Raw genomic sequence first — 141,996 nt, 5'->3', positions numbered from 1 at the left:
TACCAGAAGAAATAAAAATGATAATGTTTGTATGATTAAATTGTTTTCACAGAGGACTGGACACTCATTCTAAATAAATGGATCTAATAATGCTAATGTTCATCATGATTTAGCAAATTTCTGATTTTTGCAGAAGTGAAACCCTTTTATTTGAAACAAATATAACATAAATACTTGATAAATTTTCTGGTAAATATATTTTAATGGAATTTTTTTGACTGAGGAGACATTTGAAAGTTACTTGAATAAGTTCCAATGAATAAATACATGGACAGAATTTTAATCTCTGGAATTTGTGAGATGGGATTTTTATGAATCTTTGACAAATTTGTCCTAGGCTTAAGACTTTTCCTAAGTATTTGTGTGTATGTTGCTTCATGTGAAAGAATCTTTTTAGATTTGAAATTAATAAAATGGGTTTTTCAATCAACTCTGAGTGAAGATAGAAAAACTTATGTGTTATAGCTTTTTAAGAATTTGTCTAGCAGATTTTCCATTTTTTACTAGAAAATCCCCCACAAAAAGGAAAAGAAAAATCTGTCTATACTGTCTATTGAACATAAGGATGCAAAAAAGATAAATTTAGACACAGTCATTGACAAATTTGCAGAAGTTAAGGCTCAAAAATAATAATTGTAATATTAATTACCATGACGGAACAAAATGAGTATAAGGTTTTTTCCTTTTTTCAAAAAAACACATTAATGTAATTAAAATTATTCATTAACTACTCTTTTCCTTTTTGTATTATAATATTCATTTATATTGGCATTTATTTATTTATTTATTTAGACAAAAGTTCTTACTCTCTGCTTTTTAATTTCTGGGACTTACTATTACTATTATTATTATTTTTTTGAGATGGAGTTTCGCTCTTGTCGCCCAGGCTGGAGTGCAATGGCACAATCTCGGCTCACTGCAGCCTCTGCCTCCAGGGTTCAAGCGATTCTCCTGCCTCTGCCTCCCGAGTAGCTGGGATTATAGGCACCCGCCACGACACCCAGCTAATTTTTGTATTTTTAGTAGAGACAGGGTTTCACCATGTTGGCCAGGTTGGTCTTGAATCCCTGACCTCAGGTGATCCACCCGCCTTGGCCTCCCAAAGTGCTGGGATTACAGGTATGACCACCACACCCAGCCTATTATTATTATTGTTATTATTCATTTTATTTCATGATTTTACTGGAAATGATTTTGTCATATGAAAAAGAGGGACAGTAAAAAAGTTATCCATTCCAGGTGGCAAATAAGCTAGGTACTCACTTGGGTAAAAGGGAATGAAGAAATTCCTACACTTATGTATGTATTCACTCATTCAAGAAGTATTTACTAAGCAAGTGTAATTCACCAGGAAATATTCCAGGTGCTGGGGATACAGGAAATCCTATCCTGTCCCTCTTTTTCATATGACAAAATCATTTCCAGTAAAATCATGAAATAAAATGAATAATAATAATAGGCTGGGCGTGGTGGCTCATACCTGTAATCCCAGGTGTTTACATTCTAGTGATTCACTCAGGAATCCTGTATGGAGCTTTCCCATTCCATACAAGTGCAGTGGTGTGTTGGAGCTGGCTTGCATTGGCTTATGAGAGTCAGGTGTGTGCATCTCTTTCCAACCCCCTATTCAGTGATGTTACGCTAGTAACTTCGAATTGGCCATGGTGGGAATATTTACACCACGGAAATAGGCAAAAGCTATAAATCAGGGCTTTTGTTTTAGAGTCAGTTGCTAAATATTTACCAGCCTATCACTACAAGTCACCCAGTCAGAGAGTTCTTCCCTGATTAATCAATTTATAGAAGCCTGCCCCAGTTATTCTGTCACATGCCTCTGTGTTATTTGCTTTATAGCATTTATTACTACTGGAAATGCCCTTGTTCCATTGATTTATTCCACTGGTATTTACTGAGTGCCTATTATATGCCAGGAACTGTTAAAGTACTTGAGATCTAACAAAACAGAGACCTCTACCCTTGTGGGGCTTACATTCTAGCAGGGGCAGATGGATGTTTTTTAAAAATGAGCACAATAAGTAAATTATTCAGGGTGTTAGAAGGTGATAAGTCCTGTGAGGAGTGGAGAAAAAGTAGAGGAGGGGCAAGAGGGATCTGAGTTAGGGACATGAGTGATGATTCGAAACAGAGAAGTCAGGGTGGGTCTTATTGAGAAGGTTATATGGAAATGCAGACCAGAACGAGGTAAGGGAATTATCTGTACAAACAATATTCCAGACAGAGGGAAAAGTCAGTGCCAAGAGCCCACACTGTTCTGGCCTAGCAAGTTCAAGGAACAACAAGGCCAAAGTGGCTGAAGTAGAGTGAGCTGAGGCAAGTGGCTGGAGAGATGAGGTCAGATCATGTGAGGCTTTGTAGGTGATTAAAAGACCAATGTGTTTGGACGGTATCTGGGCTCTCTATCCCTTTAGGCTGGTCCGAATTAACTCTATTTAATTTCTGTAGTTTAACATTCAATCGTTATATCTGGCATTTTATTCTTCTTTCAGAAGTATCTTGCATGTTCATGGACATTTACTCTTTCATATGAACTTTAGGATCTATAATCCAGTTACAACAAAAAATCCTGCTGAGTTTGTATTGGAATGAATTTAATTTGTAGGTTTATTTTGGGAGAGAGGTGATACCTTTATAATAGCAAGTATTCCCATCAATATCGCTCCATTTATTCCTTTATTTATATTCTTTATATATATACACACATATATATATATATATTTTTTTTTTTTTTTGAGACGGAGTCTCGCTCTGTCGCCCAGGCTAGAGTGCAGTGGCCAGATCTCAGCTCACTGTAAGCTCCGCCTCCCAGGTTTACGCCATTCTCCTGCCTCAGCCTCCCAAGTAGCTGGGACTACAGGCGCCCGCCACCTCGCCTGGCTAGTTTTTTGTACTTTTTAGTAGAGACGGAGTTTCACCGTGTTAGCCAGGATGGTCTCGATCTCCTGACCTCGTGATCCGCCCATCTCGGCCTCCCAAAGTGCTGGGATTACAGGCTTGAGCCACTGCGCCCGGCCTCTTTTTATATATTTAAAAACATTTTGTATTGTCCTCTATGAAGATCAAGTACATCCTTTGTGAGATATATTCCTGGATGCCTTAGAGTTGTTATCAACCCTGGGAAAGGTATCTTTTATGCCTAATACTCTCTTATTAGTTTAAATAGTTTTTCTCTATGTTCTCTTGGATTTTCTCATTGACGGTAATATCACCTGCAAATACAGATAGTGTTCTCTTTTTCTATGCTAACACGTCTTATTTATTTATCTTATTACACTGGCTAAGAGCTCCAGCATAATAGTGAATAGTAGTGCTGATAGCAATCTTGTTCCTGACTTAATGGAAATGCTTCCAAACTTTCAAGCATAAAGTTTATGTTTGGGGGTAGATACGCTTTAACAGGTTGAAAAAATTCCCTTCTATTCCTAATTTGTTAAGGGTTTTTTTTTTTTGTAAATTATGAATCCACATTTAGTTATGTTGAATGATTTTTTTTGCATTTTTGAGAGGATTGTATGATTTTTTTCTTATCAGTTAATTGGCAAATCACAGGGAAAGATTTCCTAATGTTAAATTATGCTTCTGTGAGTAAAGGGAAAATTAATATCAAGCTGGGGCTGATGCAAGCCTGCCTGACACTGACCTTGGTCTTCCACAATACTGTTTCCTTGGAAACTGCAGAGTTAACATAAACAGGCGATGTTGCGTATGCTGACTACACAATTGTGTGGAACTGCGCATGGGTCTGGAGGCATTGTCAGTGAGCGTACAGTTGCTTATGCAACTGGGAACGGTAGGAAATATTGGTGGGAAATAGAGGCTTCAGGTTATTTATTTATTTATTTATTTATTTAAAGAGACAGGGCCTTGCCTGAGACCCAGGCTGGTCTCAGACTAGGCACAAGAGATCCTCCTGCCTCAGCCTCCCAAAGTGCTGGGATTACAGGTGTAAGCCACTGCGTGTGGCTAAGGCTTTAGGTTCTATGAGTCAAAGTGATCGCTGCACACCTTGGCTCACCCATGGCAGCTGTAAGTGCCCTGTGGATGAATGACAACGGGACATGTGTACTTGGGTAGCTGCTGGGCCACCTGGTGAGATGAAGATGCAGCATCTGCCATATCTTCTGCCTTGTATTCTAGGTTACAATTTATTTCTGTCTCATGAGTCTTGTTGTCAACTTGAACCTATAATCACAGCTGTAGCCTGCACCTTCTTTCAGAGATTATATTTAGCATAATTATGGGGCAGTATTTTAATTTTACCTCTAGGGGGCAGTCGTGGATCATAAATTGGTATGCTGTTTAAAAAACCATCTAGAATAAATTAAACTGAGTGCCCTTTTAGGTTATTTACTTTTTTTTTTTTCCATTTTACAGATGAAGGAACTGAGCCTTAGAAAATCTAAATAATTTGCTTAGTTCACATAACTTGTAAATAGCAAAAAGCAGATCTGGGATTTTTTTTTTTCAGATGAAAAATGATACTTTGTTATAACTTTTAAAATTGCAGAACGTCAGGCTGAATATCATTAGACACGTACACAAAACCACTCATCTCTAAAGTCATATTCTACACCCTCTCGAAATTTGGCCAATGAATTATGCCTCAGGGAATTTTCCAGTTCAACCCCATATACCAACATGGAATAAATGGAAACACTGGCCCTTTGGTTTTGCCCACAGTTCCAAAGCGATATTACGGTGGAATATCTGCTGCAGGAGGTCATTCTTGCTGCTATGGGTGTGAGTAAAATGTCCATCTGTAGGCCTCTGGTCCTGCAGGCTTTGTTCTCTTTCTCCTTGTATTGTCTCCTTCTGCAGGAGTTGCCTTACATACTGCAGTCAAAAGACATCTTCTGCTCAGAATCACAACAGATAGTGGGTGGTTCAAGTGACAAGTAATGTTATATAGTAAGTTACTGAATCTACAATGAGAAATTGAACTCTGGGGCTACAACTCAAATATGATTTCAAAGTAAAGAAAATAATTTCTTGGCTGGCTAGTGAAACGCTTATTTCCTTCTAAAATCATAATTGCAATATGGACTTCTGCTTCATGCTGCATCCCAAGGCACAAATCACGTAACCTACATCTCCCAAATGATCAATGGAGCACTCCATCCTATTTTACCCTCAATGCTAGGAAATTACTCTAGAGCCCAGAAGTTGTTGCATAGGTGACTTGGGTTACTTGGTGCTCAGGCAACAACCGCCACAGGCCCCACCTTGATGAACATCATCAATTTCTTTAAATATGATGATACTAAGATGGAGGAGGCCCCTGCTCAGAGGAAGCAAGGACGTAAAAGCTGGGACAGATTGCGCTGAGGGTCGCTACACTAACAGACCCAGATGACATGATGGAACGTGAATACTGAAGCCAACAATCTTCTGAAAATCTCTTTTTCAAAACCCATACGTCCTTTTTTCTAATCAGGAAATCAGGGACAGGGAAACATTAGCATAATTATCCACCAACATGTTCTTCTTAACAAAAGTGAAGATTATTTTAAGAATATGAAAAGTGTTTCAAGACATCTGTTTTCAGGGATAGACCACAGCAACAGAAGTACTTTTCAGAGTTGGTTCATTTTATTTTATTTTATTTTATTTTTTATTATTATACTTTGAGTTCTAGGGTACATGTGCATAATGTGCAGGTTTGTTACATATGTATACTTGTGCCATGTTGGTGTGCTGCAGCCATCAACTCATCAGCACCCATCAACTCGTCATTTACGTCAGGTATAACTCCCAATGCAATCCCTCCCCCCTCCCCCCTCCCCATGATAGACCCCGGTGTGTGATGTTCCCCTTCCCGAGTCCAAGTGATCTCATTGTTCAGTTCCCACCTATGAGTGAAAACATGCGGTGTTTGGTTTTCTGTTCTTGTGATATTTTGCTAAGAATGATGGTTTCCAGCTGCATCCATGTCCCTACAAAGGACGCAAACTCATCCTTTTTTATGGCTGCATAGTATTCCATGGTGTATATGTGCCACATTTTCTTAATCCAGTCTGTCACTGATGGACATTTGGGTTGATTCCAAGTCTTTGCTATTGTGAATAGTGCCGCAATAAACATACGTGTGCATGTGTCTTTATAGCAGCATGATTTATAATCCTTTGGGTATATACCCAGTAATGGGATGGCTGGGTCATATGGTACATCTAGTTCTAGATCCTTGAGGAATCGCCATACTGTTTTCCATAATGGTGGTTCATTTTAAAGTCAATCTCAAGAACAAGGGCAGCCAGCTTTCACAAGGTACCAAGACACGCTCTGGCAAAAACATTTCCGCTTTAAGTTGTATGCTGTCAAGTTCAACTATTTTATACATAGCTGATCCTTTTCTATCAGTAAAAAAGGCACAATTTTTTTAAAACTCCAAAATCTCCAAAATCAATAATTTCTGGGTAGGATGAAGGTAGAATTTTGGTTGTATTTCACACTTCAGAACACAGATGAAACCAAAAGATCTGCAATTGTCTCTACATTCACATCTTTCAAAGGTCCTGTTCTCCTTTAACATGGATTCATCTGAATCATTGCCATCCTGATTTAAAGACATATTTTCAACTTTCATTAGTGGCAAATAGCTCCTAAGTTCAACCATTTCCCTCTTCTTCATTTCTTCTTTTACTCTCCTTTTCATTTCCTGAATTTGGGCTTTTTTTCTCACTCCTCTCTTCACGATCTCTGCATTCTTTCTCTGCTTCTAGGTCTGGGAACCACTCCACTTTGGTCTTTCCTAATTGGTTCAGGATCTCATTTACTTTCTTCTCTCCTATCACAATTTTTACATCCTTCTGCCTGTGAAAACCTATCTGCCCCACATCCATGTCAGCTATTTTCTTCAGGTTAGACCGTGGCGTATATACCACATTAATGTGGTTCATCTTGCAGCCTTGAATGCTACTGGCCTCCACAAGGTGGGCACTTCCTTTGAAATGTCTTCAATATTATCTCCCAGATATCTTCAGGCCAGCCATGCTTGATCAGATCTTCATTTTCATATTTATCCTTTTCTATGTAAATAGCGTAGGGAAATGAATTAACGCTGCTGCTGGTGAAGTAGAACACCATGTTCTCGGTGGTGATGTGGTGACTCCACCACCCAGCAGCAGCGCTCAATTCACCCAGATCTGGGATTTTAACCTACATCTACTTGCCACTAAAGTACATACCTTTTTTTTTTTTTTTTTGAGACGGAGTCTTGCTCTGTCGCCCAGGCTGGGGTGCAGTGGCTGGATCTCAGCTCACTGCAAGCTCCGCCTCCCGGGTTTACGCCATTCTCCTGCCTCAGCCTCCCGAGTAGCTGGGACTACAGGCGCCCGCCACCTCGCCCGGCTAGTTTTTTGTATTTTTTAGTAGAGACGGAGTTTCACCGTGTTAGCCGGGATGGTCTCGATCTCCTGACCTCATGATCCGCCCGTCTCGGCCTCCCAAAGTGCTGGGATTACAGGCTTGAGCCACCGCACCCGGCCAGTACATGCTCTTAATACACACAGAGGAACACCTCCCTTTTCTCTTCTTCCCTCCTTTCCCCTCTCAATCTCTTTTTCCCCTTGAAGCAGTCCAGCAAAGTGGTTAAATGCACTAATTCTGAAGTCAACCTGCTTGACTAGGAAGGATTGGCCCATATGGGTACCTAAAGGTTAGAATGGCAGCAAGAAATTGACTCACATGAAAAATAAATTACCTACCACACCTGCCAAAGTCTGGCTCTATGACTTACCAGCTGTGTGACCATGGGAAGGTTACTTAATTCCTCTGTGACACAGGTCCACCTGTCAAAGTGAGATGATAAAGGAAATTCTTGCTAAGCCTTGAGCATGTGTAGATGAACTTACACCCTGCTTGGCTCTGAGCCTGGATGAGTAATAAAATGCAAAAATCAATCAGTTAGGGTCCCAGAAGAAGGAAGCAAAGCAAATGCTTCTGGGAAAATTGATCAGAATCAGAAAAAAACCCATAACAAACAAACAAAGAAAAACAAACCCCTAACCTGATGAGGAACATTTTGTGTTTGTGATTTGTGCTTCAACTGTTCACTTGGATTCAACTTCGTGGATTTACTGGGTCCATAAAGTTTCCAAAAAGCACAAATGGAACTGGGGCTCAGTTCCATTACAGCCAAACAATCCCGAGAGGACAAGCTAAAGACTTTTTTAAACCATTGAAACCAATCACCTCTCCTTATGAAACTGTGTGACTTTTGCCCTTGTAAGCCCACCCTTGTCTTTGGACTGGGTGTCAGTCTTCATGAGACCTGCTCTTCCTTGTATATTACTCACCTAAGAGTAAACCTTTAATGCTTATATGAAAGAGTAGTCAACATCACTGATCATCAGAAAAATGCAAATCAAAACTACAATGAGACATCCTCTCTCTCCAGTTAATTAAAATGGCTTTTATCCAAAAGTCAGGCAATAACGAATGCTGGTGAGGATGTGCAGAAATGGGGAACCCTCCTACACTGTTGGTGGGAATGTAAATTAGCACAACCACTATGGAGAACAGTTTGGAGGTTCCTCAAAAATCTAAATAGAGCTACCACATGACCCAGCAATCCCACTGATGGGAATATACCCAAAAGAAAGGAAATCAGTATTTCAAAGAGGTATCTGCACTCCCATGTTTATTGTAGCACTATTCATAATAGCCAAGATTTGGAAACAACTTCTGTGTCCATCAACAGACAAATGGATAAAAAAAATATAGAACATATACACAATTGAGTACTATTTAGCCATAAAAAAGAATGAGATTCTGTCATTTACAACAACACGGATGGAACTGGAGGTTATTATGTTAGTGACAGAAGCCAGGCACAGAAAGACAGACTTCACATGTTCTCACTCATTTGTGGGAACTAAAATTAAAACAATCGAACTCATGGTGATAGAGAGTAGAAGGATGATTAGCAGAGGCTGCAAAAGGTAGTGGAGAGGGTGGGGAGAGGAAATGGGGAAGCTTCTTGGGTACAAAAGTAGTTAGAAAGAATGAATAAGATCTAGTATTTGATAGCACAACAGGGGGACTATAGTCAATAATACTTTAATTGTACATTTAAAAATAACTAAAAGAGTATAATTAGGCTGGGTGCAGTGGCTCACGCCTGTAATCCCAGCACTTTGGGAGGCCAAGGCGGGTGGATCACCTGAGGTCAGGAGTTCGAGACCAGCCTAGCCAACATGGTGAAACCCCGTCTCTACTAAAAATACAAAAAAAATTATCCAGGCATGGTGGCACGTGCCTGTAGTGCCAGCTACTCAGGAGGCTGAGGTAGGAGAATAGCTTGAACCTGGGAGGCAGAGGTTGCAGTGAGCCTAGAACACGCCATTGCACTCCAGCCTGGGTGACAAGAGTGAAACTCCATCTCAAAAAAGAAAAAAAAAAAAAAGTATAACTGGATTGTTTGTAACACAAATGATAAATGCTTGACCCCATTTACCATGATCTAATTATTACACATTACACGCCTGTATCAAAATATCTCATGTATCCCATAAATATATACATCTACTATGTACCCACAAAAATATAAAATAAAATAAAATACTGTCAAAAAAGGGAAACTCTCAATGCTTTAGCTAATTGTCCTGAGTTATTCTTTAACATTTGATCTGAAGACCCAGTGCTGCATGGCCTAACTTTGCATTGGATCAGGCTTCCTCTGCTTTACCTAGCAGTACATTCAGTTTAATACTCACTACATATCAGTATTTATTTTGTCTTTTATTAGGGAAAATAGTTCCTATCTCATAAGATTGCTTCAATGATGAAATGAGATGACACATGTAGAACAAAGCCTGAGATGGCAAGAACTCACTAAATGTTACTATCATTAATTCAACAAACATCGTTTATAGCATCTATTATATCAGACACAATTCTCCATCCAAAGGATACTAAGGTGTTTGTATCAGGAAGGGTCTAATCAGAAGACAGAAACCACAGCAGTTATTTGAGCAGAGAAAATTTAATATAAAGAATCGTTGTCAGCCTGGTGCAGTGGCTCACGCCTGTAATCCCAGCACTTTGGTAGGCCAAGGCAGGCGGATCACAAGGTCAGGAGTTCAGGACCAGCCTGGCCAATATGGTGAAATCCTGTCTCTACTAAAAAATACAAAAATTAGCCAGGCGTGGTGGCGCACACCTGCAATCCCAGCTACTCAGGAGGTTGAGGCAGGAGAACTGCTTGAACCCAGGAGGCGGGGGTTGCAGTGAGCCGAGATCACATCACTGTACTCCAGCCTGGGCTACAGAGCGAGACCCGTCTCAAAACAAAGAAACAAACAAACAAGCTTAGCCGAGGCCCTGCAGAGCTGCACCTCAGATCTCTGAGCAAGAGGTGCCAGTCAGCTGTTGCTGGAGTTTCTGAATGAAGCACATTAAGGCTGCTCTGCAAATGTTGGGAAAATTGCAAACTGGATTCAACAACCTCCACAGGAAGGAACTGCAGCTGATGCAAGGCAAGAGAGCCCCAAAGTGGAGCTTAGCCCGGGAGAGTTCTTGGCTTTGCCCAGGAAAGAATTCAAGGGTAAGCCAGAGGTAGAAGAAAACAGCTTTACTGAGGAAGCATTGTTATGGCTCTAGTGGTGTTACAATGTTACAATTCTGTGACCGCTCCTGAGCAACGTTACCCTGGAGGTGGAGAGTAGCAGCTCAGCGCAGTTTTGCAGTCATATTTATACCCACTTTTAACTGCATGCAGATCAAGGGGCAGTTTGCACAGAAATTTCTAGGGAAGGCATAGTAATTTTGGGTCACTGGGTCATTGCCATGGAAAGAGGTAGTAACTCCTTGGCGTTGCCATGACAATGATAAATTGACATGGTACATGGTGGGCCTATTTGATTGGAAATTGGCTTCCACCCCTACCCTGTTTTAGCTAGTCCTCAATCTGGTCCAGTGTCTGAGCCCCACCTCTGGAGTTGAGTCCTGCCTCCTACCTCACTGTGGCCCAGGTGAGGAAGTGTTGCTAGGTGATGCTCACAAGTTCAGGAAGACCAAAGAAAGAAACCAGTTCCTTCCTCCTTCAGCCTTGCAGTCTCCCTCTTGTACCACTCATCAACAGAGCCTAATAGAAAGCCTGCTTTTGGCAGTGCAGAAATACAGTTTGCAGAGTCCCTGCCCCCGCAACATGGTGCAGAGTATAGAAGGATGGGTTGAAGCAATAGACAAAAGCTTAATATCCACCACAGTCCATTGGTTCAGCTATTCAAGATGCATGTGCATATATTTTTACATCTTTCTCCATATATGTCAACTTTTCAAGGCAATAAAAACAACTACCTTTCTGCCTAACAAGATACAACTACCTTTCATATAAACAAATTCTCTCCCCAAAAATGAAGAGATGCAAAGTTGCAATAATCACTGTATCCATTTTTGGGAGACATTCATATCATCCACTTCTAAGACATGTTAATTACTTCTCAAATTTAGTCATAGTCCCAACTGAATATTCAGTTGAGCTTGTCATTTCTTTCTATAAGCACTCTAGCACATTCAAAAGAATCTATCCCACATCCCAAATAGTTCTTGCAGTCATCATCACCGCCATAATGACCGAGTGAAACAGCCACCTTGTTCCCCAAGGCACTTGTAATAGGCACTTCATCACAATCAACCACAGGCAATTATGTGATTAATCATAATGTCACTGTATGCCATGGATTGCTAGCATGCCATTTTCCATTGCCAGTGGAGCTCCGTGCTGAGTTCAAGCCCAAGAACACATTAAAGTAATATCACGGCAGGGTGCCGTGGCTCATGCCTGTAATCCCAGCACCTTGGGAGGCTGAGGTGGGAGGATCACCTGAGGTCAGGAGTTCGAGACCAGCCTGGCCAACATGGAGAACCCCCTCTCTACCTTAGCCAGGCGTGGTGGTGGCACATGCCTGTAATCCCAGCTGCTCGGGAGGCTGAGGCAGGAGAATCGCTTGAACCCGGGAGGTGGAGGTTGCAGTGAGCTGAGATCACACCATTGCACGCCAGCCTGGACAACAGAGCAAGACTCCATCTGAAAAAAAAAAAAAGCATATCACCACCCCCCATGCAAAACACACACACACACACACACACACACACACACACACACACACACACATATTTTTGAGGAATTATTTCTTAGGACCACTCCTGAGACCAATTTCTCAAGCAGCTATGGTCCAATGAGGAGACAGAATACCACCAGTAATGGGAACAAAGAGAATTGAATATAAATAATTGCTAACTAGATATAAAGTTGTGAATGAAGTCACTAAAAGAGAAAAAAAGAAAAAAGAAAACCACCGAGTTTGAGACCAGCCTGCACAACATAGTGAGACCCTGTCTCTACAAACAAACAAATAAAGAAAAAAATGTGGTGGTGCATGCCTGTAGTCCCAGCTACTCAGGGTGCTGTGGCACGAAGATTGCTTGACCCAGGAAATTGAGGCTGCATTGAGCTGTTTTCATGCCACTGCACTCCAGCCTTGTCAACAAAGCAAGGCCTTGTCTCTCAAATAACAACAACACACCAACATATTATAGAGGAGTAACTACCACTCCTAAGACTGAGGGAACTGGGAGAAGAGGTCTGAATTATGAAAATTTGTAAGTTTAGAAGAAGGGGACTCCAGAGCTGAAACTCATCTCTGAGGATGGGTGACTGCTGCTTGGATGATGCTGGTGCCTTTGAACCTGGAAGAGGGTTCCATGGGGCTGAGAGCCAGGCCTCTTGGGGACAGGGCACTGTCTGGCTGGTGCTGGTGTGTCTGAGAAGACCACATTGGGGCTCACTCTGCAAGTGGTGGGAAATTGCAGAGTCAATTCTGGAGAGAACTGCAGAGCAACCGGTCTCAGCTGCTGCTTCAGGAAGGCGCTGCTGCTACCAGGGAGTAGAATAGAAGCTTTGCTGGAGTGATGCTCGCTGAAAATGCAGGCCATCAGACAGCCCACAGGAAATTCACAGGGAACCAAAAGACGAAATGAGTTTCTTCTTCCATCCCCATCATTGCATGCGCTCTCTCCTTGTGTATTAATCATGTCTTTTTATTTCCTTTTATTCTATGTTTTGACAACTTGGGGCCTTACTGACCCTTCAGGGACTCTCTCTCCCTCCCTAGCTAATTCCTAAAGATAGTAAACAACTTCCCCTAGAGCATGCCTTTCTTATGCAAAGTAACCCATCCAGAGCCCATAAACACAACCATCTACTCTAACCAGGCCTCTCCTAAGTTGAGGTCACTATCCGCCTGCCCTAATGATCCCAGGTCCCGGTACCAGACACCTAAGGACAGCTCCTTAGGAGCCTGTTGAAATTATTCGAACAAGCCAATTCTAGGCCTACTTACCCTACCTCGGCCATTCTTTCCAATGAAAATCACAATAAAAACTCTTGCCTACATTTTCCCCTTGTTCCTTCTGCCTCCTGACCGATCCCGGGGTTTCTCTGTGCCCCTACCCCGACATCCATGGTGTCCCATGTCTCCCATTTCTAGGGAACTGTGAGTAAACCTCTTCATTCATGACATTCCCTTCCAAGTGTGCTTCTCTTACAATATCTGATTAAAACAAACGCAAATCTGGGTTCCATTAAAACACCCTGGAGCATCCCCTATTGACAAAGCCCAACAGCCAGCAAAGCAGAAATGTGGTTTTCAGAGTCCCAGCCCAGCTTCACAAAGCAGGTCATAGAAAGGAGGGTTTGGAGCAGAGAGATGACAGCTTAATCACCAGTGCAGTGTGCAAGTTAGATAAGGTCCTGACTGTTAAATGGGTTATAGTCCAGGGCAAAAGTGTTCATGACTAGAACATACCAGAGTAGAAACCTGTACCTTTGAGGCATGACTCAACTGAGACACCACACAAAGACGCCCAGCAGAGGAGGACTGGGAGTGCTGGGGCTAGAGGAGAGCTTGCCATGTAAAAGGGGTCTATCAGAAGCGACTGCACTAAGGCAATATCCAGCAAATTCCAAAGGAGGAGAGGGACAAGCTACGCAGATATCTGGGAATCACTCTCTGAGACAGGACCACGCCTGCCTTCAAGGAATGGCAAAGGGGCCATGTGATGTTAATTTTATGTTAATTTGGTCAGGCTGTGGTGCCCAGTTGTTTGGACAAACAACAGTCTAGCAGTCTAGCTGTCTAGCTGTTGCTATGAAGGTAATTATTTGCATGTGATCAACTTTTTTTTTTTTTTTTTTTTTTAAGAGAAGGTCTTGCTCTGTTGCCCAGGCTGGAGTGCAGTGGCACAAACATGACTCACTGTAACCTCAAAGTCTGGGGCTCAAGTGATCCTCCCATCTTGAGCTGGGATTACAGGTGTGAGCTGCTGCGTCTGGCCTGTCATCAGCATTTAAACTCGTAAACTTTTAGTAAAGCAGACTCCCCTCTATAAAATGGTTGGGCCAATCAGTTGAACTTGGGGCCTTACCCTGCACGAACTATCTCTCCCTTGCTAACTAATTCCTAGAGATCGCAAACAGCATCCTAGAGCACACCTTTCTTATGCAAAGTAACCCATTCAAAACCCATAACCACAATCATCTACTCAATTGGTCTCTCCCTAGCTGAGGTCAGGTCACTAACCACCTGCCCTAATCACCCCAGGGTACCAGGCACTTAAGGACAGCTCCACTGGAGCCTGTTTAAATTATTTGAACTAGCCAATTAAAAATAAATACTGAGTGGCCGGGAGCAGTGGCTCATGCCTGTAATCCCAGCACTTTGGGAGGCTGAGGCAGGTGGATAGCTTGAGCTCAGGACTTCGAGACCAGCCTGGGCTACGTGAGGAAACCCCGACTCTACTAAAATTACAAAAATTAGCCAGGCGTGGTGGCTCATGCCTGTAGTCCCAGCTACTGGAGAGGCTGAGGTGAGAGGATTGCTTGAACACAGGAGGTCGAGGCTGCAGTGAGCTGTGATGACACTACTGCACTCCAGCCTGGGTGGTAGACTGAGACCCTTTCTCAAAAATAAAATAAAGACTAAGGTATGCCGAGGAAGAAGGATTGCTGTCTCCAGACTGCAACATCGAAATTCTGCTTGAGTTTCCAGGCTTCCCACTCAAGAACGCAGCATCAACTGTTCCTGAATTTCCAGGCTGCCAACTTACCCTATGGATTTCAGACTTGCCTGTCCCCACATCGCACAAGCCAATTCCTTAAAATAAATCTCTTGGCCGGGTGTGGTGGCTCACGCCTGTAACCCCAGCACTTTGAGAGGCCAAGGCAGGTAGATCACCAGGTCAGGAGTTCAGGACCAGCCTGGCCAATATGGTGAAACCCTGCCTACTAAAAAATACAAAAATTAGCCGGGTGTGGTGGCACGCACCTGTAATCCCAGCTACTCGGGAGGTTGAGGCAGGAGAATATCTTGAACACAGGCGGCGGAGGTTGCAGTGAGCCAAGATGGCACCACTGCACTCCAGCCTGGGCTACAGAGCAAGACTCCATCTCAAAAATAAATAAATATAATAAAAATAAAATAAATAAAACAAATATCTCTCTCTCTTTAATGCATCCCATTGGTTCTGTTTCTCAAGAGTGCTCTAATACAGGCCAGGGTCACAGAAGGGAGGGAAGGATGGGGCGAGGATGATGAAATGGGGCCAGAGGTGAGGTGGGGTGGGGAGCCAGTGGTGGGCCTGGAGCCACTGGGAGGTTTAATTGACTCATAGCGCCACAGGGCTGGGGAAGCCTCAGGAAACTTACAATCATGGTGGAAGAGGAAGCAAACACATCCTTCTTCACATGGAGGCAGCAAGGAGAAGTACAGAGCGAGGTGGCCCCTTATAAAACTATCAGATCTCGTGAGACTCACTCACTATCACAAGAACAGCATGGAGGTAACCGCCCCCATGATTCAATTACCTCCCATTGGGTCCCTCCCACGGCACATCGAGGCTATGGAAACTACAGTTCAAGACAAGATTTGAGTGGGGACACAGCCAAACCATATCACACATTTTAGGTAATAGGAGTTACAGGGCCAACCCCTGCTATAGTGACTATAAAAATGGCTTAGGTAACAGTTGTCATGGTGAGAATCACCATGGATGTTTCCCGCTCCAGATCACACACAGGGTGAAAATCTCTGGTCATGTGTAACTTCAGTAAATAGCCAGGTAATGTTGACTGCCCTGATAAATGGTTATTAGAGTAATCAACATTAGCTGCTATAACAAACAACTCCAAAAATGGCTTAACTTCATAGAAAGTTGTTTCTCATTCATGTCACAACCTGAGGCAGGTTGGTGAGGGTTTTAGTCTACACAGTCATTCAGAGACCCAGACTTCTTCCACCTTAGGATTTTGCCTTCCTATCTATTGTTGAAGTCCTCTCCACTCAGCTGATAAATGGAGGGGAGAAAGCCTCATGCATGGGAGGCTTGTATGAGCCAGGCCTGGAAGAGACACACATCACTTTCATTGATATTCCATTGGCCAGAACTCAGTTACATTCCATACCTCGACAGCACCAGCTGAGGTCCCCACCAACGGCCAGTGTCAAATACCTAATGATGTGTGTGACAATGTCCCCAGATGATTTTAGCCCTCAGCTGTCAAATTTTCCCAGCTGAGGCCCTGGGCATTGGGGATGGAAGATAATCCACCTATGTCCTAAACAAATCCCCACAATTGTATAAGGACTAATCTCTACAATAAATTCCCTTTTCTGTGTTTCTGCTTGTCTGATTTAATCCTGACTGATACAAATCATGAGCTTTAACAGAACGTAATTGCCATTCTGTATGGTTTAAGTGACACACAAGTTGAGTAACTTTCAACTCTTAATCACATTTGGGCGCCTTTTCATCCCACATTTACTTCACTAGCACTTAGCATCTACTCATAATTTTTGTTGAAATAATAAATCTGTTTTCCTTCTAGAAAGACAAGTTATTTGGTTTGTTTTGAATGAATTATCTATAGCATCAAAGTCATTTCCAGGCTGTTGTGACTTTTACATAGTATTGATTTTCCTTATTAATATATTCTTAGAAATTTGCCCCCCAGATTCAGATTTTTATTTATTTATTTATTTATTTATTTATTTATTTATTTATTTATTGGTAGAGATAGGGCCTCATTCTCTTACCCAGGCTGGAATGCAGTGGTGCAATCATAGCTCACTGAAGCTTTGACCTCCTGGACTCAAGCAATCCTCCTGTCTCAGCCTTCTGAGTAGCTATGACCACAGGTGCGCGCCACTGTGCTCGGAGAATTTTTCTACTTTTCTTTGTAGAGACGGCGGTCTCCCTATGTTGCCCAGGCTGGTCTCAAATGTTCTGGCCTCAAGGGATCCTCCTGAAGTTCTGTGATGACAGGGGTGAACTACTATGCCCAGCCAAAATGTTTTTATTTACGATATTTAAAAGAAACACTTACCTGAACACCGTTGTCTCTTCATCCTGGGTGTTCTTTTTACAATTTTCCTGTAAGTTCTGGATCTTTTAAGGAAACAAAACCCCGCACACTTACTATAAGTATTATTTGGAACAAAAGTAATAGCGGTTTTTGCCATTAAAGGTAAAGGCTATTACTTTTGCACCAACTTAATATAATGCACCAACAATAAAACCAAAGTCAAGGCTAAGTTATTTAGAAGCACTAATAAGTGAGCAATTTGAGGATAAAGATAAACTGATGATTTCTCTAAAGCACAGAGTGCCCCATAAAGAATGAGCAATATAGCGTGTGCTGTTTGCCGTGACGTGGGCGAAGTGGCAGATAGTGCAGCTAATGTTTCTGAGAAGTTGCTATTTTAGGAGGCCCATTTATCAATGTTCATGAATGTGTCCTAATGAGTTTATATTATAACTTAGATTTATAAATAATTAACTTTGCTATTTATTGCAGTCACTATTTACCATTTGCCAACTAGCATGTTACTATTAATATTTTATCAACTGTCCCAATCTGCACCGTGCATACCTATTTAGCAACCCTGTTTAGCACAATGCCTGTCCCTGTGGGCAGCAGAGCGCAGGCAGAATTGGATTATTTAGTTAGAGGTCTCTTCCCACCTACAAATTCTCCTTTCAGAATACGAATTATAAAAGTATTTTGTTTGTTCTTTTTAAACAGGAAAAACATTTCCATTACACAGTCAAACCCCGCGTCCTCATCCTTTCCATGTTTATTTTATGCTGGGGGCCTTTTATTTCCCATCCAATGCTCCTCACACCACATCCCACAGGTATCACCCAACCTCATTAACTACCTTGTTTTGGCTTCTCCTTTAGCCTCCATTTTCCCTGAAACTAAATCACAGGGAAAGCAAAACTCCACACACTTACTCTAAGTATTACAATGTACCAACAATAAAACCAACTAGTATGTTACTATTTCAATATTAAATACAAAAACACAATCAACAAAAAATACAATCACAGGTATCACAAGGTGTTGGTTGGTTGGTTGTTTGGTAGAGATAGGGTCTTGCACTGTCACCCAGGCTGGAGTGCAGTGGCACAATCATAGCTCACTGTGGGCTCAAACTGCTGGGCTCAAGCGATTGTCTCGCCTCAGCCTCCCAAGTAGCTAGGACTAATGCCTAGTCACAAGGTGAGTGTATGCCCAGCTAATCTTTGTATTTTTTTTGCAGAGACAAGTCTCTACAAAATTGAGCACCCCAAGGCATGGCCAAAATAATTTGGGTGAGGAACATTGTCAAAGAGAAATCACTATCAGCCTACCATGGCTCTATGAAGCTCTCAACAATCCTCTTCTGGGGAAGTTCTGTCTTTCTATTTGCATCTAGATCATACAAAAATGATTTCAACTCATTTAGAAATAGATTTTTAAAACAAAGAAAGAAAAAATAAAGTTGGGTACCTACCTCACAACATATTTCAAAATAAATTCTAGATCGATCAAAGATCTTCATATACAAAATAGGCCAGGTATGGTGGCTCACACCTGTAATCCCACCACTTTAGGAGGCCGAGCTGGGCGGATCACCTGAGGTCAGGAGTTCGAGACCAGCCTGGCCAACATGGTGAAACCCCATCTCTACTAAAAATACAAAAATTAGCCAGGCATGGTAGCATGCAGCTGTAATCCCAGCTACTCAGGAGGCTGAGGCACGAGAATTGCTTGAACCCGGGAGGCAGAGGTTGCAGTGAGCTGAGATCACCCCACTACACTCCATCCTGGGTGACAGAGTGAGACTCTGAAAAAAAGAAGGAAGGAAGAAGGAAGGAAGGAAGGAAGGAAGGGAGGGAGGGAGGGAGGGAGGGAGGGAGGGAAGGGGAAGAAACTGACTATACGAAATAAAATTCTAAGAAAGAAAGAAAGAAACAAAGAGAGAGAAAGAGAGATCTGAATATACAAAATAAAATTCTAAAAATACCAGAAGAAAATGTAAACATGGATGATAGATGTAAAATGAGAAGTCTCTGTATACTAAAAAAAAAAAAAAAACCTAAACAAAGCTAAAAAGCACAAACTGAGAAAATATGATAGGCAAAAAATGATCTATAACATATAGAGATATACTAATTAATACGAAAAAGATAGCCCAGTTGAAAACAGGCCCAAGGGTATACAAGGGCCAGTCACAAATAAATAAGAGAGGTCAAAAATCAAATGAAAAGATATTCAACCGCAGTAATTATCGGGGGATATAAGTTAAATCAAAACAAGATATAATTTTATCAAATTGGCAAACTTTAAAAATAGATGGTACCCAATTTGAGCCAAGGTGTGGGAAATAACCAATTTCATATTCTGTAGTGGGCGTGTTTGCTGATAGCAATATTAGGAACCAACCCTACAGAAGAGATTCAGTATATGTGCTTGTTCACTAAAGCAAAGTTTCTGACAGTGAGAAATGAAAGACAATTATAAATATCCATTAATAGGGGAATGATAAAATGAATCAGGAGCAAGCCTGGGGGATGTATGTGTGTTTGCAAGGGAAATAAATGGTCTGGAAAGAAGGAAAGGAAAGACTCCAAACTTAACTAGAGATGCCCTTGAGGAAGGCAGCAGGATTGCGTAGAGTGGGAAGTGAGGACTTTTACTTTTTATTCTATATTCTCTTTTATTGTTTAAATTTACTACAGTGAACATGCATTTTGTAACTAGAAAAGAGGAAAAAGAAAAAGTGAAATTAAAATTTAAAATCTTATCAAAATTTAAATGTGAAAGCATTAGTCAAATTAAAAATATGAAACCGTAGCAAAGCTGTCATAAGACAAGCACTCTCTGACACTACATCTTTTCTGGAGAGCAATCTGATAGGATGGCTTATGTCAATAACCTTAAAGATGTTCCTAATACCTGGTAATATGAGTTAGCTTTGGGGAGAAGAAATGGTGGCTGGAGGACTTACTGGGAGGGGAAGTGGGGCAACGGACAGAAACCTCACTATGTACCCTTTTGTACCTTTTGAATTTCATACCATGAGAACATACTTCATGTTAAAACACTTGATGAAAAATTTATAAACAGTTCCTATCCCCCAATCCAGCAGTTTCTCCTTCTACAATTTATCCTAGGAGTAAATCATAAATCTGAGCTAAGGCTTATCCACGAGGATATTCTCCATGCCATAATTTATAATAGTTGAGAACTGTTAACAATTCAAAATCCAACATGAGCAGATTGATTAAATAAACTGTGATGCATATATGAAGTGGAAAACATAGTCATTACGATAATTTTTTAAGAAAAAAATTGTAATTGTTTTAGAAAGATGGCCAAAAATAAATTGAGAGGAACAAATTGAAAATTATGTGTGTGTGTGTATGTGTGTGTGTGTGTGTGTGTGTGTATATATATATACATATATATATATATATTTAGATAGGCCAGCAGAAGGAGAGATGAATACCTAGATACATAATCTGAAAGGATCCACACCACAAAGTTAACAGCATTTTGTGTCTTAGTAGTCGTGTTGTTAATGTTATTAATATTAGACAAAAACTGAGAAATTGCCCTCATAAGGCAATGTCTGTCAGACGGAAGATTTTAAAAAGTAATACAACTGAACTTAGTGAGAAATGAAAAATTAAAAGTTAAGAAGACTCTCAGGACAAAATGAGTAAAGTAAAAGCTCTAAGATCATTAAACTCAGAGTTTTTCTTTAAGTGGCAAAAATATTCAAGAAGAAACATAATAAATAAACTAGCACAACCAAGAGTTAAATATTCAAAAGACAGAAAATAAAAGTGGATAATTCTAAAGAAAAGCAATTTGAATGATAAAGTTACCAAACTAATATAAAAACTCAAGTATTTTAAAGATAAAATATTAAACATAGGCCGGGCATAGTGGCTCATGCCTGTAATCCCAACACTTTGGGAGGCTGAGGCAGCCCTTGAGGTCAGGAGTTTGAGACCAGCCTGGACAACATGGTGAAACCTCGTCCCTACTAAAATAGAAAAATTAGCTGGGCATGGTGGTGTGCGCCTGCAATCCCAGCTACTCAGGAGGCTGAGGCAGGAGAACTGCTTGAACCCAGGAGACGGAGGTTGAAGTGAGCCAAGGTCACGCCACTGCACTCCAGTCTGGGCAACAAAGCGAGACTGTGTCTTAAAATAAAATAAAATAAACATAAACATAAATCTCCAACATGATTCTAAAGAGGAGAAATCTCTATAGAAAACCATTCAAGGAACTTAATGAGCAAGAAAGGTATCACAGGTGCGACTGGGAATACAAAAAAAATTCCCTAACTCCAGGGGCCCAGTGCAAAATAAAAATGTGGGGGCCCTGGTTAAAGAATTACTAAGAATTTCAAAATGCCACCAGTGGAGCATTAAATCAAGTGGGGCCCTGTGTGGCTGCATAGGTTGCATGCACGTGAAGGGATCTGTCCGGGGATCTTTCCGGGCTAGAACAACTGTGGAAGTGTGGAAACCAGGAAAGCTCAGCTCTGGTTGGATGGGAAGGAAAGGGGCCAAGATCTGAAATGCTAGCCCCACCTGGCTGCCCCTGCTGACCAGTTTTCCGTCTTGAAAACGTGCACATGTCCTAACGGCAGTTGGACAGGCCTGATGATGGTAAGTGTGGCAGCTAACATTTACTGAATGTTAGTATGCCAGATATGAACTGCTTTGCATGGATAATGCTTTAAAATCATTACAATAACCCTATCCTTAAAAAAATCCTCAAATCCTACAATAACCCTCATAGCCATATAAAGAAAATACTATAATTGAACTAGTTTTAAAGATGAAATAGAAGCTCAAAGAGATTAAGCGACCTGCCCGAAGTCACATGGCTGGTGAGTATGGAGCCTGCTCTCTGTGCATGCTGCGTCCATGATCTTAACTGCTATTCTGATCTCCCAGGTCCACAACACATCAACCCCTACTGTACTCATGGCCTTGAGCACCCAAAAGTTCAGGTAAAAAGACTGAATTCCCTGGTTGGGTATAATCTCTTAATGTCCTCTTGGCTTCTAACACATGCACCTAAGGATCCCTGTCTGGCCCCCAGCATCTGCAAGTCAATCAGGCCATCACTGGGTTCCAGTAGCAAATTGGGCATCTCCGGAGATCACAAATGCTGAGATGTGGACGCCCTCACTAGGATGCATCACATTCTCAGCCATGACCTGGCCCTACTCCCACCATCTGGTCATCAGGAATGGATTCCAGTTTCTGGGCTATCCCCATGTTCTGGTCTCTAGAACTTTTCATCCTCAGGAGTACCACAGACTCTCCCAGGAAGATACCCAGCTATCCTCCCTATCTAGCTTCAGAACTGCAAATCTCAGGGTACTGGAAAGAGTCCCCCCATGGTCTGAAGCATGTCTATATGCTCTCCTGGGGCTCTATCTCTGGCCCTTTTGTTCTGTGCTTTGTGAAATGAGAATAATAACAGCAAAAATATATAACAGTGTGTGTGCCAGACAATGTTCCTAGCACTTAAGAGGATACATTATCACATTTAATCTTCACAACGATCTCGTAAGGGAAGTTCTAGCCTTAACCCAGTTTTCGAAGTGAGCAAACTTAGAGGGAGGAGTGACTTGCCCAAAGTCACAGTGTGAGTGAAGTGGGTGATGCAGCTGTGATACGATTAAAGTCCCCGACTTTCCATCTCACTATCTCCTTGTGTGCCCTCCCCGCTCTTGCTGGATAAAATATCACAAGGAAGAGCCTTCTCCTCACTGCCTGGCTCCCTCACCCACCTTCCCTTCAAAGGCCTCTAGGGCCACTCAAAGGCCCCTTCAAAGTGAGCCCACAGTCCCCTCTGCTGGCAGCTGCCTCTCACCACACCTCCTATCTCTGACCTAGCATGGCCTTTATTAGTTGAGAGGTGTTTGGCTGGGAGCCATAGAAACTAGCTCGGGCTAACTTAAGGGAAAAAATGGTGAGAGGTTGGAGAAGGAGAGCTGGCATGACATGTTAGAAGGTTCATGGGGGTATCTCAGGGGCTCCCAGAGAGGGTTGAACGGCCAAGAAATTGTCACAGAATGACAGGCCTAGAGCATCCCACAACAAGAGATCACAGAGCTTTCTTCCTAGAACACTGCCCAGAGCACGTGATTCCACTGTGATGATAATGAGATTTCTTTGCTTCTCCATTCAAAATTCCACACTCCCAGGAGACAACATCTGATTGGCCCAGCTTGAGCCAGGCGTTTTCGGCAAGTACAGACCGAGGCTGCAGGTGTGTGTGTGTGGGTGTGGGTGTGTGGGTGTGTGTGTGCGTAGGTGGCCAAAGAATGGGGCAAGCACTGATCTGAGTGGCCGAGCATCCCAGGGCCAGGATGAAGGAGGGGGTTCTGTGCCAGGGACTGGCGATGGCAGACAGCAGGAGGTCAGTAAGGAAGTCAGCACCTGGATCAAAAGTGCCGATTCTTGGCCGGGCGTGGTGGCTCACGCCTGTAATCCCAGCATTTTGGGAGGCCGAGGCGGATCACGAGGTCGGGAGATCCAGACCATTCTGGCTAACACGGTGAAACCTCGTCTCTACTAAACAAAATTAAAAAAAAAATAAATAAATAAATAAAAAAAACTTTTGCCGGGCGTGGTGGCGGGCACCTGTAGTCCCAGCTACTCGGGAGGCTGAGGCAGGAGAATGGCGTGAACCCGGGAGGTGGAGCTTGCAGTAAGCGGAGATCGCGCCACTGCACTTCAGCCTGGGGGACAGAACGAGACTCCGTCTCAAAAAAAAAAAAAAAAGAAAGAGTGCCTATTCTTGTCGCTCTCCCACCCCTCCCCACTGTTAGTCCAAACCGCACCATTTTGCAAGCCCCCCCACCCGGCCATTTCGCAGACGTTGGTCGAAGTGAAACATTCCATGGGGTAGGGGCTATGAGAAACAGCCTGCCTCTTATCATATTCTGCTGGAAGAAAGTGCAAGGAACACCACATTCCGCCAGAACAAGAGCCAAAACCGCCTCAGCGTGGGAACACGTAATCAACATCTTCCCGGGCAGCAAGTCATACTGTCCAGACCCCTCCCGCCCATGCTTATAATTACCCCAGCCTGTAAGCAGCGGTGGGCTCTGGCATTAAGCCGATCCCCGACCGCCACAGGTTTTTGCAATATACCCGTGTTGCTGTAAAGCCGCCCTCTCTATGTGTGTGTTTTTCTTTAACCCTCGCCTTCCCTTTAAAAAACCTAACACTCACCCTAATCCAGAGCCCACAATTTCAATCACTTTTAGTTTACTGAAATTCCTCCAAATTAGTAAAATTTCAATTTCACCTTTGACCAAAAGCTCCCTCCCAGCCCCTATTCCACCAAGGGCAGACAACGCTCTGGTGGCTATGGGCAGGGAGGGAGCCTTTCCACACCTACGCCCTTCCTTGTGATTGCTTTGGGTTTTAGGAGGAGGAAGAAAGGAAGAAAAGGATTTGTCATGTGACTGCCCATGGTGAGCTGGGGCAGGTCATTTTCTGTGGGCCATAATGTCTATTCCCCTGCGTGAATAACCACACATCAGCTGCTTTCATACCCAAGAGCAGGGGTGATGTTTTTAAATACTTAATAGCCAGAATGGCACAGGCACCAACCCAGGAGAACAGTCACCTGCCAATCCCTGAGCAGGGTCCTGAAAGCTCCCTGCTGTGCCAGGTCAGAGGTAGGGGACAGCAGGGACTCCATTAGGTATTTCAAAAGTCCTGGGTGCTCTAGGGGTGGGGGCAGAGTGGCTGGGGTGGCAGGAGGCACTTGGGGAAGTGGCTATTTGCAAGCTGTTATGGAAATGTTTCAATATTTTAACAATTGGTATGGCGGTTGAATTTTAGCCTTGCCGTCACCAATCCAATTCACTGTCTATACACTCAGGAGCTGGCAGTGAGGTTTCTATAGGCCCTGCTGGTGAGATACTCAGTCCTAAGCCATTCTTTTAGGTATCGATGGTCCCTTGAAACATAACTACATTTTTCTGTAGATCTCTAGCGGGCAGTATGCCATGTTCCTCTGCAGGAGTTGTAATAAACATTCAGCTCCCAATTTCGTCTGGCCTCTTCACCTCCAGTTTCAGGGTCTATAGCTGTGCTGTCCAATCTAATAACCACAACCTACACGGATTATTTAAATTAAAATTAATTTAAAAATTAAACCTAGGCTGGACACTGTGGCTCACACCTGTAATCCCAGCACTTTGGGAGGCCGAGATGGGCAGATCATGAGGTCAGGAGATCAAGACCATCCTGACTAACATGGTAAAACCCTGTCTCTACTGAAATACAAAAAATTTAGCCAGGCATGGTGGCACACACCTGTAGTCCCAGCTACTCGGGAGGTTGAGGCAGGGGAATTGCTTGAACCCAGGAAGTGGAGGTTGCAGTAGCCGAGATTGTGCCACTGCACTCCAGCCTGGGCGACACTGCACTCCAACCTGGGTGTCTCAAAATAAAATAAAATAAACTTAGTTTCTCATTTGCATTAGTTACATTTCAAATGCTCGATAGCCCCATGTGACTAGTAACTACCATACTGGATAGGTTGGGTACCGAATACTTCCATCATTGCAAAAAATTCCACCGGTCAGCACCGGGTTATAGGATCTACCTTCCATAACTCTCAGGAACTGACCACTTAAGGGCACAGTCCTTACCCTCTCCAACTGGCATTGCCACCACATCTTCTCTCCTCAATGCTCTTCCCACCCCATCCCACTCTTGCCATTGCAGTACGGAGGCAGACTGATGCATCATATGGGTCAGCTGAGATACAACCTGGAAAAAAAGAGACTTCCCTTCCTGATAATACTCCAAAACTTCATGAGCTAATTCTTAGGAGTCCTCCTCCCAGAGATTTGGGGAAGGGAACTATTTGAATACACCCACAAGAAATGAGAGGAGACTACAGTCTGTCTCCCTTTACAATCATTATACCCCTGTCTCAGCCCTCTATAGAAATCTAGGGGTGGTGTAGAGAGATTGTTGGGCTGGTTCTGAAGTTGGGCATCTCTCCACAAACACTGCAAGAAGGTGACTGAAACTACAGTCTTCAGCAATCTGAATTTACAGTACCAGTCACTTGTCTGTTTGCTCTCAATGCCATTCTCATCCTATTATGCTTCCCTCTGTATAGCAAGGGGCTAGAAGCCTGCAAACTACATTTCTCAGATTCTTTATCAACTGACTTCCCATTAGGTTCTGCCAGTAAGTGACTCTTATGGGAGTTTGGAAAGAAGAAGGAAGAAGCCTGTTCTTCTTTCTCCAACAGTGGAAGGAGCAGCAGCAAAAACAATGGGGTGGAGGCAGACTTCTAGCCCTCTTCCAGTGGCAGTGGTGGCAGGCACCCCAGCTGCCTTGGCAGCATGGATCTTATGACCCCTAGCTCTGACAATTACAGACACAGCATCAGGTGACTTCAGACTTCAGCACTGCAGCATCAGTGAGAGTGTGAGCTCCTGGCTTCCTGCAGGGCAGTAGTAGTGTTGGTTCTAGTGGTGGTGGCAGTGGGTACTCCAATGGAGTTAGCAGCAGTGCAATAAACACAGGCTCCAGAGAGCATCACTTTCCCTTTTGTCCCTCCTGCAATTAGAAATCTAGGCAACCTCACTATCTGCATTTTGCTCCTCCAGCCCTTGTAACACTTTTAGTGGCTTCCTGCAACTAGAAATCTCTGGGCAACCATGCCATCTGCATTTTGCTCCTCCAGCCCTTCTAACACTTTTGTATCGAATCTCTTATTTTAAATTCCCTCTTCAATCTAACAGAATAGTTTTTGTTTTCCCTGGAATGTAAGAAGTGACGTGTGCCACTTCTAGAGCAAAGCCTTCAGAAGCAGATGTGCCTCCTCCCCTCTCTCTCTTTCCCTTTTCACTGATTGGAGGCCCTAAGGGATGGTAGCATCACAAGGTAGAAGGAGCCTAGGTCCCCCAAATCGCCACAAAGAAGAGAACCCATCAACCTGACACTGACCCCAGACTGTATATTAAAAAAAAAAAAAATTCTATCACATTTGAGTCATTGTATGTTTGGATCTATTTGTTACAACAGCTTAGTCTTTGTCCCAACTAATATAGCACAGTAACAACCATGATTTATATGTTCATCTGTGTATCATTCTTACTCGTGCCATGGAACTCCGCTAAGCACTTTATCCTCATGAGTCCTCACACAACAAGTAGTTCCCATTATTATTCCCCTTTGCAGACTAGGTAACTGAAATGCAGACAGAACTTGTCCAAGATCTGTCTGACTTGAAAGCCTATGCACTTGGAGATATATATATATATAGTTTTCTGCTTGCTGCCTCTCTCTACCCTAATCTACCCTGCTCTGTGCCCCAGAGGCCTGCATATGAACTGCACTACTACACTAAATAGGCTTCTTTGCCCTCTGCCTTCCTGTTGGTTTTGGCCAATGGGAGACATAGTATGAGAACAGCACAAAGGAATTGAAGGAGGTCAAGGTATTTTTTCCATCCACCCTCAATCTCTGTATAGCAGGCCATGTGTTGGCAACGGCTGAGTTACTTTACCAAAGGCCACGGCTCTCACTAAAAAGCTATCTCCTATAATAACAGCTCTGCCCTCTCCCATTGCCCATTAAGGCTTGGGGGTGGTACTGGATCTCCACTGTTGCTAGCTTCATGGTGCTTGGCAAGACCTCACTGATTTCTCTCAACCATACTGTACCATACTTATGTAAATAGTTCCCTCATTGACCTATCTTTAATTATCCCTTTGAGTGCCACTTGTTTGATAGTACAGCTTGTATGTGTTCTTATAAACTCTAGGCACCTCTATTGTTTTTCTTCACCAAGCATCCATTCACCCCTTTCTTGGAAGGAACACCTTCCTTCCCTAGTGTGGTTGTAGGGGCATACGCTTTGGGAGGACTTGACTTGACTTTCCAGTTCTGGGTGTAGGAAAATGACTTAGGCCTGACCAATCTGAGTACTGCATATCCCTGTCTTCAGCGATTGACCCTGAAATTAGCATGGACTCCAAATCAGGCCAGTGAGAACCAGCCCAGGACTTTGGCTGCAGGGGGGAAAGAGAAGCTCTCTTCTTTTCTGTAGGACTCCAACCTGAGAGTATGTTGGCCTGGAGATGCCCGCAGATATCTTGTCTTTATGTGGATCTCGAGAATTAAGCCAACACTCAAGAGAGCAGAGCTGAGCCCTGGAAAGAGGTCAGATATTAATTATGTTGTTTAGGCCCTAGAATCCAGCCGGCTTTAAAGTCCAATCTATTTCTGGCTTTTTGAGACCGGTCTCGCTTGTTGCCCAGGCTGAGTGCAGAGGTCGGATCTCAGCTCACTGCAGCCCGGCCCCGAGTTTACTTCATTCTTCCTGCCTCAGCCTCCCCGAGTTGGGACTACAAGCGCCACCACCGCCTGGCTAGATTTTTTGTATTTTTTTTTTGTAGAGACGGGTTTCACCGTGTTAGCTACAGGATGGTCTCTGACCTCCTGACCTTGTGGGGATCCGCCTGCCTCGCCTCCCAAAGTTGGATTACAGGCTTGAGCCACCGCGCCCGGCCCCTTTTTTTTTCTTTACTTAAGCCATTACATTCTCTTTTTGCCTAACCTATCATAGGGTGGATTTTCTGTACCTTGCAACAAGTCATAACTGACAAAGAAATATATCAAATTAATGTGTGTTCCTTGCAATCAAACATAAATCACCTCTAGATAATCTAAGTTTAAAACATAAATCTGGGGAAGAGATGTGGGATGGCTTACTGACTCGAAGGAAAAGCAGAAAAAGCAGATCTTGGAAAGGAAATGTAGCAGAGTTGCCCCTGGGGATTCAGATAGCATGAATGAATAGACAGGGTCATCAGGGCACTGCTCTGGAATAAAGCAGTGCTAACCATCTATATCCTTGAGTCACTTTACTCAAGATTCAGATTTGCTTGGGAGGAAGGGAGAGAGAGAGAGAGAGAGAGAGAGAAAGCAAGACACCTGGGCTGATAGTTTCCACCACAACTGTACATAATAGGGCACTATTACTGTACACTGTAATTCCTCAAAGTAAAATCTGTGCTAAGTACTTTGCATATATTAACTCATTTAAATCCTCAGAGTAGCCCTATAAAATAAATACTATTTTTGTTTGTTTGTTTTTGAGATGGAGTCTCACTCTGTCACGCAGTCTGGAGTGCAGTGGTGCCATCTCAGCTCACTGCAACCTCCGGCTCCCAGGTTCAAGTGGGTTCTCCTGCCTCAGCTTCCCAAGTAGCTGGGATTACAGGTGTGCACCACCAGGCCCTGCTAATTTATTTGTTATTTTTGTTTGTTTGTTTGTTTTTTTGAGATGAAGTCTGACTAAAGTTTTTGTATTTTTAGTAGAGACAGGGTTTCACCATACTGGCCAGGCTGGTCTTGAACTCCTGACTTCAAGTGATCCTCCCGCCTTGGCCTCCCAAAGTGCTAGTATTACAGGTGCGAGCCACTGCTCCCGGCCTGGTATGTTTTTAGTAGAGACAGGGTTTCACCATGTTGGCCAGGCTGATCTCAAACTCCTGACCTCAGGTGATCCACCTGCCTTGGCTTCCCAAAGTGCTGGGATTACAGGTGTGAACCACCGCTCCTGGCCAATACTATTGTTATTATCCCTATTTTACAGATAAAGAGACAGACACACAGAGAGGTAATGCAATGTGCCTGCAGTCACACAGCTAGTAAGTGACAACTGTGGGATGCAAACCCAGGCACCTGGCTGTAAGTCTGTGCACTTAACCCATTATACATATGGCTTCTCCAATAGAAGAAGAGGGAACAGATTCAGGACAGGCAAAACCACAAGGTCCCCTGGAGTTATCATGCAAGGAGTTATAGGGAACTTCCACTCTTTGTGTAGTTGTCGTCTTCTTTCTTCTTTCTTCCTTCTTCTTTTCTTTCTCTTTTCTTCTTCTTTTCCTTCTCCTTCTCCTTCCAGATAATAGAGAGATTTCTTATTTTGGAAATTAAAAAAAAAATTCCTGCTTAGCCAATAGCGTAAAAGGAAGGAACCCAACTCTGGTGATCTCACTCTCTCCCAGCCACAAAGAAGACAGTGAACTATCTAAGACCTAGGGGAATTCCAGCTGTCATGAAGCTGCACTAGCCAAGGCAGAGAAAACCCAGGGAATCACTAAGGCACTATCCATCATAAAGGCACTGTTCAGGACCAAGGAGGAGAGGAATGCTAGCACTTAAATGAAACAAATTGAAGTGGCCACTGTCTGCAGACCTCTGTCCTCACCCAAACCCTGCTGGGCTCACTTCCCTCTGTGCCCCTTTGTGGGGCCTCCTGCACAGCCACCCTGTCCTTCGGTGCAGCTTGATCTTGCCTCCTCATTCTGCAGAGCCTGCTCCTTCACCAATGTGGAACAGGTGTTTGCCAAGACTCCAAGCCTGAGAACAGTAAGGCCATGACAAAGCCCCCAAACTTAAACCACATTCTTCTGGCTCATAATAGTGGAAATCCCAACTCAATTCTGGATGCTACCACTTCTCAGGAACACAAGTCAGCCAGTGGTTAGGAGTGTGGGCTCTGAAGTCAGACCCAGGTTGGAATCCTAGCTCTTTGACTAATGAGCTGTGTTACAATGGACAAGTTGTCTAACCTTTCTGAGGCTCCATCCTCTGCCATGAAATAAAGTAATGAAACAAGGGCTGAAATTCAGTCCCTACGCACTGGTACAGCTAAACTGGTTGTTAAAACATTAAAGTACTTCCAAATTGATAGGTAAACAGCCATAGCCTTTGACTCCTCGCTATGCTCGCTTCTCCCTGCCTGCCTTACTGATCCAATAACCTAAGTGTTAGCTCTTGGCAGAACAGAGAGCTACTAAGACCTTGATCTAGCACTAAGGCCAGTATCCGTTCTGATTGATAATGCTCATGCCTGAATGGAGTGTTAGATATTTTTAATATCATCCCTGGAAGTGGTCATCTTCTGGATTAAGCAAGATGATGCAGATAAAGGACTTGGCAGAGAGTCTGGTACACAGTGAAGCAACTCAATGTCAGCTGTTATTGCTTTAAACATCAAACTGAAGGGGACAGAGGCAGAGTCCAATATCAGGGCTTCAAAGTTGAGTATGATGAACAGGTGAAGCTGGGTTATGACTGGCAGTTTCAGGAACAGTCACATGGTCTCAGGATGATTCATGGGTGAGGCAGCGTGGGTAGTCATGCCTGGTGGATAGGATGGCCAGGAGAAACCATACTCTGGCCCCCTCGCAGTTCAGAAGAGCTGCTCTTTTCTTTTCTTTTCCTTTCCTTTCCTTTTCTTTTTTCTTTTTCTTTTTTTTTTTTTTTTTTTTTTTTTTTTTTTTTTTTTTTTGATGTATCACTCTGTCACCCAGGCTGGAATGCAGTGGTGTGATCTCAGCTCACCGCAACCTCTGCTTCCTGGGTTCAAGCGATTCTCCCACCTCAGCCTCCTGAGTAGCTGGGATTACAGGCATGGGCCATGATACCCAACTAATTCTTTTTGTATTTTTAGTGGAGGCAGGGTTTTGCCATGTTGGCCAGGCTGGTCTTGAACTCCTGACCTCAAGTGATCCACCCGCCTCATCCTCCCAAAGTGCTGGGATTACAGGCTTGAGCCACCACGCCCAGCCCAGGAGGCCTTCTTGTTTTCACTACTTCCAGTTTACTGTACTGCTGGGATCCCACGTCTTGTTCACCTGAGACAGAGGGGTTGCTCCCAGGAGGCTGGATTTTGCCTTTGTAATACCTTGGGGAATCAGAAACAAATATTCCAATCTAAGCTCCTTACCCTTAAGGACTTGAAGGACCATAAGGAGAGGCAGTATTGTGTACTGATTAGGAGTGTGGGCTCTGAGGCTAGACTGCTGGGGTTCAAATCCCAGCGCTGGAGCTCTCTTTACTAGCAATGTGAACTTGGGTCAGTCACTTAACTGCTCTGTGCCTCGATTTCCTCATGTGTTAAGTGGGAGTAATAACAGAGCCTGCCTCACAGAGCTCTTATGGGGAATAAATTGGGTAATACATATAATATGCTAGAACAGCACCTGGCACAAAGTAAGCTCTCAATACACATTAGCTATTGTTAAAGGGCTCAGGACTCTTAAGTGGAGCAGTCAGATTCATGTCCACATACTTCTGTCCAAGGGACAGTCTTTCTTCACCCCCTAGTTGAAAATTTCCCCCTGCTCCTGTGGACCTCCTGTGCCAGCTCCCACATTTCACAAACTGGGAGGCCCAGAATGAGAAGGGTTTTGCCCATGGTCATAAATGGAATCATCGGCAAAAATGAGACTCAATGTTAGCAGTGTGAACTTGGGTCAGTCAGTGTTAGGGTTTCAGATACCACTTCTAGTAAACCGTGCTGCCTCTCCCCACTTCTTCACACCTTGGATTATGGTTAACTGTGAGCAAGGGGGTTCTTGCTCATCTCTGGGTCCCCAAGACCCAGAGCTGAGAAGGTATCAGAGAATTGAAAGATTTAGAACTTCAAACACCTGTCTTTCAGAAGTCACCAACCCATAGTGCCAAGGATGCCCCTCCTCCTTCAGCTGCAGGTTCTTTGGAGCCCTCAGCCCCCTGCTAAGGCCTCAGAGAGAAGGCATAGCCCGCAGCCGCGAGAATGGTAGAGCAAAACCATTTTAAGGGGCAACGAGACAGTTCCTAAAGAAAAGGGACGTCCACGGGTTCCTCCCCCAGCGAGCCTGGCCCAGGCGTTTCTGGGACCAGCTCCAGAAGCCTCGCCCCCGCTCGCGGCAGGTCTGACCCCATCCCCCATCGTCCCGCCCCGCCCACCTCTACCTTCGCCGCGCGGACAGAAGCCCCGCCTCTCACCGCTGCTCTTCAGCGTCCGCGCTCCCATTAGGCCAATCCCCAGCCGCCTGCCCCGACTTTTGACAGATCCTTATAAGTCCCTTCCCCGCACGTGGTCCAGCCCGGGGATATCTGCTCCCCTTTTGCCCCCAGTTTGGCTTAAAAGGGTTCCTTCCAACCGCCTTGTGTCAGGAGCTCTCAGACGCCAGTGCAGCCCAGGCGGCCGGGCCGGGCTTTGGGGAGACCCCCGAGTGCGGGGAGGAGGTGTTGCCGGGGCCCTGAAAGCTTCCAGACCCGCTCAGTGTAAACCGCCTCGGGTTTGTGTCAACATCCGAGGCCGGAGACTGGCGGCGGCTGGGGACCGGCTCTGTCTATGGGACGGGAAGACGGGAGGGTGGGGAATGGAGGATCCATGGGTAGGCATAGGGGTCCTTCTGGGGGAGAACGCGAGAGGCCTCTTTGGGGTCCGTGAGAAAGGAGGAGGGCCCGTCTGGGGAGGGACCGGAATGAAGGGCTGGAGGGGTGGCTGGAGGGAACCCACGACTAGCGCGGGGCTAGGTAGAGTCTGGGGACTTCGCCACCCATACCGAGCTCTTCCCGCGCAGCACCCTCTTCTCTGCCCCACGGCGTGAAGGGAGTGGGTGCGTGGGGAGGGGGGACACAGTGGCGTGGACTGCTGACCACCCGCCTCCTCCCTCTCCCACCCAGCTCCTCCGCAGCTCCTCATTGCCCCCCTCCAATTTCAGCTGGGATATGGAGGGGGGGGTCTCATCTTGTGATTCATCCCCTCTTCCGCCCCCACCCATGCTGGGGCCCAGGAAAGGAAGCTTAGAGATTCGGCTGTGGTTCTCCCGTTTCCATAGCAACGGTGAGGTTGTTTTTGAGAATCCACTTCCATCGTCGACCCTTTTCACCCCAGACCTGTAAGCCGGGGGCTGAGCCTCAGGACAGGTGGTGCAGATGGGGGTGCAGCCCTCCCGCTTCCCGGCGACTCCGGAAAGGTCAGCGCGGGCAGGCGGGGCGCGCTCCTGCGGCCGGGCCTCGCTGGCCACCCGGTCCCCACCTGAAACCCCGCCTGCCACTCCGCTCCAGAGGAGCCAATAGCCGTGCAACCTGCCCGGGATGGGGCGGGGCTTATGCAAAACGTGTCGCCTTCGGGAGGCACATAGTGATACAAGATCTGGGAGGCGGCTCCGGCGCGGACCTCGGAGAGCACAGCTGTCGGCCCGGGAGCCAGTCTCGGTCCCCGCGGCCCGCCGAGGCTCGGAGCCATCCAGCGACCCGGCGAGCGGCCTCAGGTAATGCGAGTGGGACCGGATCCTCAAGGCAACAACCCCACCCGGCGGAGGCCCTGGCCCCCTCCCCCTCCACTCTCCCTTCCCATCCTCATGTCCTGCCCTGATTCAACTCCCCGACCTGTGGTTCCGCCTTAGGCGGCAGCAACTGAAGAACCCACCCCTGGGCAGGAGACCGCCCACCTCAGTCCAGGCCCATGGGTGCAGAGGAGGAGGCAGAGCTGCCTCCTTATCCCCAGCTCAGGTGAGAACAACCATTGCTCTGGCCCCCAACATACACGCGTGCACACACACACGCACACAGATGCACACACATACATCTGGGGGTGTGGTGGCGCTGGTGCTAGCTCCAGGCGCTGGTCACCCTCCCTTCTGTTTGGATATGGGTTGTCTGTCCAGCCCCATGGCAAACTCCCACCTCCACAGATAGCCCCTAGCCACTTTTCATCAGGGAGCCCCTGCCCCCAAAGACAGCCTCCCCCTCCACAGAGCACTGCCTTCTCCTTGTCTCCAGACACTGTCCCCACTTACCACCCCTCAAGCTGACAGAGACCACAGCATACCTGAGGGAGGGACAATGCTCCTTCCCCAGTTTTTCTCCTCACAGACAGTCTCGACAGCCTTCCTCAGTGGCCCCCAGTGCAAGGCAGAGGCCCCATATTTGGCAACTCTCATGCTGGTGGGAGGATGAACCAAGGACACCACGCCCAGCAGACCACCCATGCCCTGTCAGTCCAGTTGCTGCCAAGGCCCCAACCTCCATACCTCCTCCCTCCCCGCTCACAGCCAGGCACCAAGTCCTCTCATTCTGCCTGTCAAATATCTCTCTAATTTGTATGACTATTTGCTCCCTCTCTCCATCTTCCTGCTGCTCCGTGGGGACCCTGCCAAAGTGCCATGTGGGCTGTGTTGCTCCTGGCCCTAAAGTGGACTGTACCTGGAGGGCAGATGAGCTGGGTTCAAATCTTGCACAGCCAAAGTTTGACTTTGGCCAAGTCACTTCCCTCTCTGATCCTTCATGAAAATGGGGAGGGGTATAAGAGAGAGGGTAGACTGGGTGAGATGAACTTGAACAGCCTTCTGGTACTAAGACACCCTGGTTCTATGGCTGATTATGGAAAAACAGAACCCTGAACCAAGAGGACATTAAAGAGAGGAGGCCTGAGGGGGGCGGGGTTGGTTTAGAACTCACTGAAGGCACATTCTTTCTTACCTAAGCCTAGGTACAGGCTACCTCCTCCTACACACTCTCTAGGCCCCTTCTATTAGGAGTCCCTCCTAGACCACTAGCCCATCCTGACATGGACAGCTCCAAATTGAAGGTGACCATCAGGGCTTACTCTTTGTTTGTCATCCCCTGCCTCTCATTAAGAAGGAGAGGGAAAAGACCTGGTTGCTGCTGCTATTGCTGCTGCTTGGGGAAGAGCAAAGGGAGGAGAGGAAAGAGAAAATCTCCTGACCAGGGAGCTACTGTCACTATGGCAACCGCCTCAGCACCGGCTCCTCTGAAGCTGGGTGAGGGTGTGGGATTATTGCTTCCTTCAGTCCCTCCCATTCAAAGCCTCAGCCACCTCTCCATTCAAGCCCCACAGCCCTTAGCCCTCTTGAAGAACCCTCTGGGCATGCTGGGGCAGTGGTTTTGTGTATGGGGCAGTCTCAGCTCCTTCACAGCTGGAGGATAGCCCTCAAGAGGTAAGCAGAGGAGCCTGCCCAGGTTCAGCAGGGCCACAGCTCCAGCAGAGCATTGTCCCCAGCTGGGTTCTGGCCTTCACTTTGCTGCTGATGGGCTATAGTTAACCTTGGGTGAACCCTTCCTTTCCCTAGGTCTGGGTTCCATTGTCTCTGAAGTGGGTGTGAGAGCAGAAGAACGCAGATAAACAAAACAGCCTGACATAGATCCAGGGAGGAAGAAGGGGGTTCTGCTCCTCTTATGTAATCCACCAAGAGACATTCATTGAACATCACTGTGTCCTAGGCATTGCCACTATGTCTCCGCAGGGCAGTTCTGTGTAGGCACAGAAGGCAGGGTGGGAACCAGGGTAGGGGAGCTATAAGAGAGAAAACCCCCTGCTCTTATGGGTCCCAGACCCAGTGAGGACTAAGCAGTCACTGAGAGAAGTGAGTGCATAGGGAAAAGCACTTTTATTTCCCCCATGGGAAAAATAAACTTTTCTCACCCTTCAACCTGCTCAAAAGTGGACTGGGGCATATTGGAGGGGATCAACTCCTTGCCATTGAGCAAAAAGGTCTGGAGAGTTTTTTTTCTGACTCAGACAGGGGTTTAATGCAAAGACCTGTCTCAAGTCAGACTGCATCCTGGGATTCTACAGGACCAGGTGAGGGTCAGAGAGCTCTGAAGTCTACATGCTTGTGGGGGACTGACTCATGCCCAAAGTGCTCAGCCCAGGCTGCTGACTCTCCACTGTCCAGACTGGAAAAGGCTGATCATAAGGAAGCAGGCTTCAACCAGGCCCTGAAGACTGATTATAGCCCAGGAGAGAAGAAAGGATATTAGGGGAGAGGAAAATAGCTTAGCAAAGAGGTGAGGCGTGTCTGGCTGTGAGAAGGCTGGCTTGAGAGGAGTATTTGGTGGTGAGGTAAGCAATGAGAGCTGAGGCTAGATAGGTGGGCACTTTGAGACCAGATTCTAGAGGATTCTGGAGTTTCAGGGGACCCATGGGCATGGCTACTTCTAGCCCATATTGTACCTTTTGGGGGGAAAAAGCCATTCCCTCCTAACAGAGGAATCAAAAGAAAGGCACTTCCTGCCAGGCAGGGAAGCCCCATGGGCAAGAGCATAGTTTGACTTCAGCCCCTCGGCTGTGTCACTGGCTATGGACATAATGAAGGTACCAAGAGCATTTCAAAATAAGAGACAACAGGACTTGATGGCAAGTTAGACCTAAGGCAAAGGGAAGAGAAAAAATGAAGGTAGCTAAGATTGTGTTCCCCATACCCCAGGGATGAGGGAGAGAAGGAAGGGGCAACAGAGACAGTCTGACCATCTCTGGTTGGGAGCGAGTCTGGCTGTAGACTTGCTGGCTCAGAGGTGCTGGTGGGCACCCCTAGGGGTGACTATCTCCTGGGTATCAGAGATTGTGGCCCCAGATATTTCCACTGGGGCCAAAAGGGAGATCAGAGCTCTGATTTTCCCAGAGGGCAGATGTGGGTGGAAAAGGTCTGTGCTGAACAAGAATAGCCATGATTTGGAGATGGTGGCCTAGGCAAGTGGCACGGATTCAGCCTGAGTGCTCATCTGGGCCCTCCCACTGACCTGCTATGTAACCCTGAGCCAGTCTTCTCCTCTCTCTCAATTTCTATTTTCACTGAAATAAGGGGATGGTCTTAAAGGGCACTGCCAATTTTGACCTTCTTTTCTTAATTTCGTATTTATTTATTTATTTATTTATTTATTTTTTGAGACAGGGTCTTGCTGTGTTGCCCAGGTTGGAGTGCAGTGACTTGATCACAGCTCACTGCAGCCTCAACCTCCTGGGCTCAAGTGATCTTCCCATCTCAGCCTCTGAGCAGCTGGGACTACAGGCACATGCCACCGTGTCTGGTTAATTTTTAAATTTTATGTAGAAACGGGGTTTCATTATCTTGCCCAGGCTCAGCTTTGACCTTCTGATGATCTAGAGGGAATGAGAAGAAATAAAAGAGGAGGCATAGTCTGGGTCTGAGACCCAATAAGAACAGGGAACAGGGAGGACCCCAGGAGACAGAGAATTGTGGAGAAGGCAGCACAGAGCAGGGAGGAGAAAAGGGGTATAAGGTGAGAGCCACACAGACACTGTGACACACACAGAGAGACGTGTGCACTCTGACAGATTTGCAGCCTCAGACATTGACATGCTCCCACACACAGACCCAGCCCCTCATGCAGACTCTCAAGCACATCCTACAGAAGACAGAGGGAGAGGCTTTGCCTCCCCCCATCAGACACCTCTGCCTCTGGCTTCTCCAGCTTCCTTGACTATACCTTGAGCCTTCAGAGTCCTTTGGATTTGGGAGAGGGATGGGGCCTGCTTTCTTTTGCACATGGGTGTTCCAGAGGCATCCTTGCCTCTGGCCTCAGTGTAGCCATTTTCCGCACAGCCTCAGGTTCCTGAAGATGGCATGCTCCCCCTCCCTGGCTTTTCCTGAGGGCATACAATTCCTCATCCTGTGGGAGTGGGGAAGGATGTTGCTACCTGCACTGCTCCTTGGTCTTCCTTAGGGCCCAGTGGAGGAATCTGAGGCCCAGAGATGATCTGTAACTAGCCTGAGGTCAGCCCAGCAAAGGGGAGTGGGAAGGAATGGACCAACCTCAGATTTGCTGTTTAGTGTTTTCCCAGCAGTAATAATTAGAAGCCCACTGGCAGACATCAGGCTATGGGAGTGGAATTTTCATAAGTATCTTCTCTCAGCCCAAGGGCTTCCTCTTCCAGAGTATCTTGAGGACAGGCTACCCTGGGGTGGAAGCCTGACCCTCTTCCAAAGAGACTCTAGGCAGGTCAGAGGCACCTCCCAAGCCACGTCCTGGAAAACCCAAACTCTGCAAGGGCATTCCTCCCAGGGAGGTCAGACAGGAGGGTCCACTCTGCCTTCAAGGTCTGGCCATGCTTCCTGAGAAGACCCGTACCTCTTCAAACACTTCCCCTGATACAGCCCACATATGGGCTCACATTCCCACTGGGAAATAACTCTTGATCCTTCCCAAACCTGCTTCCCAGCAACAACACTTCTATCCACTGAGCCTCAAATCTGAGCCTCTGCCTCAACTCCTCTGTTCCTCTTACTCCCGCATCCAATCAATTGTAAAGTCCTGCCAGTGCCCTTCTTAATGTCTCAGCCCATCCATGTCTCTCCACGACCCTTACTCTGGCAGCATTGTCTCTCACCTGAACTGTGTAGCAGGCCCCTCCCTGCTCTACCTACCTGCCCCCACCAAAGGTCATCTTGCATGCTGTGGCCAAAGGAAAATTCTTTTTTTTTTTTTTTCTTTTTTGAGACAGGGCCTTTCTTTATCGCCCAGGCTGTAGTACAGTGGTGCCATCTCAGCTCACTGCAACCCCTGCCTCCCAGGCTCAAGTGATCCTCCCACCTTAGCCTCCCAAGTAGCTGGGACTATAAGGCATGCACCACCACACTCAGCAAATTTTTTTCTTTTTTTTTAGACAGAGTCTCGCTCTGTCACCCAGGCTGGAGTGCAGTGGTGCGATCTCGGCTCATGGCAAGCTCCGCCTCCGGGGTTCACGCCATTCTCCTGCCTCAGCCTCCCGAGTAGCTGGGACTACAGGTGCCGGCCACCAAGCCTGGCTAATGTTTTGTATTTTTAGTAAAGACAGGGTTTCACTGTGTTAGCCAGGATGGAGTTGATCTCCTGACCTCGTGATCTGCCTGCCTCGACTTCCCAAAGTGCTGGGATTACAGGCATGAGCCACCGCGCCTGGCCAAATTTTTAAATTTTTTGTGGAGACTAGGTCTCACTGTATTGCCTAGGCTGGTCTCAAACTCCTGGCCTCAAGCTGTCCTCTCATCTCAGCCTCCCAAAGTACTGGGATTACAGGCATGAAATACGGTGCCCGGCCTGGAAAAATTCTAAAACATATACTTTTTTTTGGGTCCCCAGTGACTCCTTCAAGACTGGGCATATCATAAGCATTCTGTAAATATTGTGGAATGAATGCAATCTTCCCAGTCCTTGCTTTAAAAAATTCCAGGAGCGTCTGTTCCCTCCAAATTTCTTGGCATGGGTTGGAGGTCCTTTGTAACCAACCATCTGCCTCTTTGACCCAGTTACAAGTTATTGAAGGTTGGCTCATGTCTGCTTCATCTCCATCACTGGCACAGGGCTTAGCACACAGTCAGTCTCAACAAATGCTCAGGGAATGAATGGATTAATGAGAAGCCAAATGTCAGTAGAGGATTTCTACTTGTACAGAGAAAAGAGGGAGAGAAGCTCCCTACTGGGGTGGCCCAAGAAAGTCTTGAGGTAGAAATTGGGAGACAGTGCCAGGGGGACACACAAGGAACCTGCCTCAGGTCCCTTCTCAGGACAGAAGCCTGCCAAGGAGGGTGGGGGCTGACTGCAGAAAGCCCAAAATGGCAAGGAGAGGAGTCAAGGCCTTAGTCTGTGGGCATGGGAGCCATGGAAGGTGTGAGCTGGAGGGGAGAGGATGAAGACTGTGGAGTGCTGCACGGTCAGTGAGAAGGAGAACTGAGACCTGGAAGGCGGGAGACCGGGGGGACCAAGAGAGGAAACCTGCCTGAATGCAGGTGTTGTGAGGGGAGAGAAGGCCCAATTATGGGGGAGTGTCACGAGGGGAAGGAACCTGCAGCCCCACCCTGTGTGTGGCAGGGGAGGGGGCAGCTGTGGCTGAGGCAGGGCCTTGCCCTGGACCCAGTCGGAGGAAGACCTCTGTCCCGCAGTCCCCGCCATGGGGAAGACCAACAGCAAGCTGGCCCCCGAGGTGCTGGAGGACCTGGTTCAGAACACTGAGTTCAGCGAGCAGGAGCTGAAGCAGTGGTACAAGGGCTTTCTGAAGGACTGCCCCAGCGGCATCCTCAACCTGGAGGAGTTCCAGCAGCTCTACATCAAGGTGGGCGGCCGGCACCTGGGGTGGCGGGAACCAGGTACCCGGGGTGGGAGAGGCAGGGCACCCCGGGGTGAGCGCAGGCGAGGCACCCGGGGTGGGAGGAGGCGAGGCAACCAGGGTGGGAGGGGAGACGAGGCACCTGGGGTGCGGGGGAGGTGAGGCACCCGGGGTGGGAGGAGGCGAGGCACCCGGGGTGCAGGGGAGGTTCCCTGGGGTGGCGGCGGGCTGGGCGGAGCTTTTGCTGCGCCCTAACCCGCCGCACTCCCCTCAGTTCTTCCCCTATGGCGACGCCTCCAAGTTCGCGCAGCACGCTTTCCGCACCTTCGACAAGAACGGCGACGGCACCATCGACTTCCGGGAGTTCATCTGCGCCCTGTCGGTCACCTCCCGCGGCAGCTTCGAGCAGAAGCTCAACTGGGCCTTTGAGATGTACGACCTGGACGGCGACGGGCGCATCACGCGCCTGGAGATGCTGGAGATCATCGAGGTGCGGGGCCGCGTGGGCGCTGCTATCCCCGAGGCCAGCGCTTCGCCGCCCCCGCCCCTGCCTCCGCGCTGCTGTCGGTCCTCGGGGCTTTCCCGATGCTTCCAAGCCTGCGATCCCGCCTCCTACCACCCCGCGGCGGACCACAGGCCCGGGCTAAATGCTTTACCCGACACTGGACGGGGGGTGGTGGTTACTGTCCCAAACCCCATTTGGCAGAGGAGGAAACGGTCGCGGGTGGCGGTTCCTGAAACCAACCCAGTTGAGTCTGACCTCATAGCAGATGTTTTTAACTCATTCTGTCAACAGGCAGGGATTGAGGGCCTGCCAGTTCCTGCTTTCATGTCTAGTAAGAAATTTTTTAAAAAATAAATGAAGGAAGACATGCGGGGTCAGGCCTTAGATGCTATGAGGAAGATACATTAAGCAAAGTGCGGGGAGACAGCGTGATGGAGAAGTGACTTTATAAAAGGTGGAAAGTTAGCAGCAGCCTGAACGGGTTGAGGCCGTTACTGCTAGATGCCTGGGGGAGAGCGTTCCATGCTGAAGGGCAATTAAGGCAGGTCGGCCTTTCTGTGCAGCGTTCAAGGAGGGGCCAGGAGGCCCGGTGGTGGGAGAGCCAGGAGAGGGAGAGAGTGACAGGAAGGTGGTCATACGGGGAGCCAGGAGCCCCATCAGTCAGGTCTCCTAGTTAGGAAACTTCCATGAAGTTGGGTTTCTGGCATGTTTCATCTACATAAATATTATTTAGTCTAAATAAAAAATGAGTTGGGGGCTGGGTGCGGTGGCTCACTCCTGTAATCCTAGCACTTTGGGAGGCTGAGGCCGGTGGATTACCTGAGGTCATGAGTTTGAGACCAACCTGGTCAACGTGGTGAAACTCCATCTGTACTAAAAATACAAAAATTAGCTGGACGTGTTGGTGCGCTCCTGTAATCCCAGCTACTCGGGAGGCTGAGGCAGGAGAATTGCTTGAACCCGGGAGGCAGAGGTTGTGGTGAACCGAGATCATGCCATTGCACTCCAGCCTGGGCAACAAGATCGAAACTCTGTCAAAAAAAAAAAAAAAAAAAAAAAAAAAGGAAAAAGAAAAGAAAAGAAAAAAGAGTTGCTCATTAAATATCCAAATCCAGTCTTAATGACCACATATACCTTCCAGTATCCTCACCACCCCCCAGTGTTCTCCTTGCCAGATCCCTTTCCTTCACCCCCTGCTTCTCAGGGCCCCTTGTAGGTGTTTGCACCTCCCCCCTTCTCAGGGCCCCTTGTGGGTGTTCACACCTCCCTCCTCCTTCCCTCACCAGGCGATCTACAAGATGGTGGGCACCGTGATCATGATGCGCATGAACCAGGACGGGCTCACGCCCCAGCAGCGTGTGGACAAGATCTTCAAGAAGATGGACCAGGATAAGGACGACCAGATTACACTGGAGGAGTTCAAGGAGGCAGCCAAGAGTGACCCATCCATTGTGTTGCTGCTGCAGTGTGACATGCAGAAGTAGAGGCTGGTGAGGGGCAGGGTCCCTGGCCAGAAGGAGCATGGCCACCTCCCAACCTGATGACCTTTCTGGCTGGCATCCCAGGAGGAGGGACACTCCAGCCCTCCTCTCTGGCCCACCCAGTCCTCTGCCCAAGCCCCTCCTCCCCTCCATCAAGATCCCTGAGGGACCACCTTACCCTGCAAAAGAGACAGGTCCTCCGGTATCCTGTCTTCTAGCCCCACCTCACACTTGGCACAGAACCAGCGTCCATTGGGCATAGGGGAGTTGGCTTTTGCCCCAGGAGTTGAGGTTAAGGAGTTGGGGGCTTGGGGTTCTGGTTCGAAATTCTCTTGATCCTGGGATTATGCTTTATAGAATGTGGTCCCACAGGCCTGTCACAGGGCCAAATTGGGTCTGTCCACTCCTGAGGCTCCAGATCCCATAAAGGTGGTCTCTTCCCCATTCCTTCTACTCTACCTGGCCCTTCCAGCCCCAGCCTTTGGAGCGTCCATTCAGTCCTTTCTTCAGCTAGTGATTATTGAGCACCTGTTCGGTGCTAAGGATATGGTCGTTTACAAGACACATCTTGTGCCCTCTGGAAGCTCATAGGGTTGTGAGGCAAACTTCCAGCTGTCAGGGTCTCAGCTGAGCAGAGGGTGCTGGAAAGCTGGTTAGTCTGGGAGGAGCTATTTCATCTTCCAGCTCAGCTCCACACAAAGCTGCAGAAGGACGAAATGAAAAGCATTTGGAAGTTGAGGAGCCACGTGAGTGAAAGTTTTAAGAAAAATGAAATTTATGTAATACTTATTTTTTTAGTACCCTTTAAAGGAGCTACAGTCATTTTATTATTTCAGGAGGTTAAAATATACTCTATATTACTTGGTTTCTTATAAAATGATTAAATGAATAGAGAACATATTAATTTTTAAGGGGAAAAAAAACTGAGAAAAAAGGGAGAAAAGACCATGAAATTTACCAGATAACACTTTTTCAGACTAAGTCCTGAGCTGCCACGCTCAGCAGTTTTTGCTGCTTCAGCTCTTCCTTTTTATTACCTTTTTCAATTCGACAAGCAACTTTCTATTACATACTTACTCAGGTTGGGTGCTGACTTCAGAGACAGGAAAAAACAAGGTTTGCAAAGAGTGAGACAAGTGTATATCCCGAATCTTGGTAGTTCGTTTCTGAATTTGGTTTAGTTTCAGAACTGGACTTGTTCCTTCACTGCCACAGAATCAGAAGGAGCTCGAAGAAAAGGCTCACCTGGCCACTGTTTAGGCACCCAGACAGAATTTATGGACCAAATGCCTAAAAATGTGCCAGGCATGCTCCGTTCGAAAGGCTTTTTCTAACCCCATATCTTAGATCTGCCAGGTAGTTCATCATCTTCCAAGTACGCTGGCTCTGCTTTCCAATGCCTGCTTTCCAATTTTGGATCCATGAGCTATACAGCTGCATGCTTCGACTGCCAGAAAAATTAATCTTGCTTCTTCATCAGGTCTTTCACTTGACTTTCTCCTGTACTTGTGATCAGAAATTAGCTTTGACGTGCAGTGACAGTTGATTTCCTCTTGAACTGCTGGTGAAAACAGTCTAGTACACAGGTGCTGTCAGCCCAGGGTAGGAGTAGGAAATGATTGCTGAGCCCGGGGTGGGGGAATTGCATCTGCAGGAAAGAGATGCAGCATGCTTCTCACTCCTGAGTGCTCATCTGTCCTGCTTCTCTGCAGGTGAAAACTCTGGGGGATGCTGATCAATAGACCTTGGTCCCAAGCTTTACTGGGCCCTTGGAGGTAGCAAGGCCACTGGGTTGCCACCCGTTTTCTATCCTCTTGCTCATGACCAGTCATACGGTGAGGCTGGGGAATTAACATCCTCAGGCAGGAACTAGCAGTTGTTTATCCAGCAATGCCTCAAGGATGTTGCTTTGCTCCTAGGAGCTGGCTATTGGGTGTGTCTTGTGCGGTCAGTCAGCATCACAGACACGCAGATGCTCACCAACCTGGCTCAGCTGTGACCTAAATCTTCTGGTGGAAAGCTTTTCACTGAGGTTCCTTCCCTGCAAACGTTGAATCTAGCCTAATTCACAACTACACAGAATTTCATGGCTTTCAAAGGCTTGCCATGTGCCCCATCTCATTCTATACTCATAGCCCATGGAGGTGGGGATTTTCATTTCTTTTCTCTAGACTTGGAAGCTGAGATTCGGAGAGGAAGCGTCCCTTGTGCAAGATCACATAGTCAGGAGGTGACACAGTGCTAAGACTTGAACCCAAGGCTCTAAGAGGATTTCTTCTTTTCAGAGTCTCTTCTCTGTCCATTTCTGTGACTGAGCTGTGCAGAAGTTGACAGCAGGGAAAGCTACATTGATTTTCATCCTTTATAGGCTTCCTGCTAAGAAGTTTCTGAGATTGTGGTCTTCCAAAAAAAAAAAAAAAAGGAGCTTGTTTGAAGTCCCCACATTTTCAAGCATCCTGTGTTCTTCCTCTGGCAGCTGTGCTAACAGCTCAGTGCTATCCTGGGAGGCCTCTGAGTCAGAACCCTCGAAGCATCCTGCATTGTCTTTACCCACCATCATCTTCCCTAAGAGAATTGTTTTTGTTTTTTCCAAGCTGGTCAGCAAATCCTACCCATGAAGGCATATTTGATTACTCCAGGCTTCTGGACACACATACACATGGGTGATTTTTGCTGGTCAGGCCCAGTATTCTCAGACAGCCCAGCAGTGTGAACACACAATGCCAGGCCAGGAACTGGGACCACCATCTCGCTGATGGGAGGAACCACAGGTGGGCCAGGTCTTGCTCCCACATACTCCTGGGTGTCCCAGGGACTGTGTGCTCAGGAGCACTGTGGTAGAGCACTGGCCCTGCCTTGAGAAGAGACACAGGTCTCCCGTCCCTGCACCAACTGAGAGAGACTTGCCACAAAGCACAAGGCTAGCAGAGATTTATGCATGACTTGCACAGACACAAAAGTATACAGACAATCAAAACATTAATATATCCAAACTCTCCTTTGAAATTCCAATCTTCTTGCAACAACTCTGTGAATTGCAAGGTCCTAGAATCTGCCTTCTCACATACTCTACCCTTGTTCATCCTTTTGGGCTAATTGATGAGCATCTTATTTCTTATCTCTAAAAATTATCAGCAAAGGCTACTTCAGATGGCCACTTTAGTCCTTTCAGCTGTAGTCAGGATTATTTAACTTACCTTTACATCAAAAGTTAAGAAAAAGCTAGTTCATAAGTAAAGGCACTAAATCCTTTCCTGACAATGACAGAGTCTCTAGAGGTAGAAATTTGCCTTGCTGCAGAGAGAGAAGGAATGGCGTGGGATGGGGGAAAGAAAAGAAAGAGAAGAGAAGAAGCTGGGGTCTCTAGGCAGGGTAGTAAGCTGACACTGTAAATATTTTTTACATAAAAATGTATTGAAGCAACAAATATTTCCTGAAGATCCACCCTGGGTGAGGCTTTGAGCTGACTTTAGAGATCACTGTGGGGTCAAGAATTTCTTACATGTTTTATTCGTCATTCTTGAAAAAAGAAATAATTCAAACCTTGCAATTAAAAAGTCTCAGAAAAATATGGAATTTTCTTTCTGAAATTTTCGGGGTGTTCTTTTTACCTTTGCCAGAGTGTGGGGGCAGGACTGGGCCTGCCAGGGTGTATAGCCCTTCCTGCTTGGTGGAGGCCAGTCAGGCCCAGTGCCTTCTAAGCAGCAGTCGAGAGGAGGCTTGGGGAACGGGGGGTCTGGGTGGCAGGGGAAGGGGCCCAGTTCCAGTGTAGCCCCCTATCCCCTCCAGATGTGCTGCTTCTGGCTGTGCCCTCAGTGACTGCCCTCACTGCTCAACCCTGTGCTGTGTGGTGTGTTTCTTTTCCCACTGACAGTGAATAAAAGGTGCGACTGTGCTGAGGGCTCCTGCTCTTCCCTAAGCTGGGACAGGATTGGGGTGGGGAGTAAGAGAAGAGGCTGGGGAGGCTCACTTAGTGAAGGGCCAAGGTCCTTGTTCTAGCAAGGACTCTGGGAACATAGCATGAGACTCACTTAAGCTAGTTCAAAGAAATGGGGGAACAGATTATAAGGGACTCTGAAGATGGAAAATCAAGAATGGCTGAACCTCAGGCTGGGTGCGGTGGCTCACACGTGTAATCCCAGCACTTTGGGAGGCCAAGGTGGGTGGATCACAAGGTTGAGATGGAGACCATCCTGGCCAACATGGTGAAACCCCATCTCTACTAAAAATACAAAAATTAGCTGGGCGTGGTGGCGCATGCCTGTAGTCCCAACTACTCAGGAGACTGAGGCAGGAGAATCACTTGAACCCAGGAGGTGGAGGTTGCAGTGAGCCGAGATTGCGCCACTGCTGTCCAGCCTGGTGACAGATCGAGACTCCGTTTCAAAAACAAACAAAAAAAGAATGGCTGAACCTCAAGAGAACTGGAGCTGGCAACTGGGCATCTTCCTTACCATCTCTGGGTCTTGCAGGCTCTCATGCCCTGGACAGTATTTGCATCCGTGCTCTTTTCCTGGGCTTCTCTTCAGACTTCTTTGGTTTTGTTGCACAAGTGGCTGAATCTCCAACTCGGTATCACGACTGACCAGTGACTGACAACTCCGCTCTGTGCCTCTTAGTTCCAGTTCACAAGCAAAAGGATCTGATTGGTTTGGCTTAGCTTTTGGCAGGATCCCTTAGGTCAGGTGTCCTCCCTTGGTCCAACCATCTGTGGCCAGACTGGACACTGATATGTGGGACCTTTGAGCAATTCCCTCAGAAGGAAGCTAATGGCAGCAGACATTGGGACTCAGTTTCCCTGTCTGCCCAGTGAAAGGCCTCACAAGAGCCCAAATGAGAGGACAGTGGCCAGTGGAAAGAAAGGCCAAGAGCCAGGGTTACAATTCGTCCAAATGGCGCCGTTTGTATGACTTAGGAAAAGACACCCCTCTGAGTGGAAGCAGTCCCGTAAGTATGCAGCTGGGCAGTGGATAGAGCCTTTGGGCTAATTAGGAAAATATCGCCCTTCCTCCTGGTGAATACAGCCCTGTCATATTAGGGTGCACAGCTTCGCAAGAGGAGCACAGCCTGCGTTTCAGCTCCTGCCTCTCCTGCTGATCCCAGGTCATTGCACAGTGTGTAAACTGTTCCACGTTGACCTGAAATATGGTCAAGAGTTGGGGTGGGAGTTGGTGGTGAAGTGTTCCTCTCAGAATGTCCCCTGACAGCCCAAGAAGCACTGTTCCCTGCAGAGAGTTGGGGGCAGTGGTGGCTGGAGCTGCCTGCCTTCTCCTGAAATGTTCAATTGCTTCTACAAGGGTTGCCTCAAGGACGCTTGGAGGTGGCCAGCTCCCTTGGCAGGAAGCAATTAGCACAGAGGAAGGAGGCTGACCTGGCCTCGGGGCAACCATGAACCTAACTAAGGAGGTGACTCAGAAGCCTGAGAACTTGGGGCTGCTATTCCCAGCTGAGGCCACGCTGGGGGATGGGAAGTCCTGTCCCCCGTCCCCCGTCTACTTTGGGCATGCAGGTCCTCTGTTGCCTTCTCCCAAAACCTACCCACTCAGGTCCCCATAATCTCTAATCCAACCAAATTAGTCCACTTCCTACTTTCAGCCTTGCCCTCTGCCCCATCTAGCTGCCACTAAGAAGCCACAGTGACCTTCCTAAAGCACAAATCTAACGATGTCAGCTCTTCAAAGGCTCCCCTTGCCCCTCTGTGTGATTTGCTCCTTAAATATCCCTTCAGGTCCTGCATGATCTGGCACCAATAGATCTCAGAAGGCCAGAAGGCTTTTTCTTCCTCTCACTTTTCCATCCTGCACCCTGCACTAAGCCATTCTGAATGGCCCCCATTTCCTAAAGGGTCTCTTATGCTTTTGTGCTGTGCACAAGCTATTGCTCCTCCCTGGGTCACCCATTCCCCTGTCTCAATTATCTCCTCCTCTGTGAAGCCCTCCCAACTCTCTAACAATTGGCCCTTCACATGTACACAGTCCCTCACAGTCAACAAACACTTCCCATGTGATCTGCTGTTGGCTGAGCCAAGCACACATTTAAGTTTCTCTTTTTTTTTTTGAGACAGAGTTTCGCTCTTGTTGCCCAGGCTGGAGTGCAATGGCATGACATCGGCTCACCGCAACCTCCGCCTCCTGGGTTCAAGCGATTCTCCTGCCTCATCCTCCCGAGTAGCTGGGATTACAGGCGTGAGCCACTATACCTGGCTAATTTTGTATTTTGTATTTTTTTTTTCAGACGGAGTCTCACTCTGTTGCTCAGGCTGGAGTGCAGTGGTGCCATCTCAGCTTACTGCAAGCTCCGCCTCCCGGGTTGACGCCATTCTCCTGCCTCAGCCTCCTGAGTAGCTGGGACTACAGGTGCCCGCCACGGCCCTGGATATTTTTATTTTTATTTTATTTTTTATATTTTTAGTAGAGACGGGGTTTCTCCATTTTGGTCAGGTTGGTCACGAACAGCCTACTTGAGGTGATCAACCCACCTCAGTCTCCCAAAGTTCTGGGATTACAGGCGTGTGAGCCACCGCGCCCAGCCATGCTTTTTTTTTTGTTTGTTTGTTTGTTTGTTTCTAAAGACAAGGAAACAAAGGCCCAGAGAATGGTAAAGCTGGGAACCGATCTCAGGTCTCCAAACATCAAGGCCACTGCTTGTTGTGGCTTCTCAGCCATGGGAGTGAATCCAGGTCAGAATGTGAAAAGAGATTTTAAAAAACTGGCTGGGCGCGGTGGCTCATGCCTGTAATCCCAGCACTTTGGGAGGCCCAGGCAGGTGGATCACGAGGTCAGGAGGTTGAGACCATCCTGGCTAATACGGTGAAACCCCGTCTCTACTAAAAATACAAAAAAATAGGTGTGGTGGCGGGCGCCTGCACTCCAGGCTGCTCAGGAGGCTGAGGCAGGAGAATGGCGTGAACCCAGGACTCAGAGTTTACAGTGAGCCAAGATCGCGCCACTGCACTCCAGCCTGGGCAAAGAGTGAGACTCTGTCTCAAAAACAAACAAACAAAAAAACAAAAAACACCATCAGCTCTGAGCTTCAGAGGAGGAAGCGTCTTACCTAACTGGGGAGAGGTGAGGAATAGATAAAGAGTAAAGGGCAGCCGTGGCTTCATGGAGGAGGTGGCATCTGCCCTGGGGTCTTACTAAACGTTAGCCAACAGGGCCAGGCATGCTGGAGCAGGGCTGTCTAAGGGAGCAGCCAGGTGTGGGGCTCCTGGAGTCGTGCCCTAAGGGGCCTGTTCCCAGCTTATTCATCTGAAGAAGTGCTGGACCTAGAGGCAAAGTCCTGGCTGGAGTCCAAAAACCCTGAGCCAGGGAAGCCCTGCACCCAGCCGGCTTTAGGGAGTGACAGGCAAGCCAGAGAGCATGGCCAGAAGCCTGGAAGGGTGGAAAGAACAGTTGAGGATCAAGTTCTCTAATCCTTCCAAAGAGGGATCTGGGGAAAGTTCCTTTTTTTTTTTTTAGACAGAGTCTCGCTCTGTCACCCAGACTGGAGTACAGTGGCACGATCTCAGCCCACTGCAACCTCTGCCTCCTGGGTTCATGCGATTCTTCTGCCTCAGCCTCCTGCGTAGCTGGGATTACAAGCGTGCCCCACCATACGCAGTTTTAATTTTTGTATTTTTAGTAGAGATGAGGTTTCACCATATTGGTCAGGCTGGTCTTGAACTCCTGACCTCGTGATCTGCCCACCTCAGCCTCCCAAAGTGCTGGGATTACAGGTGTGAGCCACTGTGCCCGGCCTGGGGAAAGTTCTTAAAGGGACTGAACCAGGATTGCGGGCAGGATTCCTTGATGGCAAGGAACAGTGCCTACTCATGGCAGGGTGAGTACAGGGGAATGGATTAGTTGGGACTTTTGGTTGCAAGTGAACAAAATCCAACTCATATAAGCTTAAGCAAAAAAGGAGGTTTATTGGCTCATGTAATTGGGAAGTTCAGGCATGGCTGGGTCCAGAAACTCAGTTGCCTCCTCTCTCCCTCCCGCCTCCTGCTTCTCTCTCTGTGGCACCATTGTCCTTCCAGATGTGCTTCTTCCATGTTCTTTCAGCTGCCAAACGGGTTCCCAGCTCACATTGCCCCAAATTAACAACCTCAGAGAAAAAGAGCCAAACCTCCCAGCAGCCCTAAATAAGAGTGAAGAGTGTCTCACCTGGGGTCACATGCTCATCCCTGTGTCCATGGACACAGAGCTCCCCGCCACTGGTCAGGTCTCAGTCACAAGCCTACTTCTTCACCAGAGAACGAGGGAGGCAGGGCTTTTTATTAGAAAGAGAGGCCGGGAAAAGTGATTACTCAAGCAAAACCACTAGCCACCAAATTTCCTTTCGGGGGCATTTGTTGAAACAATATGGAGAATCGCATGAAAGTGTAGGGCACCAGAGCCAGGCCTTAGCTAGAACTTGGGAAGCTGTCAGGACCAGAGGTGGCTCCCTCTCAGGGCAGCATGGTTTCTCTCATGTGCTGTGCTCTGCACATCCTTTCCCATCTTGATCTGCTGCTCAGCTTATTCTGCTCAGAGAGTTTCCACCTGCACTGAGCTTTACACTGCATATAACTGCAGTCTGCTGAGGCTCACCCAGGTCTCCTGGGAGCCAACTGTATTTCATAGCATCTTCAGCTTCTATTCCAATGGTCGACTGCCTAGCCCATTTCCCAATTCCAAATTCCTGAGAAAGAGAAATCTGATTGGCCCAGGTCATCTTTTCAAGCCAATCACACAGATTAAAGGCCACTGGACAGCATGGGGGTGGCTCACTTTTGTGTCCAGTGCTCACCTCCATCCAAGTAACCACTCTATACATTCTTCCTGAGTGACTTCATCGTTCTCCTCCATGAGGCACCTGAGAATGACTGACCCCATTCCTAAAGTTTCAATTATTTATTGCAGTGTAACAAACTGCCCCAAAACTTAGTGCCTGAAACAACAATTTATTATTTTACTGCTTCATGTTGTGTTGGCTGGCGTCATCCACATAGCTGCACTCCACTGGGAGCTGAGCTGGGGCTGGGACAACCGGGAAGGCCTCATTCACATGTCTGCCAGTTGTGCCTATAGTCACCTGGGCTGTCGCTAGCTTCTTATCCTCCAGGTCCTGTCTGTCTCACTATGTGGCTTTTCCAGCAGGATAGTCCAGGCCTCTTTACATAGTAGCCGACTCCCAAGAGGGCAAAAATGGAATCTGCAAGGCCTCTTAAGACATAGCTTGGAAACCACACAGCACCACTTCTACTCTGTTCAATTGGTCAAAGCAAGTCACAGGGCCAGCTCAGACTGGACTCCACCTCTGAATGGGAAGAGTGTCAAAGTCGCATTGCCAAAGGACAGGCAGGATGGAAGAAGTTTTTGGGCCATCTCTGGAAACAATCTACTAAGCCTAGAAGTAAATCTAAACACATTTCTCCCCAATCCTAACATTTTATTATGATTTTTCCCCTTCCTCCCACACAAGGTTTGGTTTGTTCCTCCCAGGACCTGGTGGAGGCTCAGGGGATCACTCCATTCTGTAGCCCCATCACCTCCCCAGTCAGAGGCCCTCCTGGCTAAGCCAGTGTTTTCTCCTGCGTCTTCCACCCACCCATGCACACCTCTGAGAGAGGCTACTTGCCTGCTTCCTAGTCTGTGCCTTGGGATGGGTGACATTTGTGTATGCACCCCGAGACTATTACAGAGCTCTGCATCAAGAGGGACAACACCCTGGAATTCCAGGATGTTAGTTCCGAGGCCCCTCTTCTGCCCTCCCTCTATCCAGCCCCTTCATGGCCTATAACTAATTACTCCAAGCTGGGCAGGTGGGGGCCTGGGAATGCGCGCCCCCTGCTGACCACCAAAGGGCCAGCAAGAATTCCTGTTCAGAGTCCCTGGGAGTCTCTCTGGGTCCCCACCCCAGGTCAAGAGGAGCCTGGTCTCGACATGGACTTCGAGGGCCCCTCCTAGGTGGTGTGGACGAGCTGCCGGGCTGGGGCCTTCACTGAGCTCCCGCTGGGAGCAGGCTTCTGCTAGTGGTCGGAGCTACCATGCATCACCTCCTGCTCGCCTGCCGGATGGACTGGCTTCGGAGGGAAGGGGACATCGTCAGGATCCCAGGGTCCTGGCTCCTAAAGAAAAGATGGGCGGCTAGCTTTTGGGAGGGGGACGGCTAGCTTTTCATTTTCTCGTTTGGAGATCACATCCTGGGGGGAAAAAAAAGTTGTCATGCCTCTCCTCTCTCCGCGCCCTTCAGCGCCTGCGAAGAACACCATTTTCGCAATCCCAAATCCGCTGCAGCCCACAAACCCAGAGAGCCAGAGAGCCCTCCTCACCACCCAACCGGCTTCGGGCGTGGGTCGGTCGGGGAAGGAGAGCCCAGCTATCCCTCATACCGTACGGCAGTAGCAGCAGCAGCGGCAGCGACACACGGGCGACCGAGAGGGCGAGTGTGACCTCCCCCCACCCGGCGGGCGGGGAGCCCAGCTCACACGCACAGTCTCCCCGCCGCTGCCCGCCCCCTTCCTCGCAGGGACTCGCCTCCCTCCTGCAGCCCAGCTCAGCCAGCTCCGCGTCTACGCCGCTGCCTGCTCTGGCCGGGCCCGGTCAGAGCCGGAGCATGGAACCTGGAGAGCCCCGGGAGCCCCAGGAGCCCCGCGAGCCCGGGCCAGGAGCGGAGACCGCTGCGGCCCAAGTCTGGGAGGAAGCCAAGATTTTCTACGACAACCTCGCGCCCAAGAAGAAACCCAAATCGGTAAAAGCAATGCACGGGTATGCGCGGGACGGGGGAAGGGTTACCCCGGAGGAGGGGTCATAAGTCTCTTGGGAAGGGACCCGTGGCGCCCCTCTGGGAGGGGACGCAGCTCCTCAGCCCCAGAATGCGCCTGGCAGCTGGCGCGGGATCGGGTTTATTTTGGGAGCTCTGCTCTGGTGTATTTTTTACCGGGACTCGGGTTCCACGCCAGGATCCCCCTCCCCCATGCTGTCAACAGGGCCCAGCTAGAGGCCCGCAGCCCCAGCCCCTCCCCGCGCGGGCCGCCGGGGAGCGCGGATTGCACTTGTTGGCGAGGCCGGTCGGCAGCGCTTGCAGAAGCGCCCCAGGCGCGGGTAACCAGATTCGGGAACCCGGTTCCTGGCTGTGCGCTCTGGTCTCCGCCACCTGGGCATCGGGCTCCGGACCTGAGACTCTGCGTTTGGAGTCTGGCTCTGGGCCCTTGGCCCTGGGCTGGGGGCAGTGTGCTCCCCGCGTCCTAAGTTGCTCTCTCCAGGCACTGGGATCCACACTCTGCCCTGGGAGGCGATCGGCGCCCCTGGCTGCAGGCTCCCAGCGCTGGACTCTGCCCCCCATCTCGGCTTGTGCTCCCCTTGCAGTGGACATTAACATCTCCACGACCCTGTGGTGGTGTCAGCCGTCTGGGACCTCACACAGAGGAGCTCTCTCCTCTCCCCCATCAAACACGTTGATGATGCCCTGGTCTGCCCCTGGGCCTTGCTGTCTCCAGCTTCCCAGATGGCAGAGCTTGAGGAGAGAACTGAGAATAGAGGTTGGCCCACAGCGGTCCTCCAAAGAGCTCCAGCTTGATCTTAAAGCAACTTGCTGCTTCCCTCCAAGGACCCCTCCCCAAGAGGTCCACCCTATCAGCAATCATTCACTTAGCACCTCCAAGCTCTGCTCAAGCTTGCACACTGATGGAGGCTCCAGAGATGAGAGCCTGGGGGAGTTGCAGGGGAGTGGAGTAGTGATGTCACACTGGGGAAAGCTTTTTAGAAGTGGCATGTATCCTGATCTTAAAGCCTGAGTAGCTGGAGTTTCCCAGAGAGAGGGAAACAGGACAGGCAGAAGTCATGCAGATGTCTCTGAAGCTCAAGACTGTGTTCCCGAGTAAGTTCTGAATGAAGAATGCAGGATTGTTGGGAGAAGAGCTGGAGGGATGTGGAAGAGCCCACAGAGGGCCTTGGGGATCATGTTAAGGAGTCTGGACCTTACTCAAGGAGGTCAGGGATTTCCAAACTAGCTTCCCCAAGCCCTGTGTTTCAGGGAGTCTGCACATGTGGGAATCCAAATTATTTTCTTTCTTCTTCAGACTATGTTTTATACAATTAAAAATGTGGAATAAAACCCAACTCACTCTAATGTATTAGGTGAACATTTTAGCAGCTTAAAGGCCACTAGCTTGGGCTGCAGATTTTTTTAAGCAAACCTCAGAATAAGGCTTCCCCTGTGATCTATTTCATCAAAGAGCATCTTGAGATTGCAAGGCCTGTAGTTTAAAACAAAACAAAACAAAAAACCTTTTAGCATTTCCAACCACTTATTGGTCTGAATCAGGACTTTCTTAATAGTGTACAAATACAAACACAGCAAAAACTTGGCTGGATGCTGAAGCTTAAGTCTGCACTGGCATTCTAACCTCTAGTTTCAAATTTGTTGTCATGCAAACAACTGTGTTGTTTTCATTGGTTGACTTTATAATAAATAAATAAATGTAATGCATTTGAATCTGTAAAATATAAATATACACCAATTATATATGTTATATCTGGTACCACATGGTATGAGATATATGGTAATATCTGGCTTACATATTGAATTCAAAGTTCATTTGAATTCATTTAAATAAAAGCTCAACCCACATTTAAAAAAACACATGAATACCATTATGGAGCTATTACAGGATTTTTCATCAGGGGATTAACTGGGTCCCATTTTTATTTTAGAAAGATCACTCTGGGATGGATTGGAAAGGGTGAGTCCGGCAGCAAACCCACCAGTAAGAAGGCTGGTGCCTCTCTGAAGAGGAAGCTGGATGAATGTCAATGCTGTGGCCTGAGTGATGGGCGGGGGAAGGGATGGAGACTTGAGGACTGGGGTAGTGAAAGCATCAGTGATCAAAATCCATTTCCTCCCCAGGCACCAAGGAACTGGAGAGCTCAGGCCCAGTTGTCAGTCATAACCCCTGGGTCAGCCCCTGACTCTCACGGTTCTCTGGGAGGCAAGAAGCCTGGAGACTTCCCAGCTCCTATTCCTTCCTGCAGAAGCCCCTCTTCCCACAGGCTATTTTGGGGGCTTTAGGCCTCATGGGCCCCATCATGGCCTGGCCTGGGCTAATTCTCATTCCCAGGAGCCTGAGTAAAATATTTAACGCCTGAAGGCTTGTTAGAGGCCCTCACCTCATGGGGTCACAGCACTTCTTCAATCCAGTACTCTGCTGTCTGTCTCTCCTTCAGCAGCCTTTCCCTCTCTAAGTCCTACTAGGAATAACAGTTTTTTTGCCTATGTTTCTATCTTGGACCCAATAGGCAGAATTACGTTAGCCTAAATGGGAGCTCCTCAGGCAGGCCAAGTGGGAGTGGGCTGCCCTCTGTTATTCTTCCATTCCCATCCCCTAGCTGCAGCCATCAGCCTGAGCCTGGAAGGCAGAGAGAGCTGCCAGGACCCTGGTTTCCTGGAGCTCCGAGCTCCCAGACTGAGCCCTTGAGCCACTCTGACCCAATTCCCAGTCTGAGATCAGGGCTTCTTTCTGCTCTCTAGAAGTACTGTTCCTAGATGCCCCTGCCAACACATGGCCACCTCTGCGGCCAGGCCCAGGAGGGTTTCTACATCCATGACTTCTCCCCAGCTCTGGCCAGCCCCTTTCACCTGCTCCTTCAGCTCCACCTGGAGCCTGGACAGATCATTCATCAATCCCAGCTGGGATCCATATTTCTTACACAGTCATGGCCTCTGGGATCTTAGACACCACCTCACTTGTACTGTGTCACAGCAGTCTAAGTGGGGATGCAGAGTCCTGCCCTTGGGACCCCCATTCTGACGGGAAGCAGAGACCAGCCATTAGAAACCTCCGTTTGTGGGCATGCCCTGATCATTTCTGCCAAATCTGGAAAGCGAAGGCTGGGGGAGATGTTTCCAGGGAAGGCAGAAGTAGCAAGGGATGGGGTCTTCTGGGAGTTGTTGAGGAGGGGAATGGCAAGGGGACTGCAGTGTGGATAGAGGTCAGGCTAGAGGCTGGAGACTTGAGATCTCATCTTGCTCTGCCTTGACCTAGAGTGATAATCTGCCCCTTTCTGGGCCTGTTTCCCTGTCTGGAAAAGAGAGAAGCAGAGGCCTCTTGGGGCCAGTGTAGCCAGGACGTTTTTCTTGAAATAGCCAGGGGTGGGACGGATTGGGGTCTGTCTAAGTAGCTTAGCCAGAGGGAGCCTAGGACTTGGCAGTCTGGCAGGGACTATGGGACAGAAAGTGAGGAGTGAGACCTTGGCTGGCTGCTAGGGCTGGAGTGGCAGGCTTGGGAACCTGCCTAATGGGGCTGGGAGGACAGCTGACTCTCTGTCCTTAAAGGGGTGATGGCCCTGTCCCTGGGGCAGTAAGTCCAAGGGGTGGAGCAAGCTCAGCTCCTGTTCCAAAGGCCTCCAGGCCTCCAGGGTTTATGAGGGTGGGTCTCCCCACTCCACCACCAACCCCGCCCTTAGGACACACACATGGTGGTAGTCAGCAACTGAGAAAGGTATTTGGGTTGAACCTCCAAGAAGAAGCACCTGTCCTGCCACTGCCTTACACAGACCTTGCTGGCCACATATACCATCTTGGCTGGGGTTAAAAGTCAAATGCAGAAAGTCTACCACGAGTCCTTGGGGAACTCTTTTGCCTTCCACTCCCATTGTAAGGTTCTAAAGCTGCATTAACCACTAGCCACATATAGCTGTTTAAGTTCATTGAAATGAAATAAAATCTAAAATTCAGCTCTTCGGTCTCATTAGTCACATTTCAAATTGTTCCATAGCCACAGGGACAGCACGGATTATGGAATATTTCCATTATCATAGAAAGTTCCATTGGACAGTGCTCTTTTAAAAGATGGCATTGGCCTCTGTCTTGGGGGTGGATCTTGAGCTCCATGGGGACAGGGATCACACTTGTGTTGTTTCCTGCCATGTCCACCACAGTGTCTCTCAGATGGCAACCACTCAATGTTGTCAACTGATTGGAGCCCAGGACTGACCCCAAAAAGAAGCAATAGAGTTGAGTACACAACCCACGGGTGATCAGGAGAGGTGAGAATGAGAGGTGCATTTATGAACCTTGACTTCAATTTGAGCCCCTCATTTTTAATTTGTAAAGTGGGAATCATGACCCCAGGACTGCTTAGGACACAGAGATGTGGTGGGATTCTCCAGGTATCTGTAAGTTCCTTGGGCACTCATATTCTGATCCTCCTAAGGGACTATAAAGGTTCAGCTGCTGTCTGGGGTGGCGGGTGCCTGTAGTCCCAGTTACTTGGGAGGCTGAGGCAGGAGAATCGCTCAAACTCGAGAGGCAGAGGTTGCAGTGAGCTGAGATCACGCCACTGCACTCCAGCCTGGGGAACAAGGGTGAAACTCCATCTCAGGAAAAAAAAAAAGAAGGGGAAAGTATGCCCTGATGTGACAAAGGTCAGATGGGGCAAAGCTAGGGGATGGGAAGAGGGGAATGGAAAGGGAAGTAAGGGTCTGTTGTGAAGGGCTTTCTATTCCCACACTAGAGGCTGCCAACCATATTCTGAGAATAGTGTGCACCACTAAAGAGGGGAGCTGTGGTCAGATCTGAACTTTAGAAAAATCTCCTGACAGCAGCATGAATGACAGATTAGAGAAGGCGACAGATGACCAGAACAGCCTGAATGAAAGAAGTGGGTGGATTCTAGTAGAGTTGACTCATTTCAGTGATTGATTGATGAGGAAGGGAGTTGAGGCTGACTTCCCAGTTTCTGCTTCAGTAATGAGTGGATAGTGGTTCTAAGCCTTGCTAAGAGTTACAGGGAGAAGGGATCAGGTTTGGGAGGGGAGAAGGTGATGGGAATTCAGCCTTGGGAATGTTAACTTTGAGAGGCTGTTAGTCAACTGGGGCAGTTAGATGGATGTATGAATCTGGAGCTCAGGAGACAGATCTGAGCTGGAGATACATTTTTTTATATAAATTGTCATATTTATGGACACCATTTCTTCCTAAGGGCATGCAGCTCTTATTTTTTAATGGAAACCATCTGAGATCATCTCCAGCATCAGTCATACTTTGGCCACATATATTGGCTTCGTTTTTTTGTTGTGTCCAGATGCCCGACTAGATTGCAAACTTCCAAGGGCATGGCCCTCCCTCCATCAGATTGTGCTTCCAGCAAGGGAGCTAGCACTTCTCTCAACCCCCATCTGGGTCCGTCATAGATGGGGTCCTGACCTAAGTCCACAACTGCTCAAGCTGGGCCTCTTTAGGGTACAGGCTGGGTCTGGGTCTTCTCCATGTCCCCACTACCCAGGGAGACTCATACATGTAAGCCTGCCTCAGGGGCAGTCGTCTGAGTGACAACCCCCTCTCCCATAACTCTGCAGCCCAAGCCTCAGAATGCAGTCACCATCGCTGTGTCCTCCCGAGCCTTGTTTCGCATGGACGAGGAGCAGCGGATCTACACGGAGCAGGGCGTGGAGGAGTACGTGCGCTACCAGCTGGAACATGAGAACGAGCCCTTCAGTCCCGGGCCTGCCTTCCCGTTCGTGAAGGTGAGGGGGCAGTTCCACCACTAGCTCATACAGTGCCTTTGTGGGGATTAGAACAAAGCACTCCCACGGGTATTTGAGTAAGGAAAAAGGGCCCCTCTGGGCAGATGTAACCACACGGGTGCACAGCTTGGCTAGGTGACAGAGCCTTTTGGGAAGAAAATTCGTCCACCCTCTGGAAGAACGCAGCCCCACGCCTGGTAACCAGCTTGGTGAGTGGAATGCGGGCTGGATTTCAGCCCCGACTCTCTCCAGCTAGGTACCCCTGAGCGGTAAGCAACTTGCATTAGGAGAAGGTAGTTCATGCGCACTGATCTCATCCCAAGCATGGCTCCTCACCTCCCCTCATTGGATCCTTGGCCACCAACTTCAGGTATCAATCCTTGGGGGTCTAAGCTGGGGTGTGCCCTCTCCCTTCCAGGCTCTGGAGGCTGTGAACAGGCGGCTGCGGGAGCTGTACCCCGATAGCGAGGACGTCTTCGACATTGTCCTCATGACCAACAACCATGCTCAAGTGGGTGTCCGCCTCATCAACAGTATCAACCACTATGGTGAGCATGAGCATGAGAATGGGGGGTTTGCCCTGGGACACCCCTACCAGACCCCCAGGGATGGGGCCACACCTCTGCAGGATGGAGTTGTACTGACCGGAACCCCAAGCCCAGTGTGTGCTGGTAAATTCCCTCTTTAAACAAACAAACAAAACCCTGATTTGTAGTGTTGCTAGTTTTCAGGGTGTAAATATTTCCACCAGGACTGGTTTCAAGCTATCAGTGGTTGAACAATACAAATGGCTCACAAAATTTCTGAGTGTTTAACTGTGGGCTTTTGCAAGCCTGTCCAAGTCAGCTCCAGCACACCCCACTCTCAGTGTGATTAGGTGGGACACTTACTGCCTCCCTGCCTCAGTTTCTCTAACAGTGATGGGGCTAACAGGTCTCACAAGGCTGCTGGGAGAATCAGGTGCAGCTGTCAGAGCGAAAGGGCTTTGCGTCTTAGTCAAGGTTAAAAATAATAGACCCTCCAGAGCTAGCTTAAGCCCAGGAGAATTTCTTATTAGGTTACAGGGGTGTCTTTCAGAGGACAGGAAATAAAATTGGGCCTACAAAGGCCTGAATCCAAGTACTGGAAATCTCTCCCAGGATCTTCTTTTCTTCAGGCCACATGAACATTTATTTGTGCTTCTCTAGCAAGTTTGCTCTTTTTTTTTCCTCTCTCCCCTGAAATTGGATTTCTCTGCTTTTCCTAAATAAAAACTATGTTCAAGAAAACCGGGCCAGGCGCGGTGGCTCATTCCTGTAATCCCAGCACTTTGGGAGGCCAGGGCAGGTGGAACACTTGAGGTCAGGAGGTCAAGACCAGCTTGGCTAATATGGTAAAACCCTGTCTCTACTAAAAATACAAAAATTAGCCTGGCGTGGTGGTGCACACCTGTAATCCCAGCTACTCAGGAGGCTGAGCCATGAGAATCACTGGAGAGGAGAGGAGAGGAGAGGGGAGGGGAGGGGAGGGGATGGGAGGGGAGATCCACTTTGGGGAGAGAGAGAGAGACAGGAAAATAATACACCTGGCGGGGTTCGGTGGCTCGCGCCTGTAATCCCAGCACTTTGGGAGGCCGAGGCGTGCAGATCACGAAGTCAGGAGATTGCGACCATCCTGGCTAACACGGTGAAACCCTGTCTCTACTAAAAATACAAAAAAATTAGCCGGGTGTGGTGGTGGGCACCTGTAGCCCCAGTTACTCGAGAGGCTGAGGCAGGAGGATGGCGTGAACCCGGGAGGCAGAGCTTGCAGTGAGCCGAGATCACGCCACTGCACTCCAGCCTGAGCGGCAGGCAGAGCGAGACTCTGTTAAAAAAAAAAAAAAAAAAAAAAAAAAGAATACACCTGTATTTATAGGTTTACAAGGCCTGGTTTTTAGCAACCAAAAGAGTCTAGTAGGCATTTTTAAATCCTAATTTCAAATTGCTGGGAGCAGGATTGATATTAAAAATGTTTAACCACCTGTGTGACATCCACACTGCGTAATCAGGACGGACTCTCCCTATAGTGCTGAAGCAGGGCTCTGAAGGACCCCTGCCATACCAGGCATTACCACCTTCTGTTGTGGACTCTGGGGAGGACGGAGGTCCTGGGTAAGGGGCTGCGAGAGTGACGGGTAACTTAAATGGGCTCAGAGCAGCAGCCGGTTTATCAACCAACAAATACTTTACAACCTTTGCAGTCATGAGGACCAGCGGACTGGCAGCCTAGGTAATCAGATTGGCTCAGCTTGGGTCAGGTGTCTGCTCTTATCCAATCAGCTATGACTAGGAGGCGGGGTCACACAAGCATGTAGCACTGTGATTCCTTGACAAGAGACTGTCCCTGTGAGCTGGGCAATTGCTCTAGAGATGTTATTGTCCGCACTTCATGAAGGATGGAGGGGCTCAGAGGGGAACACTGGCCTAAAATCACACAGAGACACTCTGTGCTGCCGTACCACACCCAGAACTAGGATGGCGTCCACTGGACACAGAGAGAAGCCCAGGGTTGACCCTGGCCTCATCTGGGTCCTTTACCTCCTTCCCAGACCTGTTCATCGAGAGGTTCTGCATGACAGGTGGGAACAGCCCCATCTGCTATCTCAAGGCCTATCACACCAACCTCTACTTGTCAGCCGATGCGGAAAAAGTGCGAGAAGCCATTGATGAAGGTAAGTCCAAGTGAGGAGGGAGAATATGGGGAGTGCAGCAAAGGGGTCCCTGAGGTGGAAGGCCTGGTCCTAAAGTTCTGAGCAGGTGCTGGGAGTTGCCATGGTAACTAGAAGGCAAGGCTACGCAATACTTTCCTTAATTCTTATAATCTGTCCTATAAGTTCTGAAAGCAAGGCCCTACCCATTCCATCTTCCTACTTCTGGCCCTACTGTGTCATGGATGCTTTTACTACCCAGCATCACCCAGCTTTCTGTTTCCATGGAAACACTCTCTACAGCCCAGACACCTACTTTCTTCCATGATTTCTCCAAGTCAGAAGGAGTTCTGATTCCTGTAAAACCAAAGGCAGCCTCTGCCCTGTCCTGGGCCAATGGGGAGGAGGATTCGTATCTAGTCCAGCCTGAATGGTAGGGTCTGGGGAATGGCCATCATCTCCAGCAGCTGGGCTGGCCAGTGCTTAGGGGAGTTTAGGAGACCCGGATGCAAGTACTGACAAAGAGAATGTCCCTCTATGTGTGTCTTCTTTATATTTTTTATTTTTTTATTTTTATTTTTTTATTTTTGAGACGGAATCTCACTCTGTCTCCCAGGCTGGAGTGCAGTGGCGTGATCTCGGCTCACTGCAAGCTCTGCCTCCTGGGTTCACGCCATTCTCCCCCTTCAGCCTCCGAGTAGCTGGGACTATAGGCGCCCGCCACCATGTCCGGCTAATTTTTTGTGTTTTTAGTAGAGACGGGGTTCTACCATGTTAGCCAGGATAGTATGTGTGTCTTTCCAGGGGCAGTTTTGGGTGGTATCCATATTCTCAGTCCTCCCAACGAGGTGCGTATCCTATTGCAGGTGGGAGAAAACAGGCCCATACAGGAGAAAGGACTGGCCAGCTGCCTGAGAGGGCTCGTTAAGCTGAACACTAGTGGCAAGTTTCTTTATCAACCAACAATATATTCACTTTTCTCTTCCTCTTTCATGTTGCCTGCTGCCTGGAAGCCTGGTCTCTCTCCCCTGATAACTCACTCCCCTGAGCTGCTTTGGAGCTCCTAGAGGCTTTCTTTAACCAGGAACCAGGAGCCATTTTCCTAGACAGATGTCACACCCTCTGGTTGGGGCCTTGGCACTGGCATGTAGGTGTGCCTCTGTGTGTTCGTAACTTGACCTCAGGCTAAGGAGCAAGATAATGGTCCACGGGGAGGCCCTGCTGAGGGTAGGGGTGGTTCTGGATCATCTTGGTTCCAGTGCTGGCAGAGCTGAGAAGGTGCTTGGCTTGATGCCTGGCACTGGCCCTGCTTGTAGCATCCTCAGGCTAGTGAAGTTGTGTGCGGGTAGCGCTGCTCACTCCTCCCAAAGCTCACCTAAGCCCAGCCTCTGTGATCCTCAGTTCTCAAAGAGTTGGGCTGAAGTGGTCTTTGAAGAGATGGAGACTAGGGAATGGGCTCAGCTAGCAGCCCAGGTCTCCAGCCTCCAGCACTGGCTTTCTGCCATCTAGTGCAGCTCTAGCCTGGAGCCTGAACCCCTGAGAGGCATCCTTGGATCCCTGGAGGAGCCCGGGGTTGCAGAGAGTTTGTGCACACAACTAGCCATCACTTGTGCTGTCTCCCAGGGCCACCTAGGTTGTTTTTTGGAACCCTGAACAGCTGCCAGTAGGGCATACCTGGGTGTCATTGTGGCTGTAGACTGACGGTGCCTGTACTCACCTCACCCGATTGCAGCCTATGGTTTCAGCCCCAGAGGTGAGAGGCCCTTAATTTTACAGTGGTGCAGAGAAGGTGAGTGACTTGCTAGAACCAATGGTGAGGGAGTGACTGAGGCCAAGCCAGAGTTGGGGCTCCTTCCAGCCCCAATGTAGGTCTACAGCAGGGGTTGTAAAGCACCCCTGGCAGGAAGGCAGTGGCCAGTGGGACTCATGTTTGGCTGGTCCACAGCAGCATGATCTTACTAGGGGTCTAAGTATTGAAATTCCTTCACACTGGTTGGTAAATAGTTCCTGCCCTGAGTCCTGAGTGCCCTCCTCCCCCCCGGGACTCCTCCCAGACTTTTCCACAAAGCAATAACCAACAGGGTAACCTGGCAAGGCAAGGGCCCTAGAGATCTGCTTCAGAGCCACTGCTGCTGCCCTCTTCGTGGCCAGGATCCATGCACTACCAGTTTTTACATGTTTTAAATATTAGTTTTTATCAGCCTTGCCCTGAGTCCTGCATGAGGCAGGTGGGGCAAGGACAGCCTAAGTTAGCCCGCTCTGGCCCTACTGCCCAGCCTGAAGGCAGATAATGCTTGCCTCTCTCTGCCTAGGGATCGCAGCTGCCACCATCTTCAGCCCCAGCAGGGACGTGGTTGTGTCCCAGAGTCAGCTGCGCGTGGCCTTCGACGGGGACGCTGTGCTCTTCTCGGATGAGTCGGAGCGCATCGTCAAGGCCCACGGGCTGGACCGATTCTTCGAGCATGAGAAGGCCCACGAGAACAAACCTCTGGCTCAGGTGCTCCATATAGACCCAGAACCCCTGAGAGGAACAAGGCAGCTCCCCAGATCCGCCCTTGGCCTGCACTCCCAGCCTGGAACCAAACAAACCCCAGGCTCAGCCCAGATTCCAGCCCGGTCCCGTCAACCCTCTCACTTGACCACTGGCCCCCCATCAATGAGCTTCCACCCACTTTGTTGAGCCCACATCCCCTCACTGAAGTCCGAACCCCACTTTGAAGCCTCCATTCTCTAAGCCTCTCTCTAAGCCCATACCCACTCTCTGCAGCTCAAATCTCCATTTCTGAGGTCTCCTTTCCCTGCCTGATGTCCCCATTCTCTACATCCCCCCGTTCTCTGAAGTCCCTGCCCTGCTCTGAAGGTCTCATTCTGTTTCTCTGAAGCTCCCATCGTCTCTCTGGAACCCTCACTTCCTCCCCTGAGATCCCCCACCCCTCTGAGAGCATGCCCACCCTCTTAAGAAGCCTGTTTCCCTCCCTGGAAACAGGAGGAAACGAACTGCTGGACTGGGACACCTCACTGGGGCAGGGAGATCCAGCTGGGTGTGGCATCTGGGGCAGACCATTTGCTTTGGGACACCTCCTGCCATCCATCCCTTAGCTGGGGGCATAGGGACACTCACTCACCCTCAAACTGCTCAGTGTCTCTCAGAACAGAATATACCCTAGAGCTTGGTGGAAATTTCCTGGAGTTGGGGCTTTTGGATTCTCCAGCTCTGCTGGGAGCTCCTATTTGAGCTTTTAACAAAAATCTGCATGCTCAATAATCTCAGAGCCTCCCGCTCCAAGAGCTCAGCAGGTTTCAGTTGTGGCTCCTAAATATTCAGTTCACATCTGTTCTTGTGAGTTGCCTCTGAAATCCTTGGGAATCCAGGGCAGGAGAGTTATCCTACTAAGTGGTAAGCAGAGGCCCAGGAGACCACTGCTTATTCCAGTTCACCTAGCAAGCAAGAGGTCTCCAAGACGAGGAGCCCCCTTTTGTTTATTTCTAGCTGCTTTGGAAATAAGCAGTCTTCTTCATTGTCGTCTGCTTTTTTATTCTCACATCCTCAGGAAGCTTCATTGTTCTGGGCACTGTAGAGAATAAATTATTTCCCTGACCCTAGAGAGCTTGAGGATGACACCCTGAGCCACCTGGGTGCCAGATGGGCATGGTTGATACTCAACAGTTACACATTTGCCCATCTTCTCCAGCTGTTTACAGCTGGAGTCCATTCTGATTGAAGGGTGCCCATTGCCATAGTTACTAGTTTTAATATCCTCCCTGTTGATGGGCACAAAAGGCCACACTTACAGAGCTTCAGGACAGACATCTGTATACCTTGATGGGCATATGGATGGAGGATACATATCAACAGTTGCCCTGAGAGTTATTCTGACCCTGCACCAGTATGCAATAACACAGTTCCCCTGACTGGAGCCCCACTGGCGCACACAGCAGCATAAGTAGGCATGAGCAGAACTAACTGAAAGATTTAGGGATCCTGAACTTTTCACACCAGACAAGACACTAGTGCTTTAGGGAGAGCAGGGGGCAAATATTTGGGAGGTGGTAGAGCTAACAGTGTTCCCCTTGCCTTCTCATAGGGCCCCTTAAAGGGCTTTCTGGAGGCACTGGGTAGGCTGCAGAAGAAGTTCTACTCCAAAGGCCTTCGGCTGGAGTGCCCAATTCGTACCTACTTGGTGACAGCACGCAGTGCAGCCAGTTCTGGGGCCCGGGCTCTCAAGACCCTGCGCAGCTGGGGCCTGGAGACAGATGAAGCCCTGTTCCTCGCTGGAGCGCCCAAGGGCCCCCTCCTAGAGAAGATCCGCCCACACATCTTCTTTGATGACCAGATGTTCCATGTGGCTGGGGCTCAGGAGATGGGCACCGTGGCCGCCCATGTGCCTTATGGCGTGGCACAGACACCCCGGCGGACTGCACCTGCAAAGCAGGCCCCATCTGCACAGTAGCTGAACCACCAGCTTTACTGATCCACATTGCTCCAGGCTCCCTGAAATACTTCGACACGTCCTCTGGTAGATCCCTCTAGTTTCTCACTGTTCTGTGCTTCTGCCTGTCTGCCCGCATCCCTATGAGTGATGTACTTGTAGGAAATTATGCAGACGGAACTGGCATTCTCAACATCCCTCCTTTAGGGCAAATTCTGTGCCATGATCCTGAGTAGGACAGTAGGATTGTGCAGAGTAGCTGGATTTCAGGGGGAAGTTAATGGGTCTGAGAGAGGGAGGGTCAGAGAAGCCAGATTTCTCAAAAGGGACTTAGAATGAAAACTAACTCAATGTGGTGGAAAGAACACTGCTATGGGAGAGAGTAGATCTGGCTTCTAAGCTCTGTCCTGGAATTAACTGCATGACTTTGGGTAATCCCTCCCCTTCATGGGCCCCAGTTTCTCCATCTTTTGGGCGGTTTTCAAGCTCCCTTTTAGCCAAAGAGGCTTGGTTCTTTAAGATCGCCCTCTTAGAAGGAAGCGTTCTATGTCAGTGCTGCTGCTGGTATGTATGGCACCTTTGTGCAGATTACAAAAGGACACTGTCTAGGTGAATGAAGAACAAAAAGACAGCCCCTCCTCTGGCCTGACCCAGTCTCATGCTGGGGTACACAGCTTAGTTAGCAGGATAGAGGCTGGATTTCACTCCCCATGTGTCCTTCAGCTCAGAGGCCTCTGTCAAATGGACAAAATGCAAAATCTCCCCCAGTAACTCTATCTATAATTTTACACATTTTGAAACCACTGGACAAGATGACCTACCTGCTCCTGTGATTCTCTAACCTGAATGGTCATCAGGGCTCAGCCCAGGAAGCAAGGGGAGTGAATTGAACATGCATACAAACTCTCCTCCAGCCAGCAGGGGGCACTGCAGGCTCTTCCTGGGGAGGAGTTTTAGTAGCTGCCTGCTCAGTGTTTCCTTTGCTCTTGCTTTGAGCCAAAGTTCAGTTGCTCCTGCCTGCCAAGACCCTCACTTCCACCGCCCTCACTCCCCCAGCTATTGCATCTTGTTGAACAGCTCTGCTGGTGGGGAACGGGGCAGAGCATCAGTGTCTACTGTTGTGGCCCCAATTCTCGGGGAAGAAAGTGCAGTAGATGAGGTAGGCGGTTGTCCAGGCTGAGCCCCAGGGTGAGGTGCTGCCTGGGGTGAAGTGGGAGGTGTCAGGAGGTCTGGTGTGAGACAAAGGGTACTGACAAAGTGACGCTTGGAGAGGAAGGAGCTGAAATGTGCACCAGCAAACTTCTCCAGCTATGGGATTGTGAGTGGAAGGCCAATCAGAGCTGTCTTTGGAGGTAATGAGCTCTCCATCACTGGATGCTGTGCAAGGGCTTCCAGGATGAGATGACCTCCCCATGAAATGCATCAGCGGATCCTCCACATCTGCAGGAGCCCCTGCGGCCCCTTCTTCACCACTTTCAGAGAACTCTCACCACTTGATGAGTCAGCCTCCTCTTTTGCTGAGCATCCCCAGCTCTCTCCGAAGGGAGGGTAGAAGCACCAATGGCTGGCCCCCAGGAAGACAGAACGGGTGAGCAGACATCTGTGTGTGGACTGGTTGCCAGGCTTCTAGGAGGAATCCTAGGCATGAGCAAGCACTTTGTAAAGAAAACCAGAAGTGTCATGAGAGGGGCAGGAGCCTGGAGGTATGGTGGCAGGAAATGGGGGAGGAGAGCACCCTGGGGTTTTTGATCTTTGACCTTCTGGGGACTCAGCTCAGGGTCTGAATGGGTTCTGTGCAGTGTGGGGCAGGGTAAGAGGTGCAGAAAGATATTCCAGGAAGGAGAACAAAGTGAGAAAGCAGAGGTCGTTCTCAAAATGAGCAATGATTTGGGCCAGAAGGGCTGGGCTGGGCTTCTGCTGGCATTGTCAGAGGTCTCCATGAAGCTGGTCCCAGGGAGGAATGGTATGACTGTGTGGAATGACTAGGGCAGACACCCACAGTGACTGCTTTATCAGGGGACACTGGCATTATTGCCCCTAGAAGGGCACATGATGATGTCTTTGCACGAGGTCATTTCCACTGCACAGCCAGGATCCTTCTGGCTAACAGAGGAGGCCTTGGGGGCAGAAGACCAGGGTTGTCTCTACTTCCAGAGCTCCAAGCCTAGACAGAGGTACTGTGAGGGCCAAGGACAACCTCAAGGAAACAAAAAAGAAGTGAAGGAGGGAGCTGAGCCCCTGAGTCACCTTCATTCTTGGCTGAACTGCAGAAAGGCCCTCTCCTCACTGCCAGGGGTCAGCATCACCCCCGTGGAAGAGCCTCCAAGGCTCACAGAACTAGTGACTGCAAGAAGCCTACAAGGCCGGGCACAGCCCAGGCTCACAGCATGGCAACAGGCTGCCTGACCAGGGTGGACCTGTGCACTGGAGGCAGCACCAGATGTCACCTAATTAAGATAAACTGCAGGGATTCTGGGACCTGTGTGGTCTTGCCCCCAGGGCCTGGTGATGAACACCACTGATGATTCCATGTCTCTCAGGAAGCAGGAAAATATGATGCTGGAAGCAGAAAGATAAGGTGCAGCAAAAGCCATGGATTTCACTGGAGCCATCATTAATAGACACAGACAGCCCTGGGCAATGGAGAAAACACTAAGAGTCTAAATTCTATTATTGAAATCACAAACGAGCATCTCAGGCCTGGAAGAAAGCTTTCAGTCGCTGGAATAAAAATCTGCGGCGGCAGTCTCAGGCAGCAGTTACACGGGCCTCCTGATTGTCTTAGAGGTGAGGAGGTGCCCAGGGATGAGGAACACTGAGTGTCGTGTCACCAGGAAATTAAAAAGCCAGGAGAGCACCAAAGTCCCAGGCCTAACCAGGGAATGCAGCACTGAGGCGGAGCAGCCACGGCTTCTGAAACACTGGACCCCTTTAGCTGAGAGCACCACTTCCCCAACAAGCCCTGCAGAACACTGGTTCCAGGAGATGCCTGCCAGCAAAATCCCAGAGCCAATGGGACTGCTGCTTAGCTGAAAACTGAAGGCCCTGTTACTAAGCACTGAGACTGCTCAGCCAGTTGCAAAACATCCCCCTCTCCTATCTGAGAGCCCAATCAGAGTAGTGGGGATATATCAGAATATGCCAGAAAAAAACCAGAAGCTAGCAAGAAGTTCAAAGCCAAGATGGATTTGGCATTATAATGACACTCAATTTGTGTGCACCAGTACAGCCAAACTGATGACTAAAATCTTGAAATACCTCCATACCAGTTGGTAAATAATGCTGCGCTGAGTCCCCTGAATGTCTCTTCGTGGTCTCAGCTGACCCTTCCACTGTGAACGCTCCCTTTTCCCACAATGCAGCCTCCAGGAGGCCGCGGTGGCACTATGGCCAGTGTCTACTCTGTTTTGTGGTGTCCTGGCCATGCTGGTTTAGGGAGGTAAAGTAACTTGCCCAAAGCCATAGAGCTAGTAAGTGGCAGTGCTGGGACTCAAACTCATGTCCATCTGATGCTAGGACCCAGGTTTTCAACCATTTTGTCATACTGCTCATACATAGGCATGGAGATAGCCAGAGAAGCTCCATTCTGAGGTCTTCACTAAAGGAGTTTACTTACCCAACAGTTAACATGTTGATTTCCTGCATGGTGAAATGCTGGAATACATTTGAGTGGGTGCTTTTATTATAACTTCCTAAACAGCTAAAAATAATTTAAATTAGAGCCAAACATTTGCAAACACCTGGAAGCACTTTCAAACAATCCCAAGTTCTGAGAAACCCAGTGTGAAGACCCCTGTTTTGGGCTAATGCAGAGTTTGGCAAACTCTGGGCCCATGGGCCAGATCTGACCCATCACCTGTTTTTGTAAAGAAACTCTGATTGGGGCCAGGCGTGGTGGCTCACGCCTGTAATCCCAGCACTTTGGGAGGCTGAGGCGGGTGGATCACAAGTTCAAGAGATCGAGACCATCCTGCCCAACATGATGAAATCCCATCTCTACTAAAAATACAAAAATTAGCTGGGTGTGGTGGCGCATGCCGGTAGTCCCAGCTACTTAGGAGGCTGAGGCAGGAGAATCGCTTGAACCCGGGAGGCAGAGGTTGCAGTGAACCGAGATCACGCCGCTGCACTCCAGCCTAGCAACAGAGTGAGACTCCATCTAAAAAGAAAAGAAAAGAAAAAGATAAAGAAAAGAAACTGATTAGAACACAGCCATGCCCATTTGTTTACCTATGTTTATGACTGATTTTGCACTGCTACAGCAGAGTTGAATTGTTGCAACAGAGACTGCAAGCTAAAAATATTTACTATCTGGCCCTTTACAGAAAAATGTGCGGACCTCTGGGCTAAGGCAGACAGCCTGGCTGACGCCTCAGTGGGACGAGCCAGGTCACATCCACCTATGCATCTGTGGGCGGAGGTTGGCTCCACTGCCGAGGGGAAGGGACATGGGGGCTCCATGCCCATCTAAAGATTCCAAGTTTTGACTATTTTCAAGCGACCCATGGTTCATGATAATTTGCAGTTTTGTCGATGTACTGATTTGACTTGGGTGTGCTCTCCCAAGCTGATGAGTGAGAGGGCAGGAGCAGGGCCCTTGGCTGGGGATGAGCCCAGCTGGCTGTCCAGCATAGCTTTGTATTCCCGACTGATTTCCTCATGAGGCCTCTTAGGCAATGATGAGCTTGGTAGGTGGATGGGCATTAGCTAAACATGAGTTTTGGATAGCTTGAAGTGCTCAGTGTTGATGTCAGAGGCTCCGAGCCAACAAGGTCATCCATATACTTTCTGTGAAAGCAAGAACAAGTCTGTCGTGAAGAGGGTCCCATGAGGACTTCAGCCGGTTCAGAAGTTACTGATCATGGGCGAGAGAAAACTCCTGTAACAGCTGGAGTGGCAGTTTATTGTGGCTTGAAGGCATGTGAGCAATAAACACAAATACCCCTCATAATGGAATTGTGGATCAGGAGAATTCTAGGACCCTGCAAGTTAAGAGATTTACCAGGCTTCCGGGATCCACAGAAAGAACGGAGAGTATGGAAGATGCCCCATCTACAGCCATCATTGCTGTCGCTGTGCCATCATGATACTCTTCTCCACCAAGCCCAGACTGGGTCTCAGAATCTTTCTGTATCCAGCATTCCAGGCAGCCACTACCAGTAGGCTGGAGCTGGTGTGAACGATGAAACCTATTTTGCCATCCCTATTGGCGTTGGGTTTTGCTATCCAGAAGGCATGCAAGGTCCGGAATGTTCATTCTCTGAGGATATGACACAACTCTGAGGATGCCAGAGTCTCACCTGACTCGGGTAGAACACAAGGAGGTGGATGAATAGTATGGTGTGGCTGGCAGCTTCACCGGCCATGGGTTTTATCCAGTCTTAAAGCAAAACACAAAACCACCTCCTTTCTGCCAGTAGGTGGCACTGCAGGCCGGCACACAGCTGCTGGCAGTAGTCAAATGATTCTACCCACTGATTTACTTTTCTCTCCTTGTGACTTAGTGCGGTGCTGGACTCTAACCACGGTTAGCTCCAGCCAGCCAAAAACGACTTCAGGTGCTCTGGAAATGTTTGCTAAACACGCCCGAGTGACAGCCAATTGCTCTTGCCGACAATTACTGTGATTGTGTGTATGTATGCACACATATAAGTTTGTGCAACAGGATAAAAATCGTACATGTACATGTATTTATGTGGGTGTGTGTAATGGGCCAGATATCTCAGCCAACGACTCTATGTGTGTGTGTGTACTCACTATGTGTACAGATGGTTATCTCTGTTAACTGAGTGTCCTGGGACCCACATACTGATGGCCAGCCCTAGAATAGCTGTACCCATTTCCTTCATAACATGGGTATTTGCATATGTGCAGCTTGGGGGCCATTGAGACCAGCCCCCAACCTCTGGCCAAGAAAATCTTGGCTCCTAACCCTCTGCCTCCTACCCCTACTCCTGAGCCTTGGGAAGGAAGTGGTAGAATCTGTGTAAGGACAACCCTTTTGACTATACCTGCCTCATCATCTCCATTTGTTTCTTCCCTCCTCCTAACAGTGCCGAGGCCAACACGTCCAGTTGGGCAGATTATACACTGCAAAAATCTAGAGGGCGCCATTGGTACTGTGACATGGGTGGTACCTCTTAGACACCTGCACAACCTGCCAATTGTATACAGATGCCCTGGTCATCTCATGGCCATGGCTAGGAAAGTTGCCTTCCTTCCCCGCACCAGCCCTGCCCAACCTAGACAAAGATTCCTGCCTCTGCTTGAGTGTTCTAATGTGGCCCAGAAGTGACTTACCATTGACCTTGATTGGGAAGTATCTCCCTGATGGGCCATCCCTTAGAGGCCTTTGGAATTCCATTTATAAAAGTGAAATGTGTCTGGGAACTTTGCAGTTACTCATCTTTGCAAAGTGAAAGCCTCCGTAAGGCAAACCAAAGCTGTGAAGACTGGGGTCACTGACTCCCACACTCCTGGCCTGTGGGTGAATATATGCCTTCATGGCCATCTGCCACGGAATTAGGTAAAGGCCTCAAGGCTAGTCTTGTAGCTAGCTGCCGCAAAGAAGCCACCAAGAAAATCACTGAGGTCACCCTAGACTGGATGCCTGGGCCGGGGTCACAAACCCCAGTGCCTACAGAGGCCAAGCAGGAAACATAAATGAGTGGAGAGGATTAAGCCAGGTCTTCAGTGAGAATGGAGAACGCTGTGGTCTGCCATGGTTGCTGCCACATGGGAATGTGGCCTGAGATTGCCAGATAGCCCACCCCATTTTTGAAGAGAAGCTGGGAATCTGGTCGTTTAAATGCTGACAACTATTTTGAATTTAGAAAACACCATCCGGGCCAAATAAAACATATTCTGTAGGCGAGATCAGGCCCTCGGATCTCCAGTTTGCATCCACTGGCCCAGGCCCAGAGACTTGGGTTTTTAAGACCCAAGTCACTGAGAGTCTGAGGATATTACACTCAGATTCTCACTGTTGGATCTTTAAGAGACCTCAGAGATGATCTAGTTCAGCCTTTGTGTGTTCAAAACTGCATATGTACAAAGTTTTGTTTTTTTTTTTTTTGAGACGGAGTCTTGCTCTGTCGCTCAGGCTGGAGTGCAGTGGCACAATCTTGGCTCACTGCAACCTGCGCCTTCTGGGGTCAAGCAATTCTCCTGCCTCAGCTTCCCGAGTAGCTGGGATTACAGGTGCCCGCCACCACGCCCAGCTAATTTTTTTGTATTTTTAGTAGAGATGGGGTTTCACCATATGGCCAGGCTGGTCTCGAACTCCTGACCTCAGGTGATCTGCCAGCCTCTGCCTCCCAAAGTGCTGGGATCACAGGCGTGAGCCACCACACCTGGCCTACAAACTTCTTTATTAAAGTAATAGCGCATATATACTTAACTTCTGGTTTCTACTTGAGAGCATGTCAGTAACCTCCAATATAGAACACGATGAAAAATGAAACTGTACGCATAGTGTTGCTTGTATCTACCTGTCAGAAGCCCTTTGCTTTGATAGCATTTGCTGCCTCAGTCTTCCTCATCACCCAACCTCTCCAGGTTGTTTGTTATGATAAACCTAAGTGCCTCCGTAAATGGTTAGAGCATGTGTTTCTTCATCTTTGTGACTCCCCTTGTCTGGGGATAAGACTGCTTGTACTTGTCCCAGCTTTGCCCTCTTTGGCCTGCTAGTAGCACACCCCATCGATCCAGAGCTGTCTGGCTCTTTGTAGCATTTACCTGGTCACATGATAAAGGGTGCTGAGTGCTTGTCAGTGTGGGTCCCTGTCACTTCTCATGCATGTCCTATATCTTAATTTTACCACATGTGCTTCTGCTTCTTAAAAGCCATTCAAATAAATGGAGAGGGTTTTAATTAACTTACATTGTCTTGTTTTTTCCCCATAATTGTATTCACAAACTGGCATATGGCCCCTCATGAAATGCTAATGGTGATGTGGGTAATGAGCAGGACTGGGACCCGATTTATCCATTAGAGCTGGGGTCTTTCTATAGAATCTGCTCCACCACATGAAGACCACCCTGAGGGGAGATTCCGCAATGGAGAGCAGCCTGAGACCATCAGAAGGCAAGCTTCCCCCAACAGGGCTCCTCACATGGACTCGGTGTTCCCATCTGGAACCACCAAGGGTGGGGATGGAGTGGGGGAAGAAAAGAAAAGACAGGATGTGAGATGAAGGAAGAAGGGGATAACTCAGACTCCAACCCTCACATCATTCTTCTTCCTGCACCCCAGGGTCTTCCTACACTCCAGGATCTTCCTGCCCCTCAAAGTGTCTGCACAGCAGGAATCCAAGAGTGGCTTTGCTGGGTGGTTCTTATTCAGAGCCTCTCGTGAGGTTGCAGTCAAGCTGCCAGGTGGAGCTGCAGTCAATGGAAGGCTTGCCTAGGGCTGGAGGAGCTGCCTCCAAGATGGCTCACTCACATGGCTGTTGGCAGATGACCAGAGTTCCTCGCCACAATGTTACCTGAGTGTCCTCATGACATGGCTGTTGGCTTCCCTGAGAGTGAGTAATCCAAGAGAGAGCAAGGCAAAAGCCAGACCATCTTTTATGACCTAGCCTTGGAAGTGACATGTCATCACTTCTAGCATATTCCATTGGTCACACGGACAAACCCTGTTAGAAGGTGAGAGGGGACTACCCAAGGAGGTGAATATCAGGAAGTGGAGATGATTAGGGGCCATCTTGGCGGTTGGCTACCACATATTATTATACCTCCATCAGTCTGGTACACCTGGGGCCCCCAACATTATGTTAACCGTTCTTCTGCCCCGTGGTAAGACTAGACTTGAATGTTTCTCCTGGATTCTCCAACCTGAAGTCCCCTCAGTTTCCCACCTGTCCCCACCCAGTCACCAGGGATGGAGAGAAATATGATTCTTCATCTACTTCCTTCCTCACACCTCCTGTCCAACATTCCTTCAGGGGCCTTGGAGTCACCTACTTGGGGACATCATCAAAACTGTTCTGAGATGTCTTAGTCTCATGGTAAAATTTTTATAATGTCCGTAAGGCCAGTGGTCCCAGGGCTATTTGCCCTGTTTTATAACCAGTGGCCCATGTCCAAGATGAGGGAAAGGCAGGGGTCGGGGAAGGGCGGCATCCCAACACCCCCTCCTTCCTAGGCCTTGGATATCAGCCCCAGCCTCTGGTGCCATAAATGAATCCTCTGCTTTCTGACATGGTCTTGGACTGGATTTGGGAATAAAAGCCCCATGATGTGATCCAGATGTGACTGTGGCTTGGAGCTGGAACAGAAAAACAAAGGAGTAACCAGATAAAGAAATCACAGACATAATTCTTTCTCCTCCCGTGTGCACTCCCTTTTCAACTTGCAAAGCTCATCCATGACCTGAGGCCTATGTGTTCTGTTTTTCTCTTGTGCTTACTAGTAGCCAGTTTTATTTGCCCATAGGTCATTTAAAGAAACATTATTTTTGGCTGGGAGCCGTGACTCAAGCCTGTAATCCCAACACTTTGGGAGGCCAAGGCAGGTGAATCACGAGGTCAGAAGATTGAGACCATCCTGGCCAACATGATGAAACCCCATCTCTACTAAAAATACAAAAATTAGCTGGGCATGGTGGCATGTGTTTGTAGTCCCAGCTACTCAGAAGGCTGAGGCAGGAGAATTGGTTGAACCCAGGAGGTGGAGGTTGCAGTGAACCAAGATTACGCCACTGCACTCCAGCCTGGGCGACAGAGCGAGACTCCATCTCAAAAAAAAAAAAGGAAACATTATTTTTATAAACAAGTAACTCAAGGAATAAAATTACAAATTCACATCATAATAGTGAATGGAATAGACTCGGTTCTAAACACTTTATACATTCATTTAATTCTCACAACAACCCTATGAGGTAAATACTATTATTATCCCTTATTATCCCCATTTTACAGATGAGGAAACTGAGGCTCAGAGAGGTAAGGTAACTAATTCAAGGTCCACAGCTAATAAGTGGCAGAGCTTTATTTAGACTCAAGTTGTCTGGCTCCAGAGTGTCTCTTTTTTTTTTTTTTTTTTTTGATGTGGAGTCTCCCTGTGTGCCCAGGCTGGAGGGCAGTGGTGCAATCTCGGCTCACTGCAAGCTCTGCCTCCCGGGTTCATGCCATTCTCCTGCCTCAGCCTCCCCAGCAGCTGGGACTACAGGCACCCACCACCACGCCTGGCTAATTTTTTGAATTTTTAGTAGAGACAGGGTTTCACCATGTTAGCCAGGATGGTCTCGATCTCCTGACCTTATGATCCTCCTGCCTCAGCCTCCCAAAGTGCTGGGATTACAGGCATGAGCCACAATGCCCAGCCCAGAGCGTGTCTCTTAAGCACTACATTATACTGACTCTCTCATGTTATTTTACAGATAAAACGCACAAAAGAAATGTTGAGCTTACACTTAAGTTTGCTTGAGCTATGTCCCCCTGAACCTCAGGGTAGTACAAATCATCTTCTGTCATTTGAGTTCCTCTGGGGGATACATTTGAGGAGTGTTTTTAATGGGGACCTCCCTAAGAAGCAGAACCATCTGTTTCTTACAGAGCCAAAAAATACTGGTTCCCCTCACTCCACTGTTTTCTTTCCTGGGCAGGGGAGGCACGAGTGAAATATTCTCATCCACATCTTGCAGAGGAAGAAACTAAGTCTTAGAGAGGGGAAGTGACGTGTCTGAGCACACACACAATTAGATTCAGAAAGGAAACTGAATGCCAGGCTATTTCTCTAAATTCAGTGCCATTCCCTCTGAAACACCACATTTCACCTGACTTAATCTGTGCCCTAGCTCATTTGAGTTGCTACAAAATGCCATAAACAGGGTGGCTTATAAATCACAGAAACTTATTTTTCAAAGTTCTAGAGGCTGTGAAGTCCAAGATCAAGGCATTGGTAGATTTGGCGTCTGGTGAGGTCCCCCTTCCTGGTTCATATATGGTACCTTCTAGCTGTGTCCTCAAATGGTGGAAGGGGTGAGCTAGCTCTCTAGGGCCTCTTTTATTTTTTTAATATTTATTTATTTATTTATTTATTTATTTATTTATTTATTTCTGAGGTGGAGTCTCGCTCGTCGCCCAGGCTGGAATGCAGTGGCGCCATCTTGGCTCACTGCAACCTCCGCCTCCCAGGTTCAAGTGATTCTCCTGCCTCAGCCTCCCGAGTAGCTGGGATTACAGGCATGCGCCATCACGCCCAGCTAATTTTTGTATTTTTAGTAGAGACGGGGTTTCTCCATGTTGGTCAGGCTGGTCTCGAACTCCCGACCTCAGGTGATCAGCCCGCCTCGGCCTCCCAGTGCTGGGATTATAGGCGTGAGTCACCACACCTGGCCTGGGGCCTCTTTTATAAGGACACTAATTATAAGGACACTAATCCCATTCATGGACTTCCACCCTCATGATCTCATAACCCCCCAAAGGCCCCACCTCCTAATATCATCACATTGGTGATTAGGTTTCACCATATTAATTTTGGAGAGGCATATTCAGACCATAGCAATTTGAATCTTCATTCTTTTTTTAAAATTTAATTTAAAGTTTCGGGATACATGTGCAGAATGTTCAGGGTTTTGGGGGTTTTATTTTTGAGACCAAGTCTTGCTCTGCCATCCAGGCTGGATTGCAGTGCCACTTGAACCCAGGAGTGTGGCTCACTGCAATCTCCGCCTCCTGGGTTCAAGTGATTCTCCTTCCTCAGCCTCCCAAATAGCTGGGATTACAGGCATGCACCACCACACCCAGTTAATTTTGTATTTGTAGTAGAGACAGGGTTTCACCATGTTGGTCAGGCTGATCTTGAACTCTTGACCTCAGGTGATCCAACCATCTCGGTCTCCCAAAGTGTTGGGATTACAGGCGTGAGCCACTGCGCCCAGCCTAGGTTTGTTACATAGGTAAAGGAGTGCCACGGTGGTTTGCTGCACCTACCTACCCATGAATCTTCATTCTTTCATTCCTCTGGCAAAGTTCCCCTTAGAAGCCCTATGAAGCTCCAAGTGGTATAAAGCTCATCCCAATGTGAGAATAATATAGCCACGGCCCAAGGCTATGAACTTGTTACCTGCTTGCTGGGTGATGTTGCAAAACATGTACCCTCTGTGGCTGCCAGGAGAGTGCATAACTCACATCTCCTTCGAGAGAACCTGCTGCAAGGAGCATGATTACCCAACAGCCTGCAGCAGCTGTCCCTCTGGGTCAGGCCCGGGAGCTAGAGGCCAGGGCGTCCTCTTCGCACTGTGTGCCCAATGGCAGGGACCAGGCCCTCCCCCAGCTCCCACCCCCAGCTCCCACCCCCACACCCATGGCCATCTGACTTCAGGAAGCTCAGTCCCTCCCCTCCTACCTCCCCCAGTGTCCTTGTCCTGCTGACATCACGCACACACGGAAGAGAAATATGCAAGATTCCAGAGAGGCCAGAGTGTGGGAACCAGGACAGATGCTGCTGGCCCTGCCCACAGGCTGCCACGCCTCCAGAGCCTCTGGGTGCTGCCAAGGGGACTCTGGAATGTGCCCGAAGCTTCTGGCTTCCTCCATGGTGGGCCACCCCCCAGGGCCTGGGAAAGCTAGGGAGGCTCTGAACACCCAGTCTGCCATTCCGCCCCTGCGTGGCTCCTGCGGGACTTGTACTGCCTGAATGTAGGGGTGGGAGTGTATAAGCTTCAAGACAGCAGGGCCAGCCCAGCTGCTTTGCTCTCAGGGGCCCAGATAAGTAGAGCATGAACTCTGCAGCCCAGGGACAGGGAAGGGAACCAAACCAACATGTTTATCACCTTACTTAGAGAAGGAGCTTGGAAGTGTGTGGGTGTACATGCATGTGTGTGTTATAGACAGACAGACACAGACAGATGGTCCCAGCCCCCACCCTCGCTAGCCCCAGGGGTAGCTTGTGTGCCGCCTGCTCTGCACATGTGGCTCCCAGCAGCTGCACATTCCGTCAGTGACCAGCTGTGGCAGCAGCTGTGGAGGTGGAAAGTGAGCGCCCGATGGGTCCCAGAGGAGCGGGGGAGGAGGGCAAGGGGAGGACAGGAAGGGCCTGGGATGAGCAGGGGCTGGGGGGAGGGGGAAGCAAGGAGGCTCAGACTGTTCTCAGGATGGAACGGGGAACAGGAAAGTGGTGATGGGGTGCCTGACATCTGGGTGTGGCACAGAAAGCTTGCAGAGGTCCAGGACAGGCCCAGCACACCCTGGCTAGGTCTTGCCATGTGGGTGGACCAACATGAGTGTAAGGAAAACGACTGGGCAGTTGGATCTATGGGTCTGAACCTGAGAAAAAAAGTCTGTATTTGAGATATAAATTAGCGAATCGTTTGCTCACAGAAGGAAAAGCCAGGGAGTAGGTGAACCACCTAGGGAGAGAGTGGATGGAGACAGAGGCCGAACCCAAATATATAACATTATATATTATATATAACATTATATATATAATATAACATTAGAGCACCCACTCTCCACAGCAGGCATTGCTGTCTGCATCTTACCTCACTTAACCCTCACAACAACCCTGTACAGCAAGTGGCTTTGGTATCATCCCATTTTACAGATGAGAAAACCAAGGCACGGAAAGGCCACACTTGTCCTGGCTCACCTTCTGTCTCACTGTGTGGCCCTGGGGATGTTTCTGTCCCTCTCTGGGTCTCAGTGTCCCTAGGCTCAAAGTCAGGACAAGGTCCTGCAGAGGAAAGACTGAGTGGTACCTGAGTGCTCCAGGCCCCTTCTTCCCCCTACTTCATCCTGGGCCATGGGCCGGGAAAGTCCTTGTATGTCTCTGCTGTTTTTCTAGGGGCCAGGACAGACATAAACTATTACACAATTAATAACCGCCAACCACCACCCTGGGCATCTCCGTGCCAATCATCTCCTCTGAGACCCCCAAGATACCTCCACCATGCAGCAGTTAGAGGCTCGGTGCCTGCCCAGCAGTGGTCTCTGGAATCCTGTTCCAGTGTATAGTCTATGTGCAAGCCAACCGTTCAGAGCCCAGGCCATATCAGTTTAGTGATGTGAATACCAGCCTCGAGAGCAGACGGGGCTGACCTAGTGTGGGCTCAGTGATAGAGAAAGTATTGCTGCAACTGAAACTCATCACTGAAAATCTCCAGCTCGCTCAGCTCTGGGACAGAGAGAAAGGAGCAGAGGGTAGAATAGAGGGCCCGTCTCATCCTCCCTCCCTTTGGATTGAGGCTGCCTGCTACTCCTGGGCCTCTCACCCTTTTCCTTACTTCTGACTCCCTCTCCATCAGTGAGCAAATTCCTCCTGAGGCTCTACTGGTCCCTGGAGTTGCGTGGGGTGCCCTCTCTCATGGACCTGCCCCTCTTTTTTTCTGTTTATTTTTTCCCCTTAGAGATGGGGTCTCACTCTGCTGCCCAGGCTGGAGTGCACTGGTGCAATGAAGGCTCACTGCAGCCTTGACCTCCCGGGCTCAGGTGATCCTCCCACCTCAACCCCTTGAGTAGCTGCTATTATAGGCTATTACTGTGCCTGGCTGACGTGCCCCCTTTTTAAACCTGCTTCCGCAACCCTCCACCCCAGACACTTCCCAGTCCATGGCATCCTGCCCTTGCCTCTGCCTCCCTTGCCTCTGTGACCTCCTGATCCCACTTCTTTCCTCTTAGAGCCCCTGGACTGGTGACCAAGCCCTTTTTCTTGGCTCTTGGTTGCCTTGGTCCCTGGTGCTCCATTCTCGCAGGATTCTCCTCCTTCTTCCCAGAGAATCTGTGGTTACTGTTTCCCAGGGTCCTAGCCTAGGTTCCCCTCCCTTCTGGATCTGCACTAGCTCCTTGGGACAGCTATGTCATGTACCCCATGTCTTCAGCCACCAAATCTCTACTCCAGCCCAGACCTCTCCCTGGGTTCTCCTCTTGGGTGTGCCCTATGTCTCACAAACAGCATGTCCATAGTGAGCTCCTTCCCTTCTCCAGTGTTTCCCATTGGTGCTCATCACCCTCATCCATTCAGTCACCCAGACAGGAACCCAGTATCACTCAAATCCAGTCCTTATTGCCTGGCCTGTTTTAAGAGTCTCCTGATTGGTCCACCCAGCTCTAATGCAGGATGCAGTGGTTACCAGCATGAATTCTGGCGCCAGACTGCCTGGGTAGAATCCTATTTCTACCACTTAGTAGCTGTGTGATTTGGGGTAAGTTACTTAACCTCCCTGTGTTTCAGGGTAACTTATGAAGAAAAGAGGTTTAATTGGCTCACGGCTCTGCAGGCTGTACAGGAAGCATAGTAGCAACTGCTTCTGGGGAGGCCTCAGGGAGCTTCCAGTCATGGTGAAAGGCAAAAGGGGTTGAACAGGCACGTCACATGGCAAAAACAGGAACAAAAGAGGAAGCAGGGGAGATGCCACACACCTTTAAACACCAGATCCGTGAAAACTCACTATCATGAGAACAGTACCAAGGGGATGGGACTAAACCATTCATGAGAAACCCACCTCCCTCACCTCCCACCAGGCCCTACCACCAACATTGGGGATTACAATTCAACAGGAGATTTGGATGGGGACAGAGATCCAAACAATATCACCATTCCGTTGATATTCCATGCTTGTTCCTACCTCAGGGCTTTCCACTTGCTGTTCCTTCTGCCTGGAATCCTCTTCCCTCAGATCTTCTCAGATTCCCTCTCTCCATTCGGGTCTTTGCATAATGATTCATCCTCAGAGAGGATCTCCTGACCCCTAAGTAAAATAGCCACCAATCCCCCAGTTACCCTATGTCTCTACCTCACTTTATCTTATTTCACAGCATCAATTAATATCACTAACATTACATTATATGTGTTGCTATATGTTCATCACCCAAAGCTCTGGCCCCTGCAATGTGAGAATGGCCCAATCCAAATGGCAAGAAGACTCTCGTGGGTGGGTGGACAAGGCAGAAAGTGGTTGGGGATGAGGCTGGAGAGATGGGCAGGGGCCCGAGCTTAAGGGATGGTACCTCAAGTGTGCCCTGGACTGTCCTGGCATGATTATTAGTATTGCCTCCTTTCACTCTCGTAGGTGCCCAGGTTATTACAGCCATTCTGTGTATAGGGCATGGTAAGCAGTTGGCATTTTATTTCAAATGGGATGTGAAGCATGTGGACAGTTTTGAGCAGGAAGTGACATGATCTGACTGGCATTTAAAAGGATCATGACCAAGTCCTTGAAACACTCTTTTGGCTCCTGCCCACACCCACACACACACACTCCACTCTCCTCCACTGCCCTTTCAGTCTTCTCTGGCAGCTCTTTCTCTTCTACAACCTTTAAATCTTGGAGTTTCTCCAGACTAGTGGTTCCCAGCTGGGGGCGATTTCTCCCCCAAGGGACATTTGGTATTTTATCTGGAGATATTTCTGATGGTCACAACTGGAGCGGGTATAACTGACCTCCAGTGGGTAGACGTCAGGGAGGTTGCTTACCATTCTACAATCCACAGAACAGCCCTGCACAATACAGAATGATCTGGCCCAAAATGCCAGTAGTCTCGAGGTTAAGAAATCCTGCACCAGATTAGTACCATCCAATAGGAACATCATGGGAGCTGAATAAGCAGTTTAACATTTTCTAGTAGTCACATTTTTAAAAACCTAAAAAAAAAACAAGGGAAGTTAATTTTACTAATATATGTTATTTAATCCAATATTTATAAAATATTATCATTGCAACATGTAATCATAACAAAAAATATCAATGACATAGTTGACACTTAAAAAAATTCTGGTGTGTATTTCATACTCACTGCACATATAGCAATTCAGACCAGTCACATTTCAAGTACTTAATAGCCATAGGGGGTTCGTGGCTATTATATTGATGGCATAGCTCTAGGGTCAGTACTACATAATATATCACAATGTTTAAGAGCTGCATAATTGGCTGGGTATAGTGGCTTACTCCTGTAATCTTAACACTTTGGGAGGCCAAGGTGGGAGGATTGCTTGGCCCCAGGAGTTGGAGACCAGCCTGGGCGACATAGTGAGATCTCATCTCTACCAAAAAAAAAAAAAATTTTTTTTTTTTTTTTTGAGATGGAGAGTCGCTCTGTCGCCCAGGCTGGAGTGCAGTGGCGCAATCTCGGCTCACTGCAAGCTCCGCCTCCCGGGTTCACGCCACTCTCTTGCCTCAGGCTCCTGAGTAGCTGAGACTACAGGCGGCCGCCACCACACCTGGCTAATTTTTGTATTTTTAGTAGAGATGGGTTTTCACCGTGTTAGTCAGGATGGTCTCGATCTCCTGACCTCGTGATCTGCCCACCTCAGCCTCCGAAAGTGCTGGAATTACAGGCATGAGCCACCGTGCCCGGCAAAAAAAAATTTTTTAAATTAGCTGAGCATGGTGGCATACACCTGTAGTCCTAGCTATTCGGGAAGCTAAGGTAGGAGAATCACCTGAGCCAAGGAATTCAAGGTTTCAGTGAGCTATGACAGCACCACTACACTCTAGCCTGGTGACAGAGCAAAACCTTGTCTTTATTTTAAAAAGAAGGGGGAGTGCTGTGTAAGGTAATAAAGCCTAATGTTTTGGCTCTGGAACTGAACTGCCTTGTTAAATTCCAGCCCTTCCATTTATTGCCTGTTGGCCTTAGGTAGAGTTACTCTACCTCTCAGCCGTCGTTTCTCACTTGTAAAGTGGGGATTATAATATTACTACTTTATAGAGTTGTCAAGGATTAAATGAGTTCATATTTACAAAACACTTAGAATAGTTTCAGGTTTTATAATAAGCGCTCACCAAATGTTAAGTATTTAGCTAGGCTCCTGCTCTGTCTCCATCCACGTTTTCTGAGTGATCCCATCTGCTCCCATAGCTTTAAATGCCATCAATTACCTAATGACGTCCAAATTTAATATCCAGCTGAGACCCTTTTCTGAACTCCAGACCCTCTATTTAACTGTGCACTATATTTTGATGATCCAAGACATCTCACATGAAATGTCTGCTTTTCTTCCAATCTTTGCTATCTCAGTCAATTACACAGGGCAGACATCCAGGAGGCTTTCTTGACTTCTGCCTTTCCAGGGAATGCATAGCGCATGGATTGTGCAACTTCTCTGTTGGTTGAGGTTTCCACTGACTGGCATGTGCCTGCAGAAGTGATGTGAGTACTGAGGGCATTTGGAATGAGAGTCCATAGTTGTGGCTGGGGCGACCACCAGGGCTTCCTGGTACTGATCGCTCATGACAGTTGCGCCTACCAGTATGTATTTGTAAGTCTGTCTGTGTGTATGTATTTGCACACCTGGCCACCTGGTTGTGTCTGCGGATGTGTGTGGAAGGGGGCACAGGAACGTTCTTTCCCATCAAGTAATCAAGTGTCCCCCAGCAAGCAGGCCTTGCTGTGGGGGTGGAAGCACAGTTATTCTCAGATGACCAACCCCATTCTCCCACTTGAAAGGGTGACTTCCCTCAGGGCCTGACCTGGTAGCGGGCAAAAAGGAAGACTTCTCTCATGTCTAACCCAGCACACCAAGACCTCCTCTATCTCCTCTTCCCTGCCCAAGAAGTCCACCTCCAGGATGCTCTCATGCAGCTTCCTCTGGAGCCTTGGGAGCTTCCCTGAGGTACTGGGCGCCTGAGGATGACTGGTGGAATCTGAGAACTTCCCACGAGTCCCCCTCCCTAAGGACAGGGCAGCTAGAGCCCTCCCTGAGTGAACAGGTTGGTGTGTTGTCAGAAGCAGAGGCCCCAGGAAGAGAGGCTGGAGGGTGTCTCCCCTTTTCCTATCCGTCTCCCACTTTGAGGCCCTGCCAGAGCGTCTAGAAGGAGCCCTTTCCTGGCCTCCTGGCCTCCTGGCCGCCCAGGACAACTCGACCTCAGGTGAACTGGGAACTGGGAACTGATTCCCAGGGACAACCCACCACTGCCACCAAGCCAGGCCTTTAGGGACCTCGGCCAGAGCCCAGCTTTCTCAGACGCTGTGGCCACAACTTCAGCCGTCCCTTTTGGGGGTGACTGCCACCTCTCAGAAGTGTGTCTTCCTCTTGCCCCCACCACACTATTCCACTTGCTTCGGGCCCCTGTGGAGGAGCTGCTGGGGAATTCTTGTTGAGGATCAGGCCCCAACCACCCCGACTAACCTCGACAAACTTGATGTGTCTGCTGCCTCCAGAACACCAGGAGGCAGGAGCGCGCGGGGTTGACCCTTGCGGAATCCCAGGCATCGAAGCGGCGCCTCTACAGGCCAGCAGCGCCCAGGTGACCCAGGGACAGACGGGGACTCCTGGCTTCCCCGCCGGGCCTCCCAGGGCACCTGCCCAAGGCCACCCAGCGCGCGGCAGCCGAGACAGCGGAGCACGGCCGGACCTCCCAGCCGTCGGTGAAGGCGGCGACCGCCCAGGGCCTTCCCACGGCTCGGCGGCGCGTCACCGCGGGGGCGAAGGGGCGCCTGGGCGCCCGGGGCTGCGGCGCAGGAAAGGGCCCTGGGAAAGGGCGGCGGCGGTGCCCCTGAGGCGGGGCCGGGGCGGGGCCGGGGCGGGGCCCGACTTCCCGACTGGGAGCCCTAGCCGCGGGGCTGAGACCCGGGAGCCTGCGTTCGCCATGAAGCGACCCAAGGAGCCGAGAGGCTCCGACGGCGAGTCCGATGGACCCATCGACGTGGGCCAAGAGGGCGAGCTGAGGTAAGGGCCGGGATGCGGGGACTGAGCACGCGGAGGGCGAGCGAGGTGGGGGTCGGTCCGACGGGCTCGCCGAGCAGGCGGGCCAGCCCTCCAGCACCGCCTGGGCAGAGGCGGGTGAGCGCGGGGCCACAGGTGTCGGCGTGTGGGGCGTGTGTGGGCTGTGCCTTTACACGCATGAGTGCCTGGATCCTGTGCGCTCTCCGTCGTGCAGGGCTGGGGATGCTGGCACGGAGGTAGAGTTCAGCTCGGGGGATCTGGTGGCTAGTGGGTTATCATCTATCGGTTGAAGTGGCCTAGGGGAGGCCACTGGCAAGGAGTTTTCCCTGGAGATTCTAGAAAACTCTCATAGACTGATGGTACCCTAGCCCCTGTCCGGAATCTGCTGACGATGCAGAGTAACCACATTCTTTCCCAATTTTATCCTAGTTTGGATGTAGTTTTCATGTAGTCCACAAATTATTTCAGGAAGAAGAAAACTTGTCCTCCTTTGAGCAAACTGGACTTTGGATTTAGGATCTTAGTATTGAAGAAAATAATAAGCGACTTGCAAGGGCCTAGACTCCATTTCCAGTGTGCCTCCTATCGTGCCCCCCTGCTGCCAGTGTCTTTCAGCTCCTAGTAGACAGTCTGACCTGCTTCAAACCTGTCGAACAAATTGCACTTGTATAGTTCTGCTACCTCGCAGTTCTGTGAACTGTCTAAGCTTCAGTTTACTTATCTGTTAAATGAGCATTAATAATAGAACTAAATTCATAGAAGTATTGGGAAAACCAAATGAGGTAAAGTATGTCAAGGGCTTAGCACAGCACATGCTTAGGCACACACCATGTGATTCCCAGCACCCTGAAAGAGCTGCAGGGCTGACTGGGAGTCTGAAGACCTGGGTCTCAGCCCCAAATCTGCCACCAACTCACTATGTGGTCTTGGGCCATTGGTTTCCCTGACAGAGTCTGTCCTGAGTCTGTTTCCCCACCAGTAAAACAAAGACAGCAGTGGAAAAGAAAGGAATACTTCATCTCTCTTGGCTCATCCAGACTTGACTCTCTCGAACAGAATTGGAGGGGAATTCAGTTAATCCTTCCTTCCTTCCTTCCTTCCTTCCTTCCTTCCTTCCTTCCTTCCTTCCTTCCTTCCTTCCTTCCTTCCTCCCTCTCTTCCTTCCTCTCTCTCTCTCTCTTTCTTTCTTTCTTTTTTTTTTTTTTTTTGACACAGTCTCACTCTGTTGCCCATGCTGGAGTGCAGTGGCATGATCATAGCTCATGGCAACCTTGATCTCCCGGGCTTAAGTGATCCTCCTGCCTTGGCCTCCCAAAGTGTTGGGATTACAGACATAAGCCAGTGTGTCGGGCCCAGTTAATTCTTAGGAATTCTTAGGGATATTTTGGAGGACATTTTGTAATTTTAGTGCTCTCCAGTTTTCTGAGATCCAGGGATCCTGCCTCAGTCACAAATCCCAGGAAAATGCCATAACAGATATTCCTCTTGCATCCTGTACATTTGTTTTTAGGGTGTATAATACAATTTGCTATGCAACATATCAGCCTTTCTTAATTGTTTAACAGAAACTGCTATTTAGAGAAGCAGTTATCTTAGCCTGTGCCTGTTAAGGGCCAGGAAAGGGCACAGCACCATGTGGTGGTGTTGGAGCGGGGTCTCAAATTCAATGGCATTGGGTCTTCATAGATTAGAGGCACAAAATTGATGCCAGAGAACTAGGCTGATCAGAGCTGGCTTCTGTCCTCCACGAGTTTGCAGCCCAGTCAGTGACCTGCCAGGTCATAAAAACACCATGGACAGGATGGAAAGGAGACAGACTCTGGGCTGTGAGGGCACTTAAGCAAGGAGAGGTCACTCTCAACCAAAGATGGCAAGGAGGGCTTCTTGAAGATGGTGGCATCTGGGCAACTGCTCACATGAGGCAAAAAGGATCACTGGGCATTTTTTTCCTATACATATAGCATTTCCTATATATACAGAGCCCATTTTTAGACACTGTCCTTAGAGGAGCAGACCCCTCTGAGGAGAGAAAGCAGTTGGACATCTGGCAGAGGCTGACTTATAGACGCCTCTTTGTAGCACTCACCAAAGGGCCCTCCCCGCCAGCAGACATCAATGCTTCAATTCAGGGAGCACTGAACGATGCCTGCTGTGGCCCAGACCCCGGGCTGGGCATAGGGGGGCCAGATGTATTCTGCTTAGCCTCTGCCCTCAGGGAACTCTCAGGGAAGAAGAGCTTCATGTACACAGAAAGCAGATAAACACTGACAAGGGCTGCAGGACAGAGGCAGCCAGTCTCTCGGGGTCAGGGGCAGGGCGCAAATCCCCCACACTCAGAAACATGAGAGTAAAAAGCAGAGGGTGTTCCACCGTCACTGTGGGCATCTGCCTGGTGGCAGTCCTGCCACATCTGTGAAACTTACCCACAGAGCTCTCATCTGAACCTGGCCCGCTGACACAGGATGAGTCTAAACTAAGAGGACAGCCTCTCCTCTCCCTTTGCGAATGTCTAATGAGCACCTGCCACATGTCAGACCCTGGATCAGGGTCCTCTTCCTGAACAATATAAGGTGGTGGCCTTGGAGTCAGATAGACCTGAGTTTGAATCTTACCACCATTAACTTTGGCCAGTTACTTTTACACCTTTCTGAACCTCAGTTTTCTCCCTTTCAAAATGGGAATGCATTAGCATTCCTGCCTCACAGGATAAGGTTTGATGAAGTAATGTACATAAAGTTACATAACTCCCTGCTTTGATACAAAGTAACTACCAGTAAATGTTGCTGTCAAAGCGGTCACCATTCAGTTGTGGGGGCAACATATTTATGAGACAGCATGGTCTAATGAAAAGACCAGGCCGGGCGCGGTGGCTCAAGCCTGTAATCCCAGCACTTTGGGAGGCCGAGACGGGCGGATCACGAGGTCAGGAGATCGAGACCATCCTGGCTAACATGGTGAAACCCCGTCTCTACTAAAAAATACAAAAAACTAGCCGGGCGCGGTGGCGGGCGCTTGTAGTCCCAGCTACTCGGGAAGGCTGAGGCAGGAGAATGGCGTAAACCCGGGAGGTGGAGCTTGCAGTGAGCTGAGATCCGGCCACTGCACTCCAGCCTGGGCTACAGAGCGAGACTCCGTCTCAAAAAAAAAAAAAAAAAAAAAGAAAAGACCAGAAGTCTGAAGACTGGACTTACTGGAGTGATTCTTAACTCCGGTGTCTGTCTCTCCACCTGTAAAATGATTATTTTTCCTAAATGTGAAGTGGCCCAAATAATACCTCACTCACAGGGCTATTGTGCAATAAATTAGACAAATAGATGTGGAAGTGCCGTATAGAACAAAAAGTACTGGCTCCAAGATCTCCATGACGGGATGATGAATATATGGGGTGCACTGGCAAAAGCCCCAGATTAAAAGCCACTTAAGACCGGGTGCAGTGGCTCATGCCTGTAATCCCAGCACTTTGGGAGGCCGAGATAGGCAGATCACGAGGTCAGGAGATGGAGACCATCCTGGCTAACACGGTGAAACCCCGTCTCTACTAAAAATACAAAAAATTAGCCAGGCATGGCGGCACGTGCCTGTAGTCCCAGTTACTCAGAAGGCTGAGACAGGATAATCACTTGAACCTGGAAGGCAGAGGTTGCAGTGAGCTGAGATCCCACCACTGCACTCCAGCCTGGGTGACAGAGTAAGACTCCATCTCAAAAAAAGAAAAAAAAAAAAAAAAGCCACCAGACACTAGAACTGACTGTAGTTCTGGATTTTCTTCTAATTTGCTATGTGACCTGGGGAAGATCCCTTCTGCTCTGAGTTTCCTCATTTTACAAATGGACTCAATTCTCTCTGAGATCCCTTCATTTGGGACATGGTGATTCTGCCTTTGGCTGACACAAAATGATTAGGGTCATCTGCAAGGGTTCCACGGGGGAGTTCCCAGGGGAAGTCAGCACTGAGGGTGGTCGGGACCACCTGGAAAACTTCCGTGCTATAAGAGACTGCCCCAGAATTCTGGCCAGGAGCCACTAGAGGCCTATGGAGCAGATCTTGATGGTCAATGTATCTTCTCTGGGTCCATGAAAATCTCTGTCATTTTCAGATTCTCAGACAAGAGAATCCCACACCTCCTCCCACTGTCAGGGCCAGATCATGGGCTGGAAGGGAGCTCTGGCTGGGCTCTTGGGAACTTTAAAAATAAGGGGTCTGGAAGGCTATTCAGACAGACAGGAAGTAGGAATTAGAAGGGAAACAATGCTGAAGTGGAGCCAGAAGATGCGGATTCCCTGCTGGCTTTGCTCCTTAGCAGCTGGGTAGGCTGGGCAAGCTGCTTTAGCTTCCTGAAGCTCAGCATTCTCATCTGTAAGATGGGCTTTTGTAAGGCTCAAAGGAGGGAAAGACACATAATGTTGCCAAGAAAACTAATGTGAGGTTTGCCTCTGAGATATGGGGAGAGGAGAAGGGGGGAAATAATACAACAGGGAGAAGCTGACCAGGAGATTGGAAAAAGGGATGGCAGCACTGCTTTGCCCTGAAATGGGTGCGTCAGCCTCCAACAGATGGTCCCAGCGGAGGGATCAGGCTGAGAGGCAGTGACGTGCGCGAGGCTAACCCAATACCCGAAGAGACGCTTTATCAAGCTGGGGGGAACAAAGGTCGTGTTTCTTAGTGTGTCTTGGCTCCTGGGGCTTGTCCCCAGTGAACCAGTGAGGCTTTGTAAACAAGCTGCCCCATAGATCTCAGGATCTGGCCATCTGAGCCTGGACCTAGCTTGCTGGGCCCTCCCTCCTAGGAGCTATTACAGACTTCTTACCAGGTCTGCTTGTCCAGATGTTTGGGTGGGAGATATCCTTTTCCAGATGTGTCTGGACAAAGCCAGGGACATAGCAGTAGGATTTGACAAATGCTATCTGGTCTCTTCTGCAACCTTCTCTGAGCAGTTGATGAAAATGATCCAAATTCAAATGCCAAAAGGGTCGTCACATGGGCTGGGACCTTTCTGGTAAGTCATTTATGCCCCCATTCCACAAAGTCCTAGGCCGTAGATTTTATGGTGCTTAAGTCTCTGTTCCCCAGTGATGCCAAATACACGGGTGAGAGAAGAAAGCTCTACCATGAGTTCTGCTGTATTCGAAGCTGCAATAGTGAATGTAACAGACATGGCTCATGGCCTCATGGAGCTTACGGATTTGTTGGAGAGATAGACATCAATCAAATAACCATATAAAACAACAAATTGGCATAAATGCTGTGAAAGCAGGGTGCTAGGAGAGTATTGAGCAGGGGATACTAGTGGGAGGAGGAATGTTAGAAAAGGCTCCCCAGGGAGGTGCCATCTGAGTTGAGATCTGATGGATTATAGAAGTTATGGGGCAAAGGGACGGGGGCTTGGGGTGATGGGTGGACCAGAGATGGTGGACCTAGGCTAGGGGACAGTATGTGCAACTGCAGAAGGAGTTAGTGCATTCATAGGCTAGAGCATACAGAGGAAGAGGGTTGAGTCTGGAGGGGTTGACGGGGGCCAGTTGGACCACCTGAAAGATGGTGGCCTTGATCTTAAAAAACATTGGGGCCAGGCATGGTGGCTCATGCCTATAATCCCAGCACTTTAGGAGGCCGAGGCGGGCAGATCACCTGAGGTCAGGAGTTCAAAACCATCCTGGCCAACGTGGTGAAACCCCATCTCTACTAAAAATGCAAAAATTAGCTAGACATGGTGGTGGGTGCCTGTAATCCCAGTTATTTCGGAGGCTGATGCAGGAGAATCACTTGAACTGGGTGGCAGAGGTTGCAGTGAGCCTAGATCATGCCAGTGCACTCCAGCCTGGGCAACAGAGTGAGACTACAATCTCAAAACAAAAACCAAAGCAAACAAACAAAAACACACTGGGGAGCCACGGAGGAGTTTTAAGTGAGTGATATGATCAGATTTAAATGATCACTCTGCTTGCAGTGTGGAGATAGGCTTGTAGAGAGTCAAAGAGGTTGTAAAAGCACCCAACAAGAAGCTCTTGCAGTCATCCAGATGAACAATGATAGAGGCGTAGCATTGAGAGAAGTGGCGGAGAGGAAGAGGACAGATGTGAGATGTATTTTAGACATAGTGTGGGCAGGTTTTGATGAGGTGGGGGCAAGGAGGAGGAGGAATCAAAGACAGCATCAGCTTTCCACCTTGCAGAAGCGGGGTACCTTCACTGAGATGGGGAACCGAGGGGCAGCAGGAGCAGGTGTGGGTGAAGTCCAGCTTGCAGGTTCCTGTTCAGATGTGTGGCGTTATGTCTTCCGAAATGGCAGGGGAGTCACCTTGTTTGTTGTTTGTTGTTTGTTGGTGCATTGTCTGCCCACTGGAGCTGAGCTGAGGGAGGGCTGGGGTCTGGCTGAGTGCACCACCACCCACCCAGGCCTGAATAAGGCCTTAGAAGTGTTGGCCAAATGAATGATGCCTCAGTGGACCCAGCGAATCCTCATCATTCTAAGAGAACTTCTGAAGCAGAAAACCTTAAGAAGGGTTAGCAGTTGGGCTGAAGATTATTTTGGTCAGAGTCTGGGCAGGAAAAGCTCCCCCCAGGGTTGAGCCTCTTCTCTGTAATGGGAGCTCCTGGGGTGTGAGCAAACATCCATCATTCAACCGGGGCTGCAGAAGGAAGGCACGGAGTGGGAGGAGTGGCCGAGGCTGGGGGGACGGGGCCTTCTGGGAGGCCAGGGCAGTGTCCCAGAGCATCCGAGAAGGGCCTGTGACCCAGATGCCGCCTCCCCTTCGCCCCCGGCCGCACCGCGTGGGAGGAGGCGGCAGCTGCAGGCGGGGCGGAGGGCGGGCGGCCGGCGCGCCCGGCCCGTGGGAAGCAGCGGCATCTGCTCTTTCCACGCTCGTTCCCAGCGGCTCCCTCTGAAACCCAACCCGCCCGGCCCAGCCCCGCCGCCGCCGGCCAGTGCCCTCGCCCGCCCCGCCCTCGGGGATCGGGTTGCAGGAGCCGGAGCTACCGCGCCGCGGTGCTTGGTTCCCCGACGGCCGCTGCGAGGGGCCAGGGGCGAGGGGCGAGGGGCGAGGGGCGAGGGGCGAGGGGCGAGGCCGAGTAGGTCCAGACCAAGAGCCCAAAGTGGGCCCAGAGTGCTTGAGAGGACTTGACCTGGGTTGAAATGAGTCCCCGGGAAGAAGGGGAGAGCAAACTCCTCCTTCCAGGCCCGCCCCGTGGCTCCTCCTGTCCCGAGGTCGGCCCAGGCCAGGGAGACGGTCCCCCAGCCCTGAAAAATCAGCTTTTCTTTTCCTTTCCAGCCAGATGGCCAGGCCGCTGTCCACCCCCAGCCCTTCGCAGATGCAAGCCAGGAAGAAACGCAGAGGGGTGAGTGTCCGTCTCAGCCTCTGAGTTGCCCAACAAAGGGTTGCCATGAATCCCCTGCAGTCTGGCGGGGAGAACCTTGGCCAGAAACTTCACCATGAAGCTAACTGCCTGGGTTCAAATCCTTGCTCTGGCACTAGCTATCAGGGTGATTCCCGGCAAGCCTCTTAACCTCCCTGAGCCTGATTTGCTCCTTTGTGTAACTGGAATAATGACAGGGCCCACCTCAAAGGGCTGCTTTGCAGATTAAGTGCATTAATGTAACAATAGCAGACACACAATAGGCCATTATGATTGTTGTTCCAGCCTGCCCCCCATCCTGTCTTCTGTCTCCTCTCTGAGTCCAGAATTTTCATCCCCCTCAGTGTGCCAGGGTGGGGGAGGGGACAGAAGGATCCCCACTTGCCGCTGTCATCTGTCCGTCCTGTTCAGCCCCACTTTCCTCCCAGGATGCAGCTGTGCTTCCGCACTGGGAGTCCAGACACTTGGGGTCTGGCAGAGAGCAGCCTGACACTCACTGACTGTAAGCCCTTAGGCAAACCACTTCCTTCCAACCTTCATTTTCCTTATCTGTAAAATGAGGTCAAATCTGTCCTGCTCCCAGTGTTCTGCTACCAGTATTGTGAGGGAAGAATGAGGGTATGTGAGTGGAAGGGCTCTGCAGCTAGAGAGAGCAACACGTGGGACTCTCCACACCATCTCATGACCTCACAGCTGACAGGGTCTCCCTCCTGGCCCAGCGGGGGCCTCCAGGGCCTGCTCCTGCACCGTGGCTGGTGTCCTCATTCTGATTGGCTGTGCCCTGCTGTACCAGCAGTTAAACATCTTGAATATCACCCCTATAGACCAAGACAAGAGGTCTGAGTTGTACTCCCAGCTCTGCACTTTCTTGCTGTGTGACCTTAAGCAAATCACTGTCCTTCTCTGGGCCTTGGTTTTCTCCACCATAAAGTAAGACTAGATTGATCTCCCTCACAAAAACACTGTGTGGGTAAATATGAGTTGATGTCCATCAAGGCACTTTGGAAACTGATGACGCACCTGTGAGTAACTTCTTGTCATGATTGTTTAGATCATAGAGAAACGGCGTCGAGACCGCATTAACAGTAGCCTGTCTGAATTGCGACGCTTGGTCCCCACTGCCTTTGAGAAACAGGTATGTGACACTGCTGACTGTGCTAGAGGAAACACTGTGTGGGTGGCAGATAAGGTTCGTTTCTCGTGGCATCTCTCGTTGATTGGTAGCAGCTGCCTGAGATGCTGTGTTCATTTACCAATATCTGTCACTGGCCAGGGTAAGAGGAATGGAAATTTATATTTAGGTGTCTCAGGTGGCTTTATGTCCATCATCCCATTGAATTGACTCCTCAGAATGATCCCGAAAGGTAGGGATTATTATGCCCATGGCACAGGTAAGGAAACTGAAGCACAGAGAGGTGAAGTAACTTATACCAGATCACACAGCTAGTAAAGAGCAGGGCATAGGACTATGTGATTCTCAAGCCCCCATCCGTCTGCACTACAGACATTTCCAGAGTGATTTGAAAGTGGAACAGGCCGCTCAGGGAGTGAGCACTCTGCCATCGAGCATGTTAAGGTGGGGGAGCTACAGTGGGGAATCAGACAGTGGGCTCAGCCTAGGAGATTCTCACCCTATGCACCAAAGCATAGGTCACAGGTCCTCTGCCTTCCCTTATGCTGGTGAGAACAAGTCAGTCATCCCACAGATGTTCACTAAAACCGTCACAGGACCAGCCGTGAACTAGACCTAGTATCTGCCCTCAAGGGACTCCCATGGAGCATCTGATCTTCAGGCTTCACCTGGGAGGCTTAGGAAGCATTTCCCAAGAGAGTAAAACAGGAAGAGAAGTAGTCTGGGGATAAGATGATGAGCTAGATCTTGGGCACATTGAGTCTGAAGTTGGATTCCTGGAAGAGCTGGTTTAAGAGGCATTCATTCTGAGGATGGCGGTTAAAGCCATGGAGGTGACAAGCCCCTCTGCAGGGAGCAGCAGAATGCGAAGTAACACAGAAGGGACACTAGTGTGCTAAGAGATGGCAGATCAAGAGGCATGGTGAAAGGAGAGCCCAAAAACAGTGCTGTCGTGCAAGTCAAGGGAGGAGTGGTTTCAGGAAAGATGATCGGCAGCCGTACAGTGGACAGGTGGTCTGAGAGGAGAACTGAAAAGAATGTTCTAGATTTGGAGAATTTGGCCAAAGCAGAAGCCCAGTTGCAGGCAGCAGTGGAGTGTGAGGAAGGTGAGAAAATCAAGACATTGAGTGCTGATGACGCCGCACAGCGACATGGTCAGCTGGAGGCTCCACCCTTCTGTCTCCTGTACCCGCAGGGCTCTTCCAAGCTGGAGAAAGCCGAGGTCTTACAGATGACGGTGGATCACTTGAAAATGCTCCATGCCACTGGCGGGACAGGTACCCATGCTCTTCTCTTTCAGGCGTCATTCATACAACAAATATTTTGAGGCTGGGCCCTGGGGATACGTTGGTGAGCAAGTCCATACGCTGCCCACTCTGAGGAGCTAGGTCAATGGAGGGAACGTTTGCAAAGCTTCTCTCTCTCCTTTCAGCATCTCCCTCTCCACTTTCAGGGTCTCCATTTGGCGCAACCTTTTCCTCAATTCAGCTCCCTCCAGTCTTAGACCTGGGAGGTGCTTTCTTCTGTAACAGACTGTTCCTGTGGGTCCCACCCTTCCCCAACCCAGGACCTCATTAAGGATTTGCCTGAATGAGCTAATTCTCACTGGGATCCCAATCTGACCCCCTGAGCCCAGGGAGGAGCGTGGTATCCTACCCACTGGTCTAGCCTTCTGGGCTGTTGTGGGGTCCTTGGCAGTGCTGGGGTGACATATCATGCTCATCACAAATCTCAGGATTGTAGCAGGACACAAATTAACTCATTTTGTTATTTTAAGCCCATCAGTTACAACAAAGTAATGGAACAGTGGCTTTAAAGACACTCCCAGGCCGGGCATGGTGGCTCATGCTTGTAATCCCAGCACTTTGGGAGGCCAAGGCAGGCGGATCATGAGGTCAGGAGATCGAGACCATCCTGACTAACATGGTGAAACCCCGTCTCTACTAAAAATACAAAAAATTAGCTGGGCGTGGTGGCGGCCGCCTGTAGTTCCAGCTACTCGGGAGACTGAGGCAGGAGAATGGCGTGAACCGGGGAGGTGGAGCTTGCAGTGAGCCGAGATCACACCACTGCACTCCAGCCTGGGGGACAGAGCGAGACTCCATCTCAAAAAAAATTTTTAAAAGGCCGGGCATGGTGGCTCACGCCTGTAATCCCAGCACTTTGGGAGGCCAAGGCGGGCAGATCAGGAGGTTAGGAGATTGAGGCCATCCTGGCTAACACGGTGAAACCCCGTCTCTACTAAAAAATACAAAAAATTAACCAGGCATAGTGGCGGGCACCTGTAGTCCCAGCTACTCGTGAGGCTGAGGCAGGAGAATGGTGTAAACCCAAGAGGCGGAGCTTGCAGTAAGCCAAGATCGTGCCACTGAACTCCAGCCTGGGCAACAGCAAGACTCTGTCTCAAAAAAATAAAAAATAAATAAATAATAAAAATAAAAAAAGAACAGCAAACACAGAAAGATGAGGGATTTGCTTGAACTTACATGGCTAAGTGTAGAATAGAGTTGGTTCTTGCCCACAAGTTGACCTGGCTCCAAACATAGTCTCCAGCTGAGCTGTTCCTCTGTGGGGGCCATGAACCAAGGACCAGATATTTGCTGCCATCGTCCTGAGACCAGTGCTGACTGGGGTTGTTCTGTCTGTCTTTGCCCAGAAGGTGGTCAAGAGAGGAACAGGTATGGAGAGGCAGTGAGGATGTGAATACTTGTGCAGGAAGTTTACGTGGTTATCCATCAAAGAGAGGGTCCCTGGCCGAGCAGCTGAGGGTCACAGTGGGGTCTTGATTTCCAGATTGCCTTTTGAGCCAAGGGACAAACTCAGATGCCAACAGGGTCAAGCCAGTAATATAAGTGATAGCTAATTTTTCATTTATTCAGCATTTTCTGTGCACTATTTTAATTTCACCCTCACAACTCTATACAGTAGGCACTGCTATATCCCCATTTGACAGCTAAGGAAATTGAGGCACAGAGAGATAGAGACTTGTCCACAATGAGGCAGCTAGTTAAGTAGCTGACCCAGGATTTGAACCCAGCTCTTCTGGCCTCTGACGACCTCACACTTCACTGCTACACTCTGCTGCCTTCTCCAAGGGGCCTCCTCACTCTGATGGCTGCTGCTGCCACCTCCCTTCCTGGGCATCTGCCCCTCTCAGCAGGCAGGGTTGTTCTATACCTTCAAGTGCACAACCTTTCATATCTGTCAAGTATTTACTTCAATGAAGTTATCTTGGCCACAAAGTTTTTTCTTTGCATTAATCATGAATTGCGATGCAAGCAATATTTTACATTTTATAATGCTTCATAGTTTAGTGAATTCATTTGATCATTATAACCCTCCACCCTCCACCCCAGGCAGGGATTTTGTTCTCACTCTGCAGATGGGGAGACGGGCTCAGAGAGTCAGGGTGACATGGCCAAGGCTGCCCAGGGAGTGAGTGGAGGAGGCAGGTCCAGAACTCAGACAGACAGACCAAGGCCCCATGCTTCTCCCCACGCCTGGCATGACCTTCATCATGCCTCCCTTTGCAGGATTCTTTGATGCCCGAGCCCTGGCAGTTGACTTCCGGAGCATTGGTTTTCGGGAGTGCCTCACCGAGGTCATCAGGTACCTGGGGGTCCTTGAAGGGCCCAGCAGCCGTGCAGACCCCGTTCGGATTCGCCTTCTCTCCCACCTCAACAGCTACGCAGCCGAGATGGAGCCTTCGCCCACACACGCTGGCCCCCTGGCCTTCGCTGCCTGGCCCTGGTCTTTCTTCCATAGCTGCCCGGGGCTGCCAGCCCTGAGCAACCAGCTCGCCGTCCTGGGAAGAGTGCCCGGCCCTGTCCTGCCCAACACCTCCTCTCCTGCTTACCCCATCCCAGCCCTCCGAACCGCTCCCATTCGCAGAGCCACAGGCATCATCCTGCCAGCCCGGAGGAATGTGCTGCCCAGTCGAGGGGCATCTTCCACCCGGAGGGCCCGCCCCCTAGAGAGGCCAGCGACCCCTGTGCCTGTAGCCCCCAGCAGCAGGGCTGCCAGGAACAGCCACATCACTCCCCTCCTGCGATCTTCCTCCCCCACACCCCCTGGTCCTATAGGGTCCGCTGCTTACGTGGCTGTTCCCACCCCCAACTCATCCTCCCCAGGGCCAGCTGGGAGGCCAGGGGGAGCCATGCTGTACCACTCCTGGGTCTCTGAAATCACTGAAATCGGGGCTTTCTGAGCTGTCCCTTCATCACCCCACCCCCAGGAATAAGGAAGGTTCTTTTACCAGGAGCCCAAAAAAGGGCATTGCCTTTTCTGCTTTGCTTCCTGGACTGGCTCATATGTGAAGGTACATTCTCCAGCCATCAGAGGCCCCCTCCTCCTCCAGCCCATCTCTCCTCCTCGCTGTTATCCCAGCTTATCCACCCAGCTCTCCTGGAGCTGTTCTGGTCTCAGAGGCTTGGTTCCATTCCTCACCTGCACAGATGAGTCCTGGGAGTGACCCTCAGAGCTGCGCCCAGACCCCTCTCCTGCCCTCTGCACACCAGCAGGAGGCATGAACCTTGGGTCTGGGAAAAAGCTTTAACCCGAAGGGCACCAGGACCCAAGGCAGGCTGTTCCTTGGAGCAGTCAGACCCCAGTCAGGAGCAATGACTGACTGGCTGCAGCCTTCCCACGCCAAAAGGCTGGAACATAGTGTCTGCCTCGCTTCCTGGAGATAGTAACTGAGCAGGGGCCACAAAGAGGTCTCTTGGGAACCCTGTCTGCCCCTGACCACCTGTCCTTGGGCCACACCATCACACTGAACCACAGGACAGACCCTTTCTCCACCACAGCCAAGGCCTGGAGACTGGGGGCCCAGCAGAGCCTGCTCCTACCCTCCTCCCAGCGGCAGACACCCACCCTCTCACTGGCTAACAGGTCCCTGCACACAGCTGGCCTGATAAACCCAGCTGGGAGGTTTCTAGGCAGCAGCAACACTCTGTGACAGGGTGTCCTCACACCAGGCCTTGGACAGCTCTCCCAGACAGGAGCCAGGGTTGAGCAATGGAGAGCCCAGCCCCCCATGTCTTATAGTCACCATCCTCCAGGCGTGTGGTCCCTCCCCATTGGGTGCACACAGTACAGAGGGGCCGTGGCCCCATGTGATGGTGTGCAGAGAGGAACCTCTTGGGATTCAGCACCAGACGTCTGTGCTGCCTGGTTTGCATCCGGCTCACAGAGCCCAGACTGCTGGAACAGCCAAGGGCTGTCAGGCTGGACAAAAATAACTGCGAGGAGGGGCAAGAGAAAAGATGATTCGAGGCACCTCAGCCCTTCAAGGTCATGCAACGGGTCAAGGGCCTGAGATCCTGTTCACCAGGACTCCACAGAGCTGGCTCTGCTCAGAGGCCATTTCATTCCTCAGCTCCACCCCAGGCCACTTTTTCTAATAGAGGAAACAAATGGTCCAGCGATCGTTCCCAGCAGAACAGTGGAGACTGGACTGACACCCAGTGGGACCAGTGTTGATAAAATGCAGAAACACTTTTGTACTCATTGGTAAATATCTACTCCCCCAAGTGACTCCAAGTGCCCCCCCGACTGCCTGGCACTTCCCCCAGGACTCCTACAATCTGGTTACTGCCTGGCAGATCCAAGGCTGTGGAGTCCCAGAGCAGCAATTCACTGGTGCTCATTCCACACTGGTTAGATACTTCAGTTGTCACCCCTGGGAAGATTCTCCCACCTCCTCCCTTTGATGGAACCACCCTCCCCAGAGGCTGCATTGAGGAGACTCCATGGACTGAAAAGTGAGTTGCAGAAACCCTGGGGAAAAGAGCCCTTTCAAAGAGGTGGATAAGAGGGAGGAGATCATTTGAGTGTCCCAGAAAGCTATTTTGAAAAGACAAACTCCTCAAGGAGGGATACAGAGGAAAGCACCTCTTTCATTTTTAGTGTGAGCTAGTTCCATCAGACTGCTGTCCTCCTGGACCCATCTGAGATGTGCAGTAGCAAGGAGAGGGGGGGATCATTTTAGAGAGTGGGTCATTGGCAGGGAGTGCTCCTGAGGGAGGCAGAGGGGAGACTGAGGTAGAAGGAAGACAGGACTCACACATGCTCCCAGGAGTGGGGACAGACAGAGGAGGTAACAGAAGGCAAAGGCCAGTTTCCCCTTTATCATGAAGGGACCCACTCAGGACAGGAACAAGGACAACTCCTCCTCCTCTTCCTCTTACTCCTCCTCCTCCTCCTCCTGCTGCTGCTGCTCCTGGGATACCAGGTCAGTGATGTAGTCTTGCAGTTTGGCAACTTCCTAGCCTGAGCATCCCTAGTGGGGCTGTGGGAAACACATTTCCACGTTGCATGTATGCAACTCCAGAGAATCTGTGACGCCACTGAAATGAGGTGGGAATGACCCAGCACTTTCAGCATCTTGGCTGAACTTGCTTTCATTGTCCCTGGGATATTGTGGAAGGAAGGGTGACTGTGTGATCTGATTCCGTGGTCAAGGACTTGCATCTTCTGTTTCTATCCCCAAGCCTTCCTGGGGTCTCCAACTCCTACCCCGTTGCAGCGGTTGTTGCGGACATCCAATAAAGATTGTTTTAGTGCTTCTGGAAACTTCCAGTAGATTCTACCTCTAAACTATCTCTGGAGTCCGTCTACTTCTGTCTGCATCCGCAGCCAGCCTGGCCAGGCCACATCAACTCCCCCAGATCAAAAAGGTCTTCCCTCTTGCTTTGTCAATCAGTTCTCAGTAGCACCAGAGAGAACTTGAAAGCTGCAGGTCATATCATATCATCTCTGGTTTGAAAACCTCACTCTGTTAGCCTGTTATTCTAAAGGTCTTCCTGTTTTGGTCCCAACCTCACTTCCAGCCTCATTTCTTGCCAGTCCCAGACTTGCTACCTGAGCTTCTGCCACCTGGCCTTCCTTCATTTCCTCGACATTCCAGCCTCATTCCCACCTCCAGCACTTTGCATATGCTGTTCCCTTTGCCAAGAATGCTCTTCCCCTACCCTGTGCATGGCTGAGTTCTTCAGACCCTCAGGCCTTAGCTTCAGAGTTGCCTCCTCCAAGAGGCCTTCCTTGACTACTGTACTTGAGGAGTTCATCTATGACAAGGCCTCTGTTCTTTCCCTTCATGGGGAATTTGCCACTGCATATCCCTTTGTGTAATTTACTTGTTGGTTGACTGTCCCTCCCACTCGAGTGTAAGCTCATGAGGCCAGGTGCCATGCCTGGTTCACTCTCCACTCTGTACCCAGCATTGAGCACAGGGCCTGGCCCATAGCTGGCATTCAATAAATACTTGTTGAAGAAGTGAACTGAGAAGGTGAGAAATCTTCTGGACTCATGCTGTGGATGGTCCGGGCCCCTCTAGGGGGTGAACCCCCTGCTGGCCGACTTTGCGGGAAGGCTGCAGAGCAGAGTGAGAGCCAGGGCCAAGGGACTGGAAGTTCTGGCAAATGGCCAGGAGACCCTGGCCAAAGGCAAGTGCAAGTGTCCACTCCAAGTGCACACTGACAGCTGGGAGCAGTCAAGCTGTCCTGCCAGCAGGCATTGCTCTCCACCCTTGGCTTGGCTGTCTGATGGATTCGGCTCGCAACAAATCCAGCAAACACAGAGGTCTGCTCCGTGCCAGCCAGGCACAGTGGAGCCAGAGCTGGGAAGGACACAGTCACTTTGAGTGGGGGGCACACCCTCCATCAAGATGATAGTTTGGTGAGATGAGAGTATGGAGGTTTGTTGGGAAGGCTGAAGGGAACAGAGTTGGGGTATGTGACCCTGCCCAGGGTGTCAAGGGGGTAGGTGGCTCTAGGAGGAAGCTTTCCAGGAGGAGGAGGAAGGGAACTATTCTATGTGCAAAGACCTGGAGACCTCATCAAGGAAAGCTGTAGATGTTGGCTCTGAGTTGAGCACGGGCCCTCAGTGACAGGGTGAGAGGTGGGCTAGCCTGGGCACTGAAGCCAGACTTCTTTATTAATGAGTTGTATGTAGTCTTGGGCAAGTTACTGAACCTCCCTTATCCTCAACTTTCTCATCAGTAAATCAGAGAACATGCAGTAATGGTTACTATTGGTTGAGTGATAACCATGTACCAGACACTATAGCCAATGCTTTTCTTGGAATCCCATTTTACAGATGAGGAAACTGAACTAAGACATCGTCTCCTAAGGTTGGATGGTAATTGAATGACATAACACATGTAAAGCTCTCAATAGAGTGCCTGGGTCGTATGAACTGCTCCACCAATCTTAGCCATTAGTGTCATTAATGAGAGGAGGCTGGATCCAAACTGTGAAAGGCTGGGAGCGTCATGCAGAGTCTGGGCTTCAGCCTCTAGGCAGTGACAGCCCTGGAAGATTTTGCCAAGGGAATGCCAAGGTGGGACCTTGTTTAAGAAACTTGGTTGGGTGCAGTGGCTCACACCTGTAATCCCAGCACTTTGGGAGGCTGAGGCGGGTGGATCACCTGAGGTCAGGAGTTCGAGACCAGCCTGGCCAACATAGTGAAACTCCATCTGTACTAAAAATACAAAATTAGCTGGGCATGTTTGTGCACACCTGTAATCCCAGCTACTTGGGAGGCTGAGGCAGAAGAATTGCTTGAACCCAGGAAGCAGAGGTTGCAGTGAGACGAAATTGCACCACTGCACTCCAGCCTGGGCAACAGGTGAGATTCCATCTCAGAAAAAAAAAAAAAAAAGGAAGGAAGGAAGGAAGGAAACTTGCACTTGGAGTGATGTGGGGTGACTGAGGAGGAGCAGTGTTCAGACTGAACTTCACCTATTCATGGGAAACACTTAGATGCGATTTAAAAATATTGGTGGCCAAGCGCCGTGGCTCATGCCTATAATCCCAACACTTTGGGAGGCCAAGGTGGGCATATCATGAGGTCAGGAGTTTGAGACCAGCCTGGCCAATATGGTGAAACCCCGTCTCTACTAAAAATACAAAAAGTAGCTGGGTATGGTGGTGTGCACCTGTAGTCCCAGCTACGCAGGAGGCCGAGGCAGAAGAATCACTTGAACCCAGGAGGCGGAGGTTTCAGTGAGCCAAGATCACACCACTGCACTCCAGCCTGGGCGACGGAGCGAGACTCTGTCTCAAAAATAATAATAAATAAATATAATAAAAATAATAAAAATAAAACTCTCGGTACCCAGGCCCCAGAGATTATGATTTCACTTGTCTGGGGTGGGGCTGAGGCACCTCATCAGGAGGTGGGAAGAAGGGTTGGGATTTCTTTCCAAGCTGAGGTAGATTGGCATTCAGTAGGTGACTGGACTCCAACCTGTAGGCCTGGAGAAGGTTAATGCTTTCTGAGGAGCAATGCATAAATTAATTTCCACAAGGGTCTCTCTGTCCCCTGGCCCCTCTCCTAGTGCCTGGCCCATAGTAGGTGACTAAGAAATATTAGGTGTGCTGAAGGCCTTAGGAACTTGTAATTTATTTGCACTGAATATTTATGACTTTGTGGAAAACTCAAGACATTAACCTCCTTTCTGGAGAGAGAGGGTAGGAAAAATCAGGTCTATTAGCTGATCCCATTAATAACAGTAAACATTTGTGAGCCTTTGATCTACACTGTCTCATAAAATTCTCACATAGCTCTGTGAGTAACTACCGCTATCATCCCCATTTTACAGAAGAGGAAACTGAGACTCAATTTGTTAGTGAAAGTACCCAAAATTCACAACACTAATAAATATTCCAGCCAAAATTAAGACCAAGGCCTGTCTGATTCAGTCTTAGCCAATACAGGATACTGCTTCCTTCCCAGGCTTCCCCTTGGGATGCAATCTCAGCGATGTTCTGTAGCAGCCATGCAGGCCTGTTGGCTGGGCTGCTGTATTAGCCTGGAAAGTCTTTGGTTCTGCCATGCTCTTCTTCCCTGTGCTTAGTAAGGATAAGGTTCAGCCTCTATAACAAAGAGGCCTAACAATCATTCTGTGGATGAAAGAAGATGGAAGTTTATTTGTCTCCCATGTAACAGCCTGGTGAACATTCCAGGTCAGCAGGAAGCTCCACTCAACACAAACATCCTGAGACCCAGATTCCTTCTGTCTTGATCCCTCACCACCCACTAGGGCTCTCTTGTGCCTACAAGGCTGAAGCTAGGTGTCCACAAGTTCAAGCCAGCAGGAAGGGGAAGAGAGCCTGGTAGAGACATGACCACAGTCTTTTTTATTTTTTATTTATTTACTTATTTTTGAGACAGAATCTCGCTTTGTTACCCATGCTGGAATGCAGTGACTGGATCTTGGTTCACTGGATCTTGGTTCACTGCAGCCTCAACCTCCCAGGCCCAAGCAATACCCCAGCCTCCCAAGTAGCTGGGACCACAGATGTATACCACCATACCCGGCTACTTTTTAAATTTTTGTAGAGACAGGGCCTCCCTATGTTGCCCAGGCTGGTCTTGAACTCCTAGACTCAAGTGATGCTCCCACCTTGGCCTCCCAAAGTGAGGGGATTACAGTTAAGAACCACCACACTCAGCCTTGACCACAGTCCTAAAGACCCAGAAGGAGCACATCTCCTTCCAGCCATGTTTCACTCGTGAGAACTTAGTTGGCTGCATCAAACTGCAAAGGAGGCTGGAAATACATTTGAGCTGGTTCTTTGAAATACATGTGAATGGACATTGACACATGAATGGATATAGTCTCTCTCCCCTCACCTTTACCTCATGGCTCAAAGAGTGAGAGGAATGAGGGAATCAAGGACATTAGCAGCTACTCGCTGGTGTGTGTGTGTGTGTGTGTGTGTGTGTGTGTGTGTGTGTGCATGCGCGCACGTGTTGATCTGGAAATCAGTTTACTTTGAGCTTGAGGAACCAGGTATAGAGGCACCACCTGCCACTCTGATCCCACAAGCGTAGGTTGGATGTCTCCCAGTGGAGCAGTGTCTGTACTGGGCTTGCCTCCCCAGAGAACTACCCCAGAAAACCTAGTGTAAGACAAGAAGGTTTGTTGCTCTAGGATGGCCAAGGGCCACAAGCTGCCTGGTGATCAGCATACCTGGAGGGATTGAGTACCATGTGGCATCCTGATGGGCTCCTGTCCCCATCCTGGATCTGGCCTGGGCGAGAGGTACTGGCTGATGCACACACCTTGCCTGTCCTGATGACTGTCACTGATTTCTCCTCCCCACTGCCCAAGACACAATGAGCCCTGTAGCTCTGGTGCAAGGCCGTGACCTCAGAGGGCTGTGGTTTGATTTGTGAAAGTTGAATCTCTCATGGATTGGGCTGCTGAGAGGCCCTTGTTAATTACTTGGTAGTGGCAGGTGAAAACAGGGCAGGTGTTGGATATCCAAAGATAGACACCAGGATCTCTGGACTCTTTCTTTTTGCTTCACGTGGGGATGAAAAGGAGCAAGGCTGTTGTTCAGCCCCTGAAGCTCAGAAAGCTGGCTGACTGACCTACACTGCCCTCAGCCCTAGGGACATTTCAAGCCTATGTTTTTGCTTGGGGCTTTAAGCAAAATCTGAGTTCCACTGTTCTGCTCCAAGAAGTCCAGTATAGTCACCCCCATATTCTGGGCACCCTATATATTCTATTAGAGCCTTTGAAAATTAATGGACTGACCGGGTGCAGTGGCTTATGCCTGTAATCCCAGCACTTTGGGAGGCCGAGGTGGGTGGATCACTTGAGGTCAGGAGTTCGAGACTAGCCTGGCCAACATGGTAAAGCCCTATATCTACTAAAAATACAAAAAATTAGCCGGGTGTGGTGGTGGGCACCTGTGATCCCAGCTACTAGGGAGGCTGAAGCAGGAGAATCTCTTGAACCTGGGAGGCAGAGGTTGCAGTGAGCCAAGATCATGCCACTGCACTCCAGCCTGGGCAACAAGAGTGAAACTCCGTCACAAAAAAAAAAAAAGAAAGAAAACTAGTGAACCATCCATTGCCTAAAACTCTAGCAACCCTAAAAGGACCCAATCAACAAGAAGAAAAAATACTAATATATCACATCGTATAGCAACATAATATTTCAAAATGCTTTCACATGTGTTAGTTCATGCACGCCTGCCAACAGTTTAACTGAAGGAGCCAGGGCAGGAATTATTATCTCCATTATGCAGATGAGGAAACTGAATCTTATTTCAAGTAAAACGATCTAACCTAGATCAGAAAAATAGTAAATGAGCCGGGTGTGGTGGCTCACACCTATAATCCTAGCACTCTGGGAGGCCAAGGTGGGAGGATCACTTGAGCTCAGGAGTTCAAGACCAGCCTGGGCAACATAGTGAGACCTCGTCTCTTTTAAAATAGCAAAGCTGGGCCGGGCGCGGTGGCTCAAGCCTGTAATCCCAGCACTTTGGGAGGCCGAGATGGGCGGATCACGAGGTCAGGAGATCGAGACCATGCTGGCTAACACGGTGAAACCCCGTCTCTACTAAAAAATACAAAAAATTAGCCGGGCGAGGTGGTGGGCGCCTGTAGTCCCAGCTACTTGGGAGGCTGAGGCAGGAGAATGGCATGAACCCAGGCGGCGGAGCTTGCAGTGAGCTGAGATCCGGCCACTGCACTCCAGCCTGGGCGACAGAGCGAGACTCCGTCTCAAAAAAAAAATAAATAAATAAAATAAAATAAAATAGCAAAGCTGGGCCAGGCACAGTGGCTCACACCTATATTCCCAGCACTTTGGGAGGCTGAGGCAGGTGGATCACCTGAGGTCAGGAGCTTGAGAACAGCCTGGCCAACATGGTGAAACCCTGTCTCTACTAAAAAGTATAAAAATCAGCCAGGCATGGTGGCGGAAGCCTGTAATCCCAGCTACTCGGGAGGCTGAGGCAAGAGAATCGCTTGAACCTGGGAGACGGAGGTTGCAGTGAGCCAAGATCGTGCCATTGCACTCCAGCCTAGGCAACAAGAGCGAAACTCCATCTCAAAAAAAAAAAAACAAAAAGGCAAAGCTTATTTGGATCATAGTGGAAAATCCAATCGTAAACAGCCACAGAGAAATAATATATGTTACCCAACAATTACCAAGCACTCACCACAGGCAGGCACTGTACTAAGAGCTTTGCGTGCAGAGTCTGGGCTTATCTGCCTGACGCCATGATTTAGGTTTCAATCAATCATTGTCTCCACTTTACAGATAAGGAAACAGAGGCTCAAAAAGATTAACTCCTTGTTCAAGGAGACACAGCTACTGTAGCTCCTAGCTGTCAAGCTCTACAGCCTGTGAAAGGCTGTATCTTCTGTATCCACTCCTTCCAGACAATTGAGAGAGGGTATCCAGGCCTCACAACAGCTCCTGGCTTATATCACAAGGCTTTGGCCTTTGACTCATCAGTATCAACTCACCAACCCTTCAGGACACAGAGACCAGCTCTGTCTGCCTCTATCCAGTAATATTCATGGGGCACCGAGTCTGTGCCAGGTTCTCTAGTAGGTGCTGGATATAGCAGTGAAGCAAACGGAGCCCCAGATGCATGGAGCTGACATTCCTGTTGGGAGAGACAGATGAGAAACCACTAGGCAAATATATATGTACCATGTTTGATGGTAAAGGGAGATAAGGGGACAGAGAGTGATGGGAGAGGTGATATTTTTCTATAAGATGGACAGAGAAGGCCAAAGGTAGCATTGTGGACAGAAACTTCAGCGAGGGAGGGTGCCTTGAGACTCTGAGGGGAGGGAGGCCAGGCCGGGAGCAGCAAGGGCCACCCTAGAGTGAAACTGCAGTGTAGACAGCAGGAAAGAGTGGCAGGAGACAGTCCGCCAGGGAGAAGGGGAGCAGGTCACAGGAACGGTTTAGATTTTCTCTGAGGCAGGCAAGAGGGCATTGGAAGGTCCAGAGAAGAGGAGATTCATAACCTGCATTCCCTGTGAGGAGAGGCCTGGGGCCCCAGTGGGAAGAGCAGACTAAGATGGGACAGGGTGGAGGCAGGCAGGCCATTAGACCCCTCAGTCCCAGTGACCTCCTTCCCACCCCCTCAATCACCCCTCACAGAACCCACCATCACTTAAAGCCTCCCCTTTCAGGAATCCTGATTTCAAACATCCCTTTCTCCAGTCACCACTTTCCTTCCTTCCTCTTCCTCTGCTCAGCATCCTTGTCACAGAAATTCTTCCCCTTCAAGAGGTCTTCAAACCACTGACTCCACCACCCGCTTACCAGCCATTCCTGGCTTTACGTCCCTCCCTCCCTAGGTAGTGGCCCATTGACCCTCATCTCTGTCATCACCCCTTGCAAGCAGCCTCTCTTCTTTAACCATCTCTCCCTCCATTGCCATCACCAGGTGTGGAACAGACTTCAGAGTGGCCCCTTCCCCCTGCCCCTGCCCCATGATGTCCATGCCTTGTAGGGTCCCCTTGCATGTGGACAGAACCCATGACTTGCTTCTAACCAATAGAATATGGCAAACGTGAGGGATGTCACTCCCATAAGCAAGCTGCATCACATGGCACAGGTAAGAGGATACCGCTCCCATGACTGCCTTGCCTTGTATAAGACCGACTTAGGGCCAGGTGCGGTTGGCTCACGCCTGTAATCCCAACACTTTGGGAGGCCGAGGCAGGTGGATCACGACATCAGGAGATTGAGACCATCCTGGCCAACATGGGGAAACTTCATCTCTACTAAAAATACAAAAATTAGCTGGGCATGGTGGCGGGCACCTGTAGTCCCAGCTACTTGGGAGGCTGAGGCAGGAGAATCGCTTGAACCTGGGAGGTGCAGGTTACAGTCAGCCGAAATAGCACCACTGCATTCCAGCCTGGCAACAAAGCGAGAATTCGTCAAAAAAAAAAAAAAAATTAGTCGCCTGGAGACAGAGACGCGCCTGCTGGGTGGAGGCAGTAATCAGCCATGTTGGAGAAGCCCCTGTGGCTGGAACTATGGGTGGCCTCAAGGGCTTCAGGGGCAGCCTGCAGCTGGCAGCCAGAAAAAGACCAGGTGCCCAAGCCAGGGCCCAGTCATATGGCACAAGGATATGAATTCTACCAACAACCTAAGTTACTCAACCTGAGTAAGTGGCTTTTCTCCTGGAGGAGCCTCCAGGTGAGCCTGAACAACACCCTGAGTGTAGCCTTGTGCAATACTGAGCCAAGGACCCAGCTAAGCCAAGCCATACTCCTAAACCACAGAAGCTGTAAGGTAATCAATGAGCATTGTTGAAAGCACCAAGTTTATGGTCATTGTTACATAGCAATCGATAACTAAGACACCAGGCAAAACCTGACCCCTGCTCTACACCTGCTAGAAAAGAGTAGTTCAGGCCAGCGTGGTGGCTCACGCTTGTAATCCCAGCACTTTGGGAGGACGAGGCAGGCGGCTCATGAGGTCAGGAGATGGAGGCCATCTTGGCTAACATGGTGAAACACTGTCTCTACTAAAAATGCAAAAAATTAGCCAGACGTAGTGGTGGGCCCTTGTAGTCCCAGCTACTCATGAGGCTGGGTCAGGAGAATGGTGTGAACCTGGGAGGCAGAGGTTGCAGTGAGCCAAGATTGCGCCACTGCACTCCAGCCTTCAGGACAGAGCGAGACAGTCTCAAAAAAAAAAAAAAAAGAGAGAATCATTCAATCACGGTGACTTGGTTTGACTTGATTCATAAGGGGAACCTCGAGTGGGGGAACCCACTCTACTTCTGCACCCGGCTGGCTCTCCTGGTTTCCATGGTGACTCCGTGATTACTTGGCCTCTCTCTTCACAGCCACCTCCCCTTTCCGACATTATTGTCTAAAAAAATGGTCCTGTTTCATGCCTCATGTTGAATATGGAAGGTTCTGGTAATCTTGAGAATAGTATTATTTTTAAAAATCTGTGTTATTGAGGTGTAATTTATGTACAACAAAATTCGCCAATGTTAAATGTAAAATTTGGTGAGTCATGCCAATGTAAACACTCAGGCAATGACCTCATAATTGTGATATGGAGCATTTCTTTTTTTTTTTTTTTTTTTGAGACGGAGTCTTGCTCTGTCGCCCAGGCTGGAGTGCAGTGGTGCAATCTCGGCTCACTGCAAGCTCCGCCTCCCAGGTTCACGCAATTCTCCTGCCTCAGCCTCCTGAGTAGCTGGGACTACAGGCACCTGCCACCGTGCCCGGCTAATTTTTTTGTATTTTTAGTAGAGACGGGGTTTCATCGTTGTCTCGATCTCTTGACCTCATGATCCACCCACCTCCGCCTCCCAAAGTGCTGGGATTACAGGCGTGAGCCACCGCGCCCGGCTGATATGGAGCATTTCTATCACCCAGAAACTCCCTCTGACCCCTTTGCAGCCAATCACCTCCTCCAGTCTCAAGCATTGATCTGGTTTCTGTGTTTCTGCCACCATGGTTGTTTTTTGTTTTTTGTTTTTCTTTTTTTTTTGAGACGGAGATTTACTCTATCACCCAGGCTAGAGTGCAGTGGCATAACCTCTGCCTCCTGGGTTCAAGTCATTCTCCTGCCTCAGCCTCCCCAGTAGCTGGGATTATAGGCACACACCATCATGCCCAACTAATTTTTGTATTTTTAGTAGAGACAGGGTTTCACCATGTTGGCCAGGCTGGTCTCAAACTCCTGACCTTGTGATCTGCCCCCATCAGCCTCCCTAAGTGCCGGGATCATAGGCGTGAGCCACCATGCCTAGCCTACCATGGTTTTGTCTATGTATAAATGGAATCAGACAGCAGGGAAACTTTTAAGTCTGGCTTCCTTCACTTAGCATAATGCTTTAGAAATTCATCAAGTTCTGTGAATAAATTGCTGTTTCTTTTGTTGCTGTGTAGTATTCCATTGTATGGATGGACCCCAATTTGTTTGTCCATTCACCCTTTTTTTTTTTTTTTTTTTTTTGAAACGGAGTCTCACATCATAGGCTGGAGTGTAGTGAGCTGATCTCACTACCTCTGCAAGCTCCGCTCTCCTGCTTTTCTATTTATCTCCTGCCTCCAGCCTCCGAAAGTAGCTGGGATCACGCACTCACTGCCAAGCTAGTTTTTAATATTTTAGTAGATGGCTCTACGTGTGTTAGCCAGGATGGTCTGATCTCCTGATCCACTCCCGCCTCGGGCCTCCCAAAGTGCTGGATTACAGGCTTGAGCCACTGGCGCCCGCCCCATTCACCTTTTGATGTATTATTTGGGCCAGTTCGAGAATGGTTTCTGTGTCACAGAAAAGACTATTTGGTGTTTATTTCAGAGTAAAGAACAGGTTTCTATTTATTAAAGTTATTACCTAAAATACTTACTAGTTCTTTTCTTTTTTTTTTTTTTTTTTTTTGGTATTTTGAGTCTCATGGCTGTCACCCGTGGCTTATGGTGTTGGATCTCTGCTCACTGCAGCTCCTCCCAGGTTCACTTATATTCCTGCCTTCAGCAGCTGGGACCATATGGCCATGCCTCACCACCACGACTGTTTTTGTATTTTATAGGAGATGGGTTTCACATGCCAGGCCCGGATGGTCTCGGATCTCCCAATCTCTGTGATCCCACCTACCTCAGCCTCCCAAGTGCTGGGATTACAGGCTGAGCCACTGCCCGCCTGTTCTTTCTTAAGATTCAACCTATTGGCCAGGTGTGGTGGCTCACACCTGTAATCCCAGCAATTTAGGCAGCCGAGGCAGGAGGATTACTTGAGGCTAGGAATTGAGATCAGCCTAAAGGCCATATCAAGACTATGTCATGTACCAAAATTTAATAATAATAAAATATTTTAAAAGTATAAATAAAATTCAGCTTACAAATCTTGTTTGAAAATCTAGATTTTAGCAAATGCTTCTAAAGGGCTTTTTACAACTTTACATCTTCAAGCATAAATGAATAGGTTTGATTTTCTTTTTCAGTATCTCAGTGTGGAAGAAAAGTTAAATATTAAATCTGAACTCAACTGAACATGGACACAAACAATGGTCACCAAGTCCTTGACCGGGTTGTGTGAGCGCCTTGAGGTGTTCAGCGCTGTTTCAGAGAAATCTCTATTTCAATCTATTCCTGTACCTTAGTTCTTGAAAAACAATAGACAGTCGCAAAAACAAGTTGACCTTTTTGTGTTCCAAGTTGACCTTTTTGTGTTCCTTGAGACCGATCACAAAGGGCCCTGTAACCAGACCTCATGCCAAACAACTCGTTACAAAAAGGAGCTTGGGTCCCAGGCTGCGCTGAAGCCTCGCGAGACCTCTCCCAATCCGTGCATGGACGAGTGGCCGACTCTGGAGCCCAGGCTGTTGCTTCCCAGTCTGGTGGTGAATCCTCCATAGTCTGGTGAGTGTAAATTCATCTATCTGTTTTCCCTTCTCCCCTTCCCATTGCAATTTGCTTATTATGTCATTTACTTATATCAATTTGCTTATTATATTAATTTTCTTACATCATTTGCTTATTATATCTGCACTGCCATTTACGTGGGATAAAGCTTGTTTACCCTTAAAGGTATTGTGTGTGTGCCTTTTCTTCTCCCCGCACGCAGCTCCCGTGGCTCCCGCACAGAACACCCAGTTATCTGTATAAACAAAACCTTCCTGAAGATTTAAATCATTCTTATACATCAAGTAAATCCAAGTGATAAATAGGATGAATCTTAAGTTCTCTCTAAAATCCGTTTGTATAAAAAACTAAGGCCAGGCACTGTGGCTCACACTTGTAATCCCAGGACTTTGGGAGGCTGAGGCTGATCGCCTGAGCCCAGGAGTTTGAGAACAGCCTGGGCAATATAGTGAGACCTCATCTCCACAAAGAATTTAAAAATTAGCCAGACATGGTTGCACCCGCCTGTGATCCCAGCTACTCAGGAGACTGAGGTGGGAGGATCACTTGAGCCCGGGAGGCAGAGGTTTCAGTGAGCTGAGATCTGGCTACTGCATTCCAGCCTGGGAGATAGACTGAGACCCTGTCTCAAAAACAAAAACAGAAAACAAAACAAAAACCCTAAATGTGTCTAGATTATTTATTTGAACAGAAATATTAATGCTAAGGTTTTTTTGTTTTTGTTTTTTTGAGAACAGAATCTTGCTCCGTAGCCCAGGCTGGAGTGCAGTGACACAATCTTGACTCACTGCAACCTCCACCGCCCGGGTTCAAGCTATTCTTCTGCCTCAGCCTCCTGAGTAACTGCGATTACAGGCCACGCAGCACCACGCCCGGGTAATTTCTGTATTTTTAGTAGAGATGGGGCTTCACCATGTTAGCCAGGCTGGTCTCGAACTCCTGACCACAATTCATCTTCCTACCTCGGCCTCCCAAAGTGCTGGGATTACAGGCGTGAGCCGCCACGCCCGGCCAGTGCTAAGATTTTAATTTTTGGTTTAGCATGCTAGCCTTAGTTCTAAATCTTCCTGAGGTTAAGTTACATAAGCACCCTCATCAAGGACACTCTAAGGAAGAAAGTTCCATCACAGGTAACAGAGGTTAGTTCTTCAGGTTACAGATGTGTTCGGCAAAGAAATAAAAAGACCACAGTCCTCCCAGTTAATTGAGATCATGTGCCCACTAAGAAAGACACCTGTGGGGCTGCAGTGGCCACCCATGTCCTCAGCATGGCACATACTGTGTTTGTGCCGCTGAATCTCTCCCCAAAGTGCTGCTGAGAGGTCCTGGTTCTATAGCTGGGCTGCGAGTGAGACAGGGCCCCGTGCTGGCTTTAGGGCTCCTCCTGTTTGATTCAGGACTGAAAGCTTCTCATTCAACCTGTGATGTTAGAAAGCTGGGTGACTGACCGCCACTGCACAGTGACTCGATGGGCCCTTTGAAGCACAGGCCCACAGGGATTTGCAGGCAAATTGCAAATGGCCAATATCTGGCATGAGCAGCCACTCACTGTGCCTGTCCCCGCGGGAGCCACTGCTGATGGATTACTGCCCCCTCACCCTTGGTAAGACAGTCCTGCCCAGAGCAAACCTAACTCATCAAGGGAGGCATAGGAGACAGGACCCACCTGCCTTCCCTGGACTAAATGGCGCCAGCTCTGGTGCGAAATCGACGCCTGTAACGCTGGGCCTCACTCAGGACCCGGTTAATGGGTGACCGGGTTTGAGGATTTCCAGGCTTGTTCCTGTTTTCTGTGAGTCACTGTGACCTGAAGAGCCTGGCCCCGTGCACTGAACAGGGGGCAGGAGTGGGTGTCACCCCCGCTGCCTCGGGCACCCAGGACGGTGCTTCTGGTGGGAGACCCCGCGTGGGGAGGTGCAGGGCGGCCGGGAGAGATTCCGAGGACAAGGCTCGCGCTGCAGGCGCGGAGGGAGGAGCACAGGCCCCGGTTCTGGGCAGGCTCTGCCAGCCTCCCTTTGTGGTCGGGACCAGGCCCAACTCAGAGCCGCCAAATTCACGTCTGCAACCCAGGCCCCGAGGTGCAGGCCTGGACATCCAACAGCCAAGGCCCAGAGGCGTCCAGAACGAACAAGTCCAAAGCCCAGCTCCTGCCCCCCGCCCCGCTCCTGGACAGGTTCCTCTCCAAATCTTCCTGCTCTCGAGAAATGGCAACTCTGTCCTTCCAGCTGCTCAGCCCGAAAGCCCTGGAGTTGACCCTGACACCTCTTCTCTCACAGCCCGCACCCAGAGTGCCCGCACATCCCCTCCGCTCCATCTTCAGAATACACCAGAATGTGTCCGCATATCACCGCGGGCGCCACTGCCGAGGTCCGAGCCCGCACCAGGTTCCCTCCGCCCCCGCGCCTCCCGAGGCTCCCTCCCACCGCCCGGGCCCCTGCAGCCCCTGGCTCCTCACGGCCGCCAGAGGGCGCTTTGAACACCACCGGCCTCCGAGTCTCCCTTCTGCTCGGCGCCCTCCAGGGACCCCCAGTCAGTGCAAAGGCCAGCGCCCTCCCAGCGGCTCCAGGCCCACCATCGGCTCCCCACCTCACCTCACCTCTGGCCCCGTTTCATCGTTCTCGCCCCATCCTTCCCTCCCTTCTGCGACCCTGGCCTCTATTAGAGCACTACTGAGAAGACAGAGAGATTTATTTTAAGGAACTGGCTCATGCGATGTGGGAACAGGCAACTCTGAAATCTACAGGGCAGGTTGTCAGCCTGGAAATTCAGGAAGAGTTTATGTTGCATTCTCAAGTACGAAGGCTGGAAACTCAAGTCAAATTTCGATGTTGCCGTCAGGAGGCAGAAATCCTTCTTCCTCGGGAGACCTCAGTCATTCTTCTTAAGGTCTTCAACCGAATGGCCCGCCCACCATATAGAGGGTAATCTGCTTTACTCAAAGTTTACTAATTTAAATGGTAATCACATCCAAAAATTTGCCTATGTAGCAACAGCTAGACTTGTTTGTCCAAACCATGGGCACCACAGCCTGGCCAAGGTGACATAAAATTAGCATCACACGGCCCCTTTCCCCTTCCTTGAAGGCCGGTGCGGCCCCGCCTCCAGCCCTTATCCTCACGCCTCTCTGCGCAATACTCTGCTCCTACGCATGCGCATGAGTCAGCCTCCTAGCTGGCGGCCTCACCTCTTTTGGATTTTTCTGGATGTCGCCTCAGAGGAGGTGCCTCTGACAGCCCCATTTACGTAGCAAGCCTTCCTCCAGCACCAGCACTCCCAGTCATCTTCCATGCTCTATTTTTGGCCATATTCCTTCATATTCATGCGAAGAAAAACACAAACTTTTCTTATTTTGTTTCTTGTCCATCTACCTTCCTAGAATATAAGCTCCAATAGATAACCTCTGTATGAGTATGATTGTGCTACCCCAGTACCTAGAACAGTGGTACTAGAACAGAGTAGTTGCTTAAGAAATATTGGTTGAGTTAACAACAGCTTGATTTTATTTAGTATTTACCAAGTACCATACACTGTTCTAAACACTTTTTTTTTGAGACGGAGTCTCGCTCTGTCGCCCATGCTGGAATGCAGTTGGAAGATCTTGGCTCACTTCAAGCTCCGCCTCCCAGGTTCCCGCCATTCTCCTGCCTCAGCCTCCCGAGTAGCTGGGACTACAGGTGCCCGCCACCACGCCCAGCTAATTTTTTTGTATTTTTAGTAGAGACGAGGTTTCATCGTGTTGGCCAGGATGGTCTCAATCTCCTGATCTAGTGATCCGCCCGCCTTGGCCTCCCAAAGTTCTGGGATTACAGAGGTGAGCCACCGCACGGCGGAATTTTTTAAAAAAAGAATGAAAGAAGAATAATTATTGATTTGTACCCACACCAGAAACCATAAAATTTGGAGTCAGAAAAACCTAGGTTAACATTCCAGATTTGCTATGTACTGGAATACATGATTTGGACAACTTTATTTTCTCTCTTTTTAATTTTTATTTTTTGACAGACGGTCTCGCTCTGTTGCCCAGGATGGAGTGGGAGAGCAGTGGCATAATCTCGGCTCACTGCAGCCTCCACATCCAGGGGTCAAGAGATCCTCCTGCCTCAACATTTTTTGTAGAGATGGGGTCTCCCTGTGTCACCCAGGTTGGTCTCAAATTTCTGGGCTCAAGCAATCCTCCCACAGTGCTAAGATTACAGGCATGAGCCACCACACCTGGCCTGGACACGTTTCTTAGATTTTTATTTTTTATTTTATTTTATTTTTTGAGACAGAGTCTTGCTCTGTTGCCCAGGCTGGAGTGCGATCTTGGCTCACTGCAAGCTCCGCCTCCCGGGTTCATGTCATTTTCCTGCCTCAGCCTCCCGAGTAGCTGGGACTACAGGCACCTACCACCATGCCTGGCTAATTTGTGTGTGTGTGTGTATGTGTGTGTGTATGTGTGTGTTTTTAGTAGAGACGGGGTTTCACTGTGTTAGCTAGGATGGTCTCCATATCCTGACCTTGTGATCCACCCGCCTCAGCCTCCCAAAGTGCTGGGATTACAGGCATGAGCCACAACGCCCGGCCAAGTTTCTTAAATTCTTTAAGTCTGAAGGTCCTAATGAGAGGTGACAAAGTGCTGGCAGCCCTTGCTCACTCTCGGCACCTCCTCAGGCCATGGTGTCTACACTGGCCACGCTTAAGGAGTCCTTCAGCCCGCTGATGCACTGTGGGAGCCCCTCTCTGGGCTGGCCAAGGCCAGAGCCGGCTCCCTCTGTTTGCGGGGAGGTGTGGAGGGAGAGGTGCCAGCTGGAACCAGGGCTGGGAACGGCGCTCACGGGCCATCGTGAGTTCCCGGTGGGCGCCGGCTTGGCTGGGCGTGGCCTCGGCGGGTCCCCGCACTCACAGCGGCCAGGGGCTTTGAGGGCCTTAGCACCCTGTCCAACAGCTGCGGAGGGGGCGCCGGGTCCCCCAGCACTGCGCTGGAATTCTCGCCTGGCCTCAGCCGCCTCCCCTCAGGGCAGTCCTCGGGACCTGCAGCCCGCCATGCCCGATCCCGCCCCCACCCGTGGGCTCCCACTTGGCCCGAGCCTTCCTGACGGGCATTGCCCCCTACTCCGTGGCAACCGGTCCCATCCACCGCCCAAGGGCTGAGGAGTGTAAGTGTGTGGTGGAACTGGCGGCCCAGCACGTGATCCACTAGGCCAAGCCAGCTGGCCTCCTGAGTGGGGTGGGGACTTGGAGAAGTTTTATATCTAATGGAGGATTGTATATGCACCAATCAGCACTCTGTGTCTAGCTCAGGGTTCGTGGATGCACTAATCAGCACTCTGTATCTAGCTAATCCGGTGGGGACTTGGAGAACTTTTATGTCTAGCTAAAGGATTGTAAATACACCAATCAGCACTCTGTGTCTAGCTCAAGGTTTGTAAACAGTACCTATCAGTGCTCTGTGTCTAGCTAATCTAATGGGGTCTTGGAGAACTATTACCTCTAGCTAGAGGATTGTAAATAGACCAATCAGCACTCTGTGTCTAACTCAGGGATTGTAAATGCACCAATCAGCACCCTGTGAAAATGGACCAATCAGCTCTCTGTAAAATGGACCAATCAGCAGGATGTGGGTGGGGGGAGATAAAGGAATAAACGCAGACTGCCCGAGCCAGCATCAGTAACTGCCATGGTGCTCTTCTACACAGTAGGGGGTTCGGTTATTTCCCTCTTTGAAATAAATATTGCTGGTCACTATTTGGGTTTGCACTGCTCTTATGGGCTGTAACACTCACCGCGAAGGTCTGCAGCTTCTCTCCTAACGCCAGCGAGACCACGAACCTACCGGGAGGAATGAACAACTCCGGAGGCACCCATTTAAGAGCTGTGGCCGGGCGCTGTGGCTCACACCTGTAATTCTAGCACTTTGGGAGGCTGAGACAGGTGGATCACAAGGTCAGGAAATCGAGACCAAGGTGAAACCCCATCTCTACTAAAAATACAAAAAATTAGCTGGGCATGCTGGCGGGGGAGCCTGTAGTCCCAACTACTCAGGAGGCGGAGCTTGCAGTGAGCCGAGATCGCGTTACTGCACTCCAGCCTGGGCAACAGAGCGAGACTCCCTCTCAAAAAACAACAACAAAAAAACAAAACTGTAACACTCACCGCGGAGGTCTGCGGTTTCACTCCTGAAGCCAGCAAGACCAGGAACCCACCAGAAGGAAGAAACTCCGAACGCGTCAGAACATCATAAGGAAACTGGACACACCATCTTTAGGAACTGTAACACTCACCCCGAGGGTCCGCGGCTTCATCCTTGAAGTCAGTGAGACCAAGAACCCAGCAATTCTGGACACACTAAGGACAGTGAAAGTAAGAAGAAAAGAAAAAAACCTTTTTTTTCATTTGAGACGGAGTCTACTCTGTCGTCCAGGCTAGGGTGAAGGGGCATGATCTCATCTCACTGCAGCCTCCGCCTCCCGGGTTCAAAAGGTTCTTCTGTCTCTGTCTCCCGAGTAGCTGGGATGACAGGTGCCCATGGCACTATGCCTGGGTGTAATTTTTGTATTTTTAATAGAGATGGGGATTCGCCATGTTGGTCAGGCTGATCTCAAACTCCTGCGCTCAGGTGATCTGCCAACCTCGGCCTCCCAAAGTGCTGGCATTAGAGGCATGAGTCACCACGCCCGGGCCAAAAAAAAAAAAAAAAATCATACCTTTCAATCCACCGTAGGTTAGCTTTATTAAAGCCCTTTTAGCATACTGGATCCGGTTTTATAAGCCATTCCTGCCCTCTAGTGGTCAATTGAAATAACGGCATAACTGCTATGATAAATACAAAATTCCCAAATGGTGTAGCCCAAAAGCTAGTAGTTTGTACAGATGAAACAGCCCATCATTTTTTAGTCTCCTGGATGCTGTTAGTCTTCAAGGACTAAGATCAGGGTTCCTCCAAGGGAGCCAGGGAGGATCATACCATGTAGGCCCTTGTAGGACAGAATGGCTCCAGGGGAATTATCCTGATGAAAAATAAGTCACCCACACTTCCACACCCAAACAAATGAGCAAAGGATAACAGGCTTGTTGGGACTTACAGCTCAGTTGTCCAGACCTTCAAATAATATATTCCATGTGATTCATTTTATGTGTCAACTTGACTGAGTCATGGGCTGCGCAGTTTATTTGGTCAAACATTCTGAGTATCTGTGAGGTTATTTTTGGATGGAATTGACACTTGACTGAATAAAGCAGACTGCATGCCCTCATGTGGGTGGCCCTCATCCAATCAGGCCTAAATAGAACAAAAAGGCCGCCCCTCCCTCAAGTAAGAGGCAAGGTCTCCTGCCTGACCATATGAGCTGGGACATAGGTCTTTTCCATTCTATAGACTTGAACTGAAACGTTGGCTGTTCTTTGATCTCAAGGCAGTGGACTTCCAGACTGGAACACACATTGGCTCTCCTGGGTCTCCAGTTTGCTAACTGCAGGTCTTGGAACTTCTCCACCTCCATAATCACATAAGCCAGTTTGTCATAATAAATAAATAGGTCCTGGCCGGGTGCAGTGGCTCACGCCTGTAATCCCAGCACTGTGGGAGGCTGACGTGGGCGGATGACAAGGTCACGAGTTCAAGACCAGCCTGTCCAATATGATGAAACCCTGTCTCTACTAAACATACAAAAATTAGCTGGGCGTGTTGGCGCCCGCCTACTTTTTTTTTTTTTTTTTTTAAGAGACAGGGTCTTGCTCTGTCACCCAGGCTGAAGTCCAGTGGTGCTATCTCGGCTCACTGCAACCTCCGCCTCCTGGGATCAAGAGAATCTCGTGCCTCAGCCTCCAAAGTAGCTGGCACTATGGGCACGTGGCATCACACCCAACTAATTTTTGTATTTTTGGTAGTGATGGTGTTTCACCATGTTGACCAGGCTGGTCTCAAATTCCTGACCTCAAATGATCTTCCCACTTCACCCTCCCAAAATGCTGGGATTACAGGCGTAAGCCACCACACTTAGCCCTGACTAATACATTCTGTTTTATACAAACTGTTTTTACTGAGTGGAAAAAAAGGGAAAACTGCCTAACTTGTTCTGTAATATTAGTATGCCCTTGTCATCAGCCCAGGCCAGGGCAATTAAAGGTAACAACATTTTAGAACAAGCTTAGTTACGGTTATAGATACAAACATCCTAAATAATAAAACAGAAAACAGAATCCATATGACATCTAAATTAAAAGCAAATATGTAGTAGAGTTTAGCCAAAAATGCAAAGATACGTTAACAACAGGAAAACAATTCCGGTTCTGAACCTTAATACATTAAAAAATAAAAGCTATATAATCACTTTAATAAATAAAAATCATTTGATGAATGCATTCATTTTTCAAATCTTAGCAAATCAGAATTAGGATATCTTAACCCTATAAAGGATATTTGCCAAATTCCTAAACATCAAATTCAATGGTGAAACTCTAGCATTCCCATAAAAGTTAAAAATAAGAATGCTCTTTATTCAAAATTTGATGGGAGTTTCTAACTAATGTAATAAATATAATAGAAATCAGAGGCTTAGGAAATAGAAGGGAAGAGGTAAACACCATCCTTACATGCATGATTCATTTTATATCTGGAAAATAAAAATCTACATGCAAAGCATTAGAATTAGTAAGAGTATTTGACAGGTTAGTTGAATACAAGATCATCCTACACATTCTGATAGCACTTTTGTTAATTGCTTATTTGAGTAGCAACAACAAATAAGAACATATTGTGTCAGGAGTTGGTTCCTTCCGGTGGGTTCTTGGTCTGGCTGACTTCAGGAAGGAAGCCGCGGACCTTCACAGCAAGAGTTACAGCTCTTAAAGGTGGCACCGGCCCAAAGACTGAGCACCAGCAGGATTTATTGTGAAATGCCAAAGAACAAAGCTTTCACAGCTTGGAAAGGGACCCAAGGAGGTTGCTGTTGGTGGCTGGGGAGTGGCCAGCTTTTATTCCTTTATTTGTCCCTGCCCATGTCCTGCTGATTGGTCCAGCCTGGGCGACAGAGCGAGACTCCGTCTCAAAAAAAAAAAAAAAAAAAAGACAGAAAATTTCTCCAAGTCCCCACCATACCTAGAAGTCCAGCTGGCATCCTCTCAGTATGGCTGAATGTGGTGGTTCACACCTGTAATCCCAACACTTTGGGAGGCTGAGGTGGGTGGATCACCTGAGGTCAGGAGTTTGAGACCACCCTGGCCAACATGGTGAAACTCCACCTCTACTTAAAATACAAAAATTAGCCAGGCGTGGTGGTGCATGCCTGTAATCCCAGCTACTCAGAAGACTGAGGCAGGAGAATCGCTTGAACCCAGGAAGTGGAGGTTGCAGTGAGCCAAGATGGCTCCACTGCACTCCAGCCTGGCGGACAGAGCAAGACTCCGTGTCCAAAAAAAAAAAAAAAAAGCCAGGCATGGTGGCTCATCCCCGTAATCCCAGCATTTTGGGAGGCCAAGGTGGATGGATCACGAGGTGAAGAGATCGAGACCATCTTGGCCAACATGGCAAAACCCCGTTTCTACTAAAAATACAAAAATTAGGTACGTGTTGTGGCTCGCATCTGTAGTCCCAGCTACTCGGAGGCTGAAGCAGGAGAATCACTTGTACCTGAAAGGCAGAGGTTGCAGTGAGCCGAGATCGCACCACTGCACTCCAACCTGGCAACAGAGTGAGCCTCTGTCTCAAAAAAAAAAAAAAGAAGAAAAAAAAAAAAAGAGAGAAATAATGTATTATCAAAGTATACCATTTCCAATAGCAACAAAAATTATAAGGCACCTAGAAATATACATATAACAAAAGATGACTAGATGTTTTCTCAGAAAACTATGAAACATTTTTAAATGTAAAGGATACAAAACTAAACATACTCTTAACATACAACACAGCAGTCATGCTTTTTAATACTTAACCAAATGAGTTAAAAACTTATATCCACACAGAAAACCTGTGCATGGATGATTATAGCAGTTTTATGTATAATTGTCAAAACTTAGAAGCAACTAAGATGTCCTTCAGTAGGTAAATGGAGAAACTGTGGTACATCCATACAATTGAATATTATTCAACTCTAAAAATAAATGGACTATCAAGCCACAGAAAGACATGGAGGAAACAAATGCATGTTACTAAGTGAAAGAAGGCAATCTGAGGCTGGGCACAGTGGCTTATGTCTGTAATCCCAGCGCTTTGGGAGGCCAAGGCAGGTGGATCATCTGAGGTCAGGCATTTGAGACCAGCCTGGACAAGATGCTGAAACCCTGTCTCTACTAAAAATACAACAATTAGCTTGGCATGGTGGTGCGCACCTGTAATCCCAGCTACTTGGAGGCTGAGGCAGGAGAATCGCTTGAACCCAGGAGGCAGAGATTGCAGTGAGCTGAGATCATGCTATTGCTCTCCAACCTAAGCAACAGAGCAAGACTCCATCTTAAGTAAAAAATAAAAATAAATAAATAAATAAGCCAATCTGAAAAGGCTACGTATTGCATGATTCCAACTAATTGACATTCTGGAAAAGGCAAAACTATGGAGACAGTAAAAAGGACAGTCATAGTCATGGGTTAAGAGGAAGGGAGGGATGAATAGGCAGAGCACAGATTTTTTTTTGTTGTTGTATGTTCGTTTTTGTTTTTGTTTTTGTTTTTTCTTCTTTGCAATGGCACAATCTCCTTTCACTGTAACCTCTGCCTCCCAGGTTCAAGCCATTCTCCTGCCTCAGCCTTTCAAGTAGCTGGGGCTACAGGCATGCACCAGCACGCCTGGCTAATGTTTATATTTTTAGTAGAGACAGGGTTTTGCCATGTAGGCCAGGCTGGTTTCAAACTCCTGACTTGAGAGGTGAAGCCAGTTGGACTTCCTGGGGACTTGGAGAACTTTTCTGTCTTACAAGAGGATTGTAAAACGCACCATTCAACACTCTGTAGCTAGGATTGTAAAACGCACCAGTTAGTGCTATGTAACTAGCAAGGGAATTGTAAAATGCACCAATCAGCACTCTGTAACTAGCAAGGGGATCGTAAAATGCACCAATCAGTGACCTGTAAAATGCACCAATCAGCACTCTGTAAAACGCAGCAATCAGCAGGATCCTAAAAGTAGCCAATCACAGGGAGGATTGAAAAAAGGGCATTGTGATAGGACAGAAACGGAACACGGGAAGGGACAAATAAGGGAATAAAAGCTGGCCACCCCAGCCAGCAGCCGAAACCTGCTCCAGTCCCCTTCCAGGCTGTGAGAGTTTTGTCCTTTTGCTTTTCACAATAAACCTTGCTACAGCTCACTCTTTGGGTCTGTGCCATCTTTAAGAGCTGTAATACACCCCACAAAGGTCCACAGCTCCATTCTTGAAGTCAGTGAGACCACGAACCAGGTCCAGACAACCTCAGGTCGGCCTCCCAAAGTGCTGGGATTACAGGCGTGAGCCACCATTCCCGGCCCAGGGCACAGATTTTTAGGGCAGTGAAATCATTCTGTGTTATACTATACTGGTGGATACATGTCATTCACATTTGTCAAAACCCATAAAATGTGCAACACAAAGAGTGAAACCTAATGTAAACCATAAACTTTGGATGACGATGATGTGTCGTTGCAGGTCCATCAACTGCAACAAATGCATCACTCTGGTGGGGGATGCACCCCTTTGGTGTGGGAAATAAGGAATGTGGATATTGGGGAGGCTGTGTGTTGGTTGGCGGGGAGGCAAAGGATGTGTGGAAACTCAGATTTGCTGTGAACCTGAAACTTCTCTAAAAAATTAAGAAAAATCTAAATAAATGGAAATATTTAATTTGTTCATGGATACAAATATTCAATATAGTAATGTGGCAGTTAATCTATAATTAAATCTATAATTCCAAAGCTATTGCAACAAAACAAACTAATCATCGTTTTTCATGGAACTAGACAAACTGATTCCAGATCCATATGGATATAAAAAGGTCAGGCCAGGCGCGGCGGCTCATGCTTGTAATCCCAGCACTTTGGGAAGCCAAGGCGGGTGGATCACGAGGTCAGGAGTTCGAGACCAGCCTGGCTAACACAGTGAAACCCCGTCTCTACTAAAAATACAAAAATTAGCCAGGCATGGTGGCAGGCGCCTGTAATTCCAGCTACTCGGGAGGCTGAGGCAGGAGAATCGCTTTAACTTGGGAGGCATAGCTTGCAGTGAGCAGATATGAGGCCAATGCACTCCAGCCTGGGCGACAGAGCTAGACTCCATCTCAAAAACAAAAAAAAAGTGATAATAATAATAATAATAAATAAAGGTCCACAAATAGGCAAGAAAGGACCAAAAGGGAAGGAAGGGAAAGAAGGAAGAAAGGAAAAAGGAACGGAAAGGAAAAGAAAAAAGCTAGAAATAAAATAACAATGCCAATTTAAACTGCACAACCGGCTGAGCACAGTGGCTCACGCCTGTAATTCCAGCATGTTGGGAGACAGAGACGGGCGGATCACCTGAAGTCAAAAGTTCAAGACCAGCCTGGCCAAACTGGCGAAACCCTGTCTCTACTAAAAATACAAAAATTAGCCAGGCAGGTGGCAGGCACCTGTAGTCTCAGCTACTTGGGAGGCTGAGGCAGGAGAATCGCTTGAACCAGGGAGACAGAGGTTGCAGTGAGCTGAGATCATGCCACTGCACTCCAGCCTGGGCAACAGAAGGAGACTCCGTCTCAAGAAAACACAAAATAAAGTAAAATAAATGAACCAGTTCTATATGTAGAAATATAATGTGACAAAACAAGTTGCAGTAATATATCTACAGAAAAATATTTTTAAATCACAGTTTTTAAAATTATTAAAATGATATTGCTTCTCAGCCTTTTGGCTAAGATCAAGTGTAAAAATTATCAAAATCACTTCACACCCATGAAAATGGCCACTATCACAAGAACAGGAAATAAGAACTCTTAATGAAGATGCAGAGCAATTGGAACCCTTAGGCCCTGGGTTCCAATTCTCTGAACATTGGGTTGGTGGGAATGGGAAATGATGCAGCCACGATGGAAAATGGTATGGAGGTTCCTCAAAAAATTAAGAATAGAATGACCATATGATCCAGCAAATATCATTTTTAAGTTTATGTCTAAAATAATTCAAAGCAGGATCTCAAAGAGATAGTTATACACCCATATTCGTTACAACATTATTCACAATAGCCAAGAGGTAGAGGCAACCCAAAAATGGCCATTGATGATGCATCAATAAAGAAAATGTGGTTTATTCACACAGTGGAATATTATACGACCTTGAAAAAGAAAGGAAATCCAGTCACGTGCTGCAACATGGATGAACCTCAAGAACATTATGCTAAGTGAAATAAGCCAGTCACAAAAAGACAAATACTATGTGATTACACACATGTGAAGAATCTAAACCAGTCAAAATTATAGAAGCAGAAAGTGGAAAGGTGGTTGCTGAGGGTGGAGGTGGGGGAGGGAGAATTCATGTTTAGTAGATACACAGTTTCAGTTTTGCAGCCAGAAAAAGTCCTCCATGTCTGTTTCACAAGCCTTTAAATACACTTAAGGCTACTGAACCTACACTTAAAATGGGTCAGAGGGTAAACAATGTTAATTTTTTTTAAGTACATAAAAGTCATCATTTTAACCACTTTAAAATACATAACTCAGTGGTTTTTAGTATATGCAGATGTTTTGCAACCACCACCATTGCCTAATTCTAGAACATTTTTATCACCCCAAAAAGGAGCCCCACACCCATTAATCAGCCACTTCTGTTCTCCTCTTTCCCGTTGGCAACCACTAATCTGTCTTCTGTCTCTGGATTTGCCTATTCTGTATAAAGGTAGTCATATAACATGTAGCCTTTTGCATCTGGCTTCTGTCACTTAAGTCTTCAAAGTTGATCTGGTGGGGTACGGTGGCTCACGCCTGTAATCCCAGCACTTAGGGAGGCCGAGGTGGATGGATCACCTGAGGTCAGGAGTCCAAGACCAGCCTGACCAACATGGCGAAACCCTGTCTCTACTAAAAATACAAAAAATTAACCGGACGTAGTGGCGGGTGCCTGTAATCCCAGCTACTCGGGAGGCTGAGACAGGAGAATCGCTTGAACCCAGGAGATGGAGGTTGCAGTGAGCCGAGATCATGCCATTGCACTCCAGCCTGGGCAACAAGAGCAAAACTCTGTCTCAAAAAAAGAAAAAAAGGAAATAAGCCAGTCACAAAAGGACAAATACTATGTGACTACACTCATGTGAAGAATCTAAACCAGTCAAAATTATAGAAGCAGAAAGTGGAAAGGTGGTTGCTGAGGGTGGAGGTGGGGGAGGGAGAATTCATGTTTAGTAGATACACAGTTTCAGTTTTGCAGCCAGAAAAAGTCCTAGATGTCTGTTTCACAAGCCTTTAAATACACTTAAGGCTATTGAATCTGCACTTAAAATGGGTCAGAGGGTAAACAATGTTGCGTGTTTTTTTAAGTACATAGAAGTCATCATTTTAATCATTTTAAAGTATACAATTCAGTGTTTTTTAGTAGATGTAGATGTTTTGCAACCACCTCCACTGCCTAATTCTAGAACATCTTTATCACCCCAAAAAGGAACCACACACCCATTAATCAGTCACTTGTATTCTACTCTTCCCCCTTGGCAACCACTAATCTGCTTTCTGTCTCTAAGGATTTGCCTATTCTATAAAGGTAGTCATATAATGTGTAGCCTTTTGCATCTGGCTTCTGTCACTTAAAATGTGTTCAAGGTTGATCTCGCAGGGTGGGGTGGCTCACACCTGTAATCCCAGCACTTTGGGAGGCCGAAGCAGGCAGATTGCTTGAGCCCAGGAGTTCGAGACCTTCCTGGGTGACATGGCAAAACCTCATCTCTACAAAAAATACAAAAATTAGCCAGGTGTGCTGGTGCGTGCCTGTAGTCCCAGCTACTTGCAAGGCTAAGGTGGGAGGATGGTTTGAGCCCAGGAGGTAGACGTAGAGCAGAGATCGCACCACTGCACTGCAGTCTGGGTGACACACCAAGCGCCTGTCTCAAAAAAAAAAAAAAAAAAAAAAAAAGCCAATCCATGTTAGCATGGATTGGCACTTGATTTATTTTTATTGCTTAATAATATTTCATTATATGGATAAGCTACATTTTGTTTATCCATTTATCAGTTGTTGGACATTTGGATTGTTTCCTTTTTTTTTTTTTTTGGCTATGAAGAATAATGCTTCCATTTAACACACATTCTGTTTTGCTCATCGAAATAGATTGGAAGGAAACACATCAGATTAGTAGTAACAACTGCTCCTGGGAATGAAAGGAAGGGAGGAATTGGACTGGGCAGAGGAACAAAGGGGACTTCAGCTCTGTCTATGATGTTCTATTTGTTTTATATATTAAAAAAAAAAAATCTGAAGCAAAAATGTTAACATTGCTTATTCTGAGTGGTAAGCACATGGGTGTTAGTTAAGTTCACCTCTGAGCTTTCTGTATTTTAAATGTTTAAACTAAAACAGTGCATACTCTGGACCTACACCTTCCTATAGCATCAGGGGGTTGTGGTGTCCAGGATAAGCAAACATTGAAGTGTGGGGAAAGGCCAGAAGGAAGAGGCCAAGCCATGGCTAGAGGGGGCAGGCTAGAGGCCCTTTGAGACCCAAGGCAGAAGCTCTGACCCCACCCGCATGACTCTCCTGGGACCCCCCCCCCCAACCAGGAAGAGGGCCTAGATCTAACCTCCATGACTCCTCAAAGAAAAGCCAGGACAAGGTCCAAGTTGGGAGAGACTGTCTGCAACCCCATGTCTCCTGACTTCTCTGGGTGCTCTGAAAGGGGTCATCCACCCCACTGTCTTTACTTTCCACCTTCCTCAATCCTTTGCTTAGGACCATTACATCATTTGTGAGGCTGGGTGCAAAATGACAGTGTGGAGCCCCTTGCTCAAAGGCTGATGCCAAGGCAACTCCTAACTCCACAGGGGCAGCCACAGTCTGAGCAGTGTCAACATGCCAGGGACTGAGGCAGGAGCCATCAGGGTGAGTAACTGGGTGCATGCATCTGTTCACGCATGCTTCATTCAGATGAGTGCTTAGCATGTGCCAGGCCCAACTGGGCCCTGAACATAGAGAGGGTGAGCAAGACACAGTCCAGCTTTGAGAAGCTTACATTCTAGAGGGGGCATAGATGTAATCACAGACACACAAGAGATCATCACAAATGGCAGTAAGTGCTATGAAGGAAAAGTAGAAGGACCAGGAGATAACGATGGCAGGGTCCCCTGATCACGAGACTCCCAGGGAGGGACACTGGAGCCACGATCTGAGGGCCGTTATCTTAGCAAAAGAGGGAGATATAGTGCAAAGGTGAGACTGGGAAGAGCATTCCAGAACGTTCCTGGCAGATGAGCATGTGACATCTTCAAGGACCTGCAAGGCCAGTGTAGCTAGAGCCAGGGAGGGAGGGACAGAGAGCCCCCGATGAAACTGAAGAGAGGTCAAATTTCCTGAGCCTTGTTCTAGTACCATCGACGGTGGCTCCTCTTGTACTATCATTTCCTTAATATTTTTCTTTAAATTGACCCCCTTTGTATCCTCTTAAGCAAGAATATTTATGAAATTAAAGAATGACATAACACTTCTATTTTTCTGATTCACAGGTGAAATTTTAAAATGTCCTTCCTCATCCCACCTAAAATTGTCCACCTTATCACCTCAGTTTGGAAAGACTTTTGCCAACTCCTTTCTTAAGAGCCCTGGGAAACCTCTAGCAGGATTTCAGCTGGGTGAGAGGCTGGCGACATGGTCTCATTTACGTTTCTGAAAAAGGACTCCGTCTGCCATGTGTAGAGTGGATTGCAGGGGGGATGGAGAAGGAGGTTGTTGCAGGTGTACGGGAGGAACCGCTGGGGGATCAGATTTGGGTGTTCAGGAGGAGAGGGGAGCTGGCCTTTCCCACCAGTGTCTATACAAGCCCCGTTCTCCAAAATCAAAATCTTTCTTTTGTGTCCTTGTGCTGACTCAAGGCCAGTTCAGTGGGTTCTCCTGTGACCCTCCTGTCTCAGTGTCAGCTCCAGGATTCAGGACGGTGTGTCCAGTGCCCCTGTGAGAGCTCAGATCCCTGGGTCGGTCAGGCTGACCACAGTCAGGACTTTGGGTCACACCCAGTCAGGCCCTGTCGTTTCCAATACAACAAAAACAGCATCCACAGACGGGCCACTCTGTGCATGTTTCAGGAACTGAGTTATATTATTTCTTTCTTTCTCTCTCTTTCTTTCGCTCTCTTTTTCTTTCTTTTCATATGGTCTGGCTCTGTCACCCAGAATGTGATGCAGTGGTGTGAACACAGTTCACTGCAGCCTCAAACTCCTGGACTCCAATGATCCTCCCACGTCAGCCTCCTGAGTAGGTAGGACTACAGCCGTGTGCCACCACATCTGGTGAATTTTTTTTTTAAGAGATAGGGTCTTACTATGTTGCCCAGGCTAGGGAATTCCTGGGTTCTTGTGATCCTCCCAGCTCAGAAGTTATATGATGTCTATCACTCTATCACCTATGTGTTGATGACCTCTAAGTCCACACCCTTAACCACTGGGCCATACTGCTTTTTTTCCCTCATGACCCTTCTCTCACAGCCTGCCTCACTCCCAAACTTTCTACCGTCAGGAGGACTTCACTCCCTCTGACATTGCTTCCCTGAGGGCTTCGGTCAGCTCTCCCAGCCTCCTCTGGGAAGGGTCCTTCCCCATTACTGCTTCTAAACCATTGCTCCTCCAGTCTCCTGCAAAACAACAAAATCTCTACACTTTTACGACTCCTGCAAAACTGCCCTGTACTCCTCCAGTTCACAAGGTATATGATGAAGGAGCTGGGGAAGGGGGATGCGGAAATGTGCCCACCATGAGCTAGATAGCAGGGTGCAATGGTGACCAAGAATGATACAACCTGGCACCCCCCATGCAATGGGGAAAGGAAGCAATTCCAGGACAACTACCCAAGGAAGGGAAGGAAACCTTTCTAGAGCAGGCGATTTCTGAGCTGCAGATTTCAAAAAGGCTGGAGCAATGCTGGAAGGTGGTAAGCACAGTCATGGATTGGATAAGGAGGGAGAGGAAAGCAGAGGCAAGGAAAGGACAGTTCTGGAAGCCTTTGTTAAGACATTTAAAGTTTACTCTGGGCCGGGCACGATGCCTCACACCTGCAATCCTAGCACTTTGGGAAGCCAAGGTGGGTGGATCACCTGAGGTCAGGAGTTTGAGACCAGCCTGACCAACATGGTGAAACCCCATCCCTAATAAAAATACAAAAATTACCCGGGCATGGTGGTGGGCGTCTGTAATTCCAACTACTCAGGAGACTGAGGCGGGAGAATCGCTTGAACCCGGGGGGCAGAGGTTGCGGTGAGCCGAGATAACGCCACTTCATTCCAGCCTGGGTGAAAGAATGAAACTCCGTCTCAAGGAAAAAAAAAACAAAGTTTACTCTGAAGGCAATGGAGAGTTACTGAAGCAATTCAGCAGGACTGGATTTAGATTTGTTTATTTATGTATACATACATATGTATATAAACATACATACATACATACACACACACACACGCACTTATTTAGAGACAAGGTCTCACTGTGTTGCCCAGACTGGAGTGCAGTGGTGTGATCATAGCTCACTACAGCTTCTAATTCCTGGGCTCAAGCAATCCTCTCACTGGGGCTATAGGCAGACGCCATCATGCTCAGATAATTTTGTGTGTGTGTGTGTGTGTGTGTGGAGGCCAGGGTCTTGCTCTGTTGCCCAGGCTGGTCTCGAACTCCTGGCTGCAAATGATCCTCCTGCCTTGGCCTCCTAAAGCATCTGGATTACAGGTGTGAGTCACTTTGTCCAGCCTGGATTTGCATTTTAGAAAGATGCTGGCTGGGTGCGGTGGCTCGCACCTGTAATCCCAGCACTTTGGGAGGCGGAGGCAGGGGGATCACCTGAGGTCAGGAGTCTGAGACCAGCCTGACCAACATGGAGAAATCCCGTCTCTACTAAAAATACAAAATTAGCCAGGTGTGGTAGTGCATGCCTGTAATCCCAGCTACTCGGGGGGCTGAGGTAGGAGAATCGCTTGAACCCAGGAGGCAGGGGTTGCAGTGAGCCACACACTCCAGCCCGGGCAACAAGAGCGAAACTCCGTCTCAAAAAAAAAAAAAAAATTGGCCGGGTGCAGTGGCTGATGCCTGTAATCCCAGCACTTTGGGAGGCCGAGGAGGGCAGATCATGAGGTCAGGAGATTGAGATCATCCTGGCTAACATGGTGTCTCTACTAAAATACAAAAAAGAAAAAAAAAATTAGCCGAGTGTGGTGGCGGGCGCCTGTAGTCCCAGCTACTCAGGAGGCTGAAGTGGGAGAATGGCATGAACCCAGGAGGCAGAGCTTGCAGTAAGCCATGATAGCACCACTGCACTCCAGCCTTGGCAATAGAGCGAGACTCCATCTCAAAACAAAAAAAAAAAAAAGAAAGAAAGAGAAAGAAAGAAAGAAAGATGCCTCTGGCTGCTGTGGGAGAATGGAAGGGGATGGGAGGAGACCCAGGCTGAGAGACCGTTTGGAGTGAAAGGGAGAATTAGGATAGGCCTAGGGATCCCACAAGGTATGAGCAGGATATGTCTGGATGGGGGAGTAGAGTAAAAAGAGAAACAGGTTTATTCCCAGGCTCTTGTGATGTGGGCAATTGGGTGAATGGGGAGGACCAATTGAGTACCTGCCCTATGCTGGGAACTGAAGATGCTGGGAACTGAAGCACAAACAAGACCCACCAGACCCCTACCTTTGTAGAGCTTTCCCTTCAAATAAATGAATACATGACAGATTTTCATGCATTCTGGGAAGGTAATAAGCAGAGCACCACGACAGAGAAACATAGGGGCACCTACTAAAGAAGGGTGACTTCCATGAGGAGGAGATGTGTGGGCTGAGACCTGGAGGATGAGAAGGCTCCAGCCAGAGAAAGTGAGTCCTGGAATAAAAATATAGCTAATGCAAAGACCCAAAGGGCCAGGGTAGCTGGAGGGGATGTCATACACCAGGGAGGAGTGCTTGGAGGAGAGCCTGGAGACTAAAGGCCTGAGTGTCACCATCAGGGCCCAGAGGAAGTGCCTGCAGTGTTCAATACACCAGGCAGGGACACAAGAGGAGGGGCAGGGAAAGACCCTCAGTTCAGCCTGGGGCTTCATGAATTTCAGGTGGCCCATGGTTCATCCAGGGAGCATGTTGAAGCTCACTAGAGTGGAGCTGAGCTGTCGATGCGCCTGTGGGGGTCACTGGCATGGATGGTAATCAAAGTCAGGCAATTAGAGGAAACCACCCAGGGAGAGCAGCATAGAGAGCCAGGTTTAAACTTGAACCTGCAGCAGAATGACCTGGGGAGATTGTTAAAACACAGATTGCTGCCAGGCGTAGTAGTATGAGCTTGCAGTCCCAGGTGCTCCAGAGGCTGAGGCAGGAGGATCACTTAAGCCCAGCAGTTCAAGACCAGCCTGGGCTACATAGTGAGACTCCCACCAATCATGTGTCTTAAAACAAACAAACAAACATGCATTGCTGAGCTCCCACTCCTGAAGTTTCTGATTCAGTAAATCTTGGGTGTTCCCAGGTGATTGTGAGCCTGCTGGCCCAGAGGCCACACTTTAAGAACCATTGATATTACATGGGAAGAGAGGACCTAACAGTAAGAAACGGGACCATGTAGAGGATGATAGAGAAAGACCAACTTGTGAAGACATTGCTGAGAAGGGGCAACTGGAGAGGTAAAACGAAGTTGTGTGAATAATTGAATAATATCTGTCTCCCCACTAGGCCATAAATTCTAGGAGGGCAGAAGTCAGGGCTGTTTTGGTCTCTATTGTATCCCCTAGCACAGATCCTGGTCCCAGAAGGCACCAATGTTTGTGATCTGTAGCACCTAGCACAGATCCTGGTCCCAGAAGGCACCAATGTTTGTGAAATGGAGGTGGGGAGATGTGAGTCAACTTACAGACGCCAAGGAAGGGAAACATTTCAAGGAGGAGGCAGGCAATGGTGTCAAATGCTCCAGAAAGGCAAATAAGATATGATCTGGGTACCCCTTGCCCACTTCAGCACCCCTCATTCTCAGCCAGTTTTTCCAGAAAACTGAGGTTATCCACCAGGAGCTGCCTCCCCTATCCAGAATCCTCCTCCCATCCTTTGTTTCTTTCCTCTCCTCCTTGGGAGGAACAGTGGAGGGCAATATACTCTTCTGTCCTGGCCTAATGCCTCCCCTAGAGCCCCAGGTCCCACCCCCTCCTTATTCCCTGGAGACTCGGCCCCATGACTCTTCACTCTCTTCGGGATCTTCCATCTTCTCCCTTCAACCAGCTTATCCTCAGCAACAAACACCCTCTAGTCACTGCCATCTTGAAAAGCCTCGCTGGTTGGATTTACAGTTGGAAATCCCACCTAGCTAGCACCACTGCCACCGTTGCCACTCCTCGGGCTACTCCTCAGCCCCCTCACTGGCCCTTCAGTGCAGGCATTCCAAAGGGTTCCAGTGTTTCACCTTCTCCCCTCCGCTGACTTCTGCCAACATGCAAATGCTGATGACTCACTAGCCTATGTGGTCATTTGTTCACTCAGCCAACATTTCTGGAGCAACTACTCTATTCCAGACATTGTGTCAGACAGTAGGGACACAATGGTGGAGAAGACATTGTCGCCTGACTCTGTGTGGTTTATAGTCTAGTAATAGGTGTGCTAGAATTGCTAGAGAACGATAGACAGAGAAGGTAAGTAGCAAAGCAAAGTGGAGGTGGTGCTACCTTAGACGAGATCGGCATGAAAGGCCTTCTAGGGGAGGTGATGTTGAAGGGGCACCTACAGAGTGAAAATGAGCCAGGCAGTAAAGAATCAGGCAAAGAGCCTTCCACGCAGAGGGAAGAGCAATTTGCAAAGGCCCTGAAATGCAAAGGGTTCAAGGAGTAGAAAAAAGGGCAGTGTGGCTGGAGCATCATAAAGAAAGCATGAAGTGGAATGAGACTGGGAAGGCAAGCATCAGTTAGCACATGCAGGGCCAGTAAGCCACAGTAAAGAGTCTGTCTGGCTGCTCTTTTTATTTATTTTTATTTTATTTTATTTTATTTTATTTGTTTTGAAACGGAGTCTCGCTCTGTCACCAAGCTGGAGTGCAGTGACAAAATCTTGGCTCACTGCAACCTCAGCCTCCTGGGTTCAAGCAATTCTCCTGCCTCAGCCTCCTGAGTAGCTGGGATTATAGGCATGCACCACCACGCATGGCTAATTTTTTGTATTTTAGTAGAGACGTGGTTTCACCATGTTGGCCAGGATGGTCTTGATCTCCTGACCTTGTGATTCGCCTGCCTCAGCCTCTCAAAGTGCTGGGATTACAGGCGTGGCCACCATGCCCGGCCTATTTTTAATTTTTATTTTATTTTATTTATTTACTTATTTATTTTTCTGAGATGGAGACTCTTTCTGTCACCCAGGCTGGAGTGCAGTGGTGCCATCTCGGCTCACTGCAACCTCCACCTCCTGGGTTCAAGCAATTCGCTCACCTCAGCCTCCCAAGTAGCTGAGATTACAGGTATGCGCCACCATGCCTGGCTAATTTTTGTATTTTTTGGTAGAGATGGGGTTTCACCATGTTGGTCAGGCTGGTCTTGAACTCCTGAGCTCAAATGATCCACCCGCCTTGGCCTCCCAAAGTGCTGGGATTACAGGTGTGAGCCACCACACCAGGCCATTCATTTCTTTATTTTTATTTTATTTTAATTATTTATTTATTTGTTTGTTTGTTTGTTTGTTTATTGAGACGAAGTCTCCCTCTGTTGCCCAGGCTGGAGTGCAGTGGCACGATCTCGGCTCACTGCAAGCTCCACCTGCCGGGTTCACACCATTCTCCTGCCTCAGCCTCCCAAGTCGCTGGGACTACAGGCGCCCGCCACCACTCCTGGCTAATTTTTTGTATTTTTAGTAGAGACAGGGTTTCACCACGTTAGCCAGGATGGTCTCCTGACCTTGTGATCCACCTGCCTCGGCCTCCCAAAGTGCTGGGATTACAGGTGTGAGCCACCGTGCCAGGCCTATTTATTTACTTTTTTGAGACGGAGTCTTGCTCTGTCACCCAGGCTGGATGGAGTGCAGTGGCGCGATCTCTGCTCACTGCAAACTCCGCCTCCCGGTTCACGCCATTCTCCTGCCTCAGCCTCCTGAGTAGCTGGAACTACAGGCACATGCCACCACGCCCGGCTGATTTTTTGTATTTTTAGTAGAGACGGGGTTTCACCGTATTAGCCAGGATGGTCTCGATCTCCTGACCTCGTGATCCACCCACCTCGGCCTCCCAAAGTGCTGGCATTACAGGCATGAGTCACCGCGCCCAGCCCCAATTTTTTTGAGATAGGGTCTCACTCTGCAGCCCAGATTGAAGTGCAGTAGCACAATCACAGTTCACTGCATCACTGCAGCCTCAAACTTGAGTAGTTAGGACTACAGGCATGTGCCACCCGGCCTGGCTAATTAAAAGAAAAACAAAACTTTTTTGTTTTTTTTTTTTTGTAGAGACGGGGTCTTGCAATGTGGCCCATGCTGGTCTCAAACTCCTGGCTTCAAGCAATACCTACTGCCTCAGCCTCCCAAAGTGCTGGGATTACAGGCGTGAACCACCTACTCTGGCTGCTGTGTGAAGAGCAGATTGCAAAGCAACAGGAGCTGCAACAGGCAGCAAATTTAGGAAGCTATTGTATTGATCCAGGTGGGAAATACAGACTTGCAACCTCTCTTCTGAGAGCTGCCTTCAGATACCCAGCTTTTCTCTGGACATCCGCCCTCCCTCCTGAGTCCCCATCTTTAACTCAGTCCACATCTTTTCACCGTCATCTACTCAATGCCCTAAACTAAAAACCTAGGAGCGTCTTTTTCTCCCCCACTCTCTATTGCATGCAATCACTAACTCCTGTTGACTTTATTCCTAAATTTCCCTGGGATAAATCCTTTTTTTGTCTGTCCCTACTGCTATTGTCCTCATTTGAACTCCATTAAATAGCCTTCTCATGAGTAACCTCTTCCCTTCTCTTATGGGTTGAATTGCGCCCCCTCTCACTCCACCAGAAAAAAAAAAAAAAAAAAAAAGATTTGCTTATATCCTAATCCCCAGAATGGGACCTTGTTTTTGTAGGGGAGAAAAAGTAATGTCTTTTCCCCACCATTGCAAGGTTCATGACTGACACCCCTATAACAAAAGACAGATGAACAAAAAGAGAAAAGCACAACACATTTATTTTACCAAAGTTTTATATGGCTTGTGAGCCTTCTGAAGTGAAGACCCAGTGACCCAGGAAAAGGTAGAGTAAATTATATCAGGAAAAAGAGAATGGCCCACAAGTCTCTTCTGGAGAGAAGTTTTCTGGCTTCTTCAGTGAGTTGATTACTCTCCCCTTGGACTTACAGTGATGGAACTTATTTGTGAGATGCCTGCCTCCTGTGCTGTTCATCTCAACCTCCCCAGTATCCAGCATACAATATATGTCAGATAATTGCTAGATGAATGGGTGGGTGGGTGGGTGGATGGATGGATGGATGGATGGATAGATGGACAGATGAATGGATAGATGGATGAGTGGATGGACAGATGGGTGGGTAGGTAAATGGGTAGATGAGTGGGTGGATGGATAAATAGTTAATTCTCCTTTATAACCTACCCAAGACCCTCTCTGTACTTCATTCAGAGTTCATTGTTCTTTCATTTTTGGATTTTTTGTGCCTAATGCCTATGCCATTTCTTTCACTAGACTGTGAACTACTTCAGAGAAGGGTCTGTGTCTGCTCCGTGGTAGCTACCCTTTTAGAGCCAACACTTACAAAAGCGGTGGTGGTGGGGGGTTGTTTTTTGGAGAGGGGGTCTTGCTCTGTCACTCAGGCTGGAGTGCCGTAGCACAATCACAGCTCACTGCAGCCTCAACCTCCCAGGCCCAAGTGATCTGCTCACCTTATCCTCCCAAGTAGCTGGGACCACAAGCATGAAACATTATGCCCATCTAATTTTTTTTTTTTAGAGACAGGATCTCACTATGTTGCCCAGGCTGGTCGCAAACTCCTGGCCTCAAGCGATCTTCCTACCTTGGCTTCCCAAAGTGCTGGAATTACAGGCATGAATGAACCACCATGCCTAGCCTACAAATGTGGTTTTATTGAGGTTTTATTGAGTCCACACAATAATTCTTTGAAGCAGACACTCAAATATATCATTGAGATGTAATTCACATACCATACAATTCACCTATCTAAAGTGTGTAATTCAATTGTTTCTAGTATACTTATAGTTGTACAACCATCATCATGATCGATTTTCTCTTCCTTTTTTTTTTTTAGAAACAGGCTCTAGCTGTGTGAGCCAGGCTGGAGGCTGGAGTGCAGTGGCATAATCATAGCTTGCTGCAGCCTTTAGCTTCTGGGCTCAAAGTAATCTTCCTACCTCAGCCTCCTAATAGCTGGGACTACAGGCATGAACCACAAAGCCTGGCTATCATAATCAATTTTAGAACATTTTCATCATGCCCACATGAACCACCCCCCCAACATCCATTAGCGGTCATTTCCCATTTCCTCCTGAATCTCCCCACCCCAAGCCCTAGGAACTATCAGTCTCCTTCCTGTCTCTAAGGGTTTTCTTCTTCTAGACATTTCATAGAAATGGAATCATACAATATACAGTCTTTTGTGACTGGCTTCTTTCACCTAGCATGGTTCTTCATATTGTAGCATGTACCAATACTGTATTTTTTATTGCTGAATAATCTTGCATTGTACAGATATCATAATTCCGTGGGGCTAGAGTGGGGCAGAGTGGGTGGTGGCCGGACACAATAGAGTGAAGCTTCTCAAACTATTTGGGATTTTGTGTGTGTGTGTGTGAGAGAGAGAGAGACAGGGTCTTGCTCTGTTGTCCAGGCAGGAGTGTAGTGGCGTGATCGTGGCTCACTGCAGCCTGGACTTCCAGGACCAAGTTGTCCTCCCACCTCACCACCTTGCCTCATGCCCCAGTGGCTGGGACCACAGGCACGTGCCACCACGCCCAGATAATTTTTCATGTTTTTTGTAGAGATGAGGTTTTGTCATGTTGCTGGGGCTGGTCTCAAACTCCTGGGCTCAAGTGATCCACACACGTTGGCCTCCCAAAGTGCTGGGATTTAGAGGCCTGAGCCACTCATGCCTGGCTGTATTGGGGATCTTGATAAAATGAATATTCCAATTCCATAAGTCCTGAGATTCTGCGTTTCTTTTTCTTTCTTTCTTTCTTTTTTTTTTTTTTTTTTGTTTATTTTTGAGATGGAGTCTCGCTCTGTCACCAGGCTGGAGTGCAGTGGCGAGATCTTAGCTCACTGCAACCTCCACCTCCCAGGTTCAACCAATTCTCCTGCCTCAGCCTCCCGAGTAGCTGGGACTACAGGCGCCCACCACCACACCCAGCTAATTTTTGTATATTTAGTAGAGATGGGGTTTCACCATGTTGGCCAGGATGGTCTCGATCTCCTGACCTTGTGATCTGCCCGTCTCGGCCTCCCAAAGTGCTGGGATTACAGGCGTGAGCCACTGTGCCCGGCCGAGGCTCACTCTTTTCTTTCTCTTTCTTTCTCTTTCTTTCTTTCTTTCTTTCTTTCTTTCTTTCTTTCTTTCTTTCTTTCTTTCTTTCTTTCTTTTTTCTTTTCTTTCTTTCTTTCTTTCTTTCTTTCTCTCTCTCTTTCTTTCTTCTCTTTCTCTCTTTCTCTCTCTCTCTCTCTCTTTCTCTTTCTCTCTCTTTCTCTCTTTCTTTCGGAGTCTTGCTCTGTTGCCCAGGCTGGAGTGCAGTGGTGTGATCTCGACTCATTGCAACCTCTGCCTCCCGGGTTCAAGTGATTTTCCTGCCTCAGCCTCCAGAGTAGCTGGGATTACAGGTGCCCACCACCACGCCTGGCTAATATTTTTGTTGTTGTTGTTGTATTTTTAGTAGAGATGGGGTTTCACCATGTTGGCCAGGCTAGTCTTGAACTCCTCACCTCAGGTGATACACCCACCTCGGCCTCCCGAAGTGCTGAGGCGTGAGCCACCGCACCTGGCCAAGGCTCTTTCTCATAGAAGGCATCCTTATGGTTTTGATCACACTGGTTGCCAAGGTCACTTCCTTCTGGGTGGGCCAGTTCTTTCTGGACATCAAATTGCAAATGAGAAGTCAACATGGTAAGTATGAATTAGAGCAAGAGTAGCTGGCTACTTTTTTTTTTTTTTTTGATACGGAATCTCACTGTTGTCAGGCTGGAGTGCAGTGGCGCGGTTTCTGCTTGCAACCTCCAACTCCCTGGTTCAAGTGATTCTCCTGACTAAGCCTCCCGAGTAGCTGGGATTACAGGCACACGCCACCACGCCCATCTAATTTTGGTATTTTTAGTAGAGACAGGGTTTCACCTTGTTGGCCAGGCTGGTCTTGATCTCCTGACCTCGTGATCCACCCTCCTCGGCCTCCCAAAGTGCTGAGATTACAGGCGCGAGCCACCGCGCCCGGCCAGCTAGCTACTTTTGAAGGATAATTTGGTACAGCTGTAAGTGGAGCCTGCTGAGCCATCCTTCTTTTCTCTGGATCTGTTTCTGGGTCAGAGCCAGATCATAGGTCAGGAAGCTAAGCCACTTGCCTGCAGAGCTATCCTGGGCAGCATGCACGTCCCCTTCTCTCCTGAGCATCCCTCTTCCTGCTTTTGGTCATGACTTTCATGACAGGCGCCTGGTCCCAGGTGCTCAGGGACTGGGTTGCTGAACATGCTTCCTGTTGACATGAGATGAATTTATGAGTATGAACTGCTTTGCTAGCAGAGCACTGTGGCTCATGCCTGTAATCTCAACATTTTGGGAGGCTGAGGCAGACGGATTGCTTGAGCCCAGGACTTCAAGACCAAGCTTGGCAACATGGGCAACATAGTGAGACCATGTCTCTTAAAAAATAATAATTATTATTATTTTATTATTATTATTATTATTTGAGACAGAGTGTCACTCTGTCGCCCAGGCTGGAGTGCAGTGGTGCAATCTCAGCTCACTGCAACCTTCATCTCCTGGGTTCAAGCAATTTGCCTGCCTCAGCCTCCCAAGTAGTTGTGGCTACAGGAACACGCCATAACACCTGGTTAATTTTTGTATTTTTAGTAGAGATGGGGTTTCACCATGTTGGCCAGGCTGGTCTCGAACTCCTGACTCCCAAACTGCTGGGATTACAGTAGTGAACCACCGTACCTGGCCAAAAAATTTTTTTTTTAAATTAGCTGGGCATGATAACACACACCTGTAGTCCCAGCTACTCAGGAGACTGAGGTGGGAGGGTCACTTGAGCCCACAAGGTCGAGGCTGCAGTGAGCTGTGATTGTGCCACTGCACTCCAGCCTGGGCAATAGAGTGAGACCCCACTTAAAAAAAAATTTAGGCTGGGCATGGAGGCTCAGGCCTGTAATCCCAGCACTTTGGGAGGCTGAGGCGGGCAGATCACGAGCTCAAGAGATTGAGACCATCCTGGCCAACATGGTGAAACCCCGTCTTTACTAAAAATACAAAAATTAGCTGGGCATGGTGGTGCGTGCCTGTAATGCCAGCTGCTTGGGAGGCGGGAGTAGGAGAATCACTTGAACCCGGGAGGCGGAGGTTGCAGTGAGCCGAGATCTCGCCACTGCACTCCAGTCTGGCGACAGAGCAAGACTCTGTCTCAAAAAAAGAAAAAAAAGAAATGCTTTGTCACCTTTAAGGGCCATCCACAAGAGGCACAATCGTGGAGAGTCTGTGTTAGTTTGGGTCCTCAGAAACAGACACCAAGATGGCGTTAGATGTGCAAGAAATTTATTTGGGAAAATCCTGTAAGGAAAAAGGGAGGGGAATGGAGTAGAAGTAGGTGGGGCAAGGCTTCATACCATGATGCAGGTCTGACAGCTGTGTTAAAGAATAAAATTGTTCAAGGATACTTGTTAAAACATGATAAGGAAGACTTTACTCAGGACCATCTTGCAGTGGGGGAGACTGGGCTCCACTCTGAATACAGCATGGACAAGAGGGAATTGACTGCGAAGGAGCAGGGTGGGGGTCAGTGGATGGAAATTTTCTAAGAGGAAGTATCAGAAGTAAG

The 141,996-nt window shown here is 48.6% G+C and overlaps 3 protein-coding genes, 1 long non-coding RNA gene, 1 other non-coding gene and 1 pseudogene across 7 annotated transcripts; 4 read left to right on the top strand and 2 right to left on the bottom strand.

Annotated features, from left to right (window-relative positions):
• Positions 1–454: 454 nt before the first annotated feature.
• Positions 455–516, top strand: LOC116272108. The gene has a single exon (XR_004180822.1). It is a non-coding gene; the product is annotated as a U7 small nuclear RNA (small nuclear RNA).
• Positions 517–6,145: 5,629 nt separating this feature from the next.
• Positions 6,146–7,214, bottom strand: LOC108586507 (annotated as a pseudogene).
• Positions 7,215–34,077: 26,863 nt separating this feature from the next.
• HPCAL4 (hippocalcin like 4) lies at positions 34,078–46,934 on the top strand. Its single transcript, XM_003891639.4, has 4 exons — positions 34,078–34,478; positions 40,890–41,059; positions 41,328–41,543; positions 42,845–46,934. The coding sequence occupies exons 2-4, from the start codon at positions 40,898–40,900 to the stop codon at positions 43,040–43,042; spliced, it is 576 nt and encodes a 191-aa protein (XP_003891688.1). The 5' UTR covers positions 34,078–34,478; positions 40,890–40,897; the 3' UTR covers positions 43,043–46,934.
• A 6,572-nt stretch (positions 46,935–53,506) lies between these two features.
• On the top strand, positions 53,507–73,754 carry NT5C1A (5'-nucleotidase, cytosolic IA). The gene is made up of 6 exons (XM_021939693.2): positions 53,507–53,755; positions 59,362–59,529; positions 59,948–60,077; positions 62,099–62,221; positions 64,510–64,694; positions 66,283–73,754. The coding sequence occupies exons 1-6, from the start codon at positions 53,621–53,623 to the stop codon at positions 66,646–66,648; spliced, it is 1,107 nt and encodes a 368-aa protein (XP_021795385.1). The 5' UTR covers positions 53,507–53,620; the 3' UTR covers positions 66,649–73,754.
• Positions 73,755–74,949: 1,195 nt separating this feature from the next.
• LOC108586501 lies at positions 74,950–85,969 on the bottom strand. Of its 2 annotated transcripts, XR_001903899.3 has the most exons (4): positions 85,702–85,969; positions 83,044–83,211; positions 82,196–82,318; positions 74,950–75,895 (listed from the first exon to the last, which is right to left on the bottom strand). It is a non-coding gene; the product is annotated as an uncharacterized LOC108586501 (long non-coding RNA). The 2 variants fall into 2 exon arrangements; XR_004184365.1 differs by lacking the exon at positions 74,950–75,895 and having other exon boundaries at positions 81,828–82,318.
• A 146-nt stretch (positions 85,970–86,115) lies between these two features.
• Positions 86,116–102,006, top strand: HEYL (hes related family bHLH transcription factor with YRPW motif like). 2 transcript variants are annotated; one of them, XR_002522737.2, is made up of 6 exons: positions 86,116–86,241; positions 93,506–93,572; positions 94,642–94,725; positions 95,918–95,999; positions 98,256–100,484; positions 100,860–102,006. XR_002522737.2 is itself a non-coding variant. In XM_003891637.4 (5 exons), exons 1-5 carry the CDS (start codon positions 86,162–86,164, stop codon positions 98,927–98,929), a joined length of 987 nt encoding a protein of 328 aa, XP_003891686.2. In that variant the 5' UTR covers positions 86,116–86,161; the 3' UTR covers positions 98,930–102,006. The 2 variants fall into 2 exon arrangements, 1 of the variants encoding a protein (XP_003891686.2); XM_003891637.4 differs by having other exon boundaries at positions 98,256–102,006.
• The last annotated feature ends 39,990 nt before the right edge of the window (positions 102,007–141,996 follow it).

This window comes from Papio anubis, chromosome 1 (genome assembly GCF_008728515.1).
Source record: "Papio anubis isolate 15944 chromosome 1, Panubis1.0, whole genome shotgun sequence".
NCBI lineage: Eukaryota > Metazoa > Chordata > Mammalia > Primates > Cercopithecidae > Papio > Papio anubis.
The sequence above is the reverse complement of the archived record's forward strand: the minus strand, read 5'-3'. Positions and strand labels throughout refer to the sequence as shown.

Excerpts from the sequence above, each read along its gene's own strand:
- HPCAL4 (XM_003891639.4), top strand. The coding sequence starts at position 40,898 with ATGGGGAAGACCAACAGCAAGCTGGCCCCCGAGGTGCTGGAGGACCTG. Across the intron at positions 41,060-41,327 it reads TCCAGCAGCTCTACATCAAG|TTCTTCCCCTATGGCGACGC; the intron begins GTGGGCGGCCGG and ends CACTCCCCTCAG. Across the intron at positions 41,544-42,844 it reads AGATGCTGGAGATCATCGAG|GCGATCTACAAGATGGTGGG; the intron begins GTGCGGGGCCGC and ends TTCCCTCACCAG.
- NT5C1A (XM_021939693.2), top strand. The coding sequence starts at position 53,621 with ATGGAACCTGGAGAGCCCCGGGAGCCCCAGGAGCCCCGCGAGCCCGGG. Across the intron at positions 59,530-59,947 it reads CTGCCTTCCCGTTCGTGAAG|GCTCTGGAGGCTGTGAACAG; the intron begins GTGAGGGGGCAG and ends TCTCCCTTCCAG. Across the intron at positions 60,078-62,098 it reads CAACAGTATCAACCACTATG|ACCTGTTCATCGAGAGGTTC; the intron begins GTGAGCATGAGC and ends CCTCCTTCCCAG.
- HEYL (XM_003891637.4), top strand. The coding sequence starts at position 86,162 with ATGAAGCGACCCAAGGAGCCGAGAGGCTCCGACGGCGAGTCCGATGGA. Across the intron at positions 94,726-95,917 it reads CCACTGCCTTTGAGAAACAG|GGCTCTTCCAAGCTGGAGAA; the intron begins GTATGTGACACT and ends CTGTACCCGCAG. Across the intron at positions 96,000-98,255 it reads CCATGCCACTGGCGGGACAG|GATTCTTTGATGCCCGAGCC; the intron begins GTACCCATGCTC and ends CTCCCTTTGCAG.